The sequence below is a fragment of the Cyclopterus lumpus genome, chromosome 18 (genome assembly GCF_009769545.1).
Source record: "Cyclopterus lumpus isolate fCycLum1 chromosome 18, fCycLum1.pri, whole genome shotgun sequence".
NCBI lineage: Eukaryota > Metazoa > Chordata > Actinopteri > Perciformes > Cyclopteridae > Cyclopterus > Cyclopterus lumpus.
In genome coordinates, this window is record NC_046983.1 from 15786511 (window position 1) to 15930689 (window position 144179).

A 144179-nucleotide genomic window follows, 5' to 3' on the forward strand; every position below is an offset into this window, starting at 1 on the left:
CAGTAGCTGGATGGCTAGGTTCTAAAGCTGTATCCGTGAACAGAATCATAGCAGAACTGTCCTCGAAGAGTTCACACAATCCTCTACAGCAGCAGTCTTTCACCTCTCTGGGATTTAAACAACTTAAACAATGCATCTTTTACTATAAGAGAAACCAACTAGACTAAGACTGGTAGTTTCTGTACTTGTATTCAGAATGTTCGTTCTCTCTCATGTTGGATCCGTTGCCCAGAAATTAAACTCCACTATCTCTGTCAACAATATCGAAGCCACAGGTGGCTCAATGCCACTGTACTGAAAAGACAACACACGTCATTTCCAACAATGAAAACTCCAAACAACAACAACATTGTCCAACCCACCTTCAGTGTGGCGGTAAACATGCTAGCAGATTAGCTAGCTAGGGTCGGTCAAGTTGTGCTAACAGTTCAGCTGTAGGTCACGGTGTTCTAACAGTTCAGCTGAAGGTCAAGTTGTGCTAACAGTTCAGATGAAGGTCACGGTGTTCTAACAGTTCAGCTGAAGGTCAAGTTGTGCTAACAGTTCAGATGAAGGTCACGGTGTTCTAACAGTTCAGCTGAAGGGCAAGGTGTGCTAACAGTTCAGATGAAGGTCAAGGTGTGCTAACAGTTCAGATGAAGGTCAAGGTGTGCTAACAGTTCAGATGAAGGTCAAGGTGTGCTAACAGTTCAGATGAAGGTCAAGGTGTGCTAACAGTTCAGATGAAGGTCAAGGTGTTCTAACAGTTCAGATGAAGGTCACGGTGTGCTAACAGTTCAGATGAAGGTCAAGGTGTGCTAACAGTTCAGATGAAGGTCAAGGTGTGCTAACAGTTCAGCTGAAGGTCACGGTGTGCTAACAGTTCAGATGAAGGTCAAGGTGTGCTAACAGTTCAGATGAAGGTCAAGGTGTTCTAACAGTTCAGATGAAGGTCACGGTGTGCTAACAGTTCAGATGAAGGTCAAGGTGTGCTAACAGTTCAGATGAAGGTCAAGGTGTGCTAACAGTTCAGATGAAGGTCACGGTGTGCTAACAGTTCAGATGAAGGTCATACAGAGCAGGCCGCATGGTAATGTTGTGTTTGGCTCAGCTTGCTAACGCCCTACTCACCATCAGGCTAGTTTAAATGTTCTGAGGATGTATGTCTTCCTATCCTTATTCAAAGGATATTTTTGTTCAACCATTATTCCATTTTGTTTCTTATTTTGTGAATTTAAAACTAATAACCATGTTACCTCACCAGTAAATGTGTGTAATAGCAATATGATGGGTGTAATTTGGAATGATCCATTAATGCCTTTAAAATGTTGTAAATGGCAGAAAATGTTCAACTATAATTACAGTTAAATTATATATATTAGATACAGTTCAGAAAGTTCAACTTGTAAAATCTGCCATCCTGAATATTGACCCTGCATGATATTCTTAATAAATCCTATGATATTGTAAATGTTGGTTCAGAAGACTTTGCACTACCTAAAAACTAATGAATATTGGTAGATTTTTATGATTTAAGCAATGCAGTTTGCCATATTATAACATATATTATGTTCCAAACCTGCTTTCAGCTTAAATCCATTATTTGTCTAACAGGGAGACTGTTTTTTAGAACATGTTCTATGTGGTTCTATACTTTTTTCACTAATTTATATATATGTTTTAACATATATGGTTTTTCTTCTTTTTTACTACTCGTTGCTTGTAAAAAGGATGATAAATAGATATGATAAGGTATTTTACCAATTTGCAACTGGATCAAATATGGTACCAGCTCTTTTAACCCCACCATACAAATGATACAACAACACAGTAAGTTTTCATGGCTATGCAGACGACTTACATTTTAAACTGTTGCAACTGTTCATTTTCAAGCACCCAATGGCCACCAAGACCTCCAACGAAATTGTAAACAGACTTCTTAGGACGTATTACAATTTGGGTAATTCAAAAACATTTCAAATTATACAAATAATGATTCTTGCATTCGTTTTCTCTTCTTTTGACCATTGCAACACTCCTCCAATGCTTTTCTGTTCTCCTCGTAAAAACAAAGCAAAAAGCTTGTGATTTGGTCAGACATGTTAAATGTGATGATCATGTGCTTGCCTACCAAGTTTGTATTCATGCATTCATAGAAAACTCCAAAGCTGCCTTCTTGTGTGGTTTCTGTGGTTCTCAACAATGACTAGTCTTTCTCCCCAGGCCAACATGTTCAGTGAATGATAATTGTCTGGGTGATATTTTCAACAGTAAAAGTATTGTGCTAGTCATGACCTTGAAGAATGCAAAGAGAATGGGGACATTTACCTCCATGATGTCATCAGACGAGGACACATACACACAGGGTTATAGACATCGGACAGTGGACAAGACATTCACTGACCTGTAGAGACAGCAGGGACCTGATGTCGGAAGCTTCTAGTAAACAGCATACCCGTCATGCTGTGGATCAATTGTCATGAAAAGGTCTGTGTGAATGTGATTTGCATTCAGTCCAACTGAATCAATACAGCTCTGCTCTGGGCCACAGGCTGACACACATCTGCATTAGCAAATCACCATGCCTGCTCCCATTAAACAGTCCAGGACATGAGGTGAAGGGAACATAATGCTGAAGGGAAGTCTGGACCAGTGCAGAAAGCCTGGTATGTTGTACACCAGTCACCAGTGGGGGCCAACTTGTACTTGTATTTGTAGATCAGTCCATAGCCAATGCAGGGCTTGGTTTTCTGCCAAGGGGAAAGGTCACGTGGAGGCAGGTTACACTGGTCGCATATGTTACCTTAAAGGAGCCTCACACCTACATGGCAATGAGCAGCAGCAAGACGCAGTATGTGTGTATGTACTAGGGTTGGACTGATTCTCTTTATGAAGACTATTTTCAGCTCAGTCAGTAATAATCACTTTACCCACTTTACATTGACATAAATACAAAACAGGAAGCCTCATTATCTTCGGTCTAATTTGACCCCCTGGAAATCTAGACTTTTTGATTTGATGAAGACTGCATGTTGTTTTTCTTCAGATTTAAGACTTATTTGTTGTCATCCAAGAGTTTTTCAGAGCGGTTTCACTCCCACCTACCCATTATGTAGTTGTTTGTTTCCCACTGTAAGCTGCTCTTTCATATTCTTTGTGATTTAATACACTTCCATTACCACTTAACAGCATAAATGCACCTCTGTTTGACAGACCAATGAAGAGTTTTAGTCTTTTTTGGAATTGAAAGTGCTTGATTTAATAAAGACTGCATATTGTTCAAATCATTGTCACATACAGTATAGCCACACGTCAGTCCATGCTCACTGTGTCTGTGATGCCCCCTCCCGTGTTGGCATGCCGACCACCCTCTCTGCTCTCTTTCTCTCTACATGCATAGCTCGGCTGGTGGGTGTAAAAATAGCCGGGTTGGGGGGGTGTTGGTCAATGGTCAGACAGTTGGAATTAGCAATGAGCAAGAGCTAGCACTCTGCTGGAGGTGGCGACGCGACAGGGACAGGAGGGCCTTGGAGGCCAAAGGGAAGTGAGGTTCGGCTGGGACTGAGGGGGTTGCCCCTCCCTGGATGGTAGCCTGTAGGTTTTTAGGGGGAGGGGAGCAGGGACAGGGAGTGGATTATCAGAGTGATTAAATGCACTCCAATACCTTCGGATGGGATAGACTTATAAACCTTGCAGCATGGGAAACGCAGCCATGTGTAAGGTGTGTGGCTCGGACAAGGGCCTGAGGACTGCCGCGAGCCAGTCTCACCTGGACCAGAATGCTTTGCCAGACTACTACTGTGTGGAGCACTTTCCTGAGCAGCCTCCACTGACGCTGGTAAGAGCCCACACTGGCAGGTGCAGCAGGCAACTAGGGCGCCCCTGGAGTGCTCTTTAGGAGATTTTACAGACGAGAAGGTTTTGATTTACTTTTTTAAAGCACTACGTGTCAGATCTCGCTTTTAAAGCCGCAAATATTTTTTATTTCGTGCACAATCTTGATGACAGGGCTGTTTTTGTCCGTCTGTCATGGACGAGATGCTCAACTTGCATGCAGCTGATACATTTTTATGCTTTCATTGAAAGCAGGTGTAAACTGCTTTTGGACTGTGTGTGTGTGTGTGTGTGTGTGTGTGTGTGTGCGCGTGTGTGTGCGTGTGCGTGTGCGTGTGTGTGTGTGTGTGTGCGTGTGCGTGTACGTGTGCGTGTGTCCGTGTCCGTGCGTGGGATGTGGTGTTGTTGCTCACCCTTTGGAGGCCAGTGTGACAGGGTTGCCCCTGAAGTTATCCTGCACAGCAGCGTGTGGACTCTCGTGGCTCATTTGAAAAACAATGTGATGACTTTAGCGTTGAGCCGCTGCTGCTGCTGGGAATACAGGACGCGTGAGATTTGTTTGTGGCAGTTTTTACCTGACTTTAAGATGGTGGAACTTTTTTTCTTTAATCACAGTAGCTTTATCTCCAACTATTTGGCAATAGTTTAATTGAAAATGTGTTAAACATAGAAAGGGTGTTTTTTGTTAAACACTAAGCTTGATGAGCTCATGTATGAGTTCAAAGTGCAGGTTCTAAACACATTGCAGTGCATTAAAGGGCGTCAGCAGTTTGTATATTGTCTTTGAATTAGTACCATGACACACACAAATACATGCACACACGGTAACCTGACATTACTTGCAGGGCTTCATAAGTATAAACATGTCATACTGGTGGATTTGCATTTTTACAGTAATCCAACTTTTGTCTGAAGCAAAATTAGTTTTTATACGGTTTTGAATCATCATACGTCACCATTTTATAATAAGAGGAAATTATACCCTACGTATGACGTGATTCAAACTGTAACTTTGAAGAAAATTAAACTTCAAATGTTTTTCTTAAGATGTAATACTTATTTGTTGTTGTTTGGGTGAAGGCATTTAGGAAAAGGTCACGTGGAGGGAGGTTCCACTGGTATATGTTACCTTAAAGGAGCAGCAGCACAGGACACACTGTCAGTAATATTAAACAGTATGTGTGTACGAGGGTTAGACTCAGTCAGTAATAATCACTTTACCCACTTTACTTTGACATAAATACAAAACAGGAAGCCTCATTATCTTCGGTCTAATTTGACCCCCTGGAAATCTAGACTTTTTGATTTGATGAAGACTGCATGTTGTTTTTCTTCAGATTTAAGACTTATTTGTTTTTCAGAGCGGTTTCACTCCCACCTACCCATTATGTAGTTGTTTGTTTCTCACTGTAAGCTGCTCTTCATATTCTTTGTGCATTGCATTGGACAGTATTTAGTCTGCAATATTTTTGGTTTGGACTTGTTTTTGTCGCTTTTCTTGTGTGAACATGCTTCACACTAAGACCTGCTTAATATCAGTGTGCAGTATGAATTTGGTATTTTGCTAGATTTTATTATGATGTAGCTGCCACGTAACGTAATCTTGGCCAAAGAACTTTAAGCTGCACCTTAGTCCAAAGACTATGAGAAAGGTGTTGCTCGTAGACGGACCCACAGAGAATAATCACCAGCTCTGCAGAGCTTTTGGGTTTTTTTTCTGCACATTTGTGACAGACCCGTGAGTTGGTGGAGACCAAACCAGAACTAAAAGGAGCGTGACTGTTGTACACACATTAATGCTGATGTTGTTTCTTCTGGATGTGTTAATATGCACATTTCAAAGTGTGTGTTAAATTACCTGTTTCTAGACAATTTCTGCCACGAAGATAATATATCAATGTAAACACTTGCTATGCATTGTCAAATAGTGGGCAGCAATGACGTTTTTTATGATTTATAGTTAATCAGCTAAAACAATCAAAATGACCCGTACAGTCCAATAAATGGATATTAAATCTCAATTACATACAATAATACATACGGTAGTAGGCCATGATAAACCCAAGGTGTTAATCTTGTTATAACCTTCAAACTCTCGTTGCTCACCTTTACATTTACTCTCAAAACCTTCTCATATCTCATGCCACCAACTTGTAATAGGCCATCCCGTTCTCTTTACAGACGCTTTGTCACGGCCCTCGGCCTCTGAACCCTTTAGCATCTGTGTGAGATGAAGTAACCACAATGTAAAACAATGAGACAAATCTCTCACAGTGCGGTTGGATGCTGCACAGGTTGAGACGGCTACCTGTTAAAGTGCGTATTTTACCTGAAGTAAGTCAGCGACTGGCACAGGAGGGTCCAGGCGGCTGTAATTGGCCGGCGTAGCCAGACATGTTGACCTGACCCCCGGCCTGACCTCTGGCAGCACAGGCTCCAGCTGAGCTTCTATTGTCTCGAAGGATAAAAGAGAGAAGATGAGAGCAAGAGAAAAGTCAGTGAAACTGCAAAGCAGTGCAGCAACATTGAGTGGATGTTTGTCAAATGATGACATCTTCTATTCTGGAGCGCTCTACGTTCAACTAGTCGTGTGCATTTTAAAGGTTATGTCATCCTAACTATGAGTTGTAGAAAATATGTAAATGTTTAGTGGGAAATTAATGAATTTAATGCGGACTAATATATAGTGCTATTTTAGTCAAGCATTTCAAATGGAAGATATTCCTAGCATATTGGAAAAGGAAATTCATTTATTTTATACATCATTTAACTCCATTTGACTCCAAACGTGACAGCAAAGACAATTTAGATGATTATGCTGAACAGCAAATGCCATATGACGTAGTATGAAGTTATAAATGTTCATCGTGATCACGTAATACTTCCCTATTGAATATACATACTAACAAAATATGTTTGAGATGGATTTGAAAAGTATTCAGATCATGGATTTTTTTTATATCTGTTGTATGTCAGATTAATTTGAAAAGAGACATAATATTGATTAATGAAGAAAATGACATACATACCTACATAATTGTTCTTACATAATGTACAGCGTTTGCATACAAAGTTTACATTCTCTGATATAATACAACTGTTTTGGTGCAGTTCTATACTGTAAATCCACTACACTGATGCCTGAAGCATCCAATGACCCCCCAGGTGCTGCACTGCTGTTGATCAGAATGGTAATGAAGGGAATGGAAACAGGGAATATATATGTGGTGTATATATCAGGACCTACTGTAGTTCCTATTATGTCCACTTGAGGATAATTAATTAGAACAGGTTATTTATACTCTGGATGAATAGTCCGTAGTATCATATTACATTATTGATATTGCGTTGGGGTGGAAACCTCACACCTCCAATGTGGGTTTTTGTGGATGTCATGATTGTTATTGGTTGCACTGACTGACATGCTGTTGTCGTCTCGTAAACGCTGGGTGTGTTCATGGACTAATGTGTGCAAGGCCACCCAAAGGAGCTTTTAATATCAGAAACACACACAAACAGAGCACCCACAGGAGCGGTGCAGTTGCTAGTAAACAGAGAGGCTGTTATAATGTGCAGACAGCTAGGAATAGAATGTGCTGCTTCAATCAAATAGGGAACAAGGGCACAGTTCCAATTAATGTGTGTGTGTGTGTGTGTGTGTGTGTTCTTATACTCTTGTTCTTATGTGGGTCAAATGGTCCTCTTTAAGCTATTCTTCGGGATATAATGATTTAGGTTAGGTTCAATGCATGATTTAGGTAAATAGTATAGTGGTTTAGTAAAGGGCAGTTTAATGGTTATGCATTTTTTCTTTTGGTGGAAATAATAAGTGATAGGCCTCTTGTGTTAGCATGGGTGCTACTACCACTTAACATATTTTGTGTGTGTGTATTGATAGACTGTATTGTATAAAGGAAGCAATGGCCTTCATGTAATCTGTGCTTACTCTGCTAGCTCTGCTGACAGACGGTGCCTTGCTGTCATGGTTACCTCCAGAGAGGACAGTGCTTGTCACCATGGAAACTGGGAGGGGCAATGATGCTCCCAGTCTGGGCACTGGTCTTTCACATCATGTGTGCAGGGGCGTGGGAGATTGTTTGCATTATTGATAAAGCTCCTAGCTCTCCACAGATAAGGACAGTGACTTTTTTTAAATGAATGTTTAATGTGATATGATGGAGAAGGTGTTTTAGGGCTGGGCTTTGTCATGATTGGGAGGTTTGAGGAAGTCATGAAGTAATGGTCTAGACACAAGCTGAAACATAAGCAGGAACATAGTGAAGTTATAGAAAGGAAACTGTAACAGGTTCCTGGCTGTCACATGCAGGTTTCTCCCCCCAGCACCAAAGGATGAGCATAGTCACGGGTATATTTCGTAATATACTTTATTTACTTGCAGACTGTGTCTCTGCTCGCCCCTCTCTCGTGCCTCCACCTGTATGCCCCATATATAGGGCAGAGTCACTCAGGCCTTGATTCCCTGCAGCTGAGGCCAATTAGGCCTATTCCTGGCACCTGTTCCCTAAACCACTCCCCCACACCCCTCCGCAGCTGAGCCTAACCACGCCCCAACCACCACAGAAACATAATACTAAAGGATACATATTATCCAGTTTGGCTACGTTATGTTTAATTAACTACCTAGCTCATCTCTAAACGTACTAATTGTGGCGAAAGAAGTAGAAAAGCAATGACCTTCATGCCTGACTAAGGTTCCTTTTAATTACTTGTCTGTTCCTATTCATTGCGGACTCTCCATAAACATGACATTCATGTAACTGCAACTGGTTTTTTTAATAATATATATATAGAGATAATATAGATAATATTCCAAATATTTCCCCATCAAAGAGACTGACAAACCAGGAGTTATGAAACACTTTCTGTAGGAAGCTGTCTGCCACAATTCTCCCTTTCTCTCCAATGTTAAGTATCATCCATGCAACAGCCCCACTTGTCTGAGAGTCCTGTTGGTCCAAGTGTCTCTATAGCAACCCGCCAATTGCAGAATGATGATTATGGCAAGTTCTTGCATAATGTGACTCTGCAGCTCTAGAGGGAATGTGAGGATTGAATCAGACAGACTTGATTTGGGGAAATGGCTGCTTTGTGCTATGCTGCTAGAAAACAATGCTAACTCTGTAACAACATGTATGATGCTGTATGAATAATGTAAGTCTTTCCACTTTTGTCAAAAACTGCCCTCTTTGATGACCGATAGATAAAAACCTGATACATAAGGGATACAGGGACCTCTTGGGTGCCCTTCTAGTGGAGAAAACATGATGAGTAAGTGATGCATAGACCTCTTGGGTACCCTTCCAGTGTAAGAAATATGCTAAATAAGTGATACATAGACCTCACGGTGACCTTCCATTGTATAGAATATGATGAATAAGTGATGCATAGACCTCACGGTGATCTTCTAGTGGAGAAAACATGATGACTAAGTGATACATAGACCTCACGGTGACCTTCCAGTGGAGAAAACATGATGAATAAGACTTCACGGTGACCTTCCAGTGGAGAAAACATGATGACTAAGTGATACATAGACCTCACAGTGACCTTCCAGTGGAGAAAACATGATGAATAAGACTTCACGGTGACCTTCCAGTGGAGAAAACATGATGACTAAGTGATACATAGACCTCACGGTGACCTTCCAGTGGAGAAAACATGATGACTAAGTGATACATAGACCTCACGGTGACCTTCCAGTGGAGAAAACATGATGACTAAGTGATACAAAGACCTCACTGTGACCTTCCATTGTATAGAATATGATGAATAAGTGATACATAGACCTCACGGTGACCTTCCATTGTATAGAATTTGATGAATAAGTGATACATAGACCTCACGGTGACCTTCCAGTGGAGAAAATATGATGACTAAGTGATACATAGACCTCACGGTGATCTACCAGTGGAGAAAATATGATGACTAAGTGATACATAGACATCTATGCCCTATATGCTGGTGCCCTATCCCAAGTCTCTGCAAGTTTTTTTTTTATTGAAGCTGTGGGTCATGTTATGCGTTTTATGTGTAAAAGGTGGACTGAAGAAGCCTTAATATGGTTCTTTGAGGTGATGGCAGCAGTGTAAAGCTCCAGCAGTCATGAGTCTGAGTGATGCAATGCAGGTCTCTGCAGCAGCCAGACAGCAGCTGACTGCAGGTCAGGCGGAACCATAGACTAGGATTATTTGTGTGTGTGTGAAGTACACATCAGTGCTGCAGTGTCACTGCTCATGTCATGCATCATCAGTGCTGCATTCTTATCTCTGATCTCTGTATTCTACATGTGACAACGTGCGATGGGTGTCGGCTGTAAGTGACTGAGTGACAGACTGTGATGAAGGAAAGGACGAGGGAAACTGTCAACGCTGAAATGAAAATTTGAGACAAACTGTGACCTTTGCAAAAGAAACGAACAAGACACCCCCTGAAGTGTCCATGAGCAGGACAGTGAGTCCCCAAATCTCCAGTGTAGAGCTGGTATTTCTGAAACTGACCTCTGACCTACTCTTGGATGGAATAGCGCAGTTTGAATGCAGTAAAAAGAAGCATCACACAATGTTTTTCCACAGGAGGAACAGAGAGCTGGGAGCTTTGAACATGCTGTATGTGAGCCAGAAAGTAGCTTTAGTGAAGGCACCAAGAGGAACATGCTGACTCATTCTACCTCCTAAGTCTGGTTCCAACTGCAGCTCAGTCAGCATCCAAAAACAAACCTCAAACCTACACATCCTTCTCCACCAAGGACACCGTATATGCCTAAATACGAATGCACATTAATTGTTGAACACGGTTTATTTGGGGAATCTGCTCAATGCCAATTTAAACTTTGGTGCTTTACAGAAAATGAAAACATGTCAATTGCATAAGTGTGCATACATATATATTTATTGCACCTAGCTTAAAGCTTCTTTCCCCCATAGTCCCTGGGCACAGGCCACCAGTGTTTCATGACGTGCAGGTTTCCAATTAGGAGTATAAGATCATAACATGATATTTAATAAATTAAATGCACTGACCAACGCTTGCCCACGAAAAGTTGTCTCAAAGACCCATTTCATTTAGTGCACTCTCTCTGGTACTCAGTTGTAAAGAACTCCACATCCCGGCTGCACCAATGTAACTGAAACCGAGCTTTGACTAAACTTTGTAGACTTAGTCCCTCCGACTGGAGGCTCCAGTTAACCGGGAGCCAGTGCTAAACAGCTTCAGAGGTTGTGGAGATAGATTGGGAGTTGGGTTTTTGAATCCATTACTTAAGAAAGAATGTGACTCATTCAGCTGAGAAGGCTGAATTATGTGATATCTATTCGTCATCGACAGCCAATGAGGACATGTTCTCTGGACGTTATGTCGATGATTTTATGAAAATGTCTTTCTCCTGTGTCTCTTCCAGTCGGACAGCAACACCAGTTTCCTGCGAGCAGCGAGAGCAGGAAACATCGACAAGGTTTTGGAATATCTAAAAGGGGGAGTTGACATCAGCACCTGCAATCAGGTAGGAGACAGATCACATAACATGACTTATTGCAGGACAAACACAGGTGTAAATGTTATTATTACATTTCATTTAGGAGTTATCACACAAATGCTTCTTCATAAGGATAAACAACTGCATTGTTATACTTTTCAGACACCAAGTGCACATGTAAAACAGCTTAAACTGCCAAATTATTTTACTGAAATTAATTCTTTGCCACTTTTCATCTGTGAAGTTGTTCCAGCCAACATGTTACAAACAGTTGCCTGGAAACATTCAGCAGACACAGAGCAAGATAATAATTAATCTGGAGTTGTGTTTGTATCTAACCGATGAACGTCCACTATCTTTTCAGCTCAGCTTTGGTCTCCACCAGCTCCTGAGAAACAGATATGTTTAGCTGCTAAATGTTCCACTATGTTTACCAGCTGATTGTGTATTTGCTGTTTTATGCTCAGATGTTGGTGGACAATGGGTTTATCAGAGGTTTACGCCTGAAAACAGCTACTGGAAACATGCTGATGCCCCAAACAATGAGCTAAAATAGGCTAAAAGGCTCTGAGTTAGAGCTGTGGGGAACTGCTGAGTTGATAATAATATATGGGTTTGTCAAAACAAGTGACACCTTTAACATTACATAGTCATTTGACACATTTGTGACTGTCACGTGAGTCCAATGGTGCTTATCCTACACTCCACAGAATGCATTATTCTAGGAGCTAATGTGCTCATGCTGTCCGTCACTAATCTCATCATATGAACATGGCTCTCCATTCCAGTAGCAGGGAGGACTGTGTTTGATCTGGAGTATTTCCATTTGTAGGCCGAGTCATTATCTAGTTTCCTCTAAGCGACTAGCATTCCAGCCATGGACGAGTGGGGCAATGAAACCTGATGAGTACAGTCCTCCCCTGGCAACGGCCACGATGACCAGCTGGGTAAACAAAGGTCACATGGGGTGGACATTTAAGATTTGCTGGAGGCTCTGTGGTTTGTGCCGACATTTTTTTAATAATGTTGGCACCATCAAGATATTTTGAGCTCCTGTGTTTGCATGTGTTTCTCAATGTTTATGTCTTACACTCGAGTAGAAAGAAGAAAAAAGGTTTAAAAAGGAATCACAGTTATTGTCAAATATCAAAGTATGATGTCAAAAAGGAATTGACAGTTTTATATTGAACTAATTTAATATTTAGTATTGGGTTCATTAATGTCCCTTCCACATAACATAATGGTTCTGATATTGATCAAGACACCAGAGCACACAAATGGGAGATTCCTTGTGTGACAATGTGCCTTGTTTATCTATAGAATACTTAAACCCTCTTGAAACAGATGTTTGGGCTATCATTACTAATACACGATATTGGTATATGACTTGTTGTGTTTTAATGATCAAGAATGAACTTTCACACCAAAATAATGTTCCTATTAACAATCATATTATCATTTCTAATCATTTCCTCAACAAAGCAACCGACTCTGGATCTTCCCACAGCTCACAGTGTTTAGCCTCCTCATCCCATTGTTTTGGTTTTCTGGTCTTATTGACTGTACTGTGCTCAGCACCAACCACCAGCCCAAGTATAGTATTCAACTATGTAGGATTTAGTATTAAAGAGACAGATTTATTTCTCAAGAGTTGGTGAAGACCAAACCGGAGCTAAAAGGAAAGTGATTATTGGACTTGCACATGTCCGGTGGACATAAACACAACTCGACTGCTGGCTGTGTAAATGGACAACTGTCTGCTATAATTAACATCTTAGCTATAACAGTTTCATTAAGCTGACAACACATCAGATGTTGTGTTTAAAAAAAAGAGCCTAGTTTTGAGCAGTGTTGATCATCTTCTCCATTTCCCTGAAAACCTCCCCTGAGTGACTAATGGGCATCAGTGTTTCAGTGTTCTCTGAAGCTGATTATAGCTCAATAACATACTGCACTGATGAGGTGGTATTTACTCTGATTATAACAACCTCCCTCCCCTGAGTCAACTCCAGCACTGCTAAATTAATTTTTGACCACATCACCTTTGCATTGCTTTAAAATGCTTGCATAATAGATCAAACAGATAATTAGTAAACATCTCCTCAGTGATTGTGTTCATGTGGGCTGAATGAGGTAACAGGTTGTATGGATGATAAAGGGCTGAGTGGCTTCCTGGAGGTGAATGGAGGGCATGGGGGAGTATACCCCATGAACAGGGCCCCAGAGAGTTATGGCAGAATTGGAGGTTGTTTGTTTATAAGTGGCAGCCGCTTATATTAAAGAATCAAAAAAGAAAACATATCACGATTTTGCATACAGATACAATATCCATCCATTAATTTTAAATGGTGTTATACATGTACATTAGACATATATTCTATGTCATGGGGAGAACTTTTCTCCTCCAAACCCCTCTGACTGTGGTTGGCCTTTGGGACAAAAGACACAGGAAGTCCATCCCTGCAGTATTCACAGCTGAAACATGTCTCTCTGGTCTTTTAGGAGGACAGTGACTCAGTACAGACTGTTGATTGTTCTGGGACAAAGAACTGAACAGAAACCACGGGGTGGGGGCTGGAACTTGTGGTCTCCCCTGGTATCCCACAGTCGTCCTACATTTTCTTGACATGCTTTTTTATAAACTTACTTGGATGCTTTATCTTTTGGATCTGCTATTTTTCATTAATGTTCCCATTTCGAGTCAAAGCTCTGATTGGACAATAGGACATGGTTATCAAGTTCCAAGGCCAAGCAAGAAGATTGAACCATAGTATTATGGTCAGACTCACTCCAAGCCCATCCATCACCCTTCACATCCTTGGTTTACGCCTTGCTACATAAAGGGCACACTACTTCCTGAGCATTGGACCTAAATCATGAGGTGCACATTCTCACATTCTACACAATTAAAATATAATTCTTCGGGAAACATGGCTGGAAAAACATACTTAGAACTAACAAGGCCACATAACACAGTCATGTTGTAGTGCTTTTGAACATTTCCATCAAAAATAAAATGCCTGAACCACAGAGTACCATCAATAAACAGAATAAAACAGTCACTCTTCTGTACTTTGAACGAACATTTGCGATACAGCAGTTGTAACACATTGACTAAGTGTTGGTTATATGAGGTCAGCAGGAGGCCGGCAGGTGCATTAACATGACAGCTGGTGAAAGAAAAAAGCAGGACTACATTTCCTGCTCTGTTACTGAGCAGATGCCTGCTGCCATCTGTGGGTTACATCTGGGCAAATAAAACTAGAGGATTCTAGGGTGAGCAAAAACTCTCTTGGTATCCCACACGGAGCCTGTGTGGGGACCCCAGGAGTACGGTGGGGCCATCGGCCTCAGGGGGCTGAGTGATGAGGGTTCGTTTGGCAGCCACAAAGGAAATGACTTATCGATTGTGTTTATGCTGCAGCCTAATGTCGGTGCTGCTGAAAGGGTTATTTAATCAGTACTGGGTCTTAGAAAATTAAATGAGAAGGGCAAACTATAAGGAACAGCCATGCATTCAGCTCCTGAAAGAAAACGGGAGCCTGTTGTCTTTTTTTAAATTCTACTAATAAAGCTTACAGAAAATAAAATGTACATGGTCTTTGAAATAATGCTCAGATCTTTACTTAATTCATTAAAACAGACTACATAAAAGCAAAAAGGATAAGCTCTATTAGCCCCTTGTAAATTGGTCTTCAGTCGGTTTATTACAAAACCATTTGAGCTCAACCAATTAGAGTTGCAATCTCTTAGTTATCAAGCTTATTTTCTTCACCTTGTTATCTCCCAGCTTAGCAAGCCCGTGAATACACATTCATACACATGAAACCGAAGACCGAATAAAGATATTAATAGAGGTCGTGAGTGATTTATAACTTTAAACTTCACTCCACCGAACTACTATATTTGTCAAGTTAGGGGAAATTAATTGATATTATCTGTAATTTGAAATATATTAAATCTTCTAGCTAGTTTGGTATTTACACAGACACACACACACACACACACACACACACACACACACACACACACACACACCTATTTATATCTTCATTCCATGGACTGGCTCATAACATGGAAAACACATCTGACCCAACTTTGATATTTCGGTCTGTCCCTCCACATGTAAGAGTGAGGGACAGCCACATATTCAATTAAAGAGACACAGGCTGTTGGCTATGGACCTGTTGGAGGAGGTAATCCCTTCTCTTTCCATTTGGAACTGTCTTTAGTCTTTGTTGGTGTTGGGTTGTTGGACTTTGACCTTTCCTCCCTCGTCTTTTTCCAGAATGGTCTCAACGCACTGCACCTGGCAGCCAAGGAGGGCCATGTGGATCTGGTCCAGGAGCTTTTGGAGCGAGGTGCTGCAGTGGATTCGGCCACAAAGGTAGGTCTAAGTTCCTGAAAAGTAGAATTTATTCAGGTGTTGCTAGAACCTTTGTGACGTAGTAGAGTTGCAAGGCAGGCAAAGAGTCATAGAGAGCAGAATAAATGCTCAGGGGTACTGACGCTGCTCTGGAGGCTTGTGGTGGAACAACGACTTACTAAGATACTACTGTTGTTTTTATGTTCCTTTGTCTGTGTTATGTTCATTCTCAACGTTCAGCTGCCATGCAGTCATGTATTGAATTGTTTAGTGCTGTATATGACCAAATATTTCGATGTTTACGTTTATAATACATCAGACTAGTTTATTATCTCTGCAATCGTAAGCCTGTGGATAGTGTCTATCTGATACTGGACCTATCAGCCGGATTGGTGCTCATTGAGTGTATGCTCAAGGACAACTCATGATTTTCACAAAACAGTTTTATTCACTGTTTTATACCGTCATTGGCTACAGACTCCTCCTCTTAACCGGCCAGTAGGGGCTGCAAGTGACCAGCAACTGCTTCAGTAGCAAAAGGAGTTTAGCTCGGCAACAAACAAGCCTTACCCAGTATTGGCTAAAGAAATGACATCCATAGAAAGGTTTAATCTCATTTTTAACCTGAGCATCTGCATCTTAATCCCATACCCAATATGTTAAACTCCACTAAAGTTTTGCACAATATGAGATGAAAAAAATCACTGTGGCGGAGCGACACTTGAAATCCACCTTTTCGGAAAGGGAGGAGGAGACACCTGCCGGAGATCTGCACACTGAGTGCAAGGAAATGCTTCTTCTCATTGTCCTTTTATATTTTCTATAATCCAGAAAGGAAACACAGCACTTCACATATCCTCCCTAGCTGGTCAGGCTGAAGTAGTAAAGATCCTGGTGAAACGAGGAGCTGACATCAATTCTCAGTCTCAGGTGAGCTTCTGTCCTCTGCTGCTGAAGTCCTTTAATGCTATCGGCAATATCATCTCCTGTATCTCTCATCACTAATATCATGATAGAAAGTGACTTCATTTTGCTCTGCGTCTGGTTGAGTGCATGTTCATGACCTAGACTTTATTGGGGACCTCTCGTATTTGCTTGTGTGCTGTAGAATGGGTTCACTCCTCTGTACATGGCTGCCCAGGAGAACCACATGGATGTGGTGCGATACCTGCTTGAGAATGGAGGCAACCAGAGCACCGCGACTGAGGTGAGAGGAGAGTGTGTATTCAGGAGGACTACATCAGACAAGGGCTTCACACATTAGTACACTGCAACACTGGCAAACAATGAATGCATTAGGACTGAACGCAAAGCACATACAAGAATGATGTGAATGCCATTATTTCGCAAATATTTGGTTGAAAACTCAAAGTCATTAGCACACATCCTGTGGGAATCATGATGACGAATGACAAAATGTCATGGCACATGACCACCATCAGGAGATCACCAACGTCATTAGGATTCATCCTCTGGGGACTATAAATGTCTTGGCCATCCATTTAGTATTCGTCAAGACATTTAAGTCCTGACCAAAGTGCTTGACCAAACATTGACATTCCTTGAGCTCCACTGCTGGCGTGATCACTGTTTACTTACACTGAGTGAATCTTCCTGCACAGAGATTTCATATATTCATATTCACTAATCATGGCTCAACCAATATAGTCCCTCAGTCCTGGCAGGCTTCCAGTTTGAAGCATATGTAGGACGTGTTGATTTTTATTGATAGAAGCTTAAAAGCTTAGCTGTAAAGCAAAAGCAAATGGTAATAATTAGTGAATAAAAACAGAATGGTAAATACAACCTCTTTATTGTTTTTTTTACCAGGCCTTGATGAGTGACTTTTTCTGTTCTTGCTGTCATTTGAGATTTGGTAATTATTTGAAACCAAATTTTAGTTGAGAATTTACTGCTTCAGCACTCGTTGAATGTCTTTCATCCAAACAAGTTAGACTTTTTGAGATCATAGTTTAGATTCCTTACTTAACATGATCAAATTATGGATTCTCGAAAACGAGATGAAGGCTAATCCTCTTAACGTGTCTTCTTTCACCCAGGATGGCTTCACCCCTCTGGCCATTGCCCTCCAGCAGGGCCACAACCAGGTGGTTTCTGTCCTCCTGGAGAATGATACCAAGGGCAAGGTCCGCCTGCCTGCCTTGCACATTGCTGCACGCAAGGACGACACCAAGTCAGCCGCCCTGCTCCTCCAGAACGACCACAATGCTGATGTCCAGTCGAAGGTAGGCCCATAGCGCCATGGGAGCTGCGGAGGTTGGCATGTGTGGAAGTCAAGCTAATGTGGTGGTATTTGTTTGTGCCAATGTGTCCATAATCATGAGGATGTTTATGAAATATGAGGCTGTAGTGGGTTTGGCTAAATATGATCTACAGTACAGAATGTAGAAGGTAAAGCATTGCACACCAGTCTAGCTCTCTTTTAAATATCCATGTTTCTAGCACACCAACACTTCTATTAGAGTCCTATTAGAGTCTTTGGATAGAAAGACCTTGTTTGGGGTCTAATTTGTCGTGCTAATTGTGCAAAGTAGATGAGTAGGTGGACAACATGCAATTGCATGGAAGGTGATTACAGTCCACTAGTGTGGACGTCTCATGTGTAGGCTGAGCTGTAGTTGTAGTAATGATATTACTGATGATGATGATGATGATGATGATGAGGTTTCTATCCACAGGCATGATCTTTTAGCCCGTAGCGATGACATTCCTACCTACTCGGGTTCTTGGCATTTCAATACACATATATGATATGTGCTTCTACCTATGCTTATGACATAATTAAATACAGGGGGAATGTTGTTATCTAATTAAAAGCTGTTCTGGCCCATAGGGAGGGTGGTTGTGTTCACTGATGATATTTAAGCCCATGACAAAAATGTATATCTGAAATGTTAAGATTTTCCACTTATGTTGTGGTATCTCCATAGATGACTATAATTCTACCCACAGTGCATTTGCCCTGTTTTACCCAGTCGGCGCCAGACATTTGTAGCTGCATGTTGTTGTAGTGTCATAAAACCTCCTTCTGAAGTGGAGGTCAACAAAGGCGTTAACTGTAACTGTCAACTAACAAGAGATGTTCAAACACGTCTTTAACAAAGACACTTCCGTTCTGACTAAACTCAATCATGCTACTAACCGAATCATTAGCCTTTAGCACTGCAGCTCCATTTATTGAGGACCAGAACTACTTTTGTCAGCTCAGCTGTGATATCATACTATCATATTTGGGTAAATGCTTATTGACAGCATGACAGCTTCAGGAACAGTCATCGCATGATATGTGTGTTGGAAATAGGTGGCTGCTGAGCCAGGAAGCATGGGAACGTATTGTAATGGCCAGCCACAGTAGGAGTGCCCCTCCTACTATTTTCCAAGATGTCGGACCGTTGCATAGACTTGTGTACAGCAAAATAAACCTTTACATTTGTCATTGTTGTTTCTCGTAACCGTGACCCTGATTCTTACCTTACTAGTAGATTCAGTGCAGCCGAACATTAACCGTGGAGGTGGCTCAAATAACTTCAAGGTGGTCTGGTCGATGGGTGTCATAGCATGGAAGTGTTTGGGTGTTAGTTCATTTCTTGTATCCAGATGAAATATCCAGATAACAATCACAGCAGGTGTAAATAGGGTCCTCCGATTTTATGATTATGATTTAGTGTATGATAGCAGCCCACTAACTTGTCGTTAGTTGTATTTCTGTGTATAGAGTGTCTGTGTTTCCATCTGTCAGTCTGTGCATCTCTCTCGTTCAGTGTCTTTGTGCCTGCCTCCCACTAACTGGTTCTCTCCCTCTTTTTCCTTTCTCTCTTTAAATGCCACCTCTCACACACTCCCCCCCCCCTTACCCCCCCCCCCCCCCCCTAACTCGCCACACCGGTGTCTAAGTGTAGCACTGTCCACTGCATGGAGTGTGCCACTGTCAGCAGGTTGTATAGTGGTGTTCGTCAAGGCTGCATGCAATCAATTGGGGGGGGGGGCAATCCGTTATTGGTTATCTGTTGATGAAGGAACAAACTGTTCCTCTGACAGTGGCTTTAGTGACGTGGCTTGAGTGGAGATGATTTACTGCACAACACAGTCGCTTATGCATCTTCCTGAATGTTAAATATTGCTTATGACCATATATTTCAACAAGGCACCAATGATGTTGTTATGTAAAACATGGTGGAGGCAGCTCCATGCGTTTTGTATAATGCCACATGTGGTTCAGCTGTTGTGATGCCGCCCTGCTCATTAGGAAAAGCCCAAAGGAGAACGGCAGCATGAACAGTCACACTCAAACATAAATGTAAACATGGAACAGATGTTTCTGTCACACATGACACAGTTCTACTCAAATACCTGGTAAAACCAGTCCAGTGACCACTATATCAACTGGTTTCCATACACCAAGAATCTTGTTGAAAAAGGCAGCTGTCCAGTCATTGAATTATGTTATAATCAATTAAGGGCAATTTCACAAGCCATAGTCCATTTAGCTAGTGCGGATTATGGTTTTGGTTCACTTCCTGCTTTTGGATCAGTTTATGTTCCCACTAATTGAATTCTATCGTTAAAGAGACATGATAAGAGACATAGTTTAGTATGTATATTTTGGAAATGAAAACAAGAGGAACAAGTCAATTATGACCTTTGACCTTTGACATACATGTTGTAGATTCGAGCATACACTGTGTTCCTGATTAGGGAAATCTAGCTACTTGTTAGCTTGTCTACAACTAGTTTGATGACTGACTGCTTGTGTTTCCCAGCTTCTCAGGTGTGATGATTTACTACATTATAACTTCATAACTTTAAAATCTGTTGCAATTTGAAGATGTCACTTTTGGACTCTGGGAGGTTGCCATCAGCATGTTTCACTATTCTCAAAAAATGTTGGACCAAACAATTAATCACGTACGCAAATGACCAAATAATTGAATATGGAAACTGTCGTCTCCACAAGTCCGTAAGCTTTGATGGATCACCTGTGTGTCAGCTCGTCATGTAGCAGCCACGTCGCTAGCCATGCAGTAATGTGGTCCACCATCCTAACTGAACTGATCTTTCCCTCCCTCCTTCTTGCTGCTTCAGATGATGGTCAATAGGACTACTGAGGTACACACACGCTCCTCTGATGCTCCACAGATTCACTTTGCCATCCCGTTGTCTTACTTCACTTTTCTTTCCCATCACTATTTAGATATTTCACTTCCACAGCACTGCATGATGTAAATAAAGATGCTTCATTTGACACGTTCTGTTGGTTTGGTTTAATAAGAGGTCAACATGCACGGCTGACACAGAAGGCCAAGCTCAGGCACTGCACACTGTCTGCAAATCTTTCACTTTCAGCTTGAGATCTTATCTCAGTCTGTCTGTACGCATCCTCTTTGTTTCATCCACAGTTTATAGAAAGTGTGTCAGCAGCTCAGGACAACTTGTTTCTGTCATATCTGACCTGTAATACATTAACAAATACCTTTAAACAACATCATTATTGAGATGTAAGGTGTATTGATTTATTTCTCTCCTGCAAGGTTTTGTGAAGAGCTATGAATGTGTATTGTCTGTCTCTTAATTCTGTCTGTTTATGTCGTGCTGCATGATTCCTAGGGATGCACTATGAGCTGCTTAGTTATAAAAAAGTATTGGTTAAATTATAGCATACAATATACTAGCTTAAGTCTGGAAGTCCAGTGGTGTCAAATAAAAATGAAATAATTTAATCAAATATAAATTTAATTTCCATTTGTGTGCCCTTAAAAATGTAAAAAATGCATAAATAGGCCTAAACTTTATTGATCAATGATTTATGGTGTACTATAAAGCATAACATTGCCAATATATTATCACAATTCAAAGTCAAATGTATCTGTGTTTTCTTTTCAAAATGTAAATACTGAAAATGCAAACATTTTGTTAAAATCTAGAATTGAAATGTCGATTTCCTCACATTGACACATATTCTAAAGGACGCCAGAGAAGATCTTTCCATAATAACAATATTAGCTAAAAACAGGACATCATTAATTTAATTAGATTGCAGTGTCTGCTACTTTGAAAAATTTATTTGATGTAATTTAAGTCAATATTGCATCAATTTATGTTTGGCTTTAGTAAACGTACCTGTAAATATATATATATATATATATATATATATATATATATATATATATATATATATATATATATATCTAATATCCATTTTGAACTCCTTAATGCACACAAGTAGAAACATTTTAATTGATGAAATCAATTTGTTTTAATATTGGCAATCCAGGTTCTCTAAACATGAAACTTCCTGCTCAAGTATTGCAAATGCATGCTTTTATTTGAGGTGTTCACATTACTGCCATGTGACGTTTTCTCTCGCTCCAACAACACTCATGAATAATGAATGAGGAAGCTTGTAAAGCTTACCTGATTGGCCAACGACTTGGCATTGAACGGCATGCTGCAGCGACGCTACCTTCATTTGCACCATTCTAAGCTTTTGACTGTAAAGTTTTGAAACCATCACGTTAGTCACTGTATTCTTCACACTTTTGTAAACAACTTTTTCACATTAAATCGGACCACACTCACAGAACGGCAAGGTAAGGCAAGAATCTCACAACTACTCCAACCTGCAATCTCTAACTTTCTCATATATTTCTCATTGCTAACTCTATTTCTTCTATGGTGTACAGTTGGCATAGTGCACTTTGGTGTTGATCAGAAATGTTCCCTCTTTATGATTTTACTATCATTTGGTGTTGTTTGGGGATCTAATCGTGATGACTATCTCTGTATACTGTTCATCTATTTGTTTTGCTTCAGTTTCTGTTATTTTCATTTCAAATTGTTTTTTTGAAGCCAAGAAAGGCGTTCTTTTCTTTTCTTCCTGTGTTTGATAACCTGCATGGAAGTGACCTTTCTGAGTGTGTTTAGGGTTGTGTGTATGGGTGCTACAGATTCTGACTTGAACATTTTCAAAACAATTCATTTGGTTGATTTTTACTTGGCCTAAGTTTAGTTTTTGTTCACCTGTGATGCTTGATGGACTGCTGCATGCTGGGAAGACTAAAGATCGAGAGTCACGATTCAAAGTTCAAGGACATGAAGTAAAGGTCAATGTCTGACCTCTGTCCCCCTCCCTGTGTGTCGGTCTCTTTCCTGTCTTCCAGAGCGGATTCACCCCCCTTCATATCGCTGCCCACTACGGCAACGTCAATGTGGCCACACTCCTGCTGAACCGAGGGGCCGCAGTGGACTTCACGGCGAGGGTGGGATGCCCCGCTAATAAGCCCTGTTTTGGGGGTCTGATAAGAGCATGGAAAGACAGTATAATTCCACTGGATCACACATTATATTTGGTTTAATTTCTAGCAAATCAGTGATTTTGGAAAACTTTAGCATTTGCCTCTCTGTAGTTTGCGGGCTCCTCTCTTAACTTTCATTTCTGGCCTTTCAGTTGTGTTGTTTACACCATCCAGAACACAAATTCAGATGTGCTATTCTCAGCCATGCCAGCAGTGTAGCTAAAAATAGCTTCTTCTTTTTCTCTCTCACCTTGCACTCTACCAAGCCTCAGTTTCACCAATTGTTAAGTTATATTTAGTTATTTGATTCACAAGTTATGTGATTTTAAAAGGGATTTGATGGAATTCTGAGATCTGACAACACTAACATTGACCCCTCATATACAACTATTTAGTATGGAATATGTTTCAATATTAGTAACCTTTTCACAGATAGCTGTAATGTGTCTTACTGAAACCAAATGCATCTTTGTCTCTGTAGAATGGGATTACTCCTCTGCACGTGTCATCCAAGCGTGGCAACACGAACATGGTGGGCCTGTTGCTGGACCGCGCCTCTCAGATTGATGCTAAAACCAGGGTGAGTATTGTGAGAAGCCGGACGGTAGTATTGTCATCTTAGTTATGAAGGGTCAGCCCGAGGTAAGCCGTTGACCTCAACAGGCAAGACTTGGTTGAAAAAGGAGAAATGACATTTGTTGTTCCAAGTCAATATCCGTATGCATTGCATTACTATTGATACGTGTGTGTGCTCTGTAGGATGGATTGACTCCCCTGCACTGTGCGGCCCGCAGTGGGCATGATACAGCTGTGGAGCTGCTGCTGGACAGAGGAGCTCCCTTGCTGGCCAGGACCAAGGTCAGTCTCCTGGTGTACACTTAAAGGGGTTTCAAACAGTGTCCATGTATTTGTTGGTTAAAAGTAGTGAGGAGTGAAACATCAGCTTCCTCAAAGTCACATTTCATAACAAAAGAAATATTTGGACATTTGGGAATGTAATTTTCCGTTGTCAGAAGTAGAAACAAAACAATGAAAATATGAATGAATCCAATGTGAACATCACAGACACATTTGACATATTGTAGCCGTGTATAGATTATTGTTAATGTGTTAGCAAGCAGACCCAGAGCAACATTAGCCTTCATTTGAAGTTGTGCGTGTGTCTAATATTCACTTTTCTTTCAGCTCTGTGTTAATATCTATCTATATATAAGTAAATGAGCTCTCTATCACGTTTCAGAATGGTCTGTCTCCTCTTCACATGGCGGCACAAGGCGACCATGTTGAATGCGTCAAACATCTCCTGCAGCACCAGGCTCCGGTGGACGACGTCACGCTGGACTACCTGACGGCGTTACATGTGGCAGCTCACTGCGGTCACTACAGGGTCACCAAGCTGCTGCTGGACAAGAGGGCCAACCCCAACGCCAGGGCTCTGGTACGGAACACAGACATGATGGACTGTACCAATCCTCCTGTGGAGAGATCGACTAACATGTCATGGTCTGTTCCCATGTGACAGAACGGCTTCACACCGCTGCACATAGCCTGCAAGAAGAACCGAGTGAAAGTGATGGAGCTGCTGGTCAAATATGGAGCCTCTATCCAGTCCATTACAGAGGTAAGGCCCTCACCGGAGTGCTTCTTTAAGCTACTGGCACTACCTCTGGGCTCGGCTCTGTTTGTCATACATCTGGCTTTACCTCACAGAATAGTCTAGAATAATTATACACACGGGAAAGTTTAAACAAAAGGTTTGGGCCTAATCCTGAAACGGTTCCCAACTTTTTATTTTGATATTAAGAACCAAACGTAGGAGTAATATTACAAAATATAATGTGGACTCGCACTGTACTCTTTGAAAGGAAGTTCCATATTTATATTCCATAAACTTGCCTGAAGCTAACATTAGTAGACAGTAAACTATGTATGTTTCTCTGAACAGCAGCCACAGGGAGAGATGCTTATGGGTTAATATTAATAGCTTAACGAGTAGCACAAAGAGTCATCATGTAGCAGCCATATGATGTTAGCTCACATTAGCCACCACAAGCAAAACCCCTGAGGATATTGAATTGAGTAAAGAATGGTGATGTATCTCTATCATGTAATTCTATCATCATGTACTGCACTGTTTAACCAACGGACTAAATTACTAAATAAATATTATTTCTTTGTAAATCATGTAGATTTAGTAAATAATATTATAATATCTAAATCAGGTGTACACATTTAATTGTTCATAAATTCAAGTTTTCTCTCTTGCTTTTGGTTATGCTTAAGCTTATTATATGTATTATTGAAGTTATTTTTTGTTTAATGCAACAATCTGTATAGTACGTATGATAATGTAACATTGTGAGACTATAAGGTAAGTACAATCTAAGCAAATGGAAACATTTATGAACCCTTGAATAACAATACATACAGTACCTAAAAAATCAATTACGTTTCGAGGAAAACATAGTTTTTGTTGTTCCACAAATATGTTTGTAATCATAGTTTGTGGATAGTTGAATGTGATTCTGTGGGAGACAGAGCTGGAGCCAAATGCCACTAACTGTGCTCCCAGGAAAGCAGAAGTCACCAAACATCATGTTCTAAGTTTGAGTAGCACATGCATGTTCAACATGACTGTTGTCCTCTTGTTCCTCTGTTGCTTCCCTTCCTGTGTCCAGTCTGGTTTGACTCCCATCCACGTAGCGGCCTTCATGGGTCACCTGAACATCGTCCTGCTGCTGCTGCAGAACGGAGCCTCGCCCGACGTCAGCAATATTGTGAGTTAGGTCACTTATGATCTACTTATTTTACAGTGAGAATAGTGTCTAGAAATATTACAGTGAGCGGTCATGTGACCCCGCTGACCCGTATGTGGTGTGTACAGCGTGGGGAGACAGCGTTACACATGGCAGCCAGGGCAGGTCAGGTGGAGGTGGTCAGATGTCTGCTGAGGAACGGAGCAATGGTGGACGCCAGGGCACGGGTGAGACGACTGTTATCTATAGCAGCACACCAGGGAACACTTTGTTCTTTAGTGTCGGGCCACCATAAGCTACAAGTGTTCATTCATTCTCATTCCAGGAGGACCAGACTCCCCTCCACATTGCATCCCGTCTGGGAAAAACAGAGATTGTGCAGCTGCTCCTGCAACACATGGCCCACCCGGATGCTGCCACAACCAACGGCTACACCCCCCTCCACATCTCCGCCAGGGAGGGTCAGGTGGAGACCGCCTCTGTCCTGCTCGAGGCCGGAGCTTCACACTCACTGGCCACCAAGGTGGGTCCAGGAGACATTTCACTCCAACTAACGAGAGGAAACAAGCACAATGTCTGGTTCTGTTTCTGACGTGTAAGTCACTGATGCAACAAATGTGAAATATGACCAGTATTGCTGTTTGCTGTCCCTATTTAACCAAGTTAAGAAGTGGTTGGCACTGATGGCAACCAAAGGATAACAATTGGAACGTCGCCACCGTTACTGTCCAGCCCTGATTGAGGTTTCATTATTTCATTGAATGATGTCAAGGGTCCAAATGCCTCCCTGCCATGTGGGGAATACACTTATGATGAGTAAATGAAGTATAATGCTACAATGCTGTAGTCAGGGCATTGTTAGCCTAGCTTAGCATAAAGAAGGGGAAACCCCTCTTCATCTCACTGATTAACATGTTGTATTTCATTTCTTTAATCCCCACAGGGAGAGTTACATGCATGTCAACATCTGCTAATCCTAATAATAATAATAATCCCAACAAAACATTTCCCTGTGATGCACATAGTTTGGTGATTTAATATAACCAAGGTTGAAATAGCAATTATGGCTGTGGAACAATCTGGTTTCCACTGCCATAACAAACCGGATACACTTTCTATACAGATAGGAGTATGAAACATGATGAGTGATGTGTTCACAAGAACAAAGGATTTCTTCAGCAGCCTATAAATCCCCTTCAGGATAGATCTTAATATCTTAGCAGGTTTGAACCAATGTGCAACACCTGTTACTCATAATAGCAGATGTACAGCTGGAGGAACCCGAGTGTACAGTGTTACTGTTTGTGCAGGTCTCGGTCTGACCCACTTCTGGTGAATAGTTGACGAGGCTGTGAATATTTCCTCTGAAGCCTGAATGCAGTCAAGTGATGTATCATCATCACTGTGGAGGTGTTCACCACAGGAGGCTGCTCAGTCTAGGACAGATTAGTCCTTTAATGTATTCATACGCCACGAAGCAGAAGCAGCGTGGTCATCAGGGTTCACTGGTTCTCCTCTCTCCCACTCTCCTTGGTTTCCCTCTGGGGAGGAAGGGTGTGGCTGTCGCTTTGGAAACCAAATCAGGAACAGTTGTTTTCAAGGATATCGCTCTCCATCCATCCAAGCATGTTCATAATAGTCGTGATCCTTGATTTGCTTGCTGTGTTTCAATCTAAGGACGCCTTGTCCTCTCTCCTCCATCCATAGATCAGATATAATCCGGGGTTTGACAAACAAAGGATTGTTCCATCCATGGGCAGGGCTTGGTCATAAACACACTGATCATGTGGTTTCTGTCAGCTGCAGACTATTCATAATAAGTTAAAGGGCCCCCTCTGCTGGTGTTATTGTGAAAGGATTCTATTTCATATTTCTGGTTTCAGGTTACCGAGAGTTGCATCAGCATGTCAGTCGGCTGGGAGTTCTTTCTATTGTTTGATGTTACTCATAAAACAGACTCCCATTGTCCCTCGGAATCATATCTGATGAGATTTGACTATTTTGTCAATATGCAAAACATTCTAGTCAGTGAACTATTTCCCATGTTGCTGAACAAGTCTTGCTCTCCCCCATGACATGTACAAAGAGTATGTGGGAAATAATTATTCAATAATAACCAATTGATATGACTAACTTTGGTTTGAAAGAAGAATAGTTATCATAGGCAGTAATAACATAAATGACTTAATCTCCTTTATTGACTGTTTAAACACATTTCTGGATCTTCACAGAAAGGGTTCACTCCCCTGCATGTGGCCTCCAAGTACGGAAGCCTAGATGTGGCCAAACTTCTGCTGCAGCGTCAAGCTCCACCGGATTCTGCTGGAAAGGTAAGCATTCAAAATAAAGCCCCTTTAATCTTTATAGTTTTAGAGTACAATGATATGCTCTGTACTAGTTGCTCTGTACTAGTACATGTGCAATGACAATAAAGTTGAATCTAATCTAATCTAATATGTTGTTTATGATGTCAAATATATATAAAATCATGCCCACTCTCTAAATGTTTTGGTGAACCCTTTACCCTTTACATATAAATGTGAAATGTGTTTTAATCTCTTTTTAAAATCTGTGTTGCCATTTTTCTGTATTGAGGTTAAGTTGACCACAAGAGCAGCGGTAAGCCTAGTTTCAATAAAAACATCCCCTCATTTGGATTAACTGTGCTAAATTCCAAAAACATAAAACAGATAACAGATACCAGAAGCCTGTTTACATCAAAAGACCTCTTTTTTATTTTGAATATGTTCTTTACGTCATAATAAGAACTCAGTCAGGGATCCTTCCAGCTTTTGCTGTCTAATATGACTCTAATGCATCTCCACCTGCAGTCTAACCCCTTGAACAAGCCCTCTTAACTGTGTGTGTGCGCGTGTGCGTGTGCGTGTGTGTGTGCGCGTGTGCGTGTGTGCGTGTGTGTGTGTTTGCGTGTGTGCGTGTGCGTGTGTTTGCGTGTGTGTGTGTTTGCGTGTGTGCGTGTGCGTGTGTGTGCGTGTGTGCGTGTGTGTGTGTTTGCGTGTGTGCGTGCGCGTGTGTGCGTGCGCGTGTGTGCGTGTGCGTGTGTGTGTGTGCGCGCGTGCGTGTGCGCGTGTGTGTGTGCGCGTGTGCGTGTGTGCGTGTGTGTGTGTTTGCGTGTGTGCGTGTGTGCGTGTGCGTGTGTGCGTGTGTGTGTGTGTGTGTGTTTGCGTGTGTGCGTGTGTGCGTGTGCGTGTGTGCGTGTGTGTGTGTGTGTGTGTTTGCGTGTGTGCGTGTGCGTGTGCGCGTGTGCGTGTGTGCGTGTGTGTTTGCGTGTGTGCGTGTGCGTGTGTGTTTGCGTGTGTGTGTTTGCGTGTGTGCGTGTGTGCGTGTGCGTGTGTGTGTGTGTGGCCTCACAGAATGGCCTCACCCCGCTCCATGTCGCAGCACATTACGATAACCAGAAGGTGGCGCTCCTGCTTTTGGACAAAGGCGCATCCCCCCACATCATGGCCAAGGTGAGGCTCCTCCGTAAAGAGCACCTCACACCTTGGTGTCTCAATCTTATCTTATCGGATCTTATCTTTTGACTAAAGCTTCATGTTTAGCACACGTGAAGACAACTGATCTTACTCAGGAAGACCACGAGATGTGGGTGGAGGCCCCGGTACAATCAACTGTCTAGTCATTATGTTTATTTGTATTTTTTGATTTTACAAACATACTCTAGTTTAATTTTTATAAGGCTTATTTCCTGAAACAGCTGGCCTCTGTAGTCTTTAATAAACGTTACTCAACCAGGAGAAAAGAGTGGATTTGTTGGGGACTATTTTGAGCGGAGGATTAACACACATTTGATGCAGTAGTGAGTTGTTGGGGCATCGGGAGGGTGTTTGTGGGATTGGGTCCAAATAAACTAGTGTGTGTGTTCATGATGATGACGCAATAGTGCAGCTCAACAACACATGAAGAAGACATATCCGGCTCTGATACACACACTACACACTGTACATATGAGCTTTGTTGACAGCCTTGTCCTCCATCACTAGTCAAATCACTTGGTGACATCTGTATTTTAGTAATGTGCTACTAATTTGGCATTGTTGAGTTGTAGTGGATTTTATATATACTTGCGCATAGATTAATTTATGTTTTAAATTAATACATAAAGAAAGTTATGATAATTAATTTGGGATATTATGAGGAATATTAAGCGGTATTGAAAATGGATGGATGGATGAGGAATATTCTGGAGGAATGTATTATGAAACATAAGAGAGGATCACTGTTTTATTATGCTGTTTGTTAATGATACAATTTAATGATTGACTGTATGATGCATGAGAATGAATGAATGTTTTATTGTTTAGACAATAGTTTAAATGGATGCCGATTGAAACCTGATATGTTGCTTTTATTCTGAAGGCAGGATAATAGGTTTTATTCTGAAGGGGAACTTCCTGTCCCTGACCGGATGTGTGCACTTTGACCCCGCCAGCTTATCAATTGGCTTAGCCAACAGAACGGCGGCATTCTTTGAACTGACCAATAGAACTAACCTTTAGGTGTGAATTCATTTGACCAGACTAACGACCGAACATTTGTTCTGGGGGGACATGGTTCTACTGGTCTGGAGACATGGTTCTACTGGTCTGGAGACATGGTTCTACTGGTCTGGAGACATGGTTCTACTGGTCTGGAGACATGATTCTACTGGTCTGAAGACATGGTTCTACTGGTCTGGAGACATGGTTCTACTGGTCTGGAGACTCGAGACAGCCCCGGTCTGGTGCTCCCTGGGAGCAGCAGTCCGTCTGTGGAGAGTTTCTCCTTTCTGGCCCCACGGCCGTGAACGTTATATGAGTATTATTTTTGCCATTAAATATTGTTAAACTTTAATTCATTGAATCCTGAATTTCCTGCGGCCACGGGACCCGGAGCTTTGAACAGATCTTACAGCATATAAAACACTTTTGGGTGACCTGAAGTAACACCAAGGCTGTTAATGTTATTTCCCAAAAGCATGTTGGTCTGTGAGGCTTTCAGTTAGCACTGACACCAGTTTCTCTGGTTTAATGGACCAGAATGGCTACACTCCGCTCCACATCGCGGCCAAGAAGAACCAGATGGAGATCGCCACGGTGCTGCTGCAGTATGGCGCCGACACCAACATCCTGACCAAGCAGGGGGTCACTCCGCTTCATCTGGCCTCCCAGGAGGGCCACGCCGACATGGCCGCCCTGCTCATGAGCAAGGAAGCCCAGGTCAACGTCCAAACTAAGGTACTGTGGAGAAATACAGCAAGAAATCCCCGAGTCAAGACAACAGCATCACAAGTAGACTAACCAAAAACAAAGTTTTCCACCTCTGCTTTTGTGCCTTGTTACAGTTAAAGTTACAATAGCACTATTGAATCTTTTGGGGAATCAGAAAGTCAAAGTATTTGTCAGATAATATACATATACTAATATTTGGGTTTGACTTTAATCATCCGATCCACCAAACACTGAAAGCTGTTTTCATGACAAAGTAACTCTTCTTCACGGTGTCACAGTAGCCATCAGCCTCTTGGAGTGGGCCGAGTGTGGTCTGAGTGTGTCTGTTCCTCCTGCAGAGCGGCCTGACTGCCCTCCACCTGGCGGCCCAGGACGATAAAGTGGCTGTTGGAGAGGTCCTATCCAAACACGGAGCCAACCTCGACCAGCAGACCAAAGTATGAACAGTTTGGACATGTTCAGTATTTGCCTTTGGTCATAGGATGATATTATTCAGTCGTCTTCCATTCAGCTTTAATAACAGTATTCTTACAATGTTCCCTGTTGTTTTGCAGTTAGGATACACCCCGCTAATTGTAGCGTGTCACTATGGTAACGGCAAGATGGTCAACTTCCTGCTTCAGAATGGAGCCAATGTCAATGCAAAGACCAAGGTACTGAAACTCGGATACCATTTTTAACATTCATTAATATTTATGCACTTATGATATTCAACTATACTCATTTCTAACATGCTGCTTCTTATAAGTCAATGAGAAAGTGTTCTCATTAAAACAAGATCTTTTTTTTTAATTTTAATAAGAAACGTTTCTTATTGTAACAACACGTCATTTGATGTTGTCACACAAACAAATGTAGCTTGTGAACATAAGTGAAACTTGAACTTAATTTCAACTTTTCCCGTTCAAACTATACGTATATTCTCTTCTAGATAGAAGCTGGTAACCTATGTATATCACAAGTTTTCTCAGGTTCATTTTATTTCACACACAAACTATTTCATATCAGCTCCCTGAATGTTGAAGATCTTTCCTTTCCAGAATGGATACACTCCTCTTCACCAGGCAGCTCAGCAAGGAAACACACACATCATTAACGTGCTGCTGCAAAACGGTGCCAAGCCCAACGCTATCACTGTGGTATGTGAACACACACACACACACACACACACACAGACAGTTGACAGCACACAGACACACGACTCATGCGCTGTGCTTTCTGGTCCAGAATGGTAACACTGCCCTGGGTATTGCTCGGAGGCTGGGCTACATCTCTGTGGTGGATACGCTGAGAGTCGTCACCGAGGAGATCATCACCACCACAACGGTACGTCACACAGCGTTATCATCTCAACTTCCAGGTTGGGTTGGACAATGGAAACATGCATTGGTAGAAAACAAACACTGAGTAAGTCATTTCTGATATCATGAACAACTCATGACTGACAAGATAGAATCGGATTAAATATAGCAATTAGGTTACACACATACACATGTGCTTAGAGTCCAGTGAGCACTGTTACACAGTGTATCAGAAGAGGAACATGTTTCAACTCACAAATGAAAAAGTGTAAATCATAATAAGTCAGCAATGAAACCCACCCAGACATAGGTGGCTGCGTGCAGCCTTACTTGGTGAGGTTTGACCAGTAGCTCGTTGGCTAATGTCAGATAATGTTAGCAAACATCCAAACACTGTGGAGCGACATGCTGGTTGTTTCCTGTTTGTGGTCCAACTTCAGCCAGCAGCTGACCTCATTGTCATGTGTCCCACGGCTCCATTTAGAACCATTGCTTCAACACAATCTAATGACTCCATTTCGCGTGAAGCAGGTCCAACGACACATTGACAAGCAGTCACTGACATACAGTTGAAGCAGTGGTCAACGGGCTGAACCTCGATATGTAGAAGTCTCTTGGCCTTTTATATCAATGCTTGAATGGCCGGAACACTGTTTCTATGCTCCTGGATCCAACCTGTCTGTTATCTTTTTGTTTCCATTTCTATATGAATTAAAACGAGATGAATTCATTTAGAATCACTTTACAATGCCATAGAAAACCTTAAAGAGTGTAAGCTTGAAATCGCTTCCCTTATTACGATTAGCTGTCTCTGTTACTTCGTCTATCCTGTCGCTATCAATGAGAATAATTAATAACAATTCTTCTCAGTATAATGCGGTATGATTCAACACTAGCACAGAACACGGCCTCCATAACGACAAATCAGTTGAATCAACACGTCTCTGAAACAGTTTTAAGGGACACTGAGTACTAAAACCTTCTAGAAATGGAGGCTTTAGTGCAGAGCTGTTGTGTTACACTCCTCTGGTTTCAGCCAGGTTTACTACCAAACCAACAGGCAACTGTGTGTGGTGTGAAGTACGTTAACGGGATCCCTTTCCTCCCGTGCTGCCAGACGGTGACGGAGAAACACAAGCTGAACGTGCCGGAGACCATGACCGAAGTGCTGGATGTCTCGGATGAAGAGGGTGAGTCATGTTGTACATGAGAGCCCGCTCCAAAGGGAAGAGGTGTTGTGACCTCTGTAATGAGTCCCTGAACTATACTGCTGGGCCACAACAAAGATCTGTTTGTGTGCTGGACTTTGTGGTTGAAGCCAACTGGTTGGTGCTTGGCGTCCCTGCTCGTGAATATGTTTCCATTACTGCGAGTAGGGAACTTTATACATCTGGAAAATGACCGGTTGCTTCTTTTCATCGGTCAGATTTCCCACTAAATATTGGATTTGTCAGATTGCCATGAGAGGAACTCGGAATATATGTTATTGTTACTCCATGTCTGATAGATGTATTAATGTGTTATTGTTTGCTAATGCTAACATGTTAGCCATCACAGCCTGTTCTACTGCCTCCAAGTGGGCAACACATACTCGTACTGTAACTTTGATTCGCTCATAATGCAGACTGAGTAACAAGACATTTAACTGATATACATTCATTTCATAATTTTTAACAAGAACATGGTCAAGACTGAATATCTGCTATTGACATCAGGACCAGACTTAAAGAATCTACAGTGGATTTAGCTCAATTCTATTTCAAGCACAACATGTGCTGTGCTTTTCAGTCCAGAGTTCTTTTCTGACATTAGCAGAGTTCAGCAAGTAGTGAGTGACTGTGCTGTCAACCCACAGCATTGGAAACCATTGATGATGATGTAATGTCAGACGACCCCATGGACGAGGAAGGTACTCAGCCCGGTGCTTTGTGTGAGGAGTGGGCAGTGTGTAATGCATGGCCATGAGCCTGTTAAAGGCAACGATACTAACCGGAGTGTGGTTCGTGGACACGAGTGACACCATACTTCTATTAGAAGGCTCAAAGTGTCACGATTGTCACTTATCTGCTGTCTAAAAATAAAAAATAATATTGCAGTTAGGACGTGGATAGGCTAACGAGCATAAAGCCACTGGGAACAGCGAGCCTGACTGTAAAACATCGCCTACCAACCTCTACAAACCTAACTACTAAACACATTGCATCTTGATGTCATTTAAACATACGTCCATCCGTTAGCTACACCTGGACTACAGAGGGTCACGGGGAGCCGATCCCAGCTGACATTGGTCTGGACAAGTGGCCAGACAACCATTCACACAAACAGGCAGTTCCTGTTAGCGTTAGAGTTATCTGCATGTGTTTGGACTGTGGGAGGAAGCCAACCCAGGGAGACCGGGCTAAGCACTGCACCAGTGTGGGAGTTATAGTACACGAAGAGAGCAAAGCTATCTTTATCCTCTGGTCTAAATGCTAAGCTAGGCTTGTATATAATGTACAAATACAAAAGTGGTATCTATTTTGTGTCTCCCTTTCTGGACGAGAGCAGATCAACTTTATTCTAAAATATGTTTCTTCAGAGTTGGACCGCATGTTGTTTTGCTAGTTGGTATTTTCTCCAAAAAGGTTTGTCCTCCAGAGAAGTTCAGAGCATGGCTGGCTTTAATCGGTTTGTTTCCCCCTCCTCTTTTCTCCCCAAGGGGATGACACGATGACCGGGGACGGAGGGGAGTATCTGAGGGCCGAGGACCTCAGGGAGCTGGGCGATGACTCCCTACCAGGACAGTATCTGGACGGGATGAACTACCTCCGTTTCAGCCTGGAGGGGGGACGCACTGACAGGTACATCCCACTCTGTCACATGGTTATCTTTACCAACAAGTTGACTGGGGCTCAGAGTGGGGGAACCAACTGGAATTCATTTTAACATGGCTTGCACTTGACCCAGCAAATGTTAGTACACTTTTTAAAAGCAGCAAATGAAGCAGTTGTTGTTTCTATCATTTATATGAAATGTAAAACTCACTATGTTGATCTGGTTCTTTTTTGGCCCTGTTCTAATCTAATTATTGATATTTGCTGCGTATGGTTGTTTGTACTTTAGCGTGACCATTCCTCTTGTGGACAAAAAGTCACTAACTATGTGTTTTGCAACCTCTCCTGCTCATACTTCATCGTTGGTCTTCCTTATCATGCCTTCATAGTCGAATGCAAAGGTATGTGCTGACGCTGGCCTTTTACGTCTTCATCACAGCTGAAATAACCAGTTTCACTGTTTTTAGCTGAGTATTGCTTTTGTTTTAGAAGTGAGTGAAATTAGATATTTATTTAAATCACAACTTTGTGTTTAGTAAGTGTTGGTTGGTATTCTGTGCACCACTTTGGCCCACTGGTCAGAGGAGGAGAACTAATGGTTGGTACTGATCCTCCTGGGGGCAACTGTGGCTCGGTGGTAGAGTGGGTCATTCTTCAGTCAGTGGATCGCCGGTTGGATCCCCGGCTCCGCTAGTCCACGTCAATGTGTCCTTGGGCAAACATACCCATCAGCTTTAGCTATAGTTTATGTTTACTGATCATTTGCAAACGTTAGCAAGGCTAACAAGCTAACATGGAAAGCATTATAGCTGCTTAAAATCAGCTATTAGCATTACCAGTGTGAGCATATTAGCATGCATGTGTTTAGCTTTGTTTCAGGCAATATTTTGCAACCTTACAGTAGTAACCTGACCTCACCTGTTAGTGTGGCTTTAGACTCCTTAAGCTAGTACAATGTAAACTGTGTGTGATATTCCTATGTTGTTATTTTGTTACTAATGCAACACATTGTTGTTGTTTTACTATCAACATTTACAGTCCATTCAGAGTATTTTTCCTAAATAACATTCATTCAAAAATGAACTAACTCTTGTCCACATCAACATGTAAGCGTGTTTGTGGGATTTGCCCACCTGCTGTTGTCCTGACCACTGAGCTTCTCTGGCTTCAACGCTGTTCTTCTTCTCCGCTGTAGCTCAGACAGGTCCTTCACACCCACCCACCACAGCTACTACTCCCCTAAACACGAAGGCATCATGGATGAGATTCTCACTGGTCACCAGGTATAGTCACAGCTATTGAAGATCAATTACAGTTTGTTGTACTTTTACAGTACAGTACTTTTATTTACACAAGTACTGTACTTAAACACTATATTATACTCCACTACAGTTCAGAGGGAAATACATATTTTATAATATACTACATTTATCTAAATGCAATAGTTACTACTTTATCTGAAGATTAAGATTTGACATGAAAATACAACACAATAACACAATAACACATGTAACCGGTCTCATGATCTTCCTGGCAGAGTTAACTACTCTATGTTGATTAGACTTGAAGGGGAAATGTGGTGATTTAGTATTGCACTTCCTTGAATGGCAAGGAAAGGAAAATGATATATAATATATCATTTATGTTCTATGTCTAATAAGAGGTTCTTTGTTTGACTCCAGGTCTCGTCCCTTGCCAGGGACTGTGAGAGGGATTCATACCGTCTGAGTTGGGGCACCGAGAACCTGGACAATGTGGCGTTATCCTCCAGCCCCATTCACTCAGGGTAGGTACTGTCAGACTGGAGCAAACTGTTCGATCATAAACAATACACCTGTCATACTTTTATCATATTGAACAAGATTGTGCTAAAAGTGTGAATTATGTTTTGGAAAATACAATTAAACTATTCTAAATCACATCTCAAAATCAAGAAAATTGTGAACTAATTTCGGTGGGCTTAAAATTATACAAATATAATTATTTTCAAAAAATATCATGGCTTGTAAAATATATAAATGCATACAGGTTGTGTTCTTCTTTCCCAATGATTTACATTTTACAAAAAGGAATACATTCATTCACAAATGTTACCGGGTGTTAACAGTTCACTTGGCAATGTGTGATTCTTGTTGTGAAACGCGGCCTCGCTCAACCTTTGAGCGCCTCTGGGCTTTACACAAATATATCTTCTTGATAACCGGAGTGAAAAAATAACCACACTAAATAGTATTTTGGGAAATACACTTATTTGCTTTCTTTCTGAGAGGGACATGCAAAGACTGATATCAATCTCATATCTGTCTGTTTGCAAAGTAGGAAGCAGGAGCCAGGATGTGGTTAGCTTGGCTTAGCTTAGCTTAGCACAAAGACAGGATCTAACGGCTAGCCTGGCTCTGTTTAACATTCAAATATACACCATCACCGCTAAAGGTCAGCAATTAAAGTCTGGTATTTTGTTTGTTAAATCTGTGCACAAACAAAAATGTAAAAAACACAATTAGTGAATACTTGCTCAAACGGTTTCTTGGTGACTGCAGCAGCTTCCCAGAGTCGTCTGTTTTACAGGGAGGTTGCCAGACCAGGTACCATTGTGCCTGTAAAGACACCTGCATATCCCATATTCACCAATAATGTCTGGCAACCTGCAGTAGAGCCGGAGATGCAAGGCGGATGGGTACGCTGTCAAGAAATAGTTCCAGCATGTAACTCCTCTTAAAACCACAAAAGTATGATTTTTACATTTTTGTTTGTCAAGAGATTAAATAAACGAGATACAACATGTTTAGACGGTTCATTTTCCTGACTACAGCTTTGTACGTAACACACAGACATGAGGTTGTGTTGAACTATTTTCCTTAAGGGAAGGATAGAATATTGTCCATGTTTACAAAATTGACATGACACTTTTTGCAATTGTGTTTTTTTGTATTCTTGCTCAACATATTTTGCGAACGTACTGTAAATACAGATTTTAATCGGCACTACAGTACATAGGCAGTATTGAAATGTCAGTGATCATGTTGGCGCTTGTTGAATGTGTCTCTAAAGATCTACAGTCTGTCACCACTCTGTTTCCTTGTTCTGACTGGCTCTTGTTTCTGCTTAACTTTTGATTCCTTTCTGTCTGATGTGGTTGTTGCTTTTAGCCATTCTTCTCCGTGCCATGATCATGGAGACCACAGCAGGTGACCTTCTGCACCTTGGATGAATCATTCTCCTCCTCATCGTCATCATGCTCTTCCTCCCCTTATAGTGTGCTCTCCTGGTGGAGAGGTGTATGTGTCACTGTCCTCAACAGGAATTGCCTCATAGACTTGGTTGTGGGTTTACAATGTGTCAACTCTTTTGAACTTAAATATACCACACTCTGAGTTCGAGTTGATGTCCCCACATGGACAGATCATGTGATTCAGAAAGTTCAGGAAACCAAACATCTGGACATATAGAGGCAGTGAACGTTGAGGACATGTTTGTGGATTTCACAAACAAACAATGTCTTGTTTATTGTGTATTCCCACTAACATACCCACCAACCTTAGAGTTAGTATTATTATATAAGATAAGTATTTTGATGTACTCTAATCAAGGAAATGGGCTTGGAAATCAGAAACATACTGATATACTGTCCAGCAAACAGAAAAGCTTCATTTTCTGACCATATTTAATTTAACCACTGAAGTACTTTTCACAGCATCTTTGTCTTCTAACAGTTTGATGGGCGTGAATTTAATAATAGATGTTTTTATGTCTCTGGGTGCTTGTTAAACACTGTGTTGTCGGTTGGAGTGATGATTACATTGTAATGTCACTACATCGCACCAAACTCCTGCTCATTGCAATGTCTGATTCATGTACATTCAGTATTTGCCACTTTGCATGAGGAGCGAGGTCAAAACGTGTGATGCCCCTTCACAGATTCACAGAGGTCATAATGACCGTTGGGTGTTGAGAGCAGAGACACCAAAGCAAGAGAAATGGCCCCGCTGTCTGCATGGCTGTTCTTACAAATGAATGATTAGAAGTTTTGTTTATCAATATATAACCTGTTAAAAATTGCATGTTTTACATAAAATCTTTTGAAAGAAAAATATACCCATTAGTGCTTACCATTATGCTGTAATTGCCACTTGTTTTCTGAGAAAGAGCAGTTGACACAACAATCTCCACGCAGCCGCTGGCTGTTTGAATGTTAAATGGACAGCTGTCTTCCAGCAGTATGTGGATATCATTTTGGATTTGAGGCAGCTACTAGTCCTACCTTTGAGAAACTGCTAGTATTACCACATGGGCTAACAATTGACCACAATGCTTTGGGGTCTATATTCTCATCACTTAATGGGTTCATCAGGGATGAGAAATGTCTTTAATTTGTGGAAATATCTCCTGTTCCTGGTCAGCTTCCTGGTCAGCTTCATGGTGGATGCAAGGGGCGGGGCCATGCGTGGTTGCCGGCACAACGGTCTACGCATCATCATCCCGCCCAGGAAGTGCAGTGCTCCCACACGGGTGACATGCCGGCTGGTGAAGAGGCACCGTCTGGCCACCATGCCCCCGATGGTTGAGGGCGAGGGCCTGGCCAGCAGGCTCATCGAGGTGGGGCCCTCTGGAGCCCAGTTCCTTGGGTAAGGTGGCAGGGATGGATGATGGAATGAGTGAATGGAAGTTACTGGATGTACATGATAAAGAGAGAAGGAAGATGGAGAGGTAGCAGAAAAGTTACGTTTAACTTTAACTTTTACAGTTTTTACAATTTCTTTACACAGGTTTGTACTCTATACAATAATTTACAAAATGTACAACGTGTTTAGTATCTCATGCATGCATATCTGTTGTTAAGGGGAAGATAAGTGGGAAGAACTAAATCACAAGTCAAACAGGAAGAGGAGGTCAGACCTGTCCATCCATGCTATGAATCCCTTTTAATGGCAATCTCACAACGTGCTACCCTTTTTCTTTCAGATTAATTTAACCTCTGCCTCTGCATTACTAAAATGTTTCTGTATCTGCTCTTGCTTTCTCCCAGCACCAGGGAAATATTAATATTTGCTCTTCAGCATGCCCTGATTTCTTTTATAACAGCTGCAGTCCAACTCGTTTGAACCTTCTCCCCAACCCTTAATGAAAAGGCCTTTCTTATTAACCCCACCTCCAGAATATCGCACCATGATTGGTTTGATATGTGCCCTCAAATTCTGCCCTCTGCTGGTCATTTTTGAAAAAGAACAGTATAAAAGCATTAATGCTATGATTATGACTCTCCACCATTTAATAATAATAATAAGTAAAGTAATAAGAATGATATAAGTAATTCAATAACTATCTACTGCTAACATTATGGAGTCCCCTGAACCAAAACTAGTGACTTTTTCTTATTATTAAAATTAATATTATAAAATGTGAGTATTGAACTCTGCAGTGAATTCTGCCTCACTTTATCCTGAGACCTAATATCAATGTAAATTATACTTTTTTTTTTATCACTTGGCATGAAAGTGGTAACATTTAAAACTTCAAAAATATCTTTTGTGGCCAATAAGAGACATATACAGAGAAATATACAGAGAAATTATAACATTTCAGTTCATTTTATGCTAGTATAAAAGACAATAACAGAAATAATTGCAGCAGATTTTTGTTTGATTCCAGCTGTTATAGAATCTTTGTTATTGGCTTGTCGCTCTAGGCACTGACCTGTTGGTCTTGATTGAGATTTTGTGATTAAAAGTGGCATATTGACATGAAAATATTGCTGATTAGTTTCTAGTTATTTTGAAATTAAAACAGCTAGAACTAAATAAAAGTGACAGTAACTATGCAAAGAAGTAGAAAGAGAAAAAACGGGGAAAAAGGTATTTTTGCAATATTTATTTAATATATATTGAATTATATTATTAATGTTTAGCAATGTTGGTCTTTATAAACATGCGGTTTAAAATTACCACAGTGAAAATCTCATTCAAGTGTTGCAAATCAGTCCCCAAGGATCCTTTTGTGCCGCCATCCAAACGTTGTGTGTGCTCTTTCTCCCTCCCTGCTGCGTATGGACGCGTGGTCGGTCACAGTAAACTGCACCTCCCCACTGCCCCTCCCCCTCTTAATGAGGGGGAGAGTTTGGTTAGCAGAATCCTCCAGCTCGGTCCGCCAGGGACAAAATTCCTCGGGTATGGTGGAAATAAAAAACATTTTTTCATATGAAACAATCTATGGATGCCAGTCTCAGTGTTTTCTCGTACAAACCCTTCCATTTGATGACATTTTATCCATACGTTATTGTGTTGTGTTTGCACTGGTGTCTTGTGCCCCACCTCATCTGCTACTTATGGCCCTCTCGATATCACATTGCTGCGACATTCTATTTTCTTTAATGCCCCTCTTTGCTGAGCCTTCCCTAATTTTGAGTGTTTTCTTGCTTGCTGTTTTAACAAATGTGTGTTAGAAGATTCATTTTACATTTTTGTGTGACATTTTAATGGTGTGGCCTTTGAGTAGCTAGGGAACAAGTAATAGTGACATTACGGTGTTATTAGCTCTGTTTTCTTCTGTCTTTCATGTAAATGTTAAGTTAACAGGCTACTTTTCCAAAATGGTAGTGTAACTAAGTCATGCATGCTCATATTTGTGGGCCATTTTCCTTGATAGGATTTGCAACTTTTTTACCATTTGAGCCAGAACTTGGAAAGGAAAAAAAAGTTATGTCTAAGGCCATACACCCACTATATAAGTTCTAGCTATGGAGGTTTCTCCTGCCACCACTTGGGGCAACCAAAATGCAAAGTTGGCAAGGGCTAGCTTTGATATAGGATACAAATGGAACCATTATAAATACATCATATCATCTACTATCAGGCCAAAGGACCCTCAAAATATCACATGAAAATATTATCAGTTAGGCTTTATATCTGTGTTCGTCCCATGTTAGATTGTACTTGTAGCATGCCTGTAATAGATACGTGTTGTAGCTAGTTTGTCGTGATTATGCATATCAGGTAAGTATTCAAGTGACAGTTCAATACTTAAATATAGAATATTGTCAATCTACAAAAACATTTATTATCAATTGTGGGCATTTTGACAAAAGTGCTTATAATAGTAACCATAGTTGTCAAAGCAGCACGATCCACTTCTCTGCTGTCCAGGAGTAGGATATGTTCAAAACACTCACTATAATATGACCAAATGCATTTTACATTGTGGTGAGCCACCAAGATCAACAGCTCACTGTTCTCAGTTCTACAAGGTAAACTCTACCAGTTAATCCAGCTGCATGGTGGTGCAATCAGAGCACTTAAGCAATGCTGAGGTCAGACCAAATAATCAATACACAGGCTTGTTTGTCAACTGAGTTATGGAAGTGTGGCGGGCGGGCAAAAAGACAGCGGGGCTGGAGCCAAACGCAGATAGACACTGGAGAACAGGTGGATGATACACAGGGAATTTTTAATAAACAAACAATGTCCAAAACAAAGAAAAATGTACAGGAGTGGAGGGGAGTCCGAAAATAGCATACAGGAAGCATGATAGCAGGAAATATAACAGGGAACATAGCAGGAAGGATGGCAAGGAAGGTGGCAGGGAACATAGCAGGAAAGGATGGCAGGGAGGATCGCAGGGAATAAAGCAGGAAGCATGGCAGGGAACATAGGAGGACGGATTGCAGGGAACAAAGCAGGGCACATACCAGGAAGCATGGCAGGGAACAAAGCAGGAAGGTTGGCAGGGAACAGAGGAGGGAACAAAGCAGAGAACATAGCAAGGAACAAAGCAGGAAGGATGGCAGGGAACAGAGGAGGGAACAAAGCAGAGAACATAGCAAGGAACAAAGCAGGAAGGATGGCAGGGAACAACACAGGGAACAAAGTAGGAAGGAAGGCAGGGAACAAAGCAAGGAAGGGAACATAGGAGGAAGGATGGCAGGGAACATAGCAGGAATGATGGCATGGAACAAAGCAAGAAGCATGGCAGGGAATAAAGCAGGGAACATAGCAATACATATGGCAGGAACATGGCAGGGAACATAGCAGGAAGCATGGCAGGAATCAAGGCAGGGAACAAAGCAGGGAACAAAGCAGGAACCAGGGACATAGCAGGAAGTATGGCAGGGAACAAAGCGGGTAACATAACAGGGAACATAGCAGGAACCAGGGACATAGCAGGAAGTATGGCAGGGAACAAAGCGGGTAACATAACAGGGAACATAGCAGGAACCAGGGACATAGCAGGAAGTATGGCAGGGAACAAAGCGGGTAACATAACAGGGAACATAGCAGGAACCAGGGACATAGCAGGAAGTATGGCAGGGAACAAAGCGGGTAACATAGCAGGGAACATAGCAGGAACCAGGGACATAGCAGGAAGTATGGCAGGGAATAAAGCAGGAAACATGGCAGGGAACATAGCAGGAAACATAACAGGAAGCATGGTAGGGAACAAAGCGGGTAACATAACCGGAAACAAAGCAGGAAGCATCGTAGGGAACAAAGTGGGTAACATAGCAGGGAACAAAGCAGGAAGCATGGCAGGGAACATAGCAGGAAGCATGGCAGGGAACAAAGTGGGTAACAGCAGGGAACATAGCAGGAATCAGGGACATAGCAGGAAGCATGGCAGGGAACATAGCAGGAAGTATGGCAGGGAACAAATCAGGTAACACAGCAGGAAGGATGGCAGGGAACAAAGCGGGTAACAGCAGGGAACATAGCAGGAATCAGGGACATAGCAGGAAGCATGGCAGGGAACATAACAGGAAGTATGGCAGGGAACAAAGCAGGTAATATAACAGGAACCATGGTAGGGAAAAAAGTGTGTAACATGGCAGGGAACAAAGCAGGAAGCATGGCAGGGAACAAAGTGGGTAACATAGCAGGGAACAAAGCAGGAAGTATGGCAGGGAACAAAGTGGGTAACATAGCAGGGAACAAAGCAGGAAGCATGGCAGGGAACAAAGCAGGTAATATAACAGGAACCATGGTAGGGAAAAAAGTGTGTAACATGGCAGGGAACAAAGCAGGAAGCATGGCAGGGAACAAATTGTGTAACATATCAGGGAACAAAGCAGGAAGCATGGCAGGGAACAAAGTGGGTAACATAGCAGGGAACAAAGCAGGAAGTATGGCAGGGAACAAAGTGGGTAACATAGCAGGGAACAAAGCAGGAAGTATGGCAGGGAACAAAGTGGGTAACATAGCAGGGAACAAAGCAGGAAGCATGGCAGGGAACAAAGTGTGTAACATAGCAGGGAACAAAGTGTGTAACATAGCAGGGAACAAAGCAGGAAGCATGGCAGGGAACAAAGTGGTTAACATAGCAGGGAACAAAGCAGGAAGCATGGCAGGGAACAAAGCAGCAAACCAACACAGAGACAGGGGAACACATATTTTAAATACACTTGGGAGGTGTAGGTGATTAGACACAGGATGATTCAATCAGGGACAGGGCAGACAATTACAAACGCCAGAACACATACAAAGGCAGGAAGTGAAGTGAACACGGTACACAAGAGACAAACCAAAATGAGCACAAGCTTTGTAGCCTCTGGAAAACTGACATGTGGCTCCAAGCGATTGGTTAATAGGCTATTTTCATAAGCAGTATAATGCTAATTCTAGCCATATCTTAATTTGCACAGAAAGGCAAAAAGATGAAGAGACAACTGCTGGGTATCAGGCTCTTAACAGGTTGCTTACATCATCTTTGTTACACCTGTGACTATGTTGATATCCATATGATGGAAATCCAAGTCATCCAGTAATTACATAACTGCAATTACAGCCATAACTATTGTGTGTAGTACTGAAGGAAATAGAAACAATGCTGACCTTTGTACAACTTATCGACCACAATTTAAAAATATATAAAGTCTTCGACAAATAATTGTCCTAAGAATATTAAATTAAGTAAAGTAAAATGTTAATTAGACCATGCTCAGATGCACTTATACACACATTGTGTTGATCTGATCTGGGTCAGGGATGTCGTATGTGTACAGATTGTAATTTGTGATATTGGGCTATACAAAATATACTGAATTTAATTTAATTGTCATCCATGACATACTGTACTTATTCACACTACCTGGCCTCTACCCCTCCAGTCCTGTGATTGTGGAGATCCCCCACTTTGCTGCCCTTCGGGGGAAAGAGAGGGAGCTGGTGATTCTGAGGAGTGAGACTGGAGAAAGCTGGAAGGAACATCACTGTGAACACACTCAAGAGGAACTCAACCAGATACTCAATGGCATGGATGAGGGTCAGTCTCTGATGGTGTAACTGTAGACTGCACCATGACTTTGGAAAAGCAGATATGAAAAGAATAAATGTAGTCCTACTTTATTGTGCCTGACAAATGTCCCTTTCTGCTCCCCTCCTCCAGAGCTGGACACGCCGGAGGAGCTGGAGAAGAAGCGCATTTGCCGAATCATCACAAGAGATTTCCCACACTACTTTGCCGTGGTGTCGCGCATCAAGCAAGATAGTAATCTAATTGGTCCTGAAGGAGGTGTCCTGAGCAGCACTGTTGTGCCCCAAGTACAAGCAGTGTTTCCTGAGGGCGCTCTAACCAAGAGGATCAGGGTTGGACTGCAGGTATTTTACAAACGCATCAGTAAAGTCTATGGAACCCTTTGATTTACAACTATGGGGAACGTGGATGTCTAGACTAAATTTTATGTCAGCTAATCTCATTGTTGTTAAGAAATACCATTCTAAATCAAAATCTTGCTGTTGGTTCCGGATGAATAGTCAAGAGATCAACACAGTTGTTAGATTTGGCTGTCTGGAAACAATTAATTATTTCAATCCATCTATGCTAATCCATCTTGTAGATACTGCAGTCAATACGTGATCTGACCTGTTGGTGGCGTTAGATCAAAAGTACTGATGCTTCATACTCGTGGGATGATGGATATTTGGCTGGTCTAGCTGGAAGTGGTGGATCAACAAACTGACAATGTTGCAATATTAGTATCCCTGTAGCCTCATTGCTAGCGTCTGGAATCCATTGGAAGATTTCTGTTGGTCAAGGTGGAGATGGTCTTCTGCTTAAGGGGAAATACTATCCCATGTGGATGAAAATGCCCTTTCCCAAAAAGTTAGATGAGATGGGTGTTAAATGTCATAGCTTGTAGTCAGTCACTTGACAAGCCTTGTTCAAAGTTCACTGCAGCCAACATTTAAATCACAAGATCGTCCTCAGTACAATTTCTTAGCTGAGGCATCACCCATGTGTAGTGTTTATTAACAACAAAAAGTAAGGTTGTTGTATATGTCTTCTCTCCTAGTCCCAGCCAGTGAGTGTGGATGTAGTGAGGAAGATCCTGGGGAACAAGGCCACGTTCAGCCCCATCGTCACCCTGGAGCCTCGCAGGAGGAAGTTCCATAAACCCATCACCATGACCATCCCTGTCCCCAAGAGCAACTCAGACTTGGTTCTTAATGGCTTTGGAGGAGACACCCACACCTTACGACTGCTTTGTAGTATCACGGGTTAGAGAACTCACGCAAATACACACACAACACTGTGAATAGACCTACCGTACAAACACTCACATTCTAATATGTCATTCTTGGACTGTGTCCATGTGCAGGTGGAACAACACCTGCTCAATGGGAGGACATAACAGGAACCACTCCGTTGACATTCATTAATGACTGTGTCTCCTTCACCACCAACGTGTCTGCAAGGTAGAACTAATTTGTTTGTATTTGTTGCAGGACAACTAAATGTATAACTGTATAAGAGCTGCAGACATAACTTCACTGGTTCTGTCCAAACTTCTTCTGCTTTCCAGATTCTGGCTGATAGACTGTCGGCAAGTCCAGGAATCGGTCAATTTCTCAACTCAGGTCTACCGAGAGATTATATGTGTCCCTTACATGGCCAAGTTTGTCATCTTTGCCAAGACCCACGATCCCATTGAGGCCCGACTGCGGTGCTTCTGCATGACAGACGACAAGATTGACAAAACCCTGGAGCAGCAGGAGAACTTCACCGAGGTGGCCCGCAGCCGAGATGTCGAGGTGAGGATCGGTGGATTGAGACTAGTCATGGGACTAGAAAAGTGCTAAACAAGAACAAGTCCATTACCCACGTTACCCACACTGGTTGCAGGTGTAGCTCACTTCACTTTAAAAACAGCTGAATTTCGTACCAGCTAATATTGTGTTTTGGCTTCACCTTGAATATAATGAACTGTAGTGCAAAGTTGTGATATAGAGGCTTAAATAACCCTCTCAAAACCTGATTTTGAAACCTGATTGGACGTCAATCGAGAGATTACTGTCAAAGATTATGTCAAAGTTTCGTCAGGTTTGGTATATGAACACAGACTTTTCTGTTGAGTGGAAAGTAACTTGGGGAAGGACCAACCACAATTAACTGATTTTCTTTAATTGGTGGATTGTTGAATACTCGTTGATGCATGTACACTGTGAACGAAATGAATAGAAACCTCATTCAAATTGATCTAAATGTCATGGTTATTCATAAAACACAAAATTATTTTTAGAAAACTTTTATAATGAAGACGTTGACATTTTATTTTAAAGGCTACATTCAATGGTCAGAGATATATGTCTTGACACAATGGGTGCCCTACTACATGGAAGAGGAACATTGACACACCATGGTTTAAAACAATTAATTGACACTTGAATGTTTTTGTTGGTTGTCTGATGTGAATAAGTCTACTTGTTATATTTCTCAGGTCCTGGAAGGCAAACCTATCTATGCAGACTGCTTTGGAAACCTTGTTCCACTCACCAAAAGTGGCCAGCACCATCTATTCAGCTTCTTTGCCTTTAAGGAAAACAGACTAGCACTCTTCATCAAAGTGAGCGCTATTCTTTATTTGAAAAAAGAAACTACCACCAAGGTTATTAAGCAAGTGTCAACAATAATTCATCATATTGTATTCTTCTTATTGCACATAACAATCAAATCAGACAAGATTTTCCCGAATGAATAGTTGACTGAGTACTGCTGAACTGATTTACTGTTGCAGATCAGAGACAACACTCAGGAGCCGTGTGGCCGTCTGTCCTTTATGAAAGAGCCCAAGAACTACAGGTCACTCACCCAAAATGCCATTTGCAACCTCAACATCACCCTCCCATCATACTGCAAGGTAAGGGCGCTACACTGTGGTTTGACTCAAAGAAGGACCTTTGTGTTCTTGTTACTTCATAAAAAGCACTTTAATTAAATACCGTATTTGTCGTTGTGAGCCTATTTTCCCTGTGTTTTTTTTACAATATTCCAAAACATAACCCACATTTTTTTCTTATTAAATATTTCTAAGTACACCTTCTTATTTCATTCATAAATGTTTGTCATCCCAAATAGTTAACTGTGCTGTTAAAAACTGCCTTCTACCCAGTGAGCCATCTTCGAGACTGTACTAGGCCACATTACAGGCTGGTTGCATTGAATCAAATCAGAAGAAAACTATATGTAATCGACTTAAAATCCCAGACGTTATGCAATGTGGTGGCAAGTTGCTAATGTTTCATGCTGAAAAAAACCAAACAAAGTGTAATTGAGGCTACCTGGATGATTCTGGTTTTACATCCACAATCATTGCGTAATACAGCTTCAAAGACCTCTCAAGCTCTGCATGAAATTGCACTGACTGGTTGTCGTTGTTGCTTTGGTAACCATACATTGCCCACTGTCTTCTTTCTCCCTTTAATGTTGCTGTTGTTTCTATGTGCACATCTTTCTGCTTCACGCTGCTTCTTGCTCCAAAAAGGAGTCCGATTCAGACCAAGAGCAAGAAGAAGAGGTACAAGTACCCACTGCTTCCCCCTCCCTCTACTAACTAGCTCTGCTGACCTATCCTGTCCACTGTGTTGTCATGAGGACTAAATATAGGACATGTTCAAAATGTAGTCAATTATTATATTTTAGATCTATTTTGTTTAATTTTGTACTATATTAGATTGTGAGGTGTCATTGGCATAGCTCATTTTTGCTGTTGTGTGTGTCCTTTGACTTCTTTTTCTAAAGTAGCAGATGTAATCGTAGAAGTGGTTTTAGAATATCCGGCACATGTGAGTGGATGAAACAAGACTAACTGTGGTCCATTTTCCATGTTATTTTCCAGACTGGCAGAACACTACAGAAATGTAAGAATTTGTTTCCCATTTCATTCTACTCTTTAACGTGTACTAAAATAGTTCTTGTCTATAATAATACTGCATGCCTTTATTAATCAAACTAATATGATATATTATTGTGTGAGTAATTAGTCAGATGGTGTTAAACAAAGTGTGCAGTGGAATAACCACAGTTAGCTAAATCAGCTAAATCATAGACCATCTTTTCAAAGTCCTTTAAGCTTCATGTATTTTTGTCCTGTCTCATAAACTCCCCATGTCAACCTTATGTTTCTCCTGAGGCATAACTTCACTTTTTATTTTCCTTTTTTTTCTAAATTTCACACCTGCCTGATTGTCTTCAATGTAACTCTTTCCCCCTCACAATCCGATATCTGACATTTGGAGAAAGAGTTAAACATCTGTGTACATGAAAAGTAAATGCATTCATTCTGTGGTGAGGTTTATTTGACAATGGCCTCTAATGTTTGGTGGCTAAAGCATACACAATGCCATTTTTGTTATCCCAATTTGAATTTGTTTTGCGCCTGTTTGGTCTTTTATTGGCTCTAATTGAACCTGCTTGTGTTGAGGTGGGTGGAGTGACACAAATGGAGTTATGTTTGTGCCGCTCAGGCAGCGCAATCCAATGTGGCAGTTTTACCTGCACAGACCTCAAGAACAACACATGTTTTATCTTTGAGTACAAAATCAGACAAACAAACCCTTTCAGGTATTTGGATTTGTAAATGTTTTAAAGTATACATTTGAATGATATTAAGGCAGTACTGTACTGGCTAGATCAATACGAGACTCTAACCAATAATGCATTTCACAGTCGCTTGTGAGATTGATAGATTGACAGATTTACCTTATTCATCTCAAATTGTAAAATGATTGTGTTACAGCAGGTCATCAATGGCAACAGTAAATACACATGTCAATGGCATGGTGACTTCCAATCAGTTGGAGTTGGTTGAGGTTGCAAGGAGGGAATGATAGCAGCTTTTAAAGGAAATGAGAGGAGGGTGATATGAAGCTCAGCGGGCCTGTTCTAGGAAATGAGCTCAGCATGCCAGGAAAATTCAATTCAATTCAATTCAGTTTATTATTGTATAGCCCAATATCACAAATTACTAATTCTCCTCAGAGGGCTTTACAATCTGTACACATACGACATCCCTGACCTTTGACCTCACATCGGGTCAGGAAAAACTCCCCAAAAATAACCTTTCACAGGGAAAAAAGTGAAGAAACCTTCAGGAGAGCAACTATCAATTATCATGCTAAAGTAACCCCAACAATCCCCCTAAACAGTCCTGCGTCCGTGGTTAATAACTCAGGGGTTCTAAATCTGTCTGTGAGCGTATTTCACACATATGGGGCGTTGTTAGCTGCGTATGACCAATCACATACAAGGGCCAGAGCAGTGTATTATACAAACAAAGAGCAAACTATATTATACATATATACGAAGAAGTTAAACACATAATCCACACATTATATAGAAAATATAAATGTATACAACTATAACTGTCCCATCTAGAGCACAAGTAGATCTGACTATAATTGTGTATTCCGTAAATGAGTTAATGTGTTACTAACACGAATGAAAGATACTATTCATCCCTTTAAAAAATTATAATGTATAACAATATTTTGAAACAGACTTAGGGGCAAACAAACAAGACATATATAACATTCTTCAAAGTGTTAAACAGGATTACTTCCATGTCTTATCCCACAGCATACATAAAAGTTGACAGTTGTGCTGAGGCATGGCAAGGCAAGAAGCTGACACATATATATATGTTTTATATAATAATATAGGATCAGAGAATATGCACTGCTTTTGTGTTATTTTGGTTCTAAAAATGTAAATGATTGTGCTCTTAGACCATTCCGTTAATTCAGGTGTGTGTTGCATACAGTTTATTTTTGTATTTACAGCAGTAACATTGTGTTGTTTTTGAAAGCTTAAACATTAAGAAATATGGACTGAAGAAGAATATTTCATTAGATACAATTTTTTTTTTTAATTGTTAGATCAATCTTTGTTCATAAATATTGACTTTTGGACTTAAAAGTCACCATAAGAATACATCTGCAACGCATCAATGAAATGTAATAGACACATGGAATTATAGTCATGATGGGTCAATTATTGTATAAGCTTTTATAAGAGTTGATCTCCTATTTCAAACATATCCTGCTCCAGAGCATATTAGGCGTGCAGCATAAATTACCAAGTAAGAATTGAACCACCTTTGTAGGACTGTATATCCGGGATAGTTACCTCTCTAACCCCAGACCCTGCTTCATAGTACAGGCCCCTGAACTTCTGCTGCTGATACAGCCATCCTCCTCCTTATAATGTGTTTCTACTGCTGCTGCCTCTCTTGTACCATACTGTGCCAAGGTTGTGCTAGTACCTCTGGTCATCCAAAAAAATAAAACGTATTGCTCATGCACATGTGCGCTTAGGCTCTGAGTTCCTGAAACCGGGTGCTAGTTATTGCGTGAGCACCATATTCCAGGACATTAGAGTCAGTTGAAGTCTTGTTACTCTAAGAGTAGTAAACCTCATCACCCATTTTGAATCCTTCCCCTTCTACCCTGCTTCACCTTGTTCATGTAGTAATGATTAAAATACTAAAATAGAAACAAATACAATTTACTTGAGCATTTCAATTAATGTTATAACAAAACAACCCGTGTTATAAATTAAACATGCATGGATGACATTCTACTGATTCAAATTCCATGTAAATATGCATAATAAAGGCATTATGCATATTTAATATAGATGATTGATACAGTATGTCATAGAAATTGTTTTGTAATGGACCAACAACTCACCACATTACTGAATGAAGACATATTAACAAGCATCCCTCGATCATGAGCACCTATCATCTACTAATTGCAGATTCAATCATTACACTGAACATACACTTACTCCATTTACTCTTCACCAAAACCTTTCCATCATCACTTCCCTTTGCTTTGCATGGAAATAACTTGCCTTACATAAATGTGTATGCGTGTGCTTGTATGTCTGTGAATGTGTGTGCTTGTATTCTATGTCGTGCTCATGATAGTTAATTTCTTCTTTTGCTGATGTGCTTATTTTGAAATGTTATGTTTTTCTTATTTCAGTTCTCATTATACAGCATTTTAGTTATACTTCAAATGTTTAGTTAAACATAAGGCTGAATGGAGGGAAAATGGAATCAAAATATTATCCCTCCAATCCAAGATTATATAGTATTCCAGAGACCATCTTTCTGCTTGAAACATGATCTGCTTTGCATACAATAAAAAGCTTGGCAAAGCATCATATTTTGTATCACTGGCTTTCTTTTGATAGACACAACTAAAAGTCTGAGTTGTTTTCAAGACATTTTTGCCTTTTATCACATTGACATTTGTCATACATCCGAGCAATCTTGAGATGTTTTGATGTTGTTTCTTTGTTTCCTTTGTTGTCTATTGTACTGGTTAGTTTCTTGGTTACATGATTGGTCAATCATTGTTTTATGTATTTTAGTTTTGTTTTATAGTTTTGTTTTGTGAGTGTGGGTGAGCTGAGTGTATATGCAAGTTATTTCCTGCTCATATCCTTTTCCATCGGTATTATTTAGCCCTTGCTTTTCCACAGTTCCCCAGAGACATATGACCATATATGCCCAATTCCTCTGATACCCTGATGTAGAACCCTTTGTGAATGTGTTGTCCTATGATCCCTGCAGTGTGCTCCAATCTTGTCCTGACCACATTCTCCAATGTCTGTCTCCTTTCATTTGAATTTTTTATTTTTTTTATTCCTTACTTGTTCTTCTTCCAAATGGAAGATGAAGAGACGCCGACGTCAGTCCTGAAATCAGAGCTGATTCGAGAACCAGACCTTCTATCCGACGTGTCAGAGATGAAACAAGATTTGATCAAAATGACTGCCATCTTGACTGCAGACTCCACAGAGAAATCCCCTTCTTTAGGAAGGTCTGGTCTAGAGAAAGGGACTGAGGATGTTTCTGGAGAGCCATTAGAAATAATGGAGAAGGACTTAGAGAAAGTCAAAGAGGATCTAGAAAAAGTCAGTGAGATACTGAGGAGTGGAACATATGAGGGTGAGGCAGCAGAGGAGGCAGCAAAAGCAGCTAGGATGATCGAGGAGTGGATTCTCCTCTCGGACAGTGAGATAGAGGTGGCCAAAAAGATGGCAGCCTTAGAAACTCAAGAGCCTGTCTTACGCGAAAGCAGGACTAACAGGGCTCCCAGACCTAAAGCAATAAAGGACAGAGGTGACCTTAAAGAATACCTCCTGGATGCACCAGTAAGTTCCAAAATAAAAGAGACAGCTGTCCAACAAAAAATACAAGATGTTGTACTACACAAAAGTGCAAAGCCAACTACCCCAACCAAGGTGCATGACAAAACAGCTGCTAAGCCAGTCCGAAGAAAGGGAAAGGACCATGGGCAGGCAGAAGAATCAACAGAGGCAGGTGCTCTTCTGAGATTGCCTACAGCTCCTGGGCCAGCATCACCCGTATCCCCAGTTGTTGAAGAAACTCCCATTGGGTCAATAAAGGACAAAGTCAAAGCCTTACAACAGAAAGTGGAAGCAGAGCAAAAGAGCAAAAAGGTCCCTGGAAGCAAAGCCTCACAATTGCCTGTCATGAGTAAACCCTCTCCAAAAGCCAAAGAAAGCCCTAAATCAAAACAGGGTCCCCCGAAATCCCCCAAAGCTGAATCTGAAAAACTTGAGGAGACAATGTCAGTTAAGGAGCTGATGCAAGCATTCCAAACAGGACAGGACCCCTCAAAAAGAAAGTCTGGGCTATTCGAACTCAAAACATCCTCTTTGTCAAAAACCGAGAAAACCACAAGATCAGACACTATCCAGTCAAAAACCATGACCAAAGCAATAACCCCACGAGTCTCTCAAGAACGAGAAGTGTCTTTGGATTCCAAACCTCGCAAGAAAGAGACCACTCAGGAAGACAGAGAGATAGAAACTAAGTCAGTTGCTTCTGCTAACTCTGAGCTAACTGAAACTGCAGACTTTGGAAATGGTGGTCTTGATGACAGCCCTGACAGCTTAAAACATGAGGGTGTGGCAGACTCCCTAAGTGCCAGCTCTGGAGATGGTACCCCTCATTTGAGCTCTGAGGACAGTGACAAACATGAGGGTCTTGCCACTCCAGACACAAGCCCAGAGAGTCTGTGTCTTTCTCCCACAACTGGACAGCAGACCTCTACAACTTTGTCAGCAACTGGTACAACAGTCAAAAAAGAATTTATAGACACAGAGAATTCTGGACACTGTGTTGTAGGGACCACTGGTGACCAACAATCGACAGAATTGACTCTCCCTGTTTCTTCCAGCATGGCTGCAGATGATCATACTAAAAGTGAGTCCATATCTGTTAGGAGTGAGTCTAAGCCATCTATACCTCAAAGACTTACAAAGACAATTTCAGAGACTGTAGAAACCTTTTTTAGCGATGACGAGAACCCCGATCATCAGCTAGAATTGTCTTTAGTTGGTTCTCCAGCCTCCAGATCCTCTTCTCAGCGTCATGAAAGCTTAGAGCTGCCTTTAAAACAAGACTCAGATTCTCTCAGTCCATTAGCTGACGAGTCTTTGACAATAAGCCACAGAGACTCTCTAGAGGGTAGTCCTCTCATGGAAGAAAACTCCTCCCATAAATCCCCAGATTCCATTGAACCTAGCCCGACCAAGGAATCACCCCCTCAAGACTCCTTAGAGAACAGCCCTGTAGAGCAAAAAAGCCACCCATCCTTCCAATCAACTCTAGGTCCACCATGTGAATACTCCAGCCATCCAGATACCTCCAAAGCTACAGACTTCCCCCAAGATGCTTTGCCTGGTAGGCTGCTTCGAGACTATGAGGCTAGTGCTGATGATGACAGTTGTGAGCAGACATCTCAGATGACAAGTTCCGGTAAGAGTCCCCTCTCCCCTGATACTCCCAGTTCCGAAGAGGTAAGTTATGAGGTAAACCCCAAACCCCCTGACTATACATTCCTTTCTGTTCCATCCAAACCGGCTGTCATCCCTGAAGACCAAGAAGAAGACAATACCTCAGACAGCTTTGAAGCTAAAAGAAAAATTACTCCAGAGGAAGAGATGTTTAAGATGGCAGCCAAAATAAAAACATTTGATGAAATGGAACAAGACGCAAGGAGCAAAAAGAACTCTAGAAAAGATGTGTTTCCAACAGCAAATGCCAAACTAGAGAATGACAGCTATGAAACAATAGAGCACACAAGTGAGAAGCTTTCACAAAGTGAATGTGGGCTCAGTAGACCCACTGAAGATTCAGAGTTAGCTCTTTTTGTTGATCCCCATATTAAAGTACAACCTCCCTCTCATTTTTCAGCAGGTTTGCATGATGGACCCCACAACAAAGAGGTCAAGAGCGCAACAAGATCAGCCACTGTCAGTTCAGAGGGGCCTCATTCTGTCTCAGTCCAACATAATTCAAAATCCAAACTGGAAACTGCACAGGAGCAAAAAGTCCCACCATCTGTAAAAGCTGATCAAGACTGCACTGCCAAAAAGGCTCTTGTAACATCATACACTGAAAACAGGACTGATGAGCAAAAGGAGGAGAGTTTAAGGAAGTCAAGAGACAACAAAGGAGATGATAATGATGGTCAAGAGTTAAGTGTTAAGCTAAAACAAGTTAGCAATGTAACAGATGAGGTGAAAGGAGATGCAAATGACCCTCCAAGAGCACCGGAGGCTGGATGTAGTGCAGCTGTTGCCACAGGTCAAACAAAGGAACTGTTCAAACCGGATGTCTGCATATATGATGACACAGAGCGGGATGATGGGGATGATGAGACAGTGGAACCTCCCAGAACTGAGTCAAAAGGAGTCACAGCAAGGGTAGAAACTGACTTGTGGTCTGCCATGAGGGAGGATGATGCCACTTTTGCAGCTCGTGTAAAAGAGGAGGAACAGAAGATACTGAATCTGGTGGTGGACCGTCAGTCTCTGCAAGCAACTCCAGACACAACACCTGGTAGAACGCCAACAGAAGAGAGCAGTCCTACCAGTGAACCCAACCCTTTTCTATTCCAAGAAGGGAAGCTTTTTGAGATGACTCGAAGTGGTGCTATTGACATGACTAAGAGGAGCTATGAGGAAGAGGGGGGTGGATTTGCCTTTTTCCAGATAGGTGAACAACCTTTAGATGAACCTCTTTTAGAAGAGGTCAGGCAAGAAAGTAGGAGATCAGCAGCAGAATCTGAAGTTGGCCTCAATCTAACACTAGAGGTTAAGACTGAGGAGACTGAGGTGACGGAGAGAGCAAAAGAAGCAACTGATTCTCCGCTTCAGTCCCGACCCGAAGGTGATCAGCAAACCTCTAAAGCTGATGCCTCCAAATCTAAAATCCCTAAAATGGGCATTTCCGCCTCAGCTAAACCTACAAAGAAAGATCAGACATCCCCTGAAGGTCTAGACAAAAACGTAAACAAAGGATGTTTAGATTTAGACAAAAATGCCCCCGACCAAATGATTACAACTATACAGACAGCAGAAACTACAGTCACTAGATCAGTTTACTCTGAGCAGGGCCAAGAGTCCTCTGATTCATCTCCAGAAGAACCACAGTCAGTGATAGAAGCGCCGAAACCAACAGACAAGTCCAAACAAAGTGCTCCCAATAGTGGTAAAAAGATTCCGGTCAAAACACAAGCTAAGTCTGCTCAACAAAGTCGGGGCAAATCCAGAATTCCCTCTCAATCTCATGCAAACTCTTCAACCACTATTAAAAAAGAGGCCTCCTTTATTTCTGAATCTAAATCCAGAATTCCCATCAAGGCTAGCACTCCTAAGCCAGAGTCTATTGTCAAACATGCTGAATCTACCAAAGACAAAAAGCTGAAGGTACCTGTGAAAAAAGATTCAAGGAGAAAATCTGAGACAGACACAGGTCCCTCTGTGGATATCAAAACCAAGACACCATCTTCCAAAGCCAAGAGCTTCTGTGAGGGGGAGTCTAACAGGCCATCTGCTAAAAAAGAAAAAGGTCGCCCGTTGAGTTGTGAGTCAGCAAAATCTAAAGGGTTCCAGTCCAGATTGCCAGTCCGAGGTAAAAGTGGTCAGTCATCTCATTCATCAACACTGACTAAAGAGAAAAGTGAGCAGTCCATTGAGTTCTTTGAAGAGATAAGCGATGAAGCAGCAAAACTTGTGGCAAGATTGGCACAGGCAGAGATAGAGAAAGACCAAGACGTTGCAGCTGCCAACTCAGATGACGAAAGCAGTCTCATTGATCCATCAATTATAGAAAGAGAAACATTCCCTGAGATGCAGTTCCCGCCCTCAGGAGACGTCTTTCCCATTAGACCACTGTGGGACAACCCTGTTGAGACACAGGTGCAGCGAATCCCAGATGATAAAGTCCAAAGTCAAGGTATCCCCCCAGTTTAAGGGGCTATTCTCTATCTATTGTGCCTCATTAGTACACTGTAGCTGTAAAGGTGCTGCCTCTCTGTCTCTTGTAGTCAAGTCCCTTTGTAGTTGAAGAATACATGTGGCTGTGTCTTTTGAGCTGTGCTTGTGTGTGTTATGACGTCTCTCTTTCCCTTTATGTGTGTTGAAAATCTCAAGATTGACTTAAAGGCTTTACGGAACTTGTGAAAACAACTTAGTGTCTAAAATGTTTTTAAACATTAAAGAGTAATTAATTATTTAAACAATCACATGTAATGTCATTTATTTTCTAATGATTGAAATGTATATTTCTCAATCATAGTCCTACTACAAGATCTATCATAAGTTAAGCAAACAAACTGTCAGTACTACAAGATCAAGAAAGCCAGTGAAGATTTTTTTTCGGATACCATTTGTGAATGTGACTTGATTTGGTATAACTTGCGGCTCTGACCGCTCATTGCTGTCTGATGGTATTTGCAGTAGATCCACAGGATGAGGCAGAGAGAAAAGAGCAACGGTTGGCCATTATAGCCGACCACCTGGGCTTCAGCTGGACTGGTGAGTCACACCTTAATAGCAGTGATCAAGCTATCAAACATACATCAGATATACAGTAAGAAACATAATTTAAAAAATGTCAATCATAACCATTATAATAATTATACTGTATCTTCTTTTTCTCTACAGAGTTAGCACGAGAACTGGACTTCAGTGAGGAGAGGATTAACCTGATAAGGATTGAAAACCCAAACTCATTGCAAGACCAAAGCCATGCCCTTTTGAAACTCTGGGCAAAGAGTGAGGAAACGCATTCCACAGGTTAGTGACAAGTTTCGGTAAATATTTATAATAACTAACAAAATAGAAGCTCTTATTAAAATGTAAAGTGGAACTTTGAAGTCTGTTTTCTGTTTCAATAGAATCAACACTGATCAAAAGACTAACTAAGATCAACCGAATGGACATAGTTCACCTCATTGAAACCAAGATAATCAAGTCCACTCAGGAGGAGACATCATCACATACTTATGCAGAAATAGAGCGGACCATAGCATTGGACCATAGTGAAGGTACAAAAGCCAATGTTAACTTGAAGCATTATATTTCTTTTTAGCCAGCACTATCAACTCATACGGTATGCCTGCACTGTATCTTTTGTCAGGTTTCTCTGCCCTTCATGAAGACATTGACAGCCCCAGGCCAGGCAGGCGTACAGAGGCTACACGTAGGAGTCCAGGCTCAGGACTAGAGGTACCCATGGTGTCGGCAGAGGACCTGTCCTCCAGTTTGTCATCCCTTCACGAGACAGTGGGACGACCCAAAACAGATTCAACAGCAACTGGCCTTCATAGAAATGCCCAGAAAGAGAAACTACAAAAAGAGATGGAAACAACATAGTAAGTTAAAGGTTACCTGGACAGTTGAATTCATGTGACCATAGCTACATTCACTTTCTGTCTGTTTTCTAATCATCTACAAGCATGGATACGGGTTACACTGCACCTAGATTGCTGAATGAAAAAAAGTACAACTGTTGACTTTAGTTTGCAGGCTATAGCTAATTAGTAAATCCACTGTAACACATACTACAGCTCAAAAACCTACATGCAAATGTCAGCATTAGTCAGTTTAGATATTCTTTGGTGTGGTTATTACTCAAAAGAAGCATTTCTGATTTTTCTTGAAAGATCTATTCATAATATTTTGAAAAAAAGGGAAATTTAGTTGGGAAACTTAGTTTGATTTATGTGACTTAAATTGGTATTTGGTGGAATATGTATTTTTACATTATGAAAAATAATAATGACTGGATGTAAGAATTATCGGCTTCTATTTATTTATCAATTTATCAGCTATTTCTATTTTATCATTATGACAGAGAATACTGACTAGATGTAAGACTTATCGGCATCTATTTATTTATCAATTCATCAGCTATCCTGTGACTGAATATTGTAATCTTTTTTCACAGCTCATCACATAGAGTATACGAGGAATTGACAGACACGGTACAAACAGGCAGTTTTAGACAAGTAAGTCCTTTCTACACATTGTACCCCATCTCTCCCGACAACCTCCAATCCCATGTGATAGACCCTGTGATCAAAGGGGGACCCATGTTAGGCGCCCAGATTATCCCACCGTCTTGTCCCAGTATTGAACCATGTGATGAAGATGGGGCTGCTGGATATGGGGGGGCATGGGGGGGAGAAGAGTGGAGTTTGGAGTGTCTACAAACCACCCATTCTGAATACAATGCTCATTATTTGTCACCACGGCGAGAGTCATCCAATAGTTCTCCAACAGGTGTATGCAAGAGTCAACCATTGTCTATGACCGATTTTGGAGATAGCTTGATTGAGTGTGATCAAGCTGAGCAAGATTTCTGGAAACTGTCTATGGAGTTTATGGAAATCGATGAGATCCCTGAAAAGATTTGCTCAACAAAACCTACAAGTGAACAACTGCCTACTCAGCCTACTTCTGAACCTCCTTCTGGTTCCACTAATGCGGTGACAGAATCCATGCTGACCAAACAAATGGCCAGAAGACACATGGATGAAGTTTCACATCGACTCTATAAAGTCTTGTATGGATATGATTTTGAGTTGATGGATTCAGATAGTGAGGATTTGTCTCTGGTGCCCGTGGATACATCCTCTGAAGACGCAATTCTGGAGTCTGGAGTCAGGAAAGATGAGGTCGAGGGAGCTGCTAGACAGACAAATATTGATGAACATTTTTCAAACTCTTTGTTTGAGATTGACATTTCCCATGTCTCAATTTCACCCGACCTTAATGTCAAATCCCTTAATGGCATGAATCAAATCGACACAGACACTCAGGCATTAGCAAGTCCCTCTGATGTCAGTTGTACCATTCCAGGTTTATTGTCTCAAAATCCAGAGCTCATAAACTCAACTGCCTTCATGCAGTTGTCACATGACTCAAATTCGGAACAGCTAGATGTTCATTCAGTAGATAATGCTATGGCATGTATATTGGGAGCAGAATATAGCTTTGAGAAAACACTGTCATTCAGACGGAATGAAAATGAGTTTGTGGTCTCTGTAGAGATTAAACCTGACATTAAAGCATCTAGATCATGTTCACCAGAATCCACTCATGAAACCATTTGTGAATTTCATAGCTTAGTTTATGATAGATCATCTTCACCTGAATGTGTAACTGATGAAGCAATATTACTGACAGAGAGTTGGGCCACATCACCTAAATCAGCATTGTCAGTAAATGAGCTGAATGTTCTTGCACATGATTCTCCAATACCTCAGTTTAGGCCCTTGTCTCCCCTACCACCGCCTATTTTTCCATGGGAAAGTGGTGATGTTGGGGCTTCTGCCCCAGTGCAACCATTACTGAGTGTGCCAAATACTATGCTCTTAACATTAGAAACAGATGAAAGGCCTTTGACACCAATGGTTTCAAACAAAAGACCATTTGGAAGGGCAGTATCTGCCGGCAGCGATTGTAGTGGTGAGCGATCCATCTCATCTCAATCATTAACGTTTGACATTGAAGACAGAGGATCGTCACCTGAGTCTAACATTTTGGAAACAATGCAGTGTTTGTGTACATCCTCTGAATGTGTGACTTTGTCTTCTTATTTCAATGAAATGACATCATCATCTCCTGAATCTAGTGGCAGTATCAATGCACATTGTTGGCTTCCACCTGACTGCCCCAGCTCGGAGTCTTTTACACCTGGTCAATGTAGATCATCACCACCTGAGTTGGTGTCATCAGATTTGGAATTTGAAACTACACTTTTTTTATCAAAGCCTTTTGAAGAGAGGCCATCATCCCCAGAATCTGTAGGATCTGTAAATGAATATAAAGCATGTTCACTTGATTCACCCATACCTGTATTCAGTCTCAACTCGCCTGACTCAGTTATCGTACTGGTAAGGGAGAGATCCACTTCACCTAAATCAGTGTATGAATATGACTCCATGTCTCAAGTTTTAGTTAATCATGAAAGAACGGCTTTATCACCTGCTGCAGCTGCATCTGGAGATGAATCTGAATCTGGTTTACCTATCATTAGTCATAGGCCATTCTCCACTGAATTAATTGGATTTTTAGAGATAGCTGATTATAGAATAAAATCTCCTGAACCATTGGTATCTGATACACAAAACAAACCACCAACACCAGTGGAATCAGTATCTACGGAGGATGATGACTCGGTCATCTTATCTATGTCTGATATTGAAGGAAGACCACATTCACCAGAGTGGCATTCACATTGTTCTGGCAACAGAATGTCTCCACCGTCAGCAATGTTCAACATTAGAGCATCCTCTTTTGAATCAGAGACATGTAAGGACTGTCTGTCCCCAGATTATCATACCATACCACAATTTACGCCGTCTGTGCATCATGCTTTTACTAAAAATGATCATTCATCATCACAAGACTCTGTGATGTCAGATACAGAGTATGAGGCCATGCCATTGCTCTCGTCTTTTGAGAATAGGGTTTTATCTCCCTGTTTAAGTTGTTATGTAAGTGATCATGGGCCCAATCTTGTAACTGGCCTGCCTCTTGAGAAACATATGACACTTGAACTGACACAAGCTGCAATTGTTATGGAAGAGGCATGTGCTGAAAAGCAGTTTAAAACAAAAACAAGCAACACTGTTGATTTAGAAAAATCAAAAACTCAAGAAAGAATTTCAATCAATACTTTGTCAAAATCTGAGGACAATCTTATAAAAGGTCCCATGATACAAACAGTTATACCTGATGGCAGTCAGTCTGACCAAATCATTGTCACACCACCAGCAGGAGTTGAGGTTTTGTCAACTAACATTACAGAAGAATTATCTAATAAGTTGTTTGATGAGGGAATTTCAAGGCAGGAAATTAACAATCCCTTAACTGGAAAGACAAAGTCTGCTAGAAAGAAAACATCTAAGAAATCAGTAAAAACTGATTATGAACTTGTACAGAATGTTACAAAAGATCAAAACGAATCACCTGAGTATATAGTTACATATGTACCCCCACAAGGATATGTTAAAGCTCAGTCACTTCCTTTGTCTGCAGAAACTGCATCTGATGATCTACCATTCTCATTGGCTTTGACTATAAATTCCCCTGAAGATCAACAGTTTCAACAGGAATCCGTTTCTACACCTCAGCATCATATACCTTTATCCTTAACAGAATATTCAGTGCCAGTCTACAGTTTAGCATATGGTGCAGAACTGCGGAAGTTGATCGCTCAAATGTGTGACCCACACTATGTAGGAGAAACCTTCCTGAATAGATCAGGAGTGCTTTCGTTTGCTGAAAAAGGAACAGTGTCTTGTCATACAAGGTCAGATGCAACAGATGAAGATAAAGCTGCTTGTTTGAAATCCCAAAATTACCAAAGATCACTTTCATTCGATTGTGAAGCAGAATATAGACCCATGACACCACAATCGCTGTTTGCGCTGGATGCACTTAGACCAGATTCCTCCCACTCAGGGAGATCTGTGGATAGTCAGCAAGCTTCAATGCCAGATTGCCCTATACCTATGTATTGTTCCTCTTTCTCTGGACCATCTCCAGTTTATCACAGATCAGTGTCAACAGAGTCAGTATGGTCAGATCTGGATCTGGAGACTGATTTAAACATTTCATTTCTTATTGAGGACAGACCAGCATCTCCTGATTCAGTAACATCTGTTAACATATACAAGGCACAATCGCCTGAGTCACCCATTCCTGTGTTTGGACAAGGTTTACCAGAATCTGTTGCTTGGACCACACTGGCAAGATCCTCATCACCTTTTTCAGTTTGTTCAGATTTAGAGTATGGGGCTATGTATCTGCCACAGCTGTGCTCTGAAATTAGACCGCCCTCACCTGATTCAGTAGTTTCTGGAGATGACTATAGAGGTGACTCGCCAATACCAGAATTTAAAACAGGTCTGACTGAATCAGTTTCAGTCATTGGTCATAGATCATCGTCTCCTGATTCAGTGGTTTCTAAAGACAAATATACACAATCAAGTGTTGACATAAGTATTTCCGAGCAGAGACCTGACTCACCGGATTCACAAGTATTGGACACCATGGAAAGACCATTGGGTTGTAGTAGTCAAAACATACTTCTTAAAGCAATAAGGGTACCAGTATATAGACTTGTTTATGATGCTAAACTTTGGAAGCTTATTTCTCAAATACATGATCCTCACTTTGTTGGGGAGACATTTTTCAGTAAAACTGGTGTTTTTGAGTATGCTGGAACAAGAATTGAGTATGTCCTGGAAGATTCAGGGGTGAAAGAAGGAAAGTTAGAGGGTGGTGTGAAGTTGGACATTGCAGATTCCTCTGATGTAAATGTTGTACAAGCAATGAAAACAAAGATTTATAGGGAAAAGAGCGCACTGTCAGACTACAGGTTTGTATTACCTGAGGCACTGATAACTGAATCAACTGTTTCCATGCTTGAAGAAAAGCAATCGGCAAAGGCCGGTGCAACAATTCAAGCAAACCAGATGATATGTCAACTATATGACCCTCATTATGCAGGAGAAGCCTTTGTAAGTAGAGTATTGGAATATGAGGAGACAAGTAAAGAATGCATTCACCTTGATTCAAATGAAAGAGAGACAGGTAGGGCAATGTTACCTGATCTTGGGGCAGAATATAGATCTCCCTCCCCCGAGGCCCTGAAGTTACTGAGCGATCTGAGGTCTGATTTGCAGGAGACAGGACATTCTGTGAATGAGTATAGACCTTTGTCTCCAGATTCACTGAATCCCGAACTTTCTGTCTTGCTTCTTGAATCTCCAGAAGAAAATCCCGGGGCATCATCTTCCAAATCTATCTCAGATAAAGAACGTGAGCAATTTAATGTTGCTGCTTTATCTACTGAGTCAAGGTCATCCTCTCCTGAATCAGAAGAATCACTAAGCAAACAAAGGCCTTCGTCACATTACTTACCAGGACCTGACTTTAAGACAGAGTTAGAGAGCTATCTTGATTTAGTTGATGGATATAGATCTTCCTCACCTAAATCAGATGCCTCGGCTCTCAATGATTCATCAGGATTTCTTTCTTCAGAAATTTGCATTCAAGACAGACCAGAATCTCCCAATTCCGTGACATTAGAAATTAACATGAGGCCACTCTCACCAGAATCAGTATTAGAATATGGCCCTTTCTCACCTGCATCACTGATGTTAATGTCAAATTTCAGATCAATCTCTCCTGAATCAACTGGCTCTGTAAATGAATTTACAAATCTTTCATCGGACTCACCCATTCCTGAATTTACACAGGCACTACAAGAGTTTACCATATCAAAAATGGACTTGAGGTCTTGTTCCCCTGAATCAGTGTTGTCTGACTTTGATGAAGAATTTGAGTTATGTTACCCAATGTTCATAGTAGATCGATCTTCTCCTGAGTCCTTGACATCTGTGACTAAAGACAGAAGACTTTCTCCTGATTCCCCTGTACCTGACTTCAGTCAGGCTTTGCCAGAGACTGATCATGACTTTAATTCTTACAGGACATGGTCGCCTGAAACAGATGCTTCAGAACTAGATTATTCTCCTTTGAATTTACAGATGTTTGATTTTGAGAACAGAGCAGCATCTCCTGGTTCAAGTGCATCCAGCGATGAATTTAGACCCCTTTCGCCAGACTCATCCATTCCTGAATTTCCACAGGCACTACAAGAGTTTACCTTATCACATATGGACTTGAGGTCTAGTTCCCCTGAATCAGTGGTGTCTGACTTTGATGAGGAATTTGAGTTATGTTACCCAATGTTCATAGAAGATCGATCTTCTCCTGAGTCCTTGACATCTGTGACTAAAGACAGAAGACTTTCTCCTGATTCCCCTGTACCTGACTTCAGTCAGGCTTTCCCAGGGACTAATCCTGATTGTAATGCTTACAGGACGTGGTCACCTGAATCAGACGCTTCAGAACTAGAATATTCTCCTTTGAATTTACAGATGTTTGATTTTGAGAACAGAGCAGGGTCTTGTCAATCAGGGGTTTCTGACTCTGATCTTAGATGTTTGTCTCCTGACTCACCCCTACCCCATTACGCCATGAGTGCATCCACTATGTTGGGAGTAAAATACAGATCCATATCACCTGAATCAGTATTTTCAGATGAGGATTTAGAGACAGACTTGTGTATTCCTTGGCTTTTTGAGGACAGAGCAGCATCTCCTGGTTCAAGTGCATCCAACGATGGATTTAGACCGCTTCCGCCAGACTCACCCATTCCTGAATTTCCACAGGCACTACAAGAGTTTACCGTATCACATATGGACTTGAGGTCTAGTTCCCCTGAATCAGTGGTGTCTGACTTTGATGAGGAATTTGAGTTATGTTACCCAATGTTCATAGAAGATCGATCTTCTCCTGAGTCTTTGACATCTGTGACTAAGGACAGAAGACTTTCTCCTGATTCCCCTGTACCTGACTTCAGTCAGGCTTTGCCAGAGACTGATCATGAGTTTAATTCTTACAGGACATGGTCACCTGAATCAGACGCTTCAGAACTAGATTATTCTCCTTTGAATTTACAGATGTTTGATTTTGAGAACAGAGCAGGGTCTTGTCAATCAGGGGTTTCTGACTCTGATCTTAGATGTTTGTCTCCTGACTCACCCCTACCCCATTACGCCAAGAGTGCAACCACTATGTTGGGAGTAAAATACAGATCCATATCACCTGAATCAGTATTTTCAGATGAGGATTTAGAGACAGACTTGTGTCTTCCTTGGCTTTTTGAGGACAGAGCAGCATCTCCTGGTTCAAGTGCATCCAACGATGGATTTAGACCGCTTTCGCCAGACTCACCCATTCCTGAATTTCCACAGGCCCTACAAGAGTCTACCGTATCACATATGGACTTGCGGTCTAGTTCCCCTGAATCAGTGGTGTTTGACTTTGATCAGGAATTTGAATTATGTTACCCAATGTTCATAGAAGATCGATCTTCTCCTGAGTCCTTGACATCTGTGACTAAAGACAGAAGACTTTCTCCTGATTCCCCTGTACCTGACTTCAGTCAGGCTTTCCCAGGGACTGATCCTGACTTTATTGCTTACAGGACATGGTCACCTGAATCAGACGCTTCAGAACTAGATTATTCTCCTTTGAATTTACAGATGTTTGATTTTGAGAACAGAGCAGGGTCTTGTCAATCAGGGGTTTCTGACTCTGATCTTAGATGTTTGTCTCCTGACTCACCCCTACCCCATTACGCCAAGAGTGCAACCACTATGTTGGGAGTAAAATACAGATCCATATCACCTGAATCAGTATTTTCAGATGAGGATTTAGAGACAGACTTGTGTCTTCCTTGGCTTTTTGAGGACAGAGCAGCATCTCCTGGTTCAAGTGCATCCAACGATGGATTTAGACCGCTTTCGCCAGACTCACCCATTCCTGAATTTCCACAGGCCCTACAAGAGTCTACCGTATCACATATGGACTTGCGGTCTAGTTCCCCTGAATCAGTGGTGTTTGACTTTGATCAGGAATTTGAATTATGTTACCCAATGTTCATAGAAGATCGATCTTCTCCTGAGTCCTTGACATCTGTGACTAAAGACAGAAGACTTTCTCCTGATTCCCCTGTACCTGACTTCAGTCAGGCTTTGCCAGAGACTGGTCATGAGTTTAATTCTTACAGGACATGGTCACCTGAAACAGATGCTTCAGAACTAGAATATTCTCTTTTGAATTTACAGATGTTTGATTTTGAGGACAGAGCAGCATCTCCTGGTTCAAGTGCATCCAACGATGAATTTAGACCACTTTCGCCAGACTCACCCATTCCTGAATTTCCACAGGAACTACAAGAGTTTACCTTATCACATATGGACTTGAGGTCTAGTTCCCCTGAATCAGTGGTGTCTGACTTTGATGAAGAATTTGAGTTACTTTACCCAATGTTCATAGAAGATCGATCTTCTCCTGAGTCCTTGACATCTGTGACTAAAGACAGAAGACTTTCTCCTGATTCCCCTGTACCTGACTTCAGTCAGGCTTTGCCAGAGACTGATCATGAGTTTAATTCTTACAGGACATGGTCACCTGAATCAGACGCTTCAGAACTAGATTATTCTCCTTTGAATTTACAGATGTTTGATTTTGAGAACAGAGCAGGGTCTTGTCAATCAGGGGTTTCTGACTCTGATCTTAGATGTTTGTCTCCTGACTCACCCCTACCCCATTACGCCACGAGTGCAACCACTATGTTGGGAGTAAAATACAGATCCATATCACCTGAATCAGTATTTTCAGATGAGGATTTAGAGACAGATTTGTGTCTTCCTTGGCTTTTTGAGGACAGAGCAGCATCTCCTGGTTCAAGTGCATCCAACGATGAATTTAGACCGCTTTCGCCAGACTCACCCATTCCTGAATTTCCACAGGCACTACAAGAGTTTACCGTATCACATATGGACTTGCGGTCTAGTTCCCCTGAATCAGTGGTGTTTCACTTTGATCAGGAATTTGAGTTATGTTACCCAATGTTCATAGAAGATCGATCTTCTCCTGAGTCCTTGACATCTGTGACTAAAGACAGAAGACTTTCTCCTGATTCCCCTGTACCTGACTTCAGTCAGGCTTTCCCAGGGACTGATCCTGACTTTAATGCTTACAGGACATGGTCACCTGAATCAGACGCTTCAGAACTAGATTATTCTCCTTTGAATTTACAGATGTTTGATTTTGAGAACAGAGCAGGGTCTTGTCAATCAGGGGTTTCTGACTCTGATCTTAGATGTTTGTCTCCTGACTCACCCCTACCCCATTACGCCACGAGTGCAACCACTATGTTGGGAGTAAAATACAGATCCATATCACCTGAATCAGTATTTTCAGATGAGGATTTAGAGACAGACTTGTGTCTTCCTTGGCTTTTTGAGGACAGAGCAGCATCTCCTGGTTCAAGTGCATCCAACGATGGATTTAGACCGCTTTCGCCAGACTCACCCATTCCTGAATTTCCACAGGCCCTACAAGAGTCTACCGTATCACATATGGACTTGCGGTCTAGTTCCCCTGAATCAGTGGTGTTTGACTTTGATCAGGAATTTGAGTTATGTTACCCAATGTTCATAGAAGATCGATCTTCTCCTGAGTCCTTGACATCTGTGACTAAAGACAGAAGACTTTCTCCTGATTCCCCTGTACCTGACTTCAGTCAGGCTTTGCCAGAGACTGGTCATGAGTTTAATTCTTACAGGACATGGTCACCTGAAACAGATGCTTCAGAACTAGAATATTCTCTTTTGAATTTACAGATGTTTGATTTTGAGGACAGAGCAGCATCTCCTGGTTCAAGTGCATCCAACGATGAATTTAGACCGCTTTCGCCAGACTCACCCATTCCTGATTTTCCACAGGGACTACAAGAGTTTACCGTATCACATATGGACTTGAGGTCTAGTTCCCCTGAATCAGTGGTGTCTGACTTTGATGAGGAATTTGAGTTATGTTACCCAATGTTCATAGAAGATCGATCTTCTCCTGAGTCCTTGACATCTGTGACTAAAGACAGAAGACTTTCTCCTGATTCCCCTGTACCTGACTTCAGTCAGGCTTTGCCAGAGACTGATCATGAGTTTAATTCTTACAGGACATGGTCACCTGAATCAGACGCTTCAGAACTAGATTATTCTCCTTTGAATTTACAGATGTTTGATTTTGAGAACAGAGCAGGGTCTTGTCAATCAGGGGTTTCTGACTCTGATCTTAGATGTTTGTCTCCTGACTCACCCCTACCCCATTACGCCAAGAGTGCAACCACTATGTTGGGAGTAAAATACAGATCCATATCACCTGAATCAGTATTTTCAGATGAGGATTTAGAGACAGACTTGTGTCTTCCTTGGCTTTTTGAGGACAGAGCAGCATCTCCTGGTTCAAGTGCATCCAACGATGGATTTAGACCGCTTTCGCCAGACTCACCCATTCCTGAATTTCCACAGGGACTACAAGAGTTTACCGTATCACATATGGACTTGAGGTCTAGTTCCCCTGAATCAGTGGTGTCTGACTTTGATGAGGAATTTGAGTTATGTTACCCAATGTTCATAGAAGATCGATCTTCTCCTGAGTCTTTGACATCTGTGACTAAAGACAGAAGACTTTCTCCTGATTCCCCTGTACCTGACTTCAGTCAGGCTTTGCCAGAGACTGATCATGAGTTTAATTCTTACAAGACATGGTCACCTGAAACAGATGCTTCAGAACTAGAATATTCTCTTTTGAATTTACAGATGTTTGATTTTGAGAATAGAGCAGCATCTCCTGGTTCAAGTGCATCCAACGATGAATTTAGACCCCTTCCGCCAGACTCACCCATTCCTGAATTTCCACAGGAACTACAAGAGTTTTCCTTATCACATATGGACTTGAGGTCTAGTTCCCCTGAATCAGTGGTGTCTGACTTTGATGAAGAATTTGAGTTACTTTACCCAATGTTCATAGAAGATCGATCTTCTCCTGAGTCCTTGACATCTGTGACTAAAGACAGAAGACTTTCTCCTGATTCCCCTGTACCTGACTTCAGTCAGGCTTTCCCAGGGACTGATCCTGACTTTAATGCTTACAGGACATGGTCACCTGAATCAGACGCTTCAGAACTAGATTATTCTCCTTTGAATTTACAGATGTTTGATTTTGAGAACAGAGCAGGGTCTTGTCAATCAGGGGTTTCTGACTCTGATCTTAGATGTTTGTCTCCTGACTCACCCCTACCCCATTACGCCACGAGTGCAACCACTATGTTGGGAGTAAAATACAGATCCATATCACCTGAATCAGTATTTTCAGATGAGGATTTAGAGACAGATTTGTGTCTTCCTTGGCTTTTTGAGGACAGAGCAGCATCTCCTGGTTCAAGTGCATCCAACGATGAATTTAGACCCCTTTCACCAGACTCACCCATTCCTGAATTTCCACAGGCACTACAAGAGTTTACCTTATCACATATGGACTTGCGGTCTAGTTCCCCTGAATCAGTGGTGTTTCACTTTGATCAGGAATTTGAGTTATGTTACCCAATGTTCATAGAAGATCGATCTTCTCCTGAGTCCTTGACATCTGTGACTAAAGACAGAAGACTTTCTCCTGATTCCCCTGTACCTGACTTCAGTCAGGCTTTGCCAGGGACTGATCCTGACTTTAATGCTTACAGGACATGGTCACCTGAATCAGACGCTTCAGAACTAGAATATTCTCCTTTGAATTTACAGATGTTTGATTTTGAGAACAGAGCAGGGTCTTGTCAATCAGGGGTTTCTGACTCTGATCTTAGATTTTTGTCTCCTGACTCACCCCTACCCCATTACGCCACGAGTGCAACCACTATGTTGGGAGTAAAATACAGATCCATATCACCTGAATCAGTATTTTCAGATGAGGATTTAGAGACAGACTTGTGTCTTCCTTGGCTTTTTGAGGACAGAGCAGCATCTCCTGGTTCAAGTGCATCCAACGATGAATTTAGACCGCTTTCGCCAGACTCACCCATTCCTGAATTTACACAGGCACTGCAAAAGTCCACTGAAGCAACCATCAATAGCACTCTTTCATCAACAACAAAGGCACCTTCCTTACCTGAAAAATCAGCAGTCATCTTAGCTGAGTACAATCTAATTCATGATGCAGAGCAGTGGAAGCTAATTTCTCAAGTACATGATCCTCAGTATGCGGGAGACACTTTCAGCAGTAAAACAGGGTTTATGAACTTAATTGCTAACACAATAGAACATGAGAGGATTGTTCATGATGATGATCAAGATACTGAAGTAAAAGATAAAAATGAGCATGATGTCACTGCCAATTTATTACCTTTAGAGGAAACATATCAATTTACTTCTACAGACACAGCCACAGCTGATGATTTCTATCTTTGCACTTCAGGTGTACAAGTAATATCTGATGTACCTGTTTCAGGGTTACCATTACCAATGAATGAACACATTGTGTGTTCGGGGGCAGCACTATACAGACAGGCTAAGTACACATTTGAAATAACTGTCCCTGAGGCGCAAACTGAGTCTGATGCTGGTTGGGTGGCAGTATCAGAAGCTGACACAGAGGATGATGATCTACACTATTCACCAGAATCCTTGATAGACTTCAAACCCATATCCTCCAGTTCAGTCATGGTGATAGAATCAAGACCATCATCACCAGAATCTGTTACATCAGTCAGTGAGTTTACACCACTTTCCCCACATTCCCCCTTACCTGAATTTACAATAGCAATGCCAGAATGTGTATCGTTCCTGAGATCAGCATCATGGTCACCTGAAACTTCACCAACAGATATAGATTATGTGGTAATTGGAAATTTGGAATCTCAGTTTGCAGAATGCATGCCATCATCTCCAGTATGTGCACTCTCAGAGTATGAGAATGAGAGAGAAAGTGTGTTGTCCTCTCAATCACTGCCTGAATACAGGCCAATGTCACTTGAATCAGCTATGCAAATGGATGACAAAAGAGCATCATCACCAGAATCAATGCCTGAGTTTAATGAGAATAGGTCACTTTCTCCAGACTCTCCCATCCCTCAGTTTACAGTATCATTGGAGTACACGCCTACACATAGGTCGTCATCACCTGAATCAATGTGTTCAGATTCAGAGTGTGAGTTTATGGTTACATCATCAAGAGATGCTGAGACTGACAGACCATCTTCATGTGAATCCATTTCATCTGTCAATGAGTTCAGTCAACTATTGCCCGACTCACCAGTACCAGATTTTATGAGAATATTGTCTTCTTATTTTATGGATGCTCACCTTGTTGATAGATCATCTTCACCAGTGTCTCTGTCATCAGATTCTGAGTTTGTTGCTCTACCTATTGATTGTTGGATTGATGATAGCCCAAGGCCACTGAGCCCTCAAACTGTCGAGTCCGAGGAGGAATTAGGGATTTGTTGTGAAGGTACTAAACCTTTGAGTTATATGACGTCTCCTTTATTACCTGGTCAGTCTTTGTCATTACCCAACAAAGGGCCATTGTCATCATTATTAATTCAAACTAGTGACACAAAGTCTAAGAAAGAAAATGTCAACCCTGATTGTCAAGAAATGACAGGACTGCAATCAGAAGTTTTATCATATGGATGGATGCAGTGTGGATATCAAGCTGAAAGGATCTCAACTTTACAAACAACGGTTTGTGAGGAAGACTTTCAGAAAGACTTTCTTGTGAAACCATCACCTGTTCAAGATGCAAAAAGAAAGGTGTCAAAGATCCCACACATCAGTTCGGGAGAATTAAAGAAGACGACAGTCTCACAAAGGGTAAGACTGAGAGCATGACAAGCAAGAAAAGACTCCCTTTTGTTTTGGACAAATGTATTAACACATCACTTGGATGAAGCATATAACTCCTTTAATGAACTAATAACCATATGGAGTGCAGTTGCATCAAATGTGTCCTTCAGTTCTTATTTATTCATCTGACATTAATCCCCTTTAAACGTTGCATGTCATGGCTTCACAATATTGTCCTAAACTCAAATGAGATATTGGCTTTATGGAAAATAATCATTGCACAGTCGCGCTAACCTTGTACCCTGATTTTTTTAATTTTTGTAAACTTATTTAGATCATGTTGATATTCCCTTACAGGCTCCTGCTCAGACTCCAGAGGAAACACAGTTTCAAACAGACATTAAGGTGTATGACCCAAACTCATACACAACCCACAGAGCTGTTACTCCAAATCTACCTGCATCTGAAAATATGTCATGTTTATTGTTGGGCTTATCACAAGGGTACTCAGAGAGAGAGTTCTCCTGTAACAAAGCACAGCTCAGTGAGCTTTTTTCCCCCATGTCAACTCAGTGTTTGGCACCACCAGATTATGAAGCTATATTTTTAGGACACCAAACCCTGAGAGTTTCTCAATACAGCCAAGCCTCTTTGAATGATTTGAGTCCAGAGTCTTCAGTGTTCAGTGACTCAATGTCAGCTCAGGATGTGACTGAAGTCACCACCAAGAGAGAGTCTGAAAATTCTGAAGATTTAGAATTTTCATCAGACTTTAACAGAGTCCTCTCAGAATTTGAGAAAACAGTCTCTGAATTTGAATCCGAGGATCCAGAGATCCTACCAAAGGAACTCAGTAAAAGATATGAATCTCCACAGCACTCTGACTCAGATGTGGAGTTCTTCGAGTGCAGCCAAGCCTTCTCTGACTTCTCTGAACCAGAAGAAGTGAAACTGGAACATGGGATTACCTATCATATTTCTGAACCACCGTCCCCGATGCCTGGGTGTAGCCCTGATGGTGGCGTCCTGAAAGGAAACCCTCAGTACACTGCTCATCCTTTCCTCCAATTGCAAGATTACAAGCACTTCTCTTCTAGCAGTGAAAGTCTCAGTGCATTTGCTTGTGATCCGGAGGGCTCAGAGGAGGGCAAACTCCCCTTGTGTGAGGAGCTGCCGTCAAGAGATCAGGCAGGGTATTACGATGATGACGACTTCCTGGGAAGGGTAAGGGAAGGTTGAGCATGAGCAGAGTGCTGCACTGGCTTTTTGTTCAAGTCTGGCCAGACTTGTTGCTGTGGTAGTGCATTTAAGACTCAGAAGATAAACTACTGATGAGTGCTTTTGAGTGCATGAGTGTCTAAACGTTCAAGGAAATAACAACAAATGAACAATGTGATGTCATCAGTAGGTGAAAAAGCTGTTGCCATTGGGGGTGTGATGTATTTGCAGTTCCTCATTTTCAAGTCTGCATTGGTGACATTTACAAGCTGCTGTGCAGAACTACATTTCTTATATATAGTTCTTTGTTCACACATGTTTGCATCTTTTGATTTATCTTTGTTGTTCAGATCAGTGTGCAAAGATACTATTTGACAATCAGAGTCAAGTGCTGTGAAAAATAAAGTAGATGTTCTTCAGCCACACATTCTTCAAAGTATAAAGGAAAGGAAAATAACAGTATATTTTGACAGGGCACATTTCAGGCACCTGCAAAGCTGTGAGCTGGACACGACCCGTTACCCTCAATTATCTCTGAATATATTACAACATGCAACCTGACCCACAATCAGATATACTATAAACTGGGCAGTACAGACACAAGCTATAGGGTTGGAAGACAGCCTGTCAAATCAAGTATGCTGTGTCTCAGTTTAAATGCATTATATCGCTTATATTTAGTTTTCTGAAGGATATTTGGTACCAGGATCCTTGTTAGTAGCAGCGGCACCAGCGGTCCCTTTGCTGCTCACAATTTATCAAAGTTTCAACAGATCAAGATGTAATAATTACTGTATTACCTCATTTGAATGGGGACATGTGTCTGTCTGAGACATCCTGTATTTTGCACACTGTTTCCCATCCTTGCACGTTTATTTCAGTTGAATGCTTTTTGTATAACTGTGGCTTCTCTTCATCTCACATCACTATTGTGTACAGCCATATATTTTTACATTTCATTTGTCTGTACATGAACCTTTTTGGCACGTGAATCCTAAAAAGTGAGTTTCAAGGGACAGCCGGAGTGTGCTGTAGTAACACTGTGTAGACCTGATACGTTGACCCATGCTGGTTGTGTGCGCTCTCCCAGGAGATAGCAGAGGAGCTAGGGTTGCTGTCTTCTGATAGCTCAGAGGAGGAGGTGCTGACCACCAGGGTGGTCCGACGCAGAGTTATCATTCAGGTAAACAAGCTGAGCAGCCCCAGAGCACCTCGGAGTGGGGAGCAGCGGTTTAGTGCTCCTTCTGTTCTTTTCAACTTGACTCACCGGGTTAATCATATTATGCAGAATGTCTCTTACTTGCTTGGTACAACAGTTGCTTTCTGCAATATAAAAAGTACATTGTTGGTGTACTGTGCAAAAGTGCCTTTACACAATTCTTTGGTTGTTGTTGTTGTTGTTGTTGTTCACCTGTTTCTTTCACACTCAGCTGCTTTCACTTTTTCACGGCTCTGTCATTTTATTTGTCCTGTGAAAGAAATTAAAGCCCCAAAGTGTAAAATTGTATATTTTGTGACTTTGGCATACATTTTGATGGCATACATTTGTTTAGTTGACAGTAAACTAGTTGCATCAAAGTTACCTTTAAAATAGACCGTAGATCTGGTGGTCATGTACGGGTGCTTTATATCACATGTTGTTTGAAATACTTTCTCTGATTCAAAAAACATCATTTGCACACTGACATGTGAAGTGATGGAATGTGTTGTTTCTCTTTACAGGCGGATAACCTACCTGAGATCCCTCCACACAGTGTCACAGAGGAGAAGTACACAGATGAGCATGGCAACATGGTAGTGAAGAAAGTAAGGTTCCATTCAAACATGTCCAGCATATCCAGCATTCACACTTAAGATCGCAGTGCTATTTATTCCTTGGCTTGCATGATGAAATATGTTTAGAGTTTACAGTTTTTACAGCAAAGTTAATGCCTCCCTGTTTCGTCCACCAGATCACTCGGAAGGTGATTCATAAATACGTGTCAGCAGATGGAATGGAGACACAGGAAGTGACCATTGAGGGCTCGCACCAGGAGACAGTGCAGATTGAGGAGGGAGACCCCGTCTCCCGGGTGGTGAAGAGAACCGTGCTTCACAGTGAGGGAGATCAAAAGGAGGTCAGTGGCATCTACTTTCTACTTCCATATGTTTCAAAGCAGCACCACTTTAATCATAACTTCATTACTTGGTTTCCATTATGTGACCCAAACATAATCTGTGAAGTTTATGAACATATTCCTTGACAATGTGTTAGTAAGACTGCATCTAGTATTTTGTACATTTAGATCTTGAAGAGAGTTCTTTTGCTGCATTGTATTGTATTAAACCATCACCAGAAAATAAAAAACTGCCCTTGAGAACAATCTCATGTATTTAAAGGTTCTACCAAAACTAACTAGTACCATTACATGTAACATTTTTCACTTGAACTCACTTTTTGGGTTTTTAATGTGTGCTAATCATCGTATCTGTATTCAGCTGCTTAATTCTCCATATAATTCAAAGAGACTAGCATTACATCACAAACACATTGAATCTGTGAGGTTGCAGCGCTTTGAGCTAAATGCTAACATCAGCATGCTAACATCCTCTCAATGACGATGCTTACAAATATTCAGCAGGTTACTGAACTATAGTTTGGTGTGTTGAGCTGTTGAGCTAATATGTGCTAATACAAAGCAAACTTGTGACTGATTGAAATATAAACCGAGTAGATTGAAGTTTCCCAAAGGACAACATAAAAGTACTCTACATAGCACATAACCGTTGGTGCTTTGACATCTTCTCATCTTCTCTCCAGTTGACCTTTTCGGAGCCCCCGGCCTTGGGAGCCGCCACAGCGTCAGAGTTTGAGGTGGAGCCAGTGCAAGGTCGAAAGGTCAGCAAGGTTGTCAAGACAACGGTGGTGAGAGGCGAGAGGATGGAGAAGCAGACGGGAGACCCCTCACTGGCTGCAGATCTCCCCTCAGCCAGACAGGACTTTGAGAAGGTCAGTGTGTCCAAAAAAGAACACAAATAAGAATTCTATGAAAAGCCAATTTAAAACATGTACTACTTGTCTACTTGTCATGAGACCAGGATCACAAACTCTTTAGTGCGTTCACATATATACATACTATGTTTTGTGATAACGTCTCTTTATGTCAGATGTCCAGTGTCTCTCCTCTCTCCTCCTTCTGATCTGTCTCTCCTCCCTCGTTCTTTCCCCTCCAGGCATTGAGTTATGCTGGAGGCTTTGGGAAAGTGCTCCTTCCTCATGTAGTAGAGAAAGAGATTGTGCAGGACGACGGTTCTGTGGTTAAAAGGTCGGACCGCAGCATGGGAATGTGTAGAAATGACCACAAAGAGGCTGGTGTGCCCTTAGTGGAGCTTAACCTTGGAAGCATGCGTGACTGCAGTCTAACAATAGAGTCCAAACATGTTGAACATAAGGGTGCTGTCGTAGTTCTCATTTCATCCACCAGCCTTTTTGCTGAGCTCTAGATAACTAGCAAAGCTGGAAGAAGATTTGAAGTATTGCATTTGGACAAGGTTGTGTGGTTTGTGTTCTGACCTGTGTTTGGAAACTTAACCTGGTCAGAAGTCTCTTTATCTTCTATATGTCTATATGAATATGACAAACGAGAAATGCTTTTTATGTTACTGGAGCATGGAAACAAGTCACTGGGTGAAGAGTTGAATTGGCATAGAGTTGAGGCCATAGAAGTGTACAGCTGACAATATTAAAATTAACTGAAATAAAATGTTGCATTTAAGTACACATGCTATTTAATCAAATCCAAATTGCATTTATTCTTTAAAATTAAACAGACAATTTTCTGTCAATTGTCAAGTGAAATCAGGTAGAATTACCACAGGCTTTTATTGTTTAACACCATTTTTACCAATAAGCACATATATTAGATAATACCGCTTTAAATACATTTTGTCTGTATACTTTTTGTGAACTAATTTTCACTATGTAATGAACTATGTCATTATATAAAATCTATTTGAATTTTGTATCGTATGTAAAAGGAAAATGTTTATTTAGTTGATTTAGTGATATAATGTTAATATTGGCAGCACTGCATTTCCACAGATAGTGAGTATGAAATGTGGCTCATTTAGCCCGAACCCGGTGAACGGGGGATGACCCGTGTCTGGTCAGTCCGAGCCTGCACACGTGTCCTTCAGAGAAAGCCTGGATGTGGCGTGACGCTTCTTTCTGGTTCTTGCAGAAGCCAGATGCGTAAGTCGCGAACCCAGAAGAGGACCGTGGTGAGGGATGGCCAGGGGAAGCACGTGCACCTGGAGCGTCTGGAGGACCAGCCGGACGCCCTGCAGCCCGACGCACTGCAGCAGCACCTGCACCGACTGCTCCAACGCTACTGTGAGGACGACCAGGAGGAGGAGGAGGAGGAGGAGGAGGAGGAGGAGGAGGAGGAGAGCTTCCACTGACCTACCCCTGAAGCCTCTGGTCAAGATGTCCCAAGTGTCCCTCTTATTGTCCTCGCCAATCACTGGATTCAACTTTTTATTTCTTCTTCTTTTTTCGTGCTGTGACACTCTTCCTTCACGTTGTGTTTCATTTGCTCTTTTTGTGACCAAAGATGGAACCCTTCATTTTTGTTGGATGATGATTTCCGGTTGCTGTGGTGTGATAGCGGTAAGACGCACCAAAGGTGGGTCAGAGTCAAAAGGCCTTTTGGGCCTCATGGACAGGCCTCTTCTTCAAGAAACATTTGTACATACAGGAGATTAAAATCATGCTCGGACTGGGGAAAAATTCAAAGCATGTAATAGATTCGCCCACCTGCTGTACAGGCACCGATTCAGCTGGAGAATGGCCACCGTACAGATGAGATTAATGTGCAGAGTGAATGTGTGTATCACCATGGACTCTTTATACAGCCAATCATCCCCCATCTGTTTACAAAGGCTGTGTGTGCTCACGCCTTTTGTCTTCCCACGTCTGACCTTTTCTGTTTTTGTCTTTCTAACGTGTGTTGTGCATTCACATTTGTGTGTGTGTGTGTGTGTGTGTGTGTGTGTGTGTGTGTATATACAGTGTGTCTACTGAGAAAGAAAGTAGATGCAGATGGAGCACTACCCCGCTGCCCTCGTAGCTCCTGTCGTCCATGTGTCACCCTCCACCTCACAGGTGCTCATGTAAATGTCCTCCATGTGTTTCTTCTTGTCAACAAATCCCGTGTGCAGAGCCAGACCAACAATGAGCTACTGTGTGTGTATCAAAGCCTGGAATATCTTCTTCCTGTGTGCCATAGTTCAGACACATCAGTGGTCACACTCTAGCTGGATGACCTGCTTAAAAGTCAGATGATAATTACCTTTAAAAACAGTTGTTGTTGTTGTCCTTAGAGCTTAAGGCCTGCGTTACAAGTCGGATATGTGCTCATCAGGCAGGGTCCAATGGAATAATGCATTATGGGAGATGTAGCAGTGTTTTGGAGGAAGACTCACGCTATCTTACATCAGGATATCCCTACCTCTGCTTCGATGGAAGTGCAATTTAAAGTTTCTAAAGTTATCATTTTTACTCTTTAATGTCACAAAACTTCTTATGGCGCATCATGGCTTTTCAGAATTTAGTTTCCCTTTTTATCGTGCATCATGGCCCATATAAGAGAGGATAAGAGTCGCTATTTGGAAGATTCTAGCTCGTCACTTCTGCCTGTTGTCGTTCACCAATTCTGTCATCATGTGTGATGCTGCACATCAATCAGGCAGAAACGACGCTTTGATGTGAGCTTAAATTACATCATTTACAGTTTTCCCCAAATACATTTTGGCTACTCAATTATTTCTGCACATTATGAGGCTTTTTCATCATAATTCCATCAATAATAAACCAAACAACCAGTCACCAAAACGTGACATCGCTTTCTCTGACGCTAGAGGGGGAGATCCATTTAAAAAAAGGCTGTTTCTTGGGTTCCAGACCTCCGCAGTAATTCATGCAATTAAAGGAGCTTGCATGCGCGGGGCCATTTATTATAAGTCAATCCATATACACCGTCCTGCTGTCCAGAGCACCCACAATTAATAGTCCCTAACAAATGCTCTATTTCCTCTTGTTTGAGTAACTACACTGACCAGCAGGAAATGACTGAGCCTTTAGACAAATGACATACTCCATGTGTGTGAGTCATTGTGAAAGACTTCCATCTTCAGTAGGAACCAAAGGGTCTGATAGGTCAGAAGACAACATGGAGTACACCAGACTCATCCTTAACATAACATGGACATGGTTTGCTTTAATCCTCCTGTTGCTTTGACTTGTTCTTCTTCTCACTGATATCAAAGGGTTGACACAACAACCTACAAACAAGTAAAGTCTGACATCCATCATCATATTCAGTATTTGTACTTCCTTATTTATTTATGTGTGAGCCCTGTATAGTCCAGCAGCTGAAGCTGAGCGTGGTGTGTGTGTGTGTGTGTGTGTGTGTCCTGAAGATCTGTGTTGTTACCATCAAAGACAGGATGTGAACGCTGGTTGAATCGTGTACAGGCTGATGACGTATGTTTGGTGTTCATCTACAGCTGAGACTTTATCGATGTAACAAGACGATCCTCACGTTGCTGTTTCATTTGTGTTTGACCCGATGGAAGAATAAAAGAAATGTCAAACAGAGAACACTGATTTGATAAATGAGCATCTTGTTTTCATGGTAAGAAGAATATATACATACTAACAGTGCAAATATCTATGCGGGCATGTATGACTTAACACATTATTACTAAACAACAAACCTGAAACGCTAACAAAGCAGCTGCAGTGTGCATATGGCAGAACAATAAAACTGTACATGAGTCAAACGTGGAGTGATGTCGTTCTTTCTCACAGCAGCTGGAGGCAGGAATGTTAATACTCCAGACTAATGAATGATAATAATTATGAATAATAAGGGCAGCGTGGGTTCTCCCCGTGGCAGCGTCTCCGGCTTCCTCCCACAGTCCAAAGACATGCTGCAGGTTAATTGATCTCTAAATGTCCCATAGGTGTGAATGTGAGAGTGAATGGTTGTATGTCCCTACATGTGCCCTCGATGGACTGGCGGCCTGTCCAGGGTGTCCCCTGCCTTTGCCCTATGTCAGCTGGGATAGGCTCCAGCGCCCCGCGACCCTAATGAGGATAAGCGGTATTGAAAATGGATGGATGGATGGATGGATGGATGGATAATAAGGAGGACACTTTTAGGAAAGGAAACCAGAGCAAACCATTTCCTTTGGCATGTATCACACTTTTATTTGATATTTCTTAAACATACATCAGGTTACCAATGTCCCATCACCAATTTCAATGCATCTTAGACAGATCAAAACAAAGTGTGGCGTATGAGGGACAAATGTTTTCACAAAAGAATGCAAAACAATCTCAAATTCGTTTCCAAAAACCTAATCCTCAGTGGACACCCTGTGGCTTTATCTTAAACCTTGCCTGTGCTTTGATTCTGGCATTTATTCTTCCATTAGTTTTATATGCAGCATCCTAATCTGAAGTGTATTAAATATGAACCTTAAGATATGTATCTGTAAGTGATGCAAACAATCCCCTTTCCCTTTCATTTAACAGTGACAATAAAATAGAGTAACATAACAAGAACTAGAATGGTGATAGTAATTCTGACTAAAAATTGAATTCCCTCATTATAAAAGTAATGGCTAACGTGTTGCTGTAAAACATTGGCATACACCAGTCAGACATGGAATAAAGGAGGAAGGGCTTAAAGGAAAGCATTAATAATGACAAGTATCAACAATATCAAAAGTAAACAACAAATTAGCTGATAAAAATCACATCATTAGTTCCTAACTGTATGAAAATATGATTCGACTGGAAAGAGTCGCAGAATGGTTTTCTAGGATTGTAATCTATATATTCCATCATAAGACTCTTCTCATGTGTGATGATGGTTCAACACGTTTCATTTGATTTTCCCTTATAAAACATGAAGTTAAAATTCCTTGTAAACATACTATTTGTGTAAAATGAGCCGACTCAGTTCATATGGATATGGCTAAAGATTAAGCAAAGAGAGCGATTCACAACAATTATCAAAACGGACCAAAAGCAAGCTTTAATAGATTTAAAAGAGTAAAAAGCAGATATGTGATGTATTGGTCATTGTGCCAAAAGGCAGAAACATCACAACAGCTCAATATGTGCACGATTCAAATGAAAAACTGTCACTTCATGATGACTGCGAGTTTCACATATTTCACCAGGCAAATCAAAATGAATTAACTGGATCATCTGGCTCCTCTATTTTAAACATACTGATCTAAAAAACTCCCACAATCCCACACTCTCACTACAAAATTATATTGTCGAGACTTGAAGTTGTTTTTCAACGTGTACAATAATTTCCTGTCCCAGCAGTGACAATATGTAAACAACACACTGAGAGGGCGGAGCTCTAGCTAGTGTGGGCAGGGATTGGCTGAGGGATTTGACGGACACTTGGTGGGCGGGGTCTGTTTGTCTGACTGTTGTAGGCTGGAAGCTGTCCTCTCAACTGAAACACAAATCCAGTGGATTAATAACAGATGAAAGGCAACTCCAGAAAATATACACGTTTTGCTTAATATTTCTATTTAGAAATTGGAAAGTCTCTTTTTTTATTAAGTCGTTAAAGTGGACTTAATGTGAATAAGTATTCAAGTTTACATTTGTACCAGCGCACGTAATGACATTTAAAAGTACAGATGAAAGTTTGACTTTAAGGATGGCAGGAATGGCTGCAATCCATTTAATGACTGCAATTTATTTTTATTTTACGCAATCCATCCACGAGGCATGTGTGATATGGTTGAAGGCTTCGCAATAGGACCTCGAATTAGACTGATGAACTGTCAAGGTCAACATTTAGGATAAATACGGAATATTTCTTAAAGGTCAAAGTTAAGTGCAATCACTCTACTTCATATTGTTCACAATCCATATCCTTTACTTCACATTCACATATCGCTATCGGGCCATTTCAACAGAAAATTATAGATAGAATAATAAATGGAGTAAATATATGTATAAACTAGACGGCTTACTTGGCGGGCACGGTGGGCGAGCCGGAGCGGTGGAAGTGGATGTTCTGCCACTTGCTGTCGCGGCGGTGCCAGATGCGGGTCTCCTCTGACTGCATGGTGCGAGGCATGCCGCTGCCGTCAATGTACTGGGTGAGGCGGATGTAGGCGATGCAGGCGGCCTCGTCCCCGATCAGGTGGACGTGGAGGTTGAGCAGGATGGTGTGGACAGGCTTCCCCTTGGACAGAGCTGCAGAAGGGAAGAGCATGGAGGATGGGGAGGGGTCACAGTCAGACTGAAGGCACAGCACCGGTTGGGCTCTCAGGGGAAGATGGTAAAGGAAAAGACAAAGTTCTTGAGGTGAAGCGCAATTACTGGAAGTTGTGTGGAGTGTGGGTGTGTGAAAAAAAGCCTTATTAATTAACTTAAATAAAGCCTTTTTGTTGTTGTTGTTTGATAGCTAATACATAAATCTAATAGTATCGAGGCAAGTACACATTTTTTAAATAGAAATACTGTGGGTCAGTGGTTAGCAGGTCCGTCTTTCAATCGGGGGGTTGGCAGTTCAATCCCCGCCCTAGTCCATGTGTCCTTGAGCAAGACACTTAACCCTGCGTTGCTCCCCATAGCTGTGTCTATGGAGTAACATGTAAAGTGTCTTTGAGTATCTTAAAAAGCGCTATATAAATTAAATGTATTATTATTATTAACCTGTGCTGTTTAAAACAATCATTTTAAAACTTGTAATAGTATCTTAGTAAGACGTTTGTTTGCTTTAAGTCTTTTGATGTCATTTTTCATTAAATTCCATGCGTCTCCATTATATTGATGGGGAAGAAAAAAATCTGAGAAGTCTCAAAAGTTGGACAAATAAAAGCAAAACAGTCGTCATGGATAAATACCACAAGAGTTCAATGGTAAGCTTTGAGCTAATGCTGTCACGTCAACCAGTGTTTCTGACTCTTTACCATTCTCAAAGTAGAAGCGGTGGAAGTCGGTGCCCTCCACCAAGTTGCCCAAGGCCTCAGGCTCAAAGGACGTGAGGCCGGGGTCACAAATCTTCCTGGAAAAGATACTCACATCCATCAGAGTCACAGAGAGTTCCGGTCTGACAGCTGTGTCAGATATTTGAGGTGAAATCAATTGAAATAGCTGAGCTCACGTGTAGGCTTCAAAGTCTCCATTGTTGATGGCCTCAATCAGCTGCTCGGTGACTTTAATGATCTCCTGCTTACGAGCTGAGAGACAGACACAAAGAGAAGAATATGGTAAACACAACCCGCATCAATATGAATACAATATTCTCTCTCTCTCTCTCTCTCTCTCTCTCTCTCTCTCTCTCTCTCTCTCTGGGCCACATGAGGCCAAACAGGGCCTTTTACAAGCGTGTTATGAAGCTCCACAAATATTTGCAAGATCCAAACTTTATTCCAACATTACATAAGGAGCATTTAGTATGTGTGCGTATTAATGTGCAGATGCTGTGTGGAGGGACTGCTTGAACTGTACAAGGAGCCATTAACGTACTCAAAAGAAAGAAAGAAATGTACACTTTTATTGATGCCCGTGGGTAAATTCTTCTCTGCATTGACCCCTCCTTAGTTATTAAGGAGCAGTGGGCTGCAGTGAAGCCCGGGGAGCAACTGGGGGTTCAGTGCCTTGCTCAAGGACACTTCAACATGAACTATGGGGAGAGCGGGGATGGAACCGGAGACCTTGTGGTTACGGGACGACCCCTCTGCCCACTGAGCTCATGGGGATGAGACCGTTGTTTCACTTCATTCATTGAGCCCGACATCTCTGTTGGAAGTTATTTGTTTGGTGTCGTCCTAATCAGTCAGTAATGAAGGATGTATTCCTCTCGCGGACACTATTTTCTCTCAACCCAAAAAGTGCATGTGAAATGTTTTATTTCATGGTTATTTCTGTAAGCAGACTTCCAACAGACCGTAGAGCTGTGTCCACCACAATAAAGGTCTAGAATATTCATGGTTCATAGATCCATAGGTAGCTACAGTATGGAGGACAATGACAATGGCTTTAAAGAGCATTGTGTAACTCACTCTCAGCTCGAGGGGTACAAGTGGTCTGACAAGACAAGGCAGAAGGGGGCGGGGCTAGCTAGTTAGCGTGCACATTTCAGTTTAATTGCACCTTTAAATTCTGGACTTTTTGTGGTTTAAACTTTAAATAAATATCCATTTGACTTATTGTTTTGAGTAATTGCTCCGCCACTACGCACCAGTACATGTGTGTTGTACTGTAGAACCCCACAGTGTGCTTCTCTCCTCTTGTCTCAATACTGAGGAGGAAAGAAACAGAATCTTGCCTGGCAGTTACTCCACGTTGTCGCCTGGATTAATGTCATTAATAAAGCAGGAACAACAGGTTTGTGACTCAGTACGAGGCCTGAAAGGAGCAGCCCTGAGGAGCCGAGCCCTCGGGCCTCTCGAGGTGGACCACTCCAATGGATGATGGACACAAAGACACCACGCAGTCAAACAGGCCAACAGACAACATGTTCTTTGATATGTGGTACATCTTTACAATCTACATTTAGGAAAGTTTTCATCGTCTAAACAAATTGAATAAAATCACACCACCTAATGCAATGACAACATCTGTGTTCATCACAGGCCCTGTGACATCATAGCAATTTTTAAGTGAATTTAAGTCTGGAAACTTTGTTATTTTTTTATATTTAAGTCAGGAACTGCTTGATGCCAAGATCACAGGATTCAAAATTGGGCCACACGTTCAATGCAATCTTTTCATACTTGACAATGTTCAGTTCAGTCATCAAAAAGCACATTTGGAGCCCCTTGGTAGCCGTTGTTACAGCACCTTCCATATTCAATACAATTCAATTCAGTTTATTTTGTATAGCCCAATATCACAAATCACAAACTCCCCTCAGAGGGCTTTACAATCTGTACACATACGACATCCCTGACCTTTGACCTCACATCAGGAAAAACTCCCCAAAAATAACCTTTGACAGGGAAAAAAGTGAAGAAACCTTCAGGAGAGCAACAGAGGAGGATCCCTCTCCCCGGATGGACAGATGAATAGATGTCATGTGACCAGAATAACCAGTGTCACAGGTTTGATGCCGGCCTGAGGCCCATTGTGTCACGGCATATCCGTCATACACCTCTTTTCCTTTATTGATTTACTCAGTGTGGAAGTGTATTTACTTCTTTATCATCTGTGTCTTCAGAGAGGTGGTTATGTTAGGAGGATACCCTCTGAGAAGCCCTCTTGATCTCACATGTGACTGAAACAGAGTCACGACATTGTCACGAGAGGAGGAGCTAAATAGCGTGCTGCGGATTCCCTGAGTTCTCGTCATCTTTGGTTGTCACTCAGACTTCTTGATTGACACAACCTGTAGTTCTAGTCCAACCGTGTTGAAATAGTATTACAGGCCTGAGATCTCATGACTGCTGTGACATGTCTGTCCAAATCTCTTCATAACCATCTGTTTTCCTCTCAAGCTGCAGTAATCTTTTCTTTGGAGTTATGTGTCCCTCAACAAAAGATTGATTTTACATCAGCTTTTCCAAAACGACAACTGTTAACAGACCAGGGTCTAGTTTGACCTGACCTCCAGGATCTCTATAGGTCATATGACATGAAGTTCATTTCTTTAATTGATTTAAATCCTTCACATGAAACTCGCCCATAACCTGTGAGGAGGGTCAGGTGATGCTCATACTGACCACTAGATCAATACTAGTTGTGACAGCCTCTGACCAGTGAGGGGTGCTATGACACAGAGGATGAGGTGTTGACATATTAGTCAGAGAAAAGGATTTTTAATGCAATATCTTAGTGCCAACTTCACTTATTTTCTTTCAGAGCAAAGGACATTTCAAAAATGGAATATGTAAAATATGAGCTGAGTTAAGGTGACCTTGAGGCTTGAGCTAAATACAGAAGGTTTTTTCTAATTTTAGGGACGTGTACAATTCTACTTGTTCTTACACTTGTAAATACCATCAGTGATGGAACAATGAGGGGAAGCTCGTATCTTCTTCCCCAGCACTGGGAAATGGACTTACACTGGGAGCCGGTGGGGACATCAAATGGAGAATAAATTAAAAGCATGCAGGAAATAACATTTGTTCAAAGCAGTCAGTTCAGCTGTAAACAAACGAGTTTGGACAGAATATGTGTAATAACTAAACAAATAGTTTGGGTAACACTCATCACATGAGCACCACCATCAAGGTTCATTCATTCATCTGTTTGGAGCAAGCTGTCATCACGAGATGTCAATTATTGCCAAAGTTGATCAGATCAACGTGTTAACACAAATCAACATGAACATTCATTTGGACTCATGTTTCCATCAAACCATAAATAATATGATAATCAAGGTGGTTGTCCATCAACCTTTCAATCGTTCACTATCTGCCTTCAGCATCACAGACTGAGCTCATATCTGAAGCTAAAGGTCATCACTTCTTCATTTGATCCTATTAGACATTTGGCTGGAATTGTCATAACTATCATATCCCATGTTGGGTTATGGTTTCTTCCCTTGATGATGTTTGTATACGGACAACCAGGAAACATAACGTCTCCTGATGTTTGTTCTAAAATAGTCAAATGCAACTACTACTAAAGCTTTAATCTACCTTTTGCTTAAGAGCTGGGGGATATGGCCAACATTTGGTCATTTCATATCTCAATAACAATATATATCATGATTTAGTATGTTTTCTGATAATGCCACAAATGGATAGTTTGATTGAAATAACCATATAGAAAAGGAAAACATGAAAAGCCTGTTTTTATATACTCTCTATGAATACTTGAGAAACAAAAAAATATTCTCATTTATTTAAGAAATTAAGTGCAAAAAGATAGTAACGGTGAAATTATAGTATGACAATAAGTTGTATCTGGTGTATCACAATATCTCAATGTGCTCAAGATATGATTCCATTTAAAGACCATCAATTATTATATTAAATTATCACCCAGCCCTAATGTTCCTGCCTCCACCTTTCAAACAAACACTGCAACTGGAGAGGAAATGAACTCTAACAGGAAGCCATCACACATCCATCATTCAGATGAGTCACAATAAGGAAATAACAATACTATCTTCATTGGAAGCGACAGCTTCTCCACAAAGAGCTTCCTGCTGCAGCCACAAAGGATGTGAAGATTAAAAATGGGGTTTGTTGTTTGGGGGAAGCACTGGGTGGATGGGGACATGTAGTTCCTCTGTTTGAGCACAGGGTGGCACATGCACTTGGGGAGGGCATATAAGGAAGTGCCAGGTAATGGGAACAGGTGTGTTGATGGATGGGAAGCACAGTAGTTTGGACCGTGCAGATAGCAGTGTAGAGCTATTTAATCCAATCAAAAAGGAGTAACACACACACACACACACACACACACACACACACACACACACACACACACTCCAGGGAAATGTGTGGAGCCTCAGGAAGTCAGAACATGCTCAAAGGATAAACCCTTTTACAAAATGTCTGGCATTCTGATCTAAAGGTCAGCACTGAAAACAGACCAACGACACAATCACAAATCAATTCCACTCTGTGGACGACAACTGAAGTCAAGGCCTTTCCTTCTCTGACCGTTGGACTGCCAGCGACCGGCTGTCTGCCGGCTCACCTGAACAGAATGCTTCATAGCTGGTTGAGATGACAGCAGCCGACCTCTAGTCTACTTTAACTTCAGCTTGTGTTGACATCAAACTGACTTAAATCATCGTGCTTTAATATGAGTATTTAAGATAACCTTAATATTTGCCTGATTATCTAGTTGTTAACAATGTTAATATCAATGTTTTATCTGGTAATACCACCATTATTGTTTCTGAGCTTTCACTGCCTTTCAATCTAATGCACATGCTTCTAGAACTGTAGAATATCAATCAGGAGTGCAAACTCAAGGGGGGGTCAGGACGGTCCACATTGAGAGACGCTTCCAATTGCATCGGCAGGCGGGACTTCCTGTTCTGGCATTTCATTTCACCATAGTGGGCCCGACCTGCACCACGATCTGTGCACACGTAGCTAACGGGCTAAAGGCTAAAGGCTCCCGGGAGGACATGTCACAGGTGCTACTTTGGTTCAGCGTGACGTGCATCGATCTACATATCGTGTATTCTGCTGTGGCTGCGTTTGCCTGACGGTGACCCCCATACCGTGACACTGCACGGTAACGGTTTAGCAGCAATAGACGAACCGTTAAAGCCCTAAAGCACATCGTAATCCATTTCATCCGATTCTTCAATTAGAGTACCACAAACAGGGCTTCAATAGAGGCACTCGGCTAACTTTCACTCCGGGGGCCCTTGTATCCTCCCGTGATTCAAGTACTTGGCACTGGACCAGCCATGACTTATATGAACCATGAGAAAGTAAAGACAATAATAAAACATGCAACACCTTTAGACACAACCGCTGACAGGGCGCTGTCCAGACCGAGTTTAACTGTAAAACACTTTTTAAAGCGATTAGAGGAAAGAGTTTTGATGAGCTGCTGGGGGTCGTCCTGCTGACACAAGGGTACAGGTTGGTCTGACCGTCCCTACCTCTCACGTCCTCGTCCTCAATGGTGGTGTTGGCACTCTCACTGGACTCCTGTGGAGACACAGAAGAGACGCATGAGTAACGGCACGACATAAAAGCACAAACAAACATACCCTAACCCTAACCCATCTGCTAAGCTCATGTCAGACGATATTATTGGTTGCTACAGTAAGTCTAAAATGTTAATGTAGAAACAGGAAGTCTGTATGTTCAGAATGGATAGTTTGGGTAGGAATCATACTTTGAATTTTTTTATTTTCTTCATCAGTTTGGCTAACCTGCAGGTTTGTTAACAAACTGTCTCATAACTTGACAGCTCGTGCTTTCACTCTTTTCACAGATCTCAGTAACGAGTACCATCTTATTATTAATAATAACTGGTAATCCTCTGTATCCTGTCTGTATCCTCTGGACACTGCACGTTCAAAATGGAAGTATCTCACGTTGCATGTCACAGTACAATGAGCTTATGGACAACACTAAAGAGCAGAATATTGCATTGGTACAAGGGAGGCATTCAACAACAAGCTTCTTACGTATGATACTAAACACCACTCACTATGCACAAGAACACAAACAGAATGCTACACTAGGAGCACCATCATGTCACTGCACAAAGCAAAAGACACAAGCATGCACATGTAGGGTTGCAAAAGGGAGGAAAGTTTCCGGTAAATTTCCAGAAAGTTTCCACGGGAACTTTGGCTCGGGAATTTGGGGAATTTAAAAAAAAAAAAAAAATGTGCCAGGTTTTTTTGCAAAAACATATAACAGGGAAGTTAAATGTAGTTGAGAACAAGACTATGCACCCCGAGCTCAGCTGGTCCCTGAATGCAGCTGGTTGGGAACATTGTCTGCCAGAAACATAAACATAAAACGTTGTGTTGTTTTTGAACGTCTTTGTCATCAGTGTTGTCTGAACGTTTCAGCCCTTTGTCTGGCAAGTGTGAGAGCGCCGAGTGGCGTAGAGGACAAGAGCGGTATTGCAGACAGATAGAGATTTCAATTATAGCTGCAACATATTGAACAAAATAACTCAACTAGTTCATGGAGCTGTGAACTTAGTTCAAAATGTTGAATTATGAACTGAACTAGTTCATTTTAAAATGTGTGAACTATGAACTGAACTAGTTCAGAAAGTGAACTTTCCCAACACTGTTTGTCATATAGCATATTGATTACTTGGTGAACTGAAGCCATGTTTTAATACCAAGTTTATTTGTATACAGTAGACTAACTTGTTACAGCAGTGAGGAGGACGTTGATGAGGTCCAGGAAGACAGCATTTAGACCTGAAAGGATTTTTGTGTTGGGGGGTGGTGATCATAGGGAATACACCTTTTTTATTCAACGTTCATGTTTTTGTTGTTCGATGAAAGAATAAAGTTCTCACAAAATGTCAAAAATGTCATTTTTAAAAGTTGTATTATAAATGTTTGCATCCATGCATGCTTATGACGAGGTACATACAGTTAAATTACCCCAAAATGTTCAGTTTATTCCTGTTAATTCCCGTGGAAAGTTTCAAACTTTGAATATTCCCGGAATTTTGCAACCCTGTGCACATGTTCCCACGTTGTCATCTGACAAAATCCCTTTGCCACGCAACCATGAAACATTTCACAATTAAAAAGGAGAGTTTGTGCTTTTTCAGAAACTGGCATGTATGATGACATATTCAATTACATGATAACAATCACATACATATCTAGAATATGAATACAGAAACATTTACAAAAAGATATGTCGAAGAATTACATGCAACAGTTTATAACCGCATGCTCTACCCTAGTTTCAGACTGATCAGCTGTATACCTTGTTTCCATCAGCTGGGTTGTGGATAACAGTGGTTTGAGGCTCCTGATCACAGTAGGAACAGACGTTTGTGCAGAAAGGAAGTGAGTTGGACAGAAAAGTATTTAGCAAGAAAGGAAAAGAAAGAAACAACTGGTGAAGGAAGAAGGATAAGTTGACTCAATTGCTATTTAGGGGAAAGCAAGTCGGCAGTCAAACAGAATCACTACGACTACACACACGGGATGTTATGACAATGTGTGACTTCCACCTGACCATCACAGATGATGGAGTCTGACCACAAGAGGACAATCACGGACATTAATCACCATGGAAATGATCCGTTAACAGACGTATATGTGCCCTATAAAGGGCAGGCATTTAACCAATTACACACAACTTAATAGATGAATCAGACATATACTGTATTACTTAAAAAGACAACATAAATCATCAACACTGGATAGGATAGAGAAGTAACAAGTGCATACACAGGGTGGATGTCCTGCGTCACGTATACATGCTGTGCTGCTGCATTACTGTCTGACATGGTAACATCATTCACTAAAGAGAAGGATGTGCTGCTGCATTACTGTCTGACATGGTAACATCATTTATTAAAGAGAAGGATGTGCTGCTGCATTACTGTCTGACATGGTAACATCATTTATTAAAGAGAAGGATGTGCTGCTGCATTACTGTCTGACATGGTAACATCATTCACTAAAGAGAAGGATGTGCTGCTGCATTACTGTCTGACATGGTAACATCATTTATTAAAGAGAAGGATGTGCTGCTGCATTACTGTCTGACATGGTAACATCATTTATTAAAGAGAAGGATGTGCTGCTGCATTACTGTCTGACATGGTAACATCATTTATTAAAGAGAAGGATGTGCTGCTGCATTACTGTCTGACATGGTAACATCATTTATTAAAGAGAAGGATGTGCTGCTGCAGGTGAACTCTGGGTCACAGTGAGGACCATGTTCTCTGGTCCCCTTCAGGATTAGACTGCTGGTGCTGTTGCTGGGTTTGTGCTGTAGGTTTGCTACAGTACTCCCCCGGTTGAATCACCAATATTATCAGTAGTTTGCTGTGTCAGATTCTTGTAAGATCAAAAATTCAAAAAGCTAGTAAACTTAAAAACTCAAAAGGAATAATTCAAAATGTTGTGGAAAACATGGATGTGTCTTCTCTTTCCATCGGTCTCATGTCTGTGTGCCTTGAAGCGGATCAGAACGTGGTTAGCCTAGCTTAGCACAGAGACTGGAAGCAGAGTGGAACAGCTAGCCTGGTGCTGTTCAAAGTTTACATTCCAGTTTGTTTACACTGTAAACAAACTGGAATGTAAAAATGATAACTTGTGGTTTTACGGAGTGTTGTCAAAGTAACAAGACACGTCGTCATCATTATTGATATTGATCTTTTCCCAGCAGAAACTCTCAGAATGATTAAATATAGTGTAAAGGAGAGGAGTCAACTAGGAGTAACGCTTACAGCAACATTGAGATTACGCTCTCTAGAAACCCCATAAACAATTCACGTTTGGGTTCTGGATCAATTTTGGATGAAGTATTGTGTATGTGTGTTCGTAACGATGCTCTGATTCAAGTCTCTGCCTGGCTCATGGGTACTGTACTTTTTAGAGCTATTTGGGATACCAAACAGAAAAAAATGGATTTCTCAGAAATTAAACAGCATAAAACTATAATATTTTTCAGCTTTTCTACATAAAATAATATTGAGGCTATCATAAAAAAAGAAAAGGTTATTTACAATGGTAAGAAATGATTGAGGTGAAAGTGGCTCCCCAAACTACATCTACTCAGTAGCAAACCAGTGTGGTCTTCAGTTTGGCTTGAAACCCGTGGCAACGTCAACATCAGCCACAGTTGACATGCAATGGCCCCAGTAATGCCATTACAGCCATCATCAACAACAGATGAAATATGTGTATGTGGCCAGCTCATGTTACACAACCACTAAAGACGTCTGTGGTTCTCAAGCTTCATGGGAAAACAACTCAAACACAATCACCACCAACTCAAGTGAGAAAGCATGAGGGCTCAACGGGCCGTGTGATCGGACAGACTAGACAGAGACCGGCATGCACACATGCGGCAGCGAGGCAGGGAGACCGTGTACCAGAGAGGGGACAGGCTCTTTGGGACTGGTGACCACATTGGGCTTGTTGTTGATCTGGAGTGACGACAGGTAGACAGACAGGACAAGACTTAGTGTGAAAAACAATCGCTCTTCAAGATGCTGCTGTTGTGTTCAAGTGTCACGATTGTCACTCCATCACCGTGTGCAGACAATTAATAATACTAATCATAATAATAATAATGAACTGAACTCTCCTGCTTCAGTTTGAAAAACATCAGCACCTTCATAAAGAGGGGCGTTACCAACCAAGCTGGAGCATTGTTATCAGAGACAAGCCTGCTTATAGAGCTCGATGAAGAGAGACACCAATGACCCAATCAGATCCAACGCTCAACTGACTTTTCTACCCGTTGCATGAGTACCACACTGATATCTAATTATGGGGTTCTGTGTTCTGGCGGATCATCTTGGCTTCTTCAGTCCACATGTCAGAATGTCCATGGACATCAACAGCACTGGCTGTCGCTGTATGAATGTGCATGAATGTATGAGATGTATGTATATCTTGTAAATGTATCATCGCGACTGTAGAAGAGTTTATAATGAACATTTTCAAGATTGTTTTGTCGCCCAGCCCTATTTTATTTATGTCACGCATTATATTTTCCAGGTGGTGCAATGGTTAAATCTGGACCATTAGACTACAGTGTTTCTAAACTTTAATAGGTGAGCAAAGGGTCCTTTCCTTACAGGCCAGAACAGCACATTGTAACACATATGATTCAAAAGCTACGGTACTATTTTACCTCTGACTCTAAGGTACAGGGAATACACAAACATCCCCTTAAACTTAAAACCATTAAGGGACTATGACGATGATACAGAAGCTGCATTGAACTAGTTGTGTATTTAGTTCCAACCACATTTGGTAAAAGTTTCATATTTCAACGGCACTGGAGAAAAAAACATTTTGAAAAAATAGTTTCTCATTGTCCCATGTCCTTTGTTGATGGATGAAAAGGACACATAAAAAGTGGCGAATGTTCCCTTTAAGAGCAGAAGCTGAGGTGGGTTCTTGAGAACAAGTCATTACAGTGATTGAAAAAGACAAATACATGACTGCCACCAACAGGAGCTCATCAACAGAAAGAGAAACACGTGAATCATTCAGTGTGTTGAAAAGGGAAATAAGCCTGAGCCTTTAAAGAGAAGCATTTCTAGATGAAGCTGCATGTGGATGTAAACTCTCGGCATCGCTAGTTACCACAAGAGTCACACGGAAAACGCTTTTCAGGATATTTAGGTGATGCAGCAGAGAGTCTGGGTAGTCAACATCTGAAACAAGACACACACACACACACCGAACTGAGGGTCTGAGCTCAGACCTTGGTGGTGTCGATGGAGGATGTTTGTCATATGGCGGCTGAGTGGAGGATGGTAGAGAGATGAAGCCAGTCTCCCACCTCCACTCATCTTTTAATCTTTGGTTATTAGTTTCTAACAGCTTCCTCAGCTCAGACAGCAGATGTTCTTGCTTCTCACACAGATTGGCAATGCAGAGCCACACCCATTTGGCCAAGCTAAATTCACTCCTATGTTTACCAGAGTGTATTGACCACAATGCGACAGCCTTCAAAGAACAACCTGCTGAGGGACATTTCTAGTAGAGTAGAACTTACTTTGACGCCATCCGCTTTTTTGTTCAGCAGGCTCTTGGCTACTGTTGAGAAAAAGATAACAATGCAAGGACATCAGTCCAGCTGGAATTAACGTACACACACACACACACACACGAGAAACATGCAAATGGAGTGAGAAGATGAAGTGAAACTTCGTGGATCATTAGCCTGGATCTGTCTTTCTCTGCACACTTTCACTCAACATGAACATGCTACAGAAACATCCAGGACCTGTACAACCATGTGTGTTTACTTTGGGTTTGGGTGAAGACCACCAGCTGTTCAGTTAACATGCAAAATCAGTCAGAGACACAAACAGATGATGAGAGTTGGCAGGGAGAGTGATCTCTAAGATAGTCAGAGGTGAATCAACATGTTCATATTGTAGAAACATTTAAAAAGAAAAGAAGCTCCAGTCAGTACAGCTCAAACTAAATGATTTCATCAGGTGGAGGTGTTTTGATTCATATTCATATCAGTTTATTTTGTATTATATCACTACTACTAACCAAACATCATGTTTTTCGACAGTGGTGACAGCCACTGTCCCAGATGCTCGTCACTGTACGAGAGGTTAGGCAGTCTAAGGAGGATCCCTGGTCCTCTACATTTAAATGAGATCAACCATTTCTGTTCTGTTGATTTCTGCTATTGTCAATAACAAGAAAACTGTGAATCAGTGAAAATCAAAATAATAGGATGGACTTAAATGTAACTATATAAGGCAAGTTGTTTACTTCTCTTCCAATATGGCCACCAATGGATGCCTCATGTCGGCTGAGAGCCCAGTACTGCTGTTTAGTAAACAAGACCTGCCTCAGTACCAAACCTCAGTGTGAAGAAGAGCTCTTACCTTACACATGAGTTACCACACAGGGGGCATGGAGAAAAACATACAGTTAACACGATGGTCACTGTCATAACACGGCCAACTGACAGTTTAGAACGTACACAAATAACATGGACTTGACTAAAACAAATGTCTTGACTCCCATTTTTCATAAAGAGAAACATTGTGGATGTTTGAACATCTTGCTTTCTAAAGGGACCTGAAGATGGGACTGCATCGATCTATCTCTGTTGATAGCAACTGAAGAAGCCTATTTGCTGCCCTGAGAAGAGCAGCATTTAAACAAAACTAAAAGTTCAGGAAGTGTCATCAGGGACTAGATGACACTTCCTGTGTTCATGTGTGTTCCTTACTACAGGACAGTTCTTATAAGGTACACGCATCGCAGAAAGAACTAGCAGGACATGGGTCTTCACTGGTCCAGTCCTACCTGAGAAGTTGCGAGTGGCCAGCATAGTAGTCAGGATAGCACCCTAGGGAGAGAGACATGGACAGTGAGAAGGACAAACTCCTTTGTTTACATTGGTAAAGGTTATTATTGATAATTATTTATGATGGTTACGATTATGCCCATGACTTTATTGCATGTATCAGAGCTAAATAGACCAGCACTTTTGAAGAAAAGACCAAATCTATTAACTTTCCCATCAGACCAGTCTGATGGATTTGCTCCATCTTGAATAGTTGTCACGCACCTTGAGTTTCCTTCTCGCGTTGAATTTCTTCAGGCACTCCACCGTCTCCTGTCTGTGCATCATGGAGGCCACAGTGGAGCGTTGCTGTAAACACAGAGATAGTGATACCTTTTTATACAGGCAAAGTGTGTGTGTGTGTGTGTGTGTGTGTGTGTGTGTGTGTGACACCTACGCAGATCCAGGGGTGTTTGAGTGCATCAGTGGCTGTCACTCTCTTGGCTGGATTAATGGTGAGCATCTTGTTGATCAGGTCTTTAGCTTCTGGAGTCACTGTATCCCACTCAGGAGAAGGGAACTGTTTGAGGAATGACATCATTAAGACATTATAAAACATTGTTTTTGTTGAAAATGCAATGCACGCCATTCTTTTTCATTCACTTGTACAGAAACAGGTACGTCGAGGTGTCTATTTCCATAATCCATTTTGGGCTAAGGTCCGGTATTGAATATCCATAATTTTGGAGACCAACCAAAATGTTCTGAGACGTGTCAAGTACTCAAATCTATTATGAGAAACTGTCATTTTGTACTGATTTTGATGGTCAAAAGTGTTTCAGAGATCCAGAGTCTCTTTTACTGCAACAGGGTTTCATGTGTGTGTTCATGTATCTGCTCATGTGTGTGCTCATGTGTGTGCTCATGTGTGTGCTCATGTATGTGCTCATGTATGTGTTCATGTATCTGCTCATGTGTGTGCTCATGTGTGTGCTCATGTATGTGTTCATGTGTGTGTTCATGTGTGTGCTCATGTGTGTGCTCATGTGTGTGCTCATGTATGTGCTCATGTATGTGTTCATGTGTGTGTTCATGTGTGTGCTCATGTGTGTGCTCATGTGTGTGCTCATGTGTGTGCTCATGTATGTGCTCATGTATGTGCTCATGTATGTGCTCATGTGTGTGTTCATGTGTGTGCTCATGTATGTGTTCATGTGTGTGTTCATGTGTGTGCTCATGTATGTGTTCATGTGTGTGTTCATGTGTGTGCTCATGTATGTGTTCATGTGTGTGTTCATGTGTGCTCATGTGTGTGCTCATGTGTGTGCTCATGTATGTGCTCATGTGTGTGCTCATGTATGTGCTCATGTATGTGCTCATGTGTGTGTTCATGTGTGTGCTCATGTATGTGTTCATGTGTGTGTTCATGTGTGTGCTCATGTATGTGTTCATGTGTGTGTTCATGTGTGTGTTCATGTGTGCTCATGTGTGTGCTCATGTGTGTGTTCATGTGTGTGTTCATGTGTGTGCTCATGTATGTGTTCATGTATGTGTTCATGTATGTGTTCATGTGTGTGTTCATGTATGTGTTCATGTGTGTGTTCATGTATGTGTTCATGTGTGTGTTCATGTGTGTGTTCATGTGTGTGTTCATGTATGTGTTCATGTGTGTGTTCATGTATGTGTTCATGTGTGTGTTCATGTATGTGTTCATGTATGTGTTCATGTGTGTGTTCATGTATGTGTTCATGTATGTGCTCATGTATGTGCTCATGTATGTGTTCATGTGTGTGTTCATGTGTGTGCTCATGTATGTGTTCATGTGTGTGTTCATGTGTGTGCTCATGTGTGTGCTCATGTGTGTGCTCATGTATGTGCTCATGTATGTGTTCATGTGTGTGTTCATGTGTGTGCTCATGTGTGTGCTCATGTGTGTGCTCATGTGTGTGCTCATGTATGTGCTCATGTATGTGCTCATGTATGTGCTCATGTGTGTGTTCATGTGTGTGCTCATGTATGTGTTCATGTGTGTGTTCATGTGTGTGCTCATGTATGTGTTCATGTGTGTGTTCATGTGTGTGCTCATGTATGTGTTCATGTGTGTGTTCATGTGTGCTCATGTGTGTGCTCATGTGTGTGCTCATGTATGTGCTCATGTATGTGCTCATGTATGTGCTCATGTATGTGCTCATGTGTGTGTTCATGTGTGTGCTCATGTATGTGTTCATGTGTGTGTTCATGTGTGTGCTCATGTATGTGTTCATGTGTGTGTTCATGTGTGTGTTCATGTGTGCTCATGTGTGTGCTCATGTGTGTGTTCATGTGTGTGTTCATGTGTGTGCTCATGTATGTGTTCATGTATGTGTTCATGTATGTGTTCATGTGTGTGTTCATGTATGTGTTCATGTGTGTGTTCATGTATGTGTTCATGTGTGTGTTCATGTGTGTGTTCATGTGTGTGTTCATGTATGTGTTCATGTGTGTGTTCATGTATGTGTTCATGTGTGTGTTCATGTATGTGTTCATGTATGTGTTCATGTGTGTGTTCATGTATGTGTTCATGTATGTGCTCATGTATGTGCTCATGTATGTGTTCATGTGTGTGTTCATGTATGTGCTCATGTATGTGTTCATGTATGTGTTCATGTATGTGTTCATGTGTGTGTTCATGTATGTGTTCATGTATGTGCTCATGTATGTGTTCATGTGTGTGTTCATGTATGTGCTCATGTATGTGTTCATGTGTGTGTTCATGTGTGCTCATGTGTGTGCTCATGTGTGTGCTCATGTGTGTGTTCATGTATGTGTTCATGTGTGTGTTCATGTGTGTGTATGTATGTGTTCATGTGTGTTCATGTATGTGTTCATGTGTGCTCATGTGTGTGCTCATGTGTGTGCTCATGTGTGTGTTCATGTGTGTGTTCATGTATGTGTTCATGTATGTGTTCATGTATGTGTTCATGTGTGCTCATGTGTGTGCTCATGTGTGTGCTCATGTGTGTGCTCATGTATGTGTTCATGTATGTGTTCATGTGTGTGTTCATGTGTGCTCATGTGTGTGCTCATGTGTGTGCTCATGTATGTGTTCATGTGTGTGTTCATGTGTGTGCTCATGTATGTGTTCATGTGTGTGTTCATGTGTGTGTTCATGTGTGCTCATGTGTGTGCTCATGTGTGTGTTCATGTGTGTGTTCATGTGTGTGCTCATGTATGTGTTCATGTATGTGTTCATGTATGTGTTCATGTGTGTGTTCATGTATGTGTTCATGTGTGTGTTCATGTATGTGTTCATGTGTGTGTTCATGTGTGTGTTCATGTGTGTGTTCATGTATGTGTTCATGTGTGTGTTCATGTATGTGTTCATGTGTGTGTTCATGTATGTGTTCATGTATGTGTTCATGTGTGTGTTCATGTATGTGTTCATGTATGTGCTCATGTATGTGCTCATGTATGTGTTCATGTGTGTGTTCATGTGTGTGCTCATGTATGTGTTCATGTGTGTGTTCATGTGTGTGCTCATGTGTGTGCTCATGTGTGTGCTCATGTATGTGCTCATGTATGTGTTCATGTGTGTGTTCATGTGTGTGCTCATGTGTGTGCTCATGTGTGTGCTCATGTGTGTGCTCATGTATGTGCTCATGTATGTGCTCATGTATGTGCTCATGTGTGTGTTCATGTGTGTGCTCATGTATGTGTTCATGTGTGTGTTCATGTGTGTGCTCATGTATGTGTTCATGTGTGTGTTCATGTGTGTGCTCATGTATGTGTTCATGTGTGTGTTCATGTGTGCTCATGTGTGTGCTCATGTGTGTGCTCATGTATGTGCTCATGTATGTGCTCATGTATGTGCTCATGTATGTGCTCATGTGTGTGTTCATGTGTGTGCTCATGTATGTGTTCATGTGTGTGTTCATGTGTGTGCTCATGTATGTGTTCATGTGTGTGTTCATGTGTGTGTTCATGTGTGCTCATGTGTGTGCTCATGTGTGTGTTCATGTGTGTGTTCATGTGTGTGCTCATGTATGTGTTCATGTATGTGTTCATGTATGTGTTCATGTGTGTGTTCATGTATGTGTTCATGTGTGTGTTCATGTATGTGTTCATGTGTGTGTTCATGTGTGTGTTCATGTGTGTGTTCATGTATGTGTTCATGTGTGTGTTCATGTATGTGTTCATGTGTGTGTTCATGTATGTGTTCATGTATGTGTTCATGTGTGTGTTCATGTATGTGTTCATGTATGTGCTCATGTATGTGCTCATGTATGTGTTCATGTGTGTGTTCATGTATGTGCTCATGTATGTGTTCATGTATGTGTTCATGTATGTGTTCATGTGTGTGTTCATGTATGTGTTCATGTATGTGCTCATGTATGTGTTCATGTGTGTGTTCATGTATGTGCTCATGTATGTGTTCATGTGTGTGTTCATGTGTGCTCATGTGTGTGCTCATGTGTGTGCTCATGTGTGTGTTCATGTATGTGTTCATGTGTGTGTTCATGTGTGTGTATGTATGTGTTCATGTGTGTTCATGTATGTGTTCATGTGTGCTCATGTGTGTGCTCATGTGTGTGCTCATGTGTGTGTTCATGTGTGTGTTCATGTATGTGTTCATGTATGTGTTCATGTATGTGTTCATGTGTGCTCATGTGTGTGCTCATGTGTGTGCTCATGTGTGTGCTCATGTATGTGTTCATGTATGTGTTCATGTGTGTGTTCATGTGTGCTCATGTGTGTGCTCATGTGTGTGCTCATGTGTGTGTTCATGTGTGTGTTCATGTATGTGCTCATGTATGTGCTCATGTGTGTGTTCATGTGTGTGTTCATGTATGTGCTCATGTATGTGCTCATGTATGTGTTCATGTGTGTGCTCATGTATGTGTTCATGTGTGTGTTCATGTGTGTGTATGTATGTGTTCATGTGTGTTCATATGTGTTCATGTGTGTGTCCATGTGTGTGTTCATGTATGTGTTCATGTATGTGTTCATGTATGTGTTCATGTGTGTGTTCATGTGTGTGTATGTATGTGTTCGTGTGTGTTCATGTGTGTTCATGTGTGTGTTCATGTGTGTTCATGTATGTGCTCATGTATGTGTTCATGTGTGTGTATGTATGTGTTCATGTGTGTTCATGTGTGTGTTCATGTGTGTGCTCATGTATGTGTTTATGTGTGTGTATGTATGTGTTCATGTGTGTGTTCATGTGTGTGTTCATGTGTGTGTTCATGTGTGTGCTCATGTGTGCTCATGTATGTGCTCATGTGTGTGTTCATGTGTGTGTTCATGTGTGTGTTCATGTGTGTTCATGTATGTGTTCATTTGTGTGTTCATGTGTGTGTTCATGTGTGTGTTCATGTGTGTGCTCATGTATGTGTTCATGTGTGTTCATGTATGTGTTCATGTGTGTGTATGTATGTGTTCATGTATGTGTTCATGCATGTGTTCATGTGTGTGTATGTATGTGTTCATGTGTGTTCATGTATGTGTTCATGTGTGTGTTCATGTATGTGTTCATGTATGTGCTCATGTATTCGTTCATGTATGTGTTCATGTGTGTGTATGTATGTGTTCATGTGTGTGTTCATGTATGTGTTCATGTGTGTGTATGTATGTGTTCATGTGTGTGTTCATGTATGTGTTCATGTGTGTGCTCATGTATGTGTTCATGTATGTGTTCATGTGTGTGTACATGTATGTGTATGTATGTGTTCATGTATGTGTTCATGTGTGTGTTCATGTATGTGCTCATGTATGTGTTCATGTGTGTGTTCATGTGTGCTCATGTGTGTGCTCATGTGTGTGCTCATGTGTGTGTTCATGTATGTGTTCATGTGTGTGTTCATGTGTGTGTATGTATGTGTTCATGTGTGTTCATGTATGTGTTCATGTATGTGTTCATGTGTGTGCTCATGTGTGTGCTCATGTGTGTGTTCATGTGTGTGTTCATGTATGTGTTCATGTATGTGTTCATGTGTGCTCATGTGTGTGCTCATGTGTGTGCTCATGTGTGTGCTCATGTATGTGTTCATGTATGTGTTCATGTGTGTGTTCATGTGTGCTCATGTGTGTGCTCATGTGTGTGCTCATGTGTGTGTTCATGTGTGTTCATGTATGTGTTCATGTGTGTGTCCATGTGTGTGTTCATGTATGTGTTCATGTATGTGTTCATGTATGTGTTCATGTGTGTGTTCATGTGTGTGTATGTATGTGTTCGTGTGTGTTCATGTGTGTTCATGTGTGTGTTCATGTGTGTTCATGTATGTGCTCATGTATGTGTTCATGTGTGTGTATGTATGTGTTCATGTGTGTTCATGTATCTGTTCATGTGTGTTCATGTATCTGTTCATGTATGTGCTCATGTGTGTGTTCATGTATGTGTTCATGTATGTGCTCATGTATGTGCTCATGTATGTGTTCATGTGTGTGCTCATGTATGTGTTCATGTGTGTGTTCATGTGTGTGTATGTATGTGTTCATGTGTGTGTTCATGTATGTGTTCATGTATGTGTTCATGTATGTGTTCATGTATGTGTTCATGTGTGTGTTCATGTATGTGTTCATGTATGTGTTCATGTATGTGTTCATGTATGTGCTCATGTGTGTGTATGTATGTGTTCATGTGTGTTCATGTATGTGTTCATGTGTGTGTTCATGTGTGTTCATGTATGTGTTCATGTGTGTGTTCATGTGTGTTCATGTATGTGCTCATGTATGTGTTCATGTATGTGCTCATGTATGTGTTCATGTGTGTGTATGTATGTGTTCATGTGTGTGTTCATGTGTGTGCTCATGTGTGTGTATGTATGTGTTCATGTGTGTTCATGTATGTGTTCATGTGTGTGTACATGTATGTGTTCATGTATGTGTTCATGTGTGTGCTCATGTGTGTGTATGTATGTGTTCATGTGTGTTCATGTATGTGTTCATGTATGTGTTCATATATGTGCTCATGTATGTGCTCATGTATGTGTTCATGTGTGTGTTCATGTGTGTGTTCATGTGTGTGTTCATGTGTGTTCATGTATGTGTTCATGTGTGTTCATGTATGTGTTCATGTGTGTGTTCATCTGTGTTCATGTATGTGTTCATGTGTGTGTTCATGTATGTGTTCATGTGTGTTCATGTATGTGTTCATGTGTGTTCATGTGTGTGTTCATGTCTGTGTTCATGTGTGTTCATGTATGTGTTCATGTGTGTTCATGTGTGTGTTCATGTGTGTGTTCATGTGTGTTCATGTGTGTGTTCATGTGTGTGTTCATGTGTGTGTTCATGTGTGTGTTCATGTATGTGCTCATGTATGTGCTCATATATGTGCTCATGTGTGTGTTCATGTGTGTGTTCATGTGTGTGTTCATGTGTGTGTTCATGTGTGTGTTCATGTGTGTGTTCATGTGTGTGCTCATGTGTGTGCTCATGTATGTGCTCATGTATGTGTTCATGTGTGTGTTCATGTGTGTGTTCATGTGTGTGTTCATGTGTGTTCATGTATGTGTTCATGTGTGTGTTCATGTGTGTGTTCATGTGTGTGTTCATGTGTGTGCTCATGTATGTGTTCATGTGTGTGTTCATGTGTGTGTTCATGTGTGTTCATGTGTGTGTTCATGTGTGTGTTCATGTATGTGTTCATGTGTGTGTATGTATGTGTTCATGTGTGTGTTCATGTGTGTGTTCATGTGTGTGTTCATGTGTGTGTTCATGTGTGTGCTCATGTATGTGTTCATGTATGTGTTCATGTGTGTGTTCATGTGTGTGTATGTATGTGTTCATGTGTGTGTTCATGTGTGTGTTCATGTGTGTTCATGTGTGTGCTCATGTATGTGTTCATGTGTGTGTATGTATGTGTTCATGTGTGTGTTCATGTGTGTGTTCATGTGTGTGTTCATGTGTGTGCTCATGTGTGCTCATGTATGTGCTCATGTGTGTGTTCATGTGTGTGTTCATGTGTGTGTTCATGTGTGTTCATGTATGTGTTCATGTGTGTGTTCATGTGTGTGTTCATGTGTGTGTTCATGTGTGTGCTCATGTATGTGTTCATGTATGTGTTCATGTGTGTGTTCATGTGTGTGTATGTATGTGTTCATGTGTGTGTTCATGTGTGTGCTCATGTATGTGTTCATGTGTGTTCATGTATGTGTTCATGTGTGTGTATGTATGTGTTCATGTATGTGTTCATGTATGTGTTCATGTGTGTGTATGTATGTGTTCATGTGTGTTCATGTATGTGTTCATGTGTGTGTTCATGTATGTGTTCATGTATGTGCTCATGTATTCGTTCATGTGTGTGTATGTATGTGTTCATGTGTGTGTTCATGTATGTGTTCATGTGTGTGCTCATGTATGTGTTCATGTGTGTGTACATGTATGTGTATGTATGTGTTCATGTATGTGTTCATGTGTGTGTACATGTATGTGTTCATGTGTGTGTTCATGTGTGTGTATGTATGTGTTCATGTGTGTTCATGTATGTGTTCATGTATGTGTTCATGTGTCTTCATGTATGTGTTCATGTATGTGTTCATGTGTGTTCATGTATGTGTTCATGTATGTGTTCATGTATGTGTTCATGTGTGTGTTCATGTATGTGTTCATGTGTGTGTTCATGTGTCTTCATGTATGTGTTCATGTATGTGTTCATGTATGTGTTCATGTATGTGTTCATGTGTGTGTTCATGTATGTGTTCATGTATGTTCATGTGTGTGCTCATGTATGTGTTCATGTGTGTGTATGTATGTGTTCATGTGTGTGTTCATGTGTGTGTTCATGTGTGTGTTCATGTGTGTGTTCATGTGTGTGTTCATGTGTGTGCTCATGTGTGTGCTCATGTATGTGTTCATGTGTGTGTTCATGTGTGTGTTCATGTGTGTGTATGTATGTGTTCATGTGTGTGTTCATGTGTGTGTTCATGTGTGTGTTCATGTATGTGTTCATGTGTGTGTTCATGTGTGTGTTCATGTGTGTGTTCATGTGTGTGTTCATGTGTGTATTCATGTGTGTGTTCATGTGTGTGTTCATGTGTGTGTTCATGTATGTGTTCATGTGTGTGTTCATGTGTGTGTTCATGTGTGTGCTCATGTATGTGTTCATGTATGTGCTCATGTATGTGTTCATGTGTGTGTTCATGTGTGTATGTATGTGTTCATGTGTGTTCATGTATGTGTTCATGTGTGTGTATGTATGTGTTCATGTGTGTTCATGTATGTGTTCATGTGTGTGTTCATGTGTGTTCATGTATGTGCTCATGTATGTGCTCATGTATGTGCTCATATATGTGCTCATGTATGTGCTCATGTGTGCTCATGTATGTGCTCATGTATGTGCTCATGTATGTGCTCATGTATGTGCTCATGTATGTGCTCATATATGTGCTCATGTATGTGCTCATGTGTGCTCATGTATGTGCTCATGTGTGCTCATGTATGTGCTCATGTGTGTGCTCATATATGTGCTCATATATGTGCTCATGTGTGCTCATGTATGTGCTCATATGTGCTCATGTATGTGCTCATATGTGCTCATGTATGTGCTCATATGTGCTCATGTGTGTGCTCATGTGTGTGCCCATGTGTGTGCTCATGTACAAAACGGGGACCCACTCATCAAAACATTTGACCAGCACAAATAGGGGCTAAACTAACCAGAAAAGTCATTTTGGTAACAGTACCAAACAGTGAGGTTATGTATTGGCTTAATAATGACAATGAAATGTTTAAAACAAAGCCCAGTGCTATGGGATTGCTTGTGATGATGGAGCACATCCCCAGTCCGTCCCAGCTGCTGTTACACATTGATTTGAAGAGGTTGTGTGTGTCAGTACAAAACTCACATCATAAGCTCCAGCTTTGATCTGCTGGTAGAGTCTGTGCTGGTCCTCATCCCAGAATGGAGGGTATCCCACCAGGAGGATGTAGAGGATCACGCCTGCGCGCACACACACACACACACACACAAACAAACACACACACACACACACACAGCATTGTGATCCATGAATACATGTCAAAGCCGACTCTGAGAACCTACAACTTGCGATAATGCACCAATAAGCTGAATGCAAAGTGCCATAAAACAAGAAGAACATAAAACGATGTCAACGATTCGATTATCACATCCAACAGTCTATAAAGTATATTTGTATTTGGTTGTGTTTTCTCTATTTGAAACACATTTCTGTATTTGGTTGTGTTTTCTCTATTTGAAGTACATTTCTGTATTTGGTTGTGTTTTCTCTATTTGAAACATATTTGTATTTGGTTGTGTTTTCTCTATTTGAAACACATTTTTGTATTTGGTTGAGTTTTTTCTATTTGAAATACATTTCTGTATTTAGTTGTGTTTTCTCTATTTGTATTTGGTTGTGTTTTCTCTCTTTGAAGTAGATTTCTGTATTTGGTTGTGTTTTCTCTATTTGAAATACATTTCTGTATTTGGTTGTGTTTTCAATATTTGAAATACATTTCTGTATTTGGTTGTGTTTTTTTTATTTGAAATACATTTCTGTATTTAGTTGTGTTTTCTCTATTTGAAATACATTTCTGTATTTGGTTGTGTTTTCTCTATTTGAAATACATTTTTGTATTTGGTTGTGTTTTTTCTATTAGAAACACATTTCTGTATTTGGTTGTGTTTTCTCTATTTGAAGTACATTTCTGTATTTGGTTGTGTTTTCAATATTTGAAATACATTTCTGTATTTGGTTGTGTTTTTTTTATTTGAAATACATTTCTGTATTTAGTTGTGTTTTCTCTATTTGAAATACATTTCTGTATTTGGTTGTGTTTTCTCTATTTGAAATACATTTTTGTATTTGGTTGTGTTTTTTCTATTAGAAACACATTTCTGTATTTGGTTGTGTTTTCTCTATTTGAAGTACATTTCTGTATTTGGTTGTGTTTTCTCTATTTGAAACATATTTGTATTTGGTTGTGTTTTCTCTATTTGAAACACATTTTTGTATTTGGTTGTGTTTTCTCTATTTGAAATACATTTCTGTATTTAGTTGTGTTTTCTCTATTTGAAATACATTTCTGTATTTGGTTGTGTTTTTTCTATTTGAAATACATTTCTGTATTTGGTTGTGTTTTTTCTATTTGAAATACATTTCTGTATTTAGTTGTGTTTTCTCTATTTGTATTTGGTTGTGTTTTCTCTCTTTGAAGTAGATTTCTGTATTTGGTTGTGTTTTCTCTATTTGAAATACATTTCTGTATTTGGTTGTGTTTTCTCTATTTGAAATACATTTCTGTATTTGGTTGTGTTTTTTCTATTAGAAACACATTTCTGTATTTGGTTGTGTTTTCTCTATTTGTATTTGGTTGTGTTTTCTCTAATTGAAACACTTTCTGTATTTGGTTGTGTTTTCTCTATTTGTATTTGGTTGTGTTTTCTCTATTTGAAGTACCTTTCTGTATTTGGTTGTGTTTTCTCTATTTGAAATACATTTCTGTATTTGGTTGTGTTTTCTCTATTTGTATTTAGTTGTGTTTTCTCTATTTGAAGTACCTTTCTGTATTTGGTTGTGTTTTCTCTATTTGTATTTGGTTGTGTTTTCTCTCTTTGAAGTAGATTTCTGTATTTGGTTGTGTTTTCTCTATTTGAAATACATTTCTGTATTTGGTTGTGTTTTCAATATTTGAAATGCATTTCTGTATTTGGTTGTGTTTTTTCTATTTGAAATACATTTCTGTTTTTGGTTGTGTTTTCTCTATTTGAAATACATTTCTGTATTTGGTTGTGTTTTCTCTATTTGAAGTACATTTCTGTATTTGGTTGTGTTTTCTCTATTTGAAGTACATTTCTGTATTTGGTTGTGTTTTCTCTATTTGAAATACATTTCTGTATTTGGTTGTGTTTTCTCTATTTGAAATACATTTCTGTATTTGGTTGTGTTTTCTCTATTTGAAGTACATTTCTGTATTTGGTTGTGTTTTCTCTATTTGAAGTACATTTCTGTTTTTGGTTGTGTTTTCTCTATTTGAAATACATTTCTGTATTTGGTTGTGTTTTCAATATTTGAAATACATTTCTGTATTTGGTTGTGTTTTTTCTATTTGAAATACATTTCTGATTTTGGTTGTGTTTTCTCTATTTGAAGTACTTTTCCGTATTTGGTTGTGTTTTCTCTGTTTGAAGGATCTTTTTATAAATGCTGTGCATGTGTTGTCAAATTGGTGAAGATGTCTCCGGACCACCATATTAAGATAAGGATTTATTTAGGATTTCTTAATGAAGACTAGTGGGGTAACAGACACACACTAAGTGCTTGTGTTTGCTGGTGTTACAAGAGAAGGTGTTTTTTGATTGGCTGTACGGTTTCCAGGAAAAGATAAAAGGGCCTCTATCTGAGGACGACACAGGCTGACCACAAACACAACACCAGCTATTGTGTATGTGGACTCAATGAGTCAGCACAGGTGTGTTGAAAAGAGCATGGCTGTTTGATATCTCAGGTCCAGGTGGCCTGGCCCATCAGAAGTGTGTGTAATGTGTGGATTTGGCCACTTCTCATACATCTATGATCCTTCCCGTTCATTTATTATTTCAACGTTTCATGCCATGATGTCTGTGTATAAATAAGCAGCTGCATCCCTTGGTTTCCCCCAAATCAACAAGCCTCAGTTAGCCAAGGTTCTTACCACAGGCCCACATGTCTACTGGCTTGCCGTATGCATCTTTCCTCAGCACCTCTGGAGACAGGTACCCCGGTGTACCGGCAAAACCTGGAACACACGCACACATAAACACACTCTATTTTAAGAAAAGTTTTTAAATGCCACTAACTAATTCATTTGTTTAGCCCGACGAGGAATTCTCAAGTTGCTGTATGTCGAAGTCTATCAAAAGCTCTTTAGGACCCTCTTCTAAAAACAAAGCATTTCCCAGTAACTAAGGATTAGGGGTCCCATAAAGTTGTGTTTATGAGCCAAGGTTAACAAGCTCCAAGGAAAACCTTTGTAGTTATGTAGTTTGGCTTGTGTGCCGCAACATTTACTTGAAACTAAAAAGCCTTAAAGTAGCAGCAGACCCTTTGATATGTAGTAGGACTAGTAGTAAAGTCAAAAGATAAAGTGAACTGCTTCCAGATGGAGGCTGCAGCTGGGGGATTAGTCCAATTATGTCTCTGTTCTACAGGGAATATGGAGAAGAAATAGGACTGAAATATGTGCAATCCAAAGTTGATGAAAGAGCCGAGAGCAGTGGCACACCTAGTCCCTTTAAATAGGTACACAGGGCGCCATTAGTAAAATGGCATAATTGAAGAAGTTCATTGGATTTTGCCATTTAAGGAAATACAAAACTAGGACAACATTCTCAATTGTTCCGTTTTCTTTAGTCAGCTCAGTAAGGCCTTCTCTGAGAAAAAGTGTATGAATGAAAAACATTTAGAGAGGTGTGAAATAGGATCCATCAGAGATTCCCATTGATTGATATCATGATCATTATGTATAAGCCTGTAAATAAAAGGAGTGAAAACTCCAAGGGTTCATCCATTCATGACAAACTGATTTAGAAAGTTGCATGTACTCACCGAACCATGCCTGCTGGTCTCCCTGCACCTCAATAGCAAGGCCAAAATCTGCCAGTTTGACTGCTGCCCCCTTCAACTTGCTGGCTAAGAGTAAATTTTCTGGCTTGAAGTGAAGAGAGACAGAAAAGAAACGTTCAGCACCTTACGCAAATACAGTGATATCATTGGAACATGAAAATAATCATGACTGAGGTAAAGCCTCTAAGACTTTGTTGTGGTTTTATAACGGCCAGCATACAGGCTTTTAAGCAGCAGAAAGGGCTGTTAGAGTTCACAGAGTGATAACATTAACATTAAGGACGGATGTCTTGCAGGGAGTTTGAGCAGTTGGGACTAATAGCAGAACTAGAGACCAACTGAAGCAGCTGTCCAATCTGAAGGATACACGTCGTCTGGAGTCAGAGTCCAGACTCCACACACACGCAAAGTCTCGACTGAACCTGAACATGAGTCAGGCAGGAGCCACAGCAGACTTCCGGCCAGCAGCACAGGTGGATGTCATTCAGCAAGAGGCTGGCGGGCTGCAGTTGAATTGGACGTGTGTGAATTGGTTCAGAGAGGCGAACAGTGACTCATGCCCAACCCCAGCAGGAGGAGCTTCATCAAATGTTCCGAGAGGATAAATAATGTATTCGCTGACATTTTCAAAGCGGTTTCCGTGATGCAGCCAAATGTGAGATGATTCAGAATGACTGTAATGCGTTAACAATACAAGTGAAGCTGCATTTATCTTACACCAAATATACCCAGTTATCTTAAAAACAGTGGTCCCCCTGGTTGTTAAGCATTTCCTCCAACTGGACTGACTGGACATCAAGGCAAACCCACTAGCTTGTTTTTCTTCGTCTTTTACTACATACTGGATATTGAAAATGAATGTATGCAAGAGTGAAAATAGATGTAGAAGAGGCCAAGAAGGAATGATGGCTGCCTACACATGCTTTTTAATACTGTTTGAGGTTTTCATTCCAGAAGGCATCAGATATTTCATTCAATTGGATTCATCAGTCAATGTTAATATTTGAAGGGTGCTTGGGCAGTTAGTCGAGCATGGCGTGCAGTTCAGGAAGGGGGAAGGAAAGTAGGCTAAAGGGAAAAGAGAGAGAGGGAAGATTCAAGCGCTCCCCACCATCCGCCCAATACAAACACCATTTCTCACCATTGTCTTACCCTCAACTTGGCTCTCATTTTGGTCATTTTGCCCATGATTTCTGTTTGTTAACAATTTATTACCAAATCAAATGTCAAGAGCTAGGAACACATTGATATTGCTAAAAGGTGGTCTGACTAGGACGTCAGATGACCAGCCAGTTTTTTTGTTCGTGGAGCAAAGTGTACAATTATGTTATTACCCGTTGGTTGTTAACATCCATTACAGTATATCGTACGATATTTTCTGGGTATACATACTTACTCAAATACATGTCTGGGTTTCTGCAATGTGCAGTTAATATCAAATTGATCAGGACGTATGCTCCTTGCTACTGTGTGTAATTGCTGTAATTGGATTCTGTATTACTCATGTTAATAGAATTATTGGCCGGCTAAACCAGGCTGGGGTTCTGCTTCGGTCTGGAGGACTAATATTACTGACAAAAGCACAAACTGAACTTGCTGGCAACGCACACAAATTCTTTGCTGGCAAACACACAAATTCTCCCCAGGTTTTAACATCTTTATCTCAAAGGAGAATCTCCCAGATTATCCAACTCTTCCTAGTACTTAACTTACATTTACTTTTAGACCAGAATTAGAGAGATAGGGAAATAGCACTGGTGATGGAATATAAGAAATACAATTATGTTGTGTTCTATTTTATGTGCATACTCTAGTAATGCTGAAAGCTATAAAATCCAGCTTTCTGAGAACATTTGATTGCAAACTTAAACAACTGTTACCGGTGTGAGGGAGCTACTTAACTTCCAATTGTAAAGTTTGTTGCGGAGAATGGCAAAAAGTATAAATATTAACTTTGGAGTGCAATGCTGTGCACCATTACCTCTGCTGGCCTCATCTAATTGTGCAGACCTGCTCTTGTTCACTAAAATGATGTTGTCATGTGAATGCAGCATAAGACAAGTCAGTAAACTACGGCTTGTGACAAATTAAAAGAGTGTCTGAGAAAGGTGTTATTCCATCATCAGCCTCCAGTACAGATTCATAACTTGTCAAAGATAGCAGCTCAAAACTACATTGGCCACACATATATGTTATACAGTCAGGGCCATAAGTATTTGCACTGTGACACCATTTGTCAAAATGTTGCCTCTTTACACAACTCCAAAGGATTTGAACTGAAGCAGTCAATATTTGGTTGAAGTGTAGACTTTCAGCTTTAATTCAATCCTTTGGAGTTGTGTAAAGAGGCAACAATTTGACAAATGGTGTCACAGTGCAAATACTTATGACCCTGACTGTATGTTCATGTTCTGTAGCAGAATGTGCATTTACCGCTTCACAAAAAGTTACGATACGTGACTACAGCATGGAAGCTGAGAGGTTAAGCAGAGGGAGGTTCCTGAACGCATCGCTCTCTCTCTTCCGGTAAGCGTATTGCATCACTTCCGGTTGCCAGTTTAGCATCTTGCGATGTCTTCTTCTCCCCCTCCCTCTTGCTCAGAGTGTCTCATGTAGAGCTATTCCTCTGCCTCTCTTAATGATAACGGTACATGCAACAAGTGTAGTTCATTTGCTGGTTGGGGGCAGTTCTAAGTGGGTTAGATGCACGGCTCCGCACCATCGAAGCTCAGACAGTTACGCTAGTTAGCTCGCCACCCCCCATAGCCGGTGCGGAGCCTGTAGCATTAGCCTCTGTTAGCTGTCCCCCGGCAGCCCCCGAGCAGCCGGATGGCTGGGTGACTGTTCGAAGGGGTTTTAAGTCTAAACAGAAGCCCACTGAGCACCGCCAACCTCTTCACGTTTCGAACCAGTTTTCCCCACTCAGCGACGCACCCACTGAGAAACCCACTCTGGTTATAGGTAGCTCCATAGTCAGAAACGTGAAGATAGGGAAGCCAGGGACCAAAGTCATATGCATCCCGGGGGCCAGAGCGGGCGACATTGAATCTGGTTTAAAACTGCTGGCTAAAGATGAGCGTAGTTACAGTAAGATTATAATACACGCCGGCGGTAATGACTCCCGACTGCGGCGGTCGGAGGTCACTAAAATTAATGTGGAATCGGTGTGTGCTTATGCCAAGACAATGTCGGACACCGTAGTTTTCTCTGGCCCTCTCCCCAATCTGATCAATGATGACATGTATAGCCGCATGTCGTCATTCAACCGCTGGTTGTCCAGGTGGTGCCCAGCAAACAATGTGGGCTACATAGATAACTGGAGGACTTTCTGGGGAAAGCCTGATCTGATGAGTCCAGACGGCATTCATCCCACTTGGGATGGAGCGCGTCTCATTTCTGCGAACCTGGCGAAGTTGATTAACGGACTTAATCCATGACCCAGAGTTCAGATCAGCAAGCAGAAGCAGAGTTGTAGTCTTCCACCCTTCTCTGCACTTCCATTGGAGCAGTTACCCACCCTTAACCTTAACTCTATAGAGACTGTGTCTGTCCCACGGCCACTTAAATTAATTAAATCAAAAGTAACCAGAAGAGGAGTCATTCAAAATAAACTCATACAGGTTAACATCACTACTGCAACAGTGCAACAAAACAGGATAATTAAATGTGGACTCCTAAATATTAGATCTCTGTCATCTAAAGCTGTATTAGTAAATGATTTAATATCAGACAATCACATTGATTTATTGTGTCTTACTGAAACCTGGCTGAGCAATGAAGAATATGTCAGCCTAAATGAATCAACTCCTCCAAGTCATATTAATACTCACATTCCTCGAGGCACCGGCCGAGGAGGTGGAGTAGCAGCCATCTTTGACTCAAGCCTATTAATGAATCCTAAACCTAAACTAAACTACAACTCATTTGAAAGCCTTGTTCTTAGTCTTTCACATCCAACCTGTAAAACATTACAGCCAATCCTATTTGTTATACTGTACCGGCCACCAGGTCCATATTCAGAATTTATATCGTAGTTTTTATCAAGTTTAGTCCTTAAAACTGATAAGGTTATTATTGTAGGAGATTTTAATATTCATGTGGATATTGATAATGATTGCCTTAGTGCTGCATTTATCTCATTGTTGGACTTGATTGGCTTCTGTCAGAGAGTACAGAAACCCATTCACTGCTTTGGCCACACCCTCGACCTTGTTCTTACATATGGCATTGACATTGAGCATTTGGAGGTCTTCCCACAGAACCCTCTTCTGTCAGACCATTACCTCATAACTTTTGAGTTTATACTCCCTGAGTATACACCGTTAGTCAAAAGTTTCTACACCAGATGTCTAACTGACAGTGCTGTAGCTAAATTTAAAGAAGCGATTCCTTCTGCATTTGATTCAATACCACGTCTCAATGTGACGGAGGACTCCTGTGCTAACTTTAGTCCGTCCCAGATTGATCATATTGTCGATAGTGCTACAGGCTCACTGAGAATGACACTAGACTCGATAGCCCCACTGAAGAAAAAGAAAGTGAGGCAAAGGAGGTTTGCTCCCTGGTAGAACCCTCAGACCCGCGACCTAAAGCAAACTTCACGAAAGCTTGAAAGCATATGGCGTTCCACCAATCTGGAAGAATCACGCTTAGTTTGGAGAGATAGTCTTAAAACATATAAAAAGGCTCTCCGTAATGCCAGAGCAGCCTATTACTCATCAGTAATAGAGAAAAATAAGAACAACCCCAGGGTTCTCTTTAGCACTGTAGCCAGGCTGACAGAGAGTCACAGCTCTGTGGAGCCGTGTATTCCTATAGACCTCAGTAGTAATGACTTCATGAACTTCTTCAATGAAAAGATTTGAACTATTAGAGGCAAGATTGATGATCTCTTTCCCTCAACTACTGCCGATCTGTCATCAAGAGGAGTGGCCTTGGAAACGGCTGTATGCCCTGGTGTATATTTGGATAGCTTTTCTCCCATTAACCTAGACCAATTGTCCTCAACGGTTTCTACTTCTAAACCGTCTACCTGTCTCTTAGACCCCATCCCAACGAGGCTGCTTAAAGACGTGTTGCCTTTAATTGGCACCTCTCTGCTGGATATTGTTAATGTGTCTTTGCTAACAGGCCATGTACCACATTCCTTCAAAGTAGCTGTAATTAAACCTCTCCTGAAAAAAGCCCACTCTTAATCCAGAGGTGTTGGCTAAATACAGACCGATCTCTAACCTTCCCTTCCTCTCTAAGATCCTTGAGAAAGTAGTCGCAAATCAGTTGTGTGACTTCCTACATCAGAATAGTTTATTTGAGGAGTTTCAGTCAGGATTTAGAAAACACCACAGCACAGAGACAGCACTGGTGAAAATTACTAATGACCTCCTAATGCATCAGATAAAGGACTTATCTCTGTACTGGTCTTGTTAGACCTTAGTGCTGATAAAGGACTCATCTCTGTACTGGTCTTGTTAGACCTTAGTGCTGATAAAGGACTCATCTCTGTACTGGTCTTGTTAGACCTTAGTGCTGATAAAAGACTCATCTCTGTACTGGTCTTGTTAGACCTTAGTGCTGATAAAGGACTCATCTCTGTACTGGTCTTATTAGACCTTAGTGCTGATAAAGGACTCATCTCTGTACTGGTCTTATTAGACCTTAGTGCTGATAAAGGACTCATCTCCGTACTGGTATTATTAGACCTTAGTGCTGCGTTCGACACCATTGATCATGACATCCTATTACAGAGACTGGATCAGTCGATTGGCATTTCAGGTACCACACTAAATTGGTTTAAATCCTATTTATCAGATCGATCTCAATTTGTATTTGTAAACGATGAAGCCTCAATGACCACCAACGTTAATCACAGAGTTCCACAAGGTTCTGTGCTTGGACCAATTTTATTTACCTTATATATGCTTCCTTTGGGCAATATTATCAGGAAACACTGCATAAACTTTCATTGCTATGCAGACGATACTCAATTATATCTATGGATCAAACCAGAGGAGACCAACCAGCTCACTAAAATTCAAGAATGTCTTAAAGACATAAAAACATGGATGACCTGCAACTTCCTGATGTTAAACTCAGACAAAACTGAAGTTATTTTACTGGGCCCTGAACACCTCAGAGATCAATTATCTGGTGATGTGGTTTCTGTAGATGGCATTTCCCTGGCATCCAACACCACTGTAAAGAATCTCGGCTTTATCTTCGACTGAGACTTGTCCTTTAACTCCCACGTTAAACAAATCTCAAGGACTGCATTTTATCATCTACGTAACATTTCAAAAATCAGGCACATCTTGTCTCAAAAAGATGCAGAAAAGCTGGTTCACGCATTTGTTACTTCCAGACTAGATTACTGCAACTCCTTATTATCAGGCTGCTCTAATAAGTCTCTTAAATCCCTCCAGTTGATCCAGAATGCTGCAGCTTGTGTACTCACAAAAACTAAGAAAAGAGATCACATGACTCCTGTATTAGCTGCTCTGCACTGGCTCCCTGTAAAATCAAGAATCACATTTAAAATTCTTCTCCTCACCTACAAAGCCTTGATTGGTGATGCACCATCATATCTTAAGGAGCTTGTAGTACCATATTGCCCCACTAGAGAGCTGCTCACTAAATGCGGGGCTACTTGTGGTTCCTAGAGTCCTAAAAAGTAGGATGGGAGCCAGAGCCTTCAGTTATCAAGCTCCTCTTTTATGGAACCAGCTTCCACTTTCAGTCCTGGAGGCAGACACAGTCACCTCATTCAAGAATAGACTTAAGACTTTCCTCTTTAATAGTGCTTATAGTTAGGGCTGAATCAGGTTTGCCCTGGTCCAGCCCCTTGATATGCTGCTATAGGCCTATAGGCTGCTGGGGGATGTTTTAGGATACACTGAGCACCTATCTCCTCTTCTCTCTCTCCTTATGGATGAATTTACATCTCTCCATTGCACCTTATTAACTCTGCTTCCTCCCCGGAGTCGTTGTGACTTCACGTCTCATAGGGTCCATTGGACCTGGAGGTGTCTGAAGCTGGTGAGCCGGCCTCCCGCGTTGACCCTGCTGATGCCCCGCCCCCCCTCCTCTCTACCTCCTTCTGTTTCATGGATTGGAGTTCCATTCATACATTGTCATATTCATGTAATGTGTTTATGTAACTCTGTAACTCTGTTCATCTGGTCACATGACATCTATTCATCTATCCATCCGGGGAGAGGGATCCTCCTCTGTTGTTCTCCTGAAGGTTTCTTCCCTTTTTTCCCTGTCAAAGGTTATTTTTGGGGAGTTTTTCCTGATCTGATGTGAGGTCAAAGGTCAGGGATGTCGTATGTGTACAGATTGTAAAGCCCTCTGAGGCAAATTTGTAATTTGTGATATTGGGCTATACAAAATAAACTGAATTGAATTGAATTGATTCATGTGTCCATACTCTTCACACAAGCTTTACAATAACTTTATTGAGAAAGCTATGCAATACTTTCCTGAGCAGATGTTTGTGTGTTCGTTTCCTCAACATCATTATCATAAGAAATTAAAATCACATGAATTCTCACACAATGTGGCAAACAGTGTTTTCCATGGTGCCCCTGCTCTGCTCTATTTGTTTTGGTTGTATTTGTATTGGCTTTTGTGTTTCTGCAATGAGCCGGGGCAGCTGCTTGGCAACAGCCAATCAGAGCGCGGAGAGGGCAGTCGGCGAATGCAAACTCAGAGCTTATTATTGCTGCATATAAACCAACCCTTAGACACACCTGGTTCATTTGATTAGCAAATCAGAGCTTAACAAACAAACCACAGTCAGAAAAAGCAGCATAAGAGATGGAAACCAATGTGGACGTAATGTTCACTAATGTTCAATTGACATTTCACCACGATGAAACATTTGACCTTACTTAAATGCAATCAAACAGTCCATCTGATAAGTAACTATAACCCCATATTGCATCTGTGTCCTTAAATAACAAATAGTTCTACGACCCAGTTAGAAGATTTTGTTATTACTAGAAAGTGGGCATCCTACATGGAGGTGCATCCTCCTCCAAATGCAGCCAAAACCACGTTGGGAAACAGGGGAAGTTGTATTTAAAGAGAAAATAACTCCAGCAAGATAACTACTTATTGTAAGAAAACGTATATTCAAACAATGTCGCAGTCATTTAACACTGAGCATGACAATTTAAAACACAACTAGAAAGGTGCACTCAGTGTATGCAAAGACCACAGCTAAGAGACTGAATGGATACAACCCACAATGACCAATGGGCTGGAAGGCTTCATAAAACACACTTGCATCAAACTCAATAACAAGTAGCGATGTATGCGATCTGCTCAACGTTGTCGTATAAGAGTGTACTGTAGTCTACAGTGAGCAAAGGGTTCCCCCCCACTGTGTCTCTGGCTACAGAGAGGGACTCAGCAGTACGGATGGGTATCATATGTATATACTTATTGGTTATTACAGGATCCGAATATATATCTTTATTTCAAATATAACTAAAGGTTTTTTTCTGAAACAGCAAAAGTGATATGGACAACAGCAACGTCACTATATAAACTAAATAATATCTAGGAAACAAATTCAAATATCAAAAAATCTTATTCCTGAGTGAAGTCTATACAGAATGGACAACACAGACATCAATCAGTATCTGTCCTCCTCCCTTTGGTGGGATTCACTGCCTGCAGGTACCGCTGGTCAGAGATGAGCAGCTGCTTTGTCTCAGCTAGAGATGTTTACAAGATGTGTAAGATGACACACTAAGATAAACCGTTGGACTGCAGACAGGCAGCTTTAGCTTTAGCTTGTTTCTAGGAAGTTGATGCTATCCAAGCTAGCGCGCTGTGGCGGATGAGAGACTGCAGGCAGAGCACAATATGCTGATGAATAACGTATTGGCTTTATGATGGTCACGGTTGTTTTGCAACATTAAAAAGCGTAGATGTCATCACTTAGACTCGAGTAATCTTCCCTTGTCCACCCAACCCCCTCTGGTCTGCTGTTATTGACTTTGCTGTGTGTGTGTGTGTGTGTGTGTGTGTGTGTGTGTGTGTGTGTAGTTGGAGGAGCTCAGCCCTGACACAGAAAGCCGAGGAGATGCATACTGCAGCGTGAGGATTAAATAAACCAAACCTTTAAAAGTAAAAGAACCACTAACGTCAGTGTTTTCAATACTAATAATTATTTAGCATCTGTGCCTGTTTAATAGCAGGTTTGGGTACCTATCCCCACTCAGCAGTGTGTGTAGTGCTTGTTCCGTTAGTTGATGCCTAAATACAGAATCAGACAGGTCAACATTATAAAACGTGTCGTAGAAACTGGAGAACCAGGCAGCAAAGGACTCTGGCAGTCCTTTTGCCAGGATGTGGTTCACAGATGCTGCCTTGGCCGTTTTCCACGATGACTCACTTTTGTGTATTATTGAAATTGTTTTCATTTATATAAAACACTGAACATCCAGATGCACAATAGATGCTCTATTGTCATGAATATAAATAATATTTGCCTGAATGTGTTTTGAATAAAATCAATATTAAGATATAAAAAAGATTAAGCTCTCAGCTGTTTTCCAGACACTTTGTAACAAGGCCATCTACAGACAGCCCTGCTGTTTACAGCTGCAGACTACCTGGAGGACGGACAGCCTCATTCAGGCCCATTAACACTGAGGCATTGTGGGGGCAAGTGGACAATCTGCCCAGTGGAGGAGTGAGTTTGACAGTTTATCCAAACATGACTGGAAGATATGAGATCACATCTCAAAGTGAATTGGGGAAGTAATGGTGCAATATGATTTTCAAACGATGTGTAAAGAAGAAGACACAGTGGAGGGCATGTTGTGTGGGCCCACAGGACAACACGGAAAAGATCTTTACGGTGAGTGGACTTACCTTGAGGTCGCGGTGGACCACGCCCATCTGGTGGCAGTGGAGCACAGCCTCTAGGATCTGCTGAATGCAATGACTGCATGCAAACACCAGGGGGCCATTGGTTAGTGACAAGCTACCACTCACTGTCTGTGGCTGAGCTGGCTTTGACACTCGGGGAGCCACTGGCCTTGTAGGCAGAGAGACTGTGCAGCGACCATCTACTCCATATTCAAAATGTGTATCTGTGCTGCCACGGCAACCAGCTGACAAAAGGTGTAATTTTTGTAATTATCTCCAACTGTGACAACACGGCCAGTTGTCTCCCCGAGTCCCCAAATGGAAGTGGTGTTAGGCCCTGGCCAGCTGAGAGGCTGAGGAGGGAGACAGAGAGCTGCAGGAAGCTGGGACTCGGTTCCTGATTCCTTGAAATGACATGAATGAAAATGTGATACTATTTATGAGTGTTTGGAGTATAGACTCAGGGCGTTTAATGTCTGCATTAGATCAGAGATACTTTGGCCATGTTTTGCAGGAAAAGTGTAGGACTGGTCCTGAGTCAGCAGCTAGCTCGAGTCTTTGTGGAAGAGGTTCCTACACAGCTGGCAGCTGTCATGTTGAAAAGAAATGACATGTGTGCTCTTTAACATACAGTATGTGGGTTGTGATTATGATGCTTGACATTAACATCTAGTTTTAAAATAGTCCGATGTAGACCATCAAAACTATAAATTAATTAACCTAATCTGAGGAAGGAGATATGACATAATTCCCTCAAACAGCCCTAATGTAGACGGAGCCACATCCTATAAGAGTCTGATCCATGTTCATCATTTCTGATGTCATGGTGATGGTGGAGGGGCTTTAGGTTAAACACAGCACAGATCCGTGATCTGATTAGAAACCCCAAACCTGTGCTACTGGGACACATTTAGTGTCAGAATTTGGAACACAAGTTTTCATCCATGTATACAGGTGTCCAAAGCCACACATTGTTCTTCTTCCTCCTCCTCCTCTCAGTGGCTGTCAGAGCACGGTGTTGGACAGATGCTACATGCACTTTGTGCTCTGGCATACAGGGGGGGCAGACGCCCCCCATAGTACACCACCTACCGCCTCCTCTCCAGCCAACCTGCCCACAATGCCCTGCAGCAGGAGGATTTAAAGACACGGCGTGTGGGGGTGACTGGTGGAGGAGGGGTGTGGTTTATTGGTGGATTGGTCAGGCAGTGGAGGAGCGAGGCAAGGGGCCGCAGGTGGGCAAGCCTTTGTCTTTGAGCCGTGACTGTCGTCACTTACTAACCTTAAGGTCCCTGTGCACTATGCCATTTACGTGGCAATGATTTACACTTTCTAGAATCTGCTGTATGCAGTGACTGTGGAGGAGAAAGAGACCGGCCAGAAGCAAAAAGGAGAGGAAGAGGGAGAACAGGTAAATGTCAGGAAACACAGGAACAGGCCAAACACACCAAACACATGAAACAACAACAACAACAACAACAACAACAACAAACACCTGATCGACAAAAGGAAGATTTAAAGGAATAGTTCAACGCTCTGATTCACTTTCTCTTCAGGAGTGCGACGAGAAGATTAATATCAATCTCATGAGTACAGAGCTGGAGTCAAGATGATGTTAGCCTAGCTTAGCATAAAGACTGGGTGCAAAGGGGGAACAGCTAGCCTGGAGATTAAGATGCCCAATCTTTTTCTTAACAAACAAAAGCTCATGCAGCACATTTCTATGTGAACTATAATGCAGGCTGCCAGACACAGTGGAACACAAGTTCAGGTACAGGACAAGATTCTCAGATTCTGCAGACAATCACTGCACCCAGCTGTTAGCTGAAGAGGAAATATTTCAAACTCATAACTTGCCCTGGAACCACCACAGTGATATCCTCTTTATGTACATGAACCAAGGGTTAATCAGTGATCTTGTTGGTGTATGTGTGAACTGTGTCCCCATGCCCAGTCGTTATGCTAAGCTAGGGTAACCACATCCGGGTTACCACACAGACACCACATTGTTTTTTATCTTCACACGTCACTCTTGGAAGGAAAACGCATTGTTGAAAAGTAGAGAAAAATACACATGCATGTTCTTTGTCAGATGTGTGTCTTAGAAATCAATAAAAGCCACCACAATACAGAATCCAGATCCTTCACACATAAAGCGGTCTTTGTTTGCCTAAATGAACAAGCAGGAAGCTGATGTTAAAAGAGTTAGACTACAGATGACAAATGATGCCGCTGCAGTAGAAAGTTAAACTGGGATCCAGGTAATTACAAATCTTAGATGATCCATGAATGGAAAGGCTCTGGGATAAAGAATAAAGCTTTACTGTACAAACAACATCAGAGGGTTCTATTTTTGAGTGGATTTGAATAGCTGGTCAGAAGGTGAAATTGGGGGAAATAGATCCACAATCAAAAGACCAAAGGTAGAACACAACATGCAGAAGGTTTTGGCAATAAAAGGCATATCAAAAGCAGCACAGCAGGAAACACTAGTCCTCTGCAGTATGAAGAGGGCCTGTATGAGTGTGTGTAATTCACATAAAAGCAGGTCATATGCAATCTCATGATATGCATGGATATTGTTTTGTTCTATAGTGCGTGTCTGCTTGAATACGCCTTTGATGCCAAAGTAGTCTAAATGGGTTTTGTATCACATTTATATCCTTAATTCAGAAATATCAACACCGAGCTCTACACTGACCTGGCGTCGGCTTCGCTGTAGTACTCCCTGGCAACAATGTCCTCAAACAACTCTCCACCAGTAACTCTGGAGGAGAGAGAAAGGAAGTGACAGAATGAGAGATGCAAAGTTGGAAAGAAAATACATCACAGCTGTTCCTCTCTGCGTCTGGAGAGGGAAAAAGGCATGATAACGTTGCACATTAACACATCAAGATCATATCTTGTGTTTCTTACCAACTGGGGCAAAAGAAGGATGTTGTGTTTTTTTGCCTAGATGGTGAAATGACTTTCAGCAGATGTGGTCATAAGGTATGTGGACATTGTTTATTCAGCTGGAAGAGGCTTCCATGTCTTTCCACGAGGTTATGGCTAAGAGCCAAATAGAAGAAAATATTCCTGATGATGTCATCAGTTAGGCATCCGTCTGGCAGAGACAGAACTCTCTCCACAGAGTTGAGCACAGGATGCAGCCCGGTGCTCTTGTGAAATAGATGTTGGATGTTGTTGGAAGTCAGCGGCTCAGAGTGCACAAAAGGTATAGTGCCATGACGTGGGATGTTACAGCGACTGTGACGAATGCAAATACAGTTTGTATCGCAATATGTATTGAATGATAACCCCTGTATCATGATGGAATCCCAGCACCACACTCTTGCCTAACACAGCCTTTGCCTTGTGATACGTAGCGGCTTCTACCCAAAGTCTGATAGAGTCAGACTATCAGGTTAGGTTATCTACACTTCAACTGTCTCAGAGAAAAGTTCCTTCCTAGGAGGGGAGGGTCTAATGAAAGCAGTTGATGGGATCCAGTGTTTTCTGAAATTTAAAGGCCAGGATATGTCTGAATATTACATGTCTACTGGCCCTAATAACCATATCAATAAACTGATCTACATGTGTAGACTTCAATGGAGTTACCTTTTACATGTGTCAACACTTTACAAAAGTAGGCCAGTGGGTCAAGTTGCTCAAAACATGGAGAATGACTGGAAATATATTCTCAGGAAAGAACTTCTCTCTTGTCCATGACCTGTGGAAGACATGACCACTCTGATGAGTCTTCAGGGACTTTGAATGACTTTGGGGGTTTTGTTCACTCGAGTTAACATTATTATTCTCTCTGAGCCAGCATGTTCTCCCAATATTTGACAGGTCTTCCACTTTCTCAATAAATAAAAAGTTAAGACCGTTCATGTTTAATTTGCCCACTGACCTTATCACACATCATCTTGAGAAAGGGTTTCTGTCTGGGTGGTGTTTTTTAGCAAAGAACACCCGCTTCTCTTTCTTATTGCCCCTCAGTCAGATCACCAGCGTTTCATATACATTTGAAGCCATTTCCTTTCTGGCTGCCAGGTTAGACTGAACATCCGCAGACAGGGCGGTGGAAGGGAGGGGAAGTCATGGAGAGAGAATTAAAGGATGCTCGGGTTACAATGAGGAAACCAGACTGACTGCTTCATTAACACATTGAAAAATGTGAATGCCACAGAAGATGATGAATTAAATAAAAAGCACATGTACAGGCAGGAAGTGAAGACTAAATTAAATACCAACATACCAAAAGTACGTTTCATTTTTAAGTTATTTACTCTGTAATGATTCATGCTGGAGGAAATGAGGCGGACAAGTCACATGTTCTGCTTCATAACAACACATTGGGAAAGGAAACCAAGCAGCAAGGTCATGTTGACTTACTAGTTAGACTTTGTCACTGAAATGTTGGTTTGAGCAATATTAAATAACATGCAATTATAGTAAACTGAGCATGAGGACTTAAACTGTGAAATGACTCTTTCCAGAAGAAATCTGGCCCACATGAATGATCATTTGGGTAGTGCTTTACTTTACACAGCACATCTGTATTACATGGCAGGGGAAAAAAACATACAATTTAACTAAGGTTGGACATTAATGTATTTATATTTGGTATTTAAGGCTCTTTCAATGGCAGATGTTTTGATGCGCCACATAATACAATGCTAAGTAAAAAGATATGAGAGAGCAATGTTATCTCCCTTCTTTAATACTTATATTTGAAGCTGAGGTATATGATCCTATATGATGGAATGTGTCATATGTCTCTGCTGTCTGTGTGAACCTGGCGAGGGTGTTGCTGAAACAGATGGAGCAAAGAGGAGGTGGACGCGCTGCGTTTAATCTCCCATGGTGCCGTGGTGACAGGCAGCTGTCAGCTTCTACCTCTCCTGAGCGAGACGTAAAGATGTGCTCAGCTTGTGTTTACCCATGTAGATGGTCCCGTTGGTGTCTGAAATGTAACGAAATGTGATGTGCAAAATAAAAATCCTGCACTTACAAGTCAAAGACCAGATAGTGGAATCCTTCTTCTGAGATGCTGTCATGGAGCCGCACTGTGAGGGAGGGAGGAGAGAGTTATTCAGTTATATTAAAATACTACTCCACTGCATATTGGCAGCAGTAGAAACTGTGTGGATTATGAACACAGTCTTCTCTCAGTTCTGCCATGTGGTGAAGAAATCGTGTAGCTTTCTCTGGAAGTGCAAACCAAAGTGACCTTTAGGTTGCACTTCCAGTGGAGTAAACATGATAAAGTGACCTTTAGGTTGCACTTCCAGTGGAGTAAACATGATAAAGTGACCTTTAGGTTGCACTTCCAGTGGAGTAAACATGATAAAGTGACCTTTAGGTTGCACTTCCAGTGGAGTAAACATGATAAAGTGACCTTTAGGTTGCACTTCCAGTGGAGTAAACATGATAAAGTGACCTTTAGGTTGCACTTCCAGTGGAGTAAACATGATAAAGTGACCTTTAGGTTGCACTTCCAGAGAAGTAATGATGATAAAGTGACCTTTAGGTTGCACTTCCAGAGAAGTAAACATGATAAAGTGACCTTTAGGTTGCACTTCCAGAGAAGTAAACATGATAAAGTGACCTTTAGGTTGCACTTCCAGAGAAGTAAACATGATAAAGTGACCTTTAGGTTGCACTTCCAGTGGAGTAAACATGATAAAGTGACCTTTAGGTCGCACTTCCAGAGAAGTAAACATGATAAAGTGACCTTTAGGTCGCACTTCCAGAGAAGTAAACATGATAAAGTGACCTTTAGGTTGCACTTCCAGAGAAGTAAACATGATAAAGTGACCTTTAGGTCGCACTTCCAGAGAAGTAAACATGATAAAGTGACCTTTAGGTTGCACTTCCAGAGAAGTAAACATGATAAAGTGACCTTTAGGTCGCACTTCCAGTGGAGTAAACATGATAAAGTGACCTTTAGGTTGCACTTCAAGAGGAGTAAACATGATAAAGTGACCTTTAGGTTGCACTTCCAGAGAAGTAAACATGATAAAGTGACCTTTAGGTCGCACTTCCAGAGAAGTAAACATGATAAAGTGACCTTTAGGTTGCACTTCCAGTGGAGTAAACATGATAAAGTGACCTTTAGGTTGCACTTCCAGAGAAGTAAACATGATAAAGTGACCTTTAGGTTGCACTTCAAGAGAAGTAAACATGATAAATGTCAATGTTAGGAATGAAGCTTGGAAGCGTTCAGCTATTCGACACAGCATTAGAATTATTTTACAATGATCATTTTCATATTCAGTTTACTGATTAGAAGGGTACTACTTTTTGTCGCTGTCCATTGACAGCTGGTGCGGAATTAATTTTGCCATGGCATATTGTGAAGGAAGGGGCAGGTATGTGGTCCTCGGCCTGTGGACCCTCTGCCTCTGTCGCATCAATAACTCCATTTGACTGCATATGAGTAATTGTACCGATAAGCTTTTTAGCTGAGGAGGAAAGTGCTGCTGCGCATCCCTTTGGGTTGTGAACCGTCTATGTAGGCACATCTTACCATCTGAGTAAATAGAAGGAAAATACTGCACTATTGACCTTAGACCAGGTTTGTATTCCTCAAGATAGCAATGGAGAAGCAATGGTGACATCTTGGAATGTACAAAATGTACTTTATACATTAAAAGCATGGGGCAATATTTGGAGAATATATTACTTTCATTTCTTTCTGGATGCAATGGGAAAATGATCGTTCTCATATGGGCTTGTTTCAGGATAGTTGCAGAAAGCAGGAGGAAACAGCTAGCATGGCTCTGTCCATGAGTGCTGAGCAATTCAAGGATTCAACAATCATTTATTGTCATTATGCAACACAGGGATGCACAAAGAAATGAAAAACAAGAAAAATACAAAGAACAAAACAAAAACAGTAGTGAATTCCTGCTGTACATTCATGTTCACACTGTGATGCTTAACATTAAACTGTGTAAATAATCTGCATGTGTGCTGAACCGCAAGGAGGGCTCAGTACGGATCAGCAGTGGTCCGTGACACCACTATATACAGTATGCTTCAGCTGTTCTAACCTGTATGGCAACATTGCACTGTTGGCCAATTTCCTGTGATTTGAAAGTACCAGTGTGTAGGATTTAGAGGCATCTAGTGCTGAAGTAGCAGAATGCAACCAGCTGAATCCTCACAAGTCGGTCAATTCTTCTGCAAACCCTAAGAATAATAATACTGGAGGTCTTGGATCAACATTATTAATTTGATCTCGTAGCTTGTGAAAAATAAGATAAACGAAAATAGGTTGGTTACACTTGTCATGTGATGTCCTGCCAATGTACCAGTAAACGTGTCAGATACATGTTGGTTAGTCACTACACTACATGAACAGTACCGCACAATTGTGTGTAAGAGTGAAAGAAAACCCTTTTAAGATTTAGAAAACATAATGTTATCATACAGAGTTGGAAGAAATAAGACTCCTCAGATATCTACAAAAGTAGTAATAGTGTAAAAGTCCAAAAGTAGGCTACTAAAGAACCAGCAATGTAAGTACTCGTGCAGAATAATATTCACATTTTGTATTATCATTAATATTGCTGCTGGTAAATATGAATCTCATTGTATTACTTTATATACTGCTGGGTAGTCTAACCTATAATAATTCATCATCATTGATAGTTGATTATTTTATCCATCCATCCATCCATTTTCAATACCGCTTATCCTCATTAGGGTTGCTATCCCAGCTGACATAGGGCGAAGGCAGGGGACACCCTGGACAGGGCGCCAGTCCATCGAGGGCACATGTAGGGACATACAACCATTCACTCTCACATTCACACCTATGGGACATTTAGAGATCAATTAACCTGCAGCATGTCTTTGGACTGTGGGAGGAAGCCGGAGAGCCCGGAGAGAACCCACGCTGCCACGGGGAGAACATGCAAACTCCACACAGAAGGACCGCTCCGACCGGGAATCGAACCCGCGGCCCTCTTGCTGTGAGGCGACAGTGCTAGCCACTACACCACCGTATTATTATTATTATTAAAAATAATCTAAATCTGTAAAGTAACTAAAGATATTAAATCAATGTAGTATATTTCCCTCTGAGATGTAGTGGAACTAGTATAAAATACTCAAGTACAAAAACTTAAGATATTGTTATACTTGAGTTATAGTTAACCAAATGAACGTATTTGATTGGCCGATGCAGCACCTGGTCAGATGATGCCACATTGCTGTTGGCCAGCCTCGCTGCATCACCAGACTGACCCACGTTTTTCTAGCACAGATCTGAATTTGTTTGGAACATTCGGGTCAAGGATCTATTTCTTCAGGTCTTCATTGGAATGTCCTCTGAAGTGACACGAAAGTGTGTGTGAGCAGAAGGTTCTAAATATGGTGATGATCAAAGGGTTAATGTGTCCAAGAAGACTTGGATAGAGGAAGATACGCTGTGGCTTCCTAGTGGAGAGCATGTTGTCAAAAGCATTGAGGATGAATATGTGAATCCAGCACACAGCATCAATATGTAATAGATGTTCTATACATATATCTAACCTTTGTATGTTTAGAAACACATGCATATATATATATATTAAACATAACTCTCCTCATGGCATCATAGGGAGGACAGAATGAGATACAGTACATGTAATAGTTACCAATGTTGGCATGCTTGAGCAGGCGGCAGATCCTTGCCTCTCGCTCCAACTTCTGGTGATCTGTGGAGACAAAAAGACAACATGTGTATTATCATCCGTCTGCTGAGCCCTCCTCACACTCTTCAAACCCCTCCACAGAGATTCCAAATATTAAACACCACCCACCTGAACCTCCACTGTGACCCTAGGAACCAATGTGCCGTAAAACCAACAGTCATTACCGTGTACCGTCGCCAAGAGATGGCACATGGAGGTTTACTGTGAATACAGCATGTGTAATCTGGTCAAACCATGACCAGAAACATATATATGATGCAGCGCATGTTCAGTTAAGCAAATACAGCATGCTGACAAGCAGGACCAGCAAATCAAAGCTCATCATCAAGAATGCAGTAGTTTGTAAACAACACCATAACTCCAAAAGGGATCATTGCCAATTCACCAATGGGCCTCTGTGACCTAGCACTGTAACAGTTCAGCTCCACACCTTCTTTCTTTTTATAGTTGTTTTCATTTGGTCTGTCTGTTTTCTAACTCTCTCGTCATTCACACCTGATCATCCTTCATTCCCTTCACCTGGTGCCCATCTCACCTGGTCCCCATCTCACCTGGTGCCCATCTCACCTGGTGCCCATCTCACCTGGTGCCCATCTCACCTGGTGCCCATCTCACCTGGTGCCCATCTCACCTGGTCCCCATCTCACCTGGTGCCCATCTCATCTGGTCCCCATCTCACCTGGTGCCCATCTCACCTGGTGCCCATCTCACCTGGTGCCCATCTCACCTGGTCCCCATCTCACCTGGTGCCCATCTCATCTGGTCCCCATCTCACCTGGTGCCCATCTCCCCTGGTGCCCATCTCACCTGGTCCCCATCTCACCTGGTGCCCATCTCACCTGGTGCCCATCTCACCTGGTGCCCATCTCATCTGGTCCCCATCTCACCTGGTGCCCAGCTCACCTGGTGCCCAGCTCACCTGGTGCCCATCTCACCTGGTGCCCATCTCACCTGGTCCCCATCTCACCTGGTGCCCATCTCACCTGGTGCCCATCTCACCTGGTGCCCATCTCACCTGGTGCCCATCTCACCTGGTGCCCATTCCCTCGTTAGTCCCTCTCTCCTTAGGTCCCCTCACTTGTTTCTTTGTTCCTGAATGTTGTGTTCCTGCAGAAGGCTAAGTAAAGATGTGTTACTAGGTAACCCTCGGTCTGCTCCAGAACTAGCTGTGTGTACGTATCAGGAAGAAAAGTGTGGGACAATACTCTTTGGTTCTCAGGACTTCCTGATGCTCACTGTCCCAAAAACCAGAACAGAACTGGGAAAAAGGGCTTTTGTGTCCTCTGCAGCCTCATCATGGAATATGTTGCAGAATAATTTGAAACTGATACCACTTACTGCTTTTAAACATAAAATGAAAGATATGGAGGCAGGTTCCCAAAAATGTCAATGTTTTTTAAATTAACTCGGTTATCACTGTCTCTTAACTTTGAGTTGTTTCAACTTGTCTTGTTCTGTGTTTTCTGTGTGTAACAAAGTGTTTCTCATGTTGCTGCCCGTCTTGGCCAGGTCACCTGGCACCAATGAGGCTTCTGCTTCCCGTAACCTCATCATAGTTCCAGCCATATATGTGTTGACACCTCTCCGATAGCACCTTGCTTTACAAGTCTGTATTCCTCCTCAGACCAATGGGAGGGGCTTTATAAGGGCTGTAAACCTCACGGTGAACGTCTACTCCTCTCTCCTCTCCACAGCATCCTCACCCACGATGCATGGCACGCCACTAAGCTGTGACATCACAGCATTCACAGGATGAGTGGCGCTCACTCACCATCGCGGGTCTTCTCCTCGCTATGCTCCCTTTCATCTCCTTACTTTGTGTTTACAAACAAATCTATCTTTTACTATAATTAATAACAATGTGCTGTTCCACCGCCACATTCATTCTGTAGAAAGTAATATGGGTTGAATGGGAACAGATTTGCATAAAGCTGGGTATCTAACCCCAATACCTTTTTGGTGTAATCCTAATAAATCATATATTTTACTTTCAAAACTGTATTGTACTGAAAGCCGATCATAGCATAAGTAGCTTAATTGCTGTTCATTAACTTCTCTTTATTAATTATTACATATGCAATACAAATATACAGAGAGGAATTAAATAGAAATGCAATTTAGCAACCAATAAGAATCATTTAAGCAGCGTGAACAAAGAAAGCTTCCTTTTCTTATATGAAGCCAATCCAAGCGTCGAACCAATCAACTGTGTCACAGTAGCAAAACGTTTATTATCCATAATTTGCTTCCACGGTGGGAAAGAAGGGTGACTGGCTGTTGAAGCAAACATGATGAGATGTGAGCAGTCATGAACACAAACTAATGTGGATGCTTGTGCTGAATATACTGGCTGCAGGTGTTGATGATGTGGTGTAGTATTAGGAGTAAAGTCAAGTCAATTCTATGTAGAAAGCTCAATATCACAAACGTAGTCTGTGCAACAAACCCTTCACGGTAGATCAGGAACAACTAAAGTAGCTTGTCGACTATAAATAGTTCTGAGACCAAAACTTGGATTAGTTCCCGTTTTTTAGTACTTATTTAGGCTAACTGAGACTTGTGCGGTTCTTTACCTTCACTTACTGTAGTTCCTCTAGTACTGAACATCAACTATTACAGCTGTGTGTTACTGTATGTTATACGCCTAAATATACTGCTCTCAGTGGTCAAGTTTGAGGAACAGGTCATGTTGGTTCATTCTGAGGGAAGTTGTTGAAGCATTAAAACGTACACACAGGTGCACTGTTTTATTAACAATATGTGGTCTGAGCTTCACGGCCAGACCCTGGTGGTCCTCCACGGACCACCCAATTCACCAGAATACAAAAAGTAAAGACGTAGCACGACGCCTCTTTCCATCCCAAAAGGGCTCCAGACTGTCGCCAACAGGACAGCTGCTGTTTTCAATGAGCTGCTTCCACAGTACCCCAAAGCAGCACCTTTGGGGGCACATCCGGTCCCACTCACATATTACTCACAGAATAAACACATTATCAGCCTGTCCTAATATTACCTCATTTAAACAAGAGGAAGAGGGAGGAACCCTTCTGACCTTTGAGCAATAAGTATGTATGAGAACAGATCCGTCCTTCCTCACCAATTTCACCTAATGTCATGAAAGTAATAGGTGAGTAATGGAGTTTGGTGCCAGGAGACCGAGATTGTGACACAAAATCAAGAAGAAAAAGAGCTAAAAGCAGCCACGGCAGCACCACACTGCCTACACACACACACACACACACACACACATCCCAATGCTTTTTTCTTTCCATATTCCCTCTGGCAACATCTCCCTTCACATTTCCTGGCTCTCACCTTCAGATGCTCGCTCCAGCAGACTGAGCCAATGTTCATCATAGACTCAACAGGGAGGCAGAAGAAGCATGATACGGATGGGGCGAAGACAGGATGTGTCCTGGCAGGTGCTCCGTGTTAATACTGATATGTAAGTGCTGTTTTTGACACTGTGGGCCATCACATATTCCTCGTTGGTCCACCCACCCATATTTGGGGGATCCCAAAGCGCCATACTGGGTGCTATATGGTTACAGGTTTATATGGTAGCCTTTGGGTCATGGTATCAGCTGGTACAATAGTAAGAGCTGAAATGATGATAGGATTACCTCCCACACAAGCTTGACTCGTCACAGCCTGAGAGGACCACTCTTTATTTTTAACTGGCTATCATTCTTTTAGGTTGTAGAAAGTCTTCTTTACTAATAGAAGGTATTTGTATGAAGGGTTTGCTAAAAACCCACGTTGTGTACATGGAGAGCAAAAGACTGAACACTGATTCAACCAGGACGACATCGGGAAACGAGACAAAGAGCCCTCTGGGCCACAGCTGAATGAGAACTGAAGAAATCACCAGCTACTGGTGAAAGAAACTGGAAGCTTTGCATGCAAATGTGTGCAAATGTAAAGAGGAACAGGTTCCTTTTTCAGTGTCAAGTGCACAGTAATGTAGCTCATAACAAGGTTTAATATTAACAGGTGTGTTTCTTTGAAAATAGGTATAGAAGGTTGGTGTAGGATTGGATCACATAATATCTGCTGAACAGACAAATCACAGTTTAATCACAGCATGAATAAAAAACTGGTAGTTCAGTAATGATCGAGGGTCACTTGTGCTTTTCTGGACTGGAAAACAAATCAGACGTACAACCCTGAAAAGCATGTTTTAGACTTGGAAACAATCATGGAAAAATAGAAATGACCTTCTTGTTTGGGAATATAATAAGGGCTCTTAGCCGTGGATATGAGTTATGAAGCAGAGTTAAGAAGCAAAAAGAACTCCATCTCTAACTGTACAATCACAAACTCTACTGATCCTCGTCTCCTCTCCGGCTGGAAGGGAGCCCAAACACACATCCTTAGACAAACCTGAGCACACAATAATAACTTGAGCGATGTAAACAGGATGTTCACTGACAATGTGCCAATCCTCATTGTGCAGCCCCACAGGGGGTTTCATATTCTGAAGCATGAGCTGACAACGATCATTAGCAATCATAATCCTCAAGGCGTCATTCACTGCTGGGGTTGCACTGGAGACTCTGCTGTGGCTGTAATGGGAAGTACTGTAATAATAAGAGGGCCCCGTCAATATGCAATTAGCCATAGCAATGTAGGATTCTTTTAGTGTGCATGGGCCTTCATGGGTGTGTTGGCTGTGCATACGCTGATGGACAGAGGGGGAGGAGTCGAGCTGAGGTCAAAAGGAGAGAACACACTTCCCAGTTGTCTCAACTGGGAGTTCACAACATGGAGAGTGGCTGGTCCATGCGTTTAGCTGGAAGCACATTGAGTCAGCGCTCACTGGAGGCTTTGAGTCGGCAGTGAGGTTTGGAGACCGACGGCCTTTCTCACCAACCATGGAACAGACCACGATGTGCTGAGGGATGGGATGTAATTCATGAAACATACTTTGTCCTACTGGAACTGGAACCATCGATTGGTCTTCATTTTGTTGATGGACCTCCTGGCTTGAGGAAGGCCGTTCATTCCCAACAGTCTCTAGCTGTGTCTATCTGGTAGAGCACTATGACTCCATCAGAGCTCTGAAGCTGACCAACCAGTTTGATGAGAATGGTGAGAGTGAACCGAAACTAAAAGTGTCATCACGAGTGGTGAAGGTGCATTGTATTCCTTAAAAAGGTCTTGTGTGTAGGATCTGGCGGTATTGGATTCCATTTCTACAATAGGCCTACCTTCAACATTTGCACTGCCTCCATTGTATCCTTTTTCTCATCACCTTTCATGTGCAACTGTTAAAATAACATAATTATTTTTGAAATCAAAGCTTCATTAAAGCTTATTCTGTAGTTGGTGGATCTGAGTCACCACCAGTGATTCTGTCTTTCGCAGATGTTTCACGACTATTTTCACATCATGTCGTATGACCCTGAATGGGAGAAGCGGTTACAGATAATGGACGGATGGGTGTTTGAACCTTTCCTGTTTTAGTGAGAACCATTGATGTTATTCCTTCCTCCTCCCATCGATGAGCCTGTGAATGTATGGGCAGATGGCTGCAACACAGACTGCCTGTCGCACATGCAGATCTAGAACTTTTTATACGTGAACTCATTTAGGAAACGAGGCTTAAGGACAGCAGGTGCAGTGGGGCAGATGTCATTTCTTCTCCTTAATTGAGCGTCCTCAACTGGGTTTGACCTGCCACATATTCCACCGTCTCTCTCATCAGTAGTGCATGAGTCACAGACGGTGGCAAACAGTTTGTTTAATGAGTCAACTTGTTGCTTTCACTCTCTGACGGCTGTGTTCACTTTCCATTACTTTTGTCCAGGTCAAGTCATTACTGAGTATTTAAAGACACGAGGTGCGCGTTTTACACAAGTGTCTAACATGATGCAAAGAAATCTCTTGTTGGGATTTTGGGAGTTTTAAATGAACACTTGCAAAGTCTGCACCCCCTCTAGCAAATGGATTTAAGTTAAAACACACACACACACACACAAATCTAAATTAAAATGATTAATGGTGCACATATGTGTAGAGAGGTGGTGCTAGCTGAAGTAGGACCATGCTGGAACTCAAGCCTTAATGTGGATTATATACCTGGGTCCTGATGGCCATCCTTCTTAATGATTGGATCAATGTGAAGCCCTGGAGTGGACCTTTAATGATGCACAGAGGTTGAATTGGGAGGTAAACACATTGTCAACACAACTAACAATATGGCCCCAATGTAGCTCTACGTTGGTCTTAACCGGGTGGCACCAATGTGCATTTGGTGAGCAGCAACTTGGACTCGTGTGTCCTTTGTTGTCAGCTTTGATTGTCTAATGTCTCTATTAAAATCACGCTCACAGAAACATGTCCCTCTCATGTAGCTCATTGAGTCAATTTATAGAAGTGAGTCACCCTCAAGTGTAGGCGTGTAATGTCAGTTGCCTTGATCATTCGCAGGAAATCCAATCCAAAGAACAGAAAGAGAACACGACCACTGACGCTGGCATATTCCTAAATGATGAGCATTTTCTGTGGATTTTTCAACAGCAGCTAAAACAAGTTTGCAAAGTCTGTGCTATGAAAAAGCCATGTTAATTTTTACAGGACTTAACCTGATTTGGAAAACAAATCAAATGTGAGACAACTCCAAGTCTAAAGAATAAAAGAGAAACGTGCGTGTTGAGCACGTAATTGGTTCATGTTCATGTGTTCATCCTCAATAATCAGGAAGATCTAATTCTTTTTAGAGTTTAAAAGAGCAGTGTGTTTGATTTAGTGTCATCTAGAAGTTGCCAACTCCAACTGCTCCCTTTCCAAGCGCATTAGAGAACTAGAGTGGCCTTCAGGGAACGTAAAACCTTTCTTTTGTACATTCTGTGTTAGGGTAGAAACTTGAATAGGACTTACTCCCCTTGTAGATACAAAGGACTCATTCTAAGCTAACAAAAACAGGATTCTTAGTTTCAGGGGATTTTGCTCTGATTAACACAAAGACAATTATTATTATAGGGGTGGGCAATATGGCAAAAATGTAATATTATTTTCAGGAAGGATAACGACCACACCATCTAATGTTCTACTGGAGCAAGCTATTTAAATATCAGTTACTTTTGGAAGTCCACATGAGCCACTCCAAATTAGATCCACCACACAGCCACTAGTTAAATAAGAAAACACTTTTCAGGCTGGTTGGCCTGTCACTCCCATTATTTAAGAAGAGAAAATGCCACGAGTTGAGTTTTCATTAAAACAATATTATGACAAATTAATCAGAGCGCAAAAGACCAAATAGCCTCCTGAGTTCCCAAATGACTGGCTGCTTACAAACAATGCAGCATTTAAAAGGCTATTTAAAAAAAATGGTAAATAGACCTGTACTTTCTTTTCTAGTCTTCAGACCACTCAAAGCTCTTTAACACTCCATGACATCATTCATAAACCGATGGGAGGAGCTAAGGTTCCACCTGTCCATCAGCAGTAACTAACATTCACACACTGATGGGAGGAGCTAAGGTTCCACCTGCACATCAGCAGTAACTAACATTCACACACTGATGGGAGGAGCTAAGGTTCCACCTGTCCATCAGCAGTAACTAACATTCACACACTGATGGGAGGAGCTAAGGTTCCACCTGTCCATCAGCAGTAACTAACATTCACACACTGATGGGAGGAGCTAAGGTTCCACCTGTCCACCAGCAGTAACTAACATTCATACACTGATGGGAGGAGCTAAGGTTCCACCTGTCCATCAGCAGTAACTAACATTCATACACTGATGGGAGGAGCTAAGGTTCCACCTGTCCATCAGCAGTAACTAACATTCATACACTGATGGGAGGAGCTAAGGTTCCACCTGTCCATCAGCAGTAACTAACATTCATACACTGATGGGAGGAGCTAAGGTTCCACCTGTCCATCAGCAGTAACTAACATTCATACACTGATGGGAGGAGCTAAGGTTCCACCTGTCCACCAGCAGTAACTAACATTCACACACTGATGGGAGGAGCTAAGGTTCCACCTGTCCATCAGCAGTATAACATTCACACACTGATGGGAGGAGCTAAGGTTCCACCTGTCCATCAGCAGTAACTAACATTCATACACTGATGGGAGGAGCTAAGGTTCCACCTGTCCATCAGCAGTAACTAACATTCACACACTGATGGGAGGAGCTAAGGTTCCACCTGCACATCAGCAGTAACTAACATTCACACACTGATGGGAGGAGCTAAGGTTCCACCTGTCCATCAGCAGTAACTAACATTCACACACTGATGGGAGGAGCTAAGGTTCCACCTGTCCATCAGCAGTAACTAACATTCACACACTGATGGGAGGAGCTAAGGTTCCACCTGTCCATCAGCAGTAACTAACATTCATACACTGATGGGAGGAGCTAAGATTCCACCTGTCCACCAGCAGTAACTAACATTCATACACTGATGGGAGGAGCTAAGGTTCCACCTGTCCATCAGCAGTAACTAACATTCACACACTGATGGGAGGAGCTAAGGTTCCACCTGTCCACCAGCAGTAACTAACATTCATACACTGATGGGAGGAGCTAAGGTTCCACCTGTCCACCAGCAGTAACTAACATTCATACACTGATGGGAGGAGCTAAGGTTCCACCTGTCCACCAGCAGTAACTAACATTCACACACTGATGGGAGGAGCTAAGGTTCCACCTGTCCATCAGCAGTAACTAACATTCATACACTGATGGGAGGAGCTAAGGTTCCACCTGTCCACCAGTAGTAACTAACATTCACACACTGATGGGAGGAGCTAAGGTTCCACCTGTCCATCAGCAGTAACTAACATTCACACACTGATGGGAGGAGCTAAGGTTCCACCTGTCCATCAGCAGTAACTAACATTCACACACTGATGGGAGGAGCTAAGGTTCCACCTGTCCATCAGCAGTAACTAACATTCATACACTGATGGGAGGAGCTAAGATTCCACCTGTCCACCAGCAGTAACTAACATTCATACACTGATGGGAGGAGCTAAGGTTCCACCTGTCCATCAGCAGTAACTAACATTCACACACTGATGGGAGGAGCTAAGGTTCCACCTGTCCACCAGCAGTAACTAACATTCATACACTGATGGGAGGAGCTAAGGTTCCACCTGTCCACCAGCAGTAACTAACATTCATACACTGATGGGAGGAGCTAAGGTTCCACCTGTCCACCAGCAGTAACTAACATTCATACACTGATGGGAGGAGCTAAGGTTCCACCTGTCCACCAGCAGTAACTAACATTCACACACTGATGGGAGGAGCTAAGGTTCCACCTGTCCATCAGCAGTAACTAACATTCATACACTGATGGGAGGAGCTAAGGTTCCACCTGTCCATCAGCAGTATACCATTCACACTGTAGAACAGCTACTGTAGCCATGTGGGGGTTCAGTGTCTTGCCCAAGGACACATGGACATGGATTGGAGGAGCCGGGGATCGAACCACCGATCCTCTGATTGAAGGAGGACCCTGCTCACCACTGAACTACAGTCGCCTAAATCAGCGGTCCCCAATCCGGTCGGTCGGTACCAGGTCGCACAGAACGAGTGAATGAAAAGTTTTTTTATCAAAGTCGTAAAAAAAAAAAATACAACGGCTAAAAAAAGTATTACAAAATTCAGCCTTCAAGAAAAAAATAACTATTTCACACATCAAAATAAAAATGTTAAATGAGCTTTTCTAGTGTAGGCTGCCGTCTTTGACCTGAACCGATTAAGAGACGAGATGCACTTAAATTCATGTCAGTGGAGACAGCGAGAGCCTGCTTTCTGGGCCCAGTTCAGCACCGAGCCAAGCCACCCTCTATTTGGGGAGGTCCACTGGTCTCAGGCCACAACATGTATGAGAAGGATATGAAAAGAATGTCAAGAATGTTCTGGATACAAAACCCATGTGGTGAGTCGGGCTCTGTTTTGAGATTATTATGTTATAGATCGAGTCCATCAATATTCAAGAGTTCTAAAGATAATCCTTTATTGATCAGGGGACGGAAATAACAATAGATGAATAGAGAAGTAAAATAAAAGCAGTACATACAATTAGTATAAAAAAATAAATAAAAGCGTAAATATGAACTACACAAAAGCAATTCAATACAAAGTTAGGAGGTAAGTTGTCTCTACACTCATAAGAAATGTTGACTGTTATCTGGCTCAAATTGGCAGATCACCAGCTCCAACACGAGGTTCATGCAGACGTATACCCGTTTCCACAGCAACGGGTTAACCTCACAACCAAACAGAACCGTCTAATCTCTCTTGTGCTGTGAAAAAGGAAAATATCCATTTCATTCTTATGCTATCGGCCGCAGAAGTTTCTTGTGTGATGAGACAGACAGAGATCACTTCTGTAAATATTCATGTTAAGATGGGTAAAAAGGTACTCAATGGGACTAGAAGTCAGTTCTGAATTACTAACCATTTATATTTGGTGATCAAAGATTTAAGACCAGGATAGTTTTGAACTGAACAGAACATGTTAGATCAAATAAACTTAAATACATTGGTTATCAGGCCCGGGTATCAAACGTCAATAGTGTTGTCTACCAACTGAAATCTGTGTTACAGCATTGAGTATTGAACAGGGTTCTCATCAGGAGAAACATTAACTACTATTCTGTCTCAAGATGTTTAATGTCATTGACAGAGGGAGTTTTTATGGTCACACAATTCATGTTTTTCGTGTTGCACCGTGCAATTAACACCTTCATTACATTGGTGGGGACACATTGTTGCAGATACCAGTGAGAAGATGCCATACAATCCTGTATTGTTGCGTTTCTTTGCCAATATATACGTTGGTTCTGCGGCCTAGTGCACCAAATCAGTGACTGAAACAATTATATACATATATACTATATACACACACACAGATACATACATACGTACACAGTATTTCTGTGGAACTGAAATGACATGACAAAAAGAACGAAGGGCAAATCTTGCAGCAGGAAGAAACATCATCTACAGTGGAGGTGCATTTCAAGTGATGAACACAAAGATCCAAAGTTGAGCGATCAATGCCATGAAGAATCATGTCCTCCCTCTTCCCATTCACAGGACAGAGATAAGACAGGGACAGAGAACGGAGGAGAGGCTCACAGCTTCTGAGGGACAGACCTTGTGCTCTTAGAGTCAGCACGGCGGTTTATTACGGCGGAGGAGAGCCATGCCGTCTGTAGATAAGAGCAGCCGGCCTCTGTCTAACGGACACAGAAGCCCTAATTAAAGCAGCCCGTCCCTCAAGTGGCTGTCCTACTTGTCGAAATGAGGACTTTGAATAAAGCCCAGAGGGAATACTCCAGTTCACCCCGTGTTTCAAAGAGACAGGGAGAGGCAGCACCTGAGTGACCGATGACACCGATGACAGACAAGCTGGGAGGGGCCTATATAACATGAATGGTACAAGGTAAACAATCACCAAAGCGCTCACCCCCAACTGGACAAAGCCACCAAATGCTACGGGAAAACTATTTTGAAGATCTTTATTATATCAAACATACATTTGTAAACTCTTAAACTAAACAAATAGCTGGAAACATCACAGGACATTTTGTCTACAGAAAATGTATTCAAATCAATAAGAATGAAACATAAGATATTTATGACATTAAGCAAATCATGTTCTGTGAAGATGCTAATATACATGAAATTGTCAGTCCGTTTGGGCCTACTTATACAACGAAAACGTTGTTTGGTCATGTAAATATAGATATAAAGTTAAAAGAGAAAAGATTATACAAAATTGTGTAAAGATGTTTAAATGACAGAAAGGAAAGGAATGCATCAATATTGTGTATTCACATACATAATTTTATTGTTTTTAAAGCTGAGAAAAGTATAAAATCCTAAAATTTGACAGACTGGAACTTTAAATTTGACATTTCTTTAATAAATTACATTTTAAGTCATCATTTACCTCTTTGTTTTTGCCATATTTGGGCATAAATACTGTACTTAATCTGTACAATATCAGCATTCAGGCTTGAAACATCTCAGAAGAAAGCCAACAAAAGAAAAGAGGCCTTTTCCTCTTCAGGTTGAAGAGTGACAGAAATCCATCCGTCTCATTGTTCCACCAGAGGAGAGCAGATAGCAGTCAACAGCTGCTGCTGCTGCAGGAGAACCCTCAGTTCATAGTGAGGATACTGTATAGTCCATTTCCTTGAGTCATTCTACAGCGTGTGTTTATCTTATCATACATATTTCATGCTGTTGATTCCCCGACGTGCGTCCCTCATCTTTCACTTATTCATCTCCCCCTCAGCTTAAACACTGGAGCTGGAGCAGAAGTGGCAAGAACATGAATTACTATTTTAAAGACCGAGAGGCTGCCAGTTGATTGATGGGGAAATTAGGCAGAGATGAAAATACCTGTTCCAAGGAGGACCGGGGACTTGGCAGCTGCTCCAAAACACAGCAGCCTGATTTGGGGTTTTATTCATGCTCCCTCGCATCGCTCTGATGAGATCATTTTAACCTGCCGCGAGCAGCTGTGCATCAGTTTAAAGAGTGTCGGGTGAATCATTACAAATATACACACTTTTGTCATTGCACTAATGTTGAGCTTCACCGTGTCATTTCAACTCCCTCCAGTTCAAAGTAGACGGTGGAAGTCAGTAAAGAGCCGTTTGTGAGGGTCAAAGCTCAGAACCAAACAAACCTCCATCTGTCTCTCCTCTGGTCACAAAACATGAATGTTGACATCATGTTCCACTAAACAGTCAGCACACGCTGCGTTTCACACGCTTTAATACCAGGAATGAACACCAATGTTGTCAGACGTTAAATACGGTCCTTAAACAAGTACTAGAATGATGTACTAGAACTGTGCCAGAGTAAAATGACGCCCACACAGAGACCGTCGGCCCTGTTGTGATGCCGGGAGACGTGGTAGGAATGGACAAAGGCAGAAAAAGGTTCATATTTCATGACAATGGACTAAATCATTTCCCCCTCCAATTCCTTTTACAGTCATTGTACAACGTAATGTAGATTACACACACACACACACACAAAATCCCACCAAATATTTTCTTCATGAGAGAATGGTGTAAATTATTAAGTGCAATCAGCTTACGGTCTTTGATGGAGGCAATTAGGGTCAGAGGACGCACTTAAGACTTTGTAGATGGTGACAGGGACACTGAGGGCTTTCTGAGTCAGCACTTATACTTGTGTTGACAAGGCCGGCCATATGGGTCAACCAGAACCTGAGGGATGAGCTGCAGATACAATGACGAGACACGCTCAATTACCATGTACAGGAGGATTTAGGTACCGCTGACCCAGTCGTGATGGAAACCACAGACAGGTCGGGTCATCTCCCCTGGTGCCGGGCTTACAGCCGACATAAAGAGCAGCTTGTGTGTGTGTGTGTGTGTGTGTGTGTGTGTGTGTGTGTGTGTGTGTGTGTTCAGCGCTGTTAAATGAAACGAGAAAATGGCCCATTTCAAACTCAGTAAATCATATTAGTGTTCATTGTTCCATAGAACCCTGACAGCATCACACACACACACACACTTGCATAATTACCAGCACAAAGACTGTAATATACTTCAACGCCTAGATTACCCCACAGACTATATTTAGCCCTCCATCTCTTTTGTTTCCATGGGAATGAAGAGTTCACGGCGAGCGGCTGGGGCCTCGGGTGTTTTCCAGAACAACGACAGAATGGCTGGCTCCTGAACCGAAGCTAGCGTTTCCACAGCCCGGTGGGTTTGTCAAGTGATCATTTCCACTCGGCCGAGTCCAAGCGTCACTCGGCCCGTGTTGAACCACTGGCCGACTTTCCCCCATACAGGCCTCAGCTGACAGTTGAGGACATCTGGATAACGTTTTAGTTTCATGTTCCGTACATCAGGGCTCTTGTTTCATGTTGAGGCGTTTTACACATTTTAACTACGGTTGAAAATCAAAAAATGTTTGTATTTATTCAAAAAGGTCGACAATAAAAATGTTTTAAAAAGCTTGATTAGAACATTCAGAAGAGAAAGAAAAGCTGGCTTCTGCTTGACGGCCCAAAACAAGGAGACGGTGCCGAGACAGAAGAAATGCTTTCATATCTTGTGTCACACAGCTAATATGGAAGATAAATCATTGTTCATACAAAAAAAACGATTCATGGTAAATGCTGCTTTTGTTCTGAGACGCTTCAGAACTCTCATCAACTCATCTGCTGCTTTGTTGGTTTACAGCACCGGAACCAAGTAGATACAGAACATGAGTGTTTTTGTAATTCTGGATACTTAAAAAAAAAAAATATATATATATATTTAGTCTTAAACTAAATATGAAACTTCGCTTTAATAAATGACAATCTAAATCATGATTTAGAGCAGAACATATTTCATCAACTGAACCAAGTACGGCTGGGCAATAGACCTTTTTTAAAATTTTTATATCACGATATTTTTTGACCAAATACCTTGATATCGATATTGCAGCGATGTTTCAGGGATGACCATTAGTGCATTTACAAAAATATTATATATATATATATATATATATATATATATATATATATATATATATATATATATATATATATATATAATAACAAACCCGTCCACCGATTGTCGTGCAAACAGACGTGCATCACGTCCACCGTCTGACTGCCACTGATATCAAAATGCTTTCTTTTAACTACCAACTCTACTCATTCAGAACAAGAGGGAACTAAAGTGTCAGTGTGCCAACGAGCCCACTAACAAAGCAGCGATGACACTCCAAACACAATGAGACCGAAGTCTGTTATACTATTGAAGACTGCTCCTTTATGACACCGTGTGCACTCAGGATCCAATCAAAGGCTGCACCCTGAGGAGTCACACCAATGCTGCTCTCAATCCAAGCATAGTCCTATCTCCATACCAACGGCCCACTGATTGCCCGGCGGGAGGAGGGGGGCTTTTTCTTTCAAATATTCTGACAGTGTACTTCAACTGATGGCACAAACGCATCCTCACAGGACAACAATGCAATGCTCAAGGCCCAATACAAACAATGAAAACACAGATGAACTTGCTCCGGAGGTGGACCGGTACTTGAAGAGCGCTGTTCTCGTCTCCCGACCACTCAAAGCTCTTTAACACTACATGACATCATTCAACCATTCATATACATTCACACACTGATGGGAGGAGCTAAGGATCCACCTGTCCATCAGTAGTAACTAACATTCACACACTGATGGGAGGAGCTAAGGTTCCACCTGTCCATCAGCAGTAACTAACATTCACACACTGATGGGAGGAGCTAAGGTTCCACCTGTCCATCAGCAGTAACTAACATTCACACACTGATGGGAGGAGCTAAGGTTCCACCTGTCCATCAGCAGTAACTAACATTCACACACTGATGGGAGGAGCTAAGGTTCCACCTGTCCATCAGCAGTAACTAACATTCACACACTGATGGGAGGAGCTAAGGTTCCACC

The 144179-nt window shown here is 41.5% G+C and overlaps 2 protein-coding genes across 5 annotated transcripts in view; one reads left to right on the forward strand and one right to left on the reverse strand.

Moving 5' to 3' along the window:
• Window positions 1-3676: 3676 nt before the first annotated feature.
• ank2b (ankyrin 2b, neuronal) lies at window positions 3677-78608 on the forward strand. Its single transcript, XM_034557808.1, has 54 exons — window positions 3677-3817; window positions 11231-11332; window positions 15594-15692; window positions 16503-16601; window positions 16780-16878; window positions 17732-17917; window positions 20775-20798; window positions 22271-22279; window positions 22850-22948; window positions 23466-23564; window positions 23744-23842; window positions 24225-24422; window positions 24507-24605; window positions 25663-25761; window positions 25869-25967; window positions 26066-26263; window positions 27972-28070; window positions 29115-29213; window positions 30780-30977; window positions 31310-31408; window positions 31526-31624; window positions 32012-32110; window positions 32199-32297; window positions 33390-33462; window positions 34128-34181; window positions 34971-35112; window positions 35475-35486; window positions 36281-36368; window positions 36768-36871; window positions 38235-38273; window positions 39486-39710; window positions 41151-41249; window positions 45179-45333; window positions 45457-45668; window positions 46364-46568; window positions 46670-46766; window positions 46874-47102; window positions 47789-47914; window positions 48086-48208; window positions 48833-48865; window positions 49187-49208; window positions 53033-55474; window positions 55586-57631; window positions 58135-58212; window positions 58342-58473; window positions 58575-58724; window positions 58817-59051; window positions 59627-59687; window positions 75259-75351; window positions 75891-75974; window positions 76121-76285; window positions 76969-77157; window positions 77382-77473; window positions 78389-78608. The coding sequence occupies exons 1-54, from the start codon at window positions 3677-3679 to the stop codon at window positions 78606-78608; spliced, it is 10566 nt and encodes a 3521-aa protein (XP_034413699.1).
• Window positions 78609-81394: 2786 nt separating this feature from the next.
• The window catches only part of camk2d1 (calcium/calmodulin-dependent protein kinase (CaM kinase) II delta 1), a 65795-nt gene continuing 3010 nt past the window's right edge, over window positions 81395-144179 (reverse strand). The window contains exons 3-18 of one of the 4 annotated variants that reach the window (XM_034557297.1): window positions 128671-128730; window positions 125037-125091; window positions 122739-122804; window positions 120041-120113; window positions 110138-110240; window positions 109245-109328; window positions 106436-106530; window positions 97072-97194; window positions 96900-96983; window positions 96635-96677; window positions 95355-95392; window positions 89774-89822; window positions 84359-84434; window positions 84165-84259; window positions 83220-83445; window positions 81395-82690 (exon numbers count right to left, since the gene is read on the reverse strand). In XM_034557297.1, coding sequence (XP_034413188.1) covers window positions 82687-82690; window positions 83220-83445; window positions 84165-84259; window positions 84359-84434; window positions 89774-89822; window positions 95355-95392; window positions 96635-96677; window positions 96900-96983; window positions 97072-97194; window positions 106436-106530; window positions 109245-109328; window positions 110138-110240; window positions 120041-120113; window positions 122739-122804; window positions 125037-125091; window positions 128671-128730 — 1274 coding nt within the window. In that variant the 3' untranslated portion in view covers window positions 81395-82686. Of the gene's footprint in view, window positions 82691-83219; window positions 83446-84164; window positions 84260-84358; window positions 84435-89773; window positions 89823-95354; window positions 95396-96634; window positions 96678-96899; window positions 96984-97071; window positions 97195-106435; window positions 106531-109244; window positions 109329-110137; window positions 110241-120040; window positions 120114-121319; window positions 121393-122738; window positions 122805-125036; window positions 125092-128670; window positions 128731-144179 lie in introns of all 4 variants that reach the window. The other 3 variants (XM_034557295.1, XM_034557298.1, XM_034557294.1) reach the window with 3 other exon arrangements.

Excerpts from the sequence above, each read along its gene's own strand:
- ank2b (XM_034557808.1), top strand. The coding sequence starts at position 3,677 with ATGGGAAACGCAGCCATGTGTAAGGTGTGTGGCTCGGACAAGGGCCTG. Across the intron at positions 36,369-36,767 it reads AGATTCTCACTGGTCACCAG|GTCTCGTCCCTTGCCAGGGA; the intron begins GTATAGTCACAG and ends GTTTGACTCCAG. Across the intron at positions 59,052-59,626 it reads AAAGAGATGGAAACAACATA|CTCATCACATAGAGTATACG; the intron begins GTAAGTTAAAGG and ends CTTTTTTCACAG.